Consider the following 144,179-nt stretch of genomic DNA (forward strand, 5'->3'; position numbering starts at 1 on the left):
GGCTTGGTACCTTTTCTTAGTTAGGGATCCTTATCTGGCTTCCTCTGCATCTGATCTGATGGGTGACTGTGTCTCTAACTTTCTTCTTCTCAGAATTCTCCTACTCTGTTTACCCCTCCTATACTTTCGACCTGGCTACTGGCCAATCAGCATTTTATTAAACCAATACAACTGACAAATACTTACAGTGTACAAGAACAATATCCCATAGCAGGTACCATGAGGCCAGATTAGCTCTATTGTAAGTTTCAGGTTCCCAGCTAGTAACTTGAAGTTTAGAGTTTTCAGTAGGTCTTTCAGGTTCCTCTCATTCTTTCCTCATCCTTTCTCTCATCCAGCCTTTAGACAGTTCTATTTCCTCCTTCACTCTGTTTTGCTTCCTCCACTTCTCCATCTTGTTTTCTCTATTGTCTGGAATAAAGCATGCATTGTGTCACTCAATCCAAATCTACTGAGCCTTTGTGATAACTAGAACAAAGACTGGTCAGCTTACTTCACAAAGGCACCAAGGCAAGTATTTTGGGCAGATGGGAAGAATGTTCTCTTTCACAACTACCCTGTAGAGTTTTCTTTTCATCTTTGCCATTAACTATAAAAGCAATTGATATGTAGTAATAAGGAACGGTGGGCTGCATTCCTGCCCACCACCTGGCTAGCTTTACCCAAATAATTACATGGAAACTGTATTCTTTTAAACATTGCCTGGTTCATTAGTTTCAGCCTCTTCTTGGCTAATTCTCACATCTTGCTTTAACCCATATTTAGTAATCTGTGTAGCACCACGAGGTGGTGGCTTTCCAGGTAGGATCTTAACCTGCATCCATCTTGGAGCGGAGAGCTATAGCGTCTGCCTGCCTCTGCTTTCTTTCTCCCACAATTCTGTTCTGTCTTCCCCGCCTACCTATGTTCTGACTTATCAGGCCAAGCAGTTTTCTTTACTAATTAACCAATGAAAGCAGCAGATAAATAGAAGTCTCTCCTACATCACTGATAAATGACAGATCAATTATATATATGTATGTAAATGCCATGTCCAATAAAACTTTACTCATAACAGATGATGGTAGCTACAGTTCACTGACCTCTAAGGTAGGTAATTGTGCAGTTTGGTAAAAATGTGTTCCACAGTTACACTGTACTCACTGTGTGCTTGTAGGACAAACTAATCATTAAAAGAACCCACTGCAATTCTCTTGGGGCTTTATACTTTAAAACTGAAGATCACACTGTGGTATTACTAGAGGCTCTTGAGTAAAGTCACACTGACATGTGGAAATTCTTGGCGGTCTGGCAAAGGGATAATGGAAAGCTTGAGACCTCTTTCTGAATTCTAATTTAGCCTGTTCTGTTTTGGTTTTCTGTCTAAAAATTATACTTGACTTAATTGACTTCTGGACAAAGGGTTGCTTAAGCAATAATTTGTGAATGTTTGAAAACTTGTTGAATAAGTGCTGTTCCTGCAAGAGAAGAACTGGGATTCAATCATGCTGAGGCTGTACTGAGTGCTGAGCTCACACTTAAGTTACAAATCCCTTGGAAAGTAGCATTTTGCCTGCAAATGAAATGTCTCTCTGCCCTCCCAGTTTGCTTGGGAAAGCACTTGGTTGGACTGGGTGGGAGAGACTGACGGTCGGCAGGATCAAAGTGGACTGTAAGTCCCTGAGAGAAAGCAGCTGTTCTTCTGGGTCCTGTTAAAATGTCTCAGAGTTTCCAGTGACATAAATTTTCTGAAGGCCCTGAGGGATCTTGCCTTAAAATTTTGTTGATGTCTCTAATAAACACAGATATGCTGAAAATGTCTAATTGTGAAACAGACAGAGGTAAGATAATGGACTACCAACAATAAATAACTTCACAAATAATAATAGTAATAGTAATAATAATGATAGCAATTGAATGGGTATTATTGGAAAAAATACACTTAGATTAGAAGAGTAATTTCCCTAAATTCTATGACTTCTCCCTTCAAAGGTTCATCTCTGGCTAAGCCTTGTTGACTGGATTACCAAACAATTGTTTTTCCCTAAGACCTGTCCTCTTGCTTTTCCACGTACATTTTTCTTAATTGTTCTATTGAGTTGTAACATTTTCAAATGAGCCAGAATCTAAAAATAATTCTTTTAAAAGGGACACAAAATGTTTTTCATTTTGTTTTATTTTTGCTTCTGAAATCAAAGTAGAAAACAAATGCTTTGAACAGGGATTTTAATGTTCATAATTATATTTTCAGACAGGAAAACAATGTCCAGAGTCTTGTGTTGTTCTGAGTATAGTGGCTTCTATCCTGTGGAGAAATGTTAAGCAAGTGTCCTGTTTTATTTTTGTTATATTCTTAGAAGTTTAGGAAAATGTAAGTTCATGTAGGAGTTAAAATAAGCCTTCTCATGGTATTTTAGGTTCCTGAGTTGTTGAAAGACTGGTTCAGTCTAGGGGTCTTGATCTGATCCATTTTCTCTGCCAGTTAAAGAATTAAAAGGCAGGAAAAATTTGGTGCACAGCAGCCACAGAGGAATATTAAGCTCTGCAGACTTTGGAGGACTTTGAATCTCTTCCACCCATAATGGCACCTGATGTTTGGTAGGTACTCAGTAAAGGCTTGCTGGCTAGATGAATGTTTGAAAGATGGGGACTTTAATTCTGCTCAAGTCCAGAGTTACTATCCATCAGCAGTTTACTTTCTTCAGAACTTCTGATGTGTGATGGACACAGAAATTTCATTTAGCATTATTTCCCTCTCCTCCAGCAAACCATTATAACGGTCTCTAATCAGTTTGGATGATTTGGACATTGTGATCAAATTTTAGTTCTCCAATGAAACAAAACCAATAGGTCAGAGACATTGGTTAGAGAATATGAGATGTGATGAATATGATTGTGGAAATGTGGAATGTTACTGCCTGCAAGTCTGCAGATTTTGTAATATGGAGAGATTCAGGGAAGCTGGTGGTGTAGTTTGAAGGCCTACCCATCAGAGAGCCAATGTTAAATGATGTGTGGCTTTGTAGGCCCTAATTCAGAGTGCTGGGGGAAGAAGATCATCAGGGCTGCAGGCAGCATTCATGGGAACTCCTTATTTATTTTTTATTCTGTATTTTTGGTTTTTTTGAGACAGAGTTTCTCTGTGAAAGAGTCCTGGCTCCCTTGGAGCTCACTCTGCAGACCAGGCAGGCATCAGCTCCCAGAGACCCTCCTGCGTCTGTCTCCCAAGTGCTGAGATTAAAGCCGTGTCCTGCCACCCTGTGAGCTCTTCACTTGATGTGTGATAAACACTTGGAGCTTTTTGTGTTTTGATGACTTTTGATGACTATTTCTATTTCTTCAGCCATTTTAGGTCTGTTTAATTTGCTTATCTGGTCTTGATTTAATTTTGATAAGTAATATTTATCCAGAAAGTTGTCAATTTCCTTTAAGTTTTTCAATTTTGTAGGGTACAGATTTTTGAAATATGACCTGATGATTCTCTATATTTCTTCCTTGTCTGTTATTATATTCCCCTTTTCATTTCTGATTTTGTTCATTTGGATATTCTCTCTCTGCATTTTGGTTAGCTTGAGAAAGGTTTATCTATTTTGTTGATTTTCTAGAAGAACCAACTCTTTGTCTCATTGGTTCTGTGGATTGTTTTCTTTGTTTTTATTTTGTTGATTTCAGCTCTCAATTTGATTATTTCCTGCCATCTAGTTCTCTTTGGTTAGTTTGCTTCTTTTTGTTCTAAAGTTTTTAAATGTTTTGTTAATTCACTTATGTGAGATTTCTCCAGCTTCTTTATGTAGGCATTTAGTGCTATGAACTTTCCTTTAACACTGCTTTCACTGTGTCCCATAAATTTGGGTATGTTGTATGGTCATTTTCATTGAATTTTTAGGAAGTCTTTAATTTCTCCCTTTATTTCTTCCCTGACCTATTGATGAGTATTCAATTCAGTTGAGCATTGTTTTATTTTCATGTGTTTGTGGGCTTTTTGGAATTAGTTGACTTCTAGTTTTAAACCATGGTGATCTGATAAGTTACATTGAGTTATTCCATTTTTTTTTTTGTATTTGTTGAGGTTTATTTTGTTACTGAGTATGTGGTCAATTTTTTTTAAAAGATTTATTTATTTATTATGTATACAGTATTCTCAGCATTCTGTCTGCATGTATGCCTGCAGGCCAGAAGAGGGCACCAGATCTCATTACAGATGGTTGTGAGCCACCATGTGGTTGCTGGAAATTGAACTCAGGACCTTTGGAAGAGCAGGCAGTGTTCTTAATCACTGAGCCATCTCTCTAGCCCCTATGTGGTCAGTTTTTGAGATGGTTCCATCAGGTGATGAGAATATGGTATATTATTTTCTGTTTGGATGAAATATTCTATAGATGTTTGTTATGTCCATTTTAGTCATAACATCAGTTAGTTCTCTTATTTCTCTGTTCATTTTTTGTCTGACTAACCTGTCCAGTGGTAAGAGGGGAGTGTATGTGGGATTTAAAGTAATATTTAAGGGTTAGAGGTATTATTTTACATATGAGGGTACCCTTGTATTTGGGGCATAGATGTTCAATATTGAGATTTTTTTCTTGATGGATTTTTCCTGTGACTAATATGAAATGTCCTTCTTTTTCTCTTTTGATTGATTTTAGCTTGAAGTCTATTTTGTTAGATATTAAGATAGCTTTACCCTCTTGTTTCTTAGGTTCATTTGATTGGAATATTTTTCCCCAACCCTTTACTCTGAGACAATATCTGTCTTTGAGGTTGAGATGTTTCTTGTATGCAGAAGAAGAATGGATTCTGTTTTCATTTCCAATCTGTTAGCCTATGTCTGTATCCATCTATATTAAGGGATATTTATAACAAGTGATTTCTATCTCCAGTTAATTTAGTTTTCATTGTTTGTGATGTTAATTTGTGTGTTTTTCCCTTCTTTGGAATTTGCTGCCATGAGACCATCAATTGCCTGTGTTTTTGTTGATGTAGCCAACTTCCTTGGGTTGAAATTTTTCTTTTAGTGTTTTGTGTGGACTGGGTTCGTGTCTAGGTATTGGTTAAATGTGGTTTTGTCATGGAATATCTTGTTTTATCCTTCTATGGTGATTGAAAGTTTTGCTGGGTATAATAGTCTAGGTTGGCATCTGTGTTCTCTTAATGTCTGCATAACTCTTGACCATGACCTTCTGGCTTTCATTGTCTCCAGTGAGAAGTCACGTGTAATTCTGATAGGTCTACCTTTTTATGTTACTTGGCCCTTTTCCTTTGTAGCTCTTAATATTCTTTCTTTACTCTGTATGTTCAGTGTTTTGACTATTATGTGGTGAGGGGACTTTTTTTTGATCCAGTCTATTTGGTGTTCTGTGAGCTTCTTTTATCTTCATAAGCATATCTTTCTTTAGGTTGAGAAAGTTTTCTTCTATGATTTTATTCAATATATTTTCTGTGTTTTTGAGTTGAGCTTCTTCTCCTTTTTCTATACCTATTATGGTGTCCCATATTTCCTGGACATTTTTGGTTAAACTTTTGTTAGGTTTGATGTTTTCTTTGACTGATGAGTCTATTTCCTCTATTGTATCTTCAGTACTTGTGATTCTCTCTTCCATCTCTTGTATTCTGCTGTTTCATGTTTGCACTTGTTTCTGATCATTTTCTCATGATTTCTGTTTCTAAAATTCCCTTGGTTTGTGTTTTCTTTATTGTCTCTATTTCAGTTTTCAAGTCCTGAATAGTTTCTTTCATATGTTTGATTTCTTTTTCTTGGTTTTCTTTAAGGTATTTGCTGATATCTTCTAATTTTTTGTTTTTGTTTGTTTTTTCCTCTATTTCTTTGAGAGAATTTCTCATTTCTCTTTAAGAATTTCAAACATTTTCCTGAAGTTATTTTTTAGGTCATTTTCTTCTGCTTCATCTACATTTGGTATTTCAAGTTTTGCTGCTGTAAGGTCTTTAGGTTTTACTGGTGTTTTGTTGCTCTTTGTGATGTTGTGTGTGTTCTTACCCTTTCTATTCCTCTTTTCCTCTAATAGGTGTGGTTGGGGCTGTCTGATATTCTGTTAATTAATCTTACAGGTGCCAGTGAATCCAAAGCTCACATGGTTGTTCCTTGTGGTACAGTCAGTGCCACAGTTCTATTTACCTCATTGGTCACTGTGTGTTTCTGGACATCACTCAACACTTCTGAGGTTTGCTCCACTCCCTTGGAGTTTACTGTCTCAGGCCTACTTTGGCCTAGGTTACTGGTTTTGACTTGTTTCTATAAATCCAGGTCTGGTTCCCCTCCTGTAGATGTCCCTGGCTTAGATTTGGTCCTGCAAAGGTCTCTGGCTCTGGTCTATTCCATCCTAGGTTTCCAGACTTGGTTGCACTCAGAATCACAGAGGACCTGGCTCAGACTTACTCCCTCAGAGGTCCCAGACACATGCTCAGACATGCAAAGGTTTCTGGTTCTTGCCTATTCCCTTTGATGTCCCAGACCAATGCCTGGACCCACAGAGGTCCTGGCTCAAGCCTACTCCCTCTGGAGTCCCAAACTCATGCCTGGACCCACAGAGATCTCTAGTTCCTATCTACTCCCTCGGAGGTCCCAGATTCACACCCAGACTGGCAGACATCCTGGTTCATGCCTAGTTCCTTGGAGGTCCTATACTCACATTCAGTAACACAGTGGTCTTGGCTTAGATCTACTCCCTTGAAGGTCCCATATTCATGTCTGGACCCTCAGCGGTCTCTGGCTCCTGCTCACTCACTCAGTGGTTACTCATCTGTAACTGTTCCAGTGGAGTTTGCTGTCTTGGGTCTGCTTTGGACCAGGTCGCTGGCTCAGTCCTGATCTGCCAGTGTCCCAGGACTCCTGGCTCCCATTCCCATGGAGCTTGCTTTCTCAGGCTCACTCTGGCCCAGGTAGCTGGTTCAGTCCCACTTTTGTGAAATTTGTTGCTTCAATTTTCCTTTAATCTTTTCAGAAGAGAACTTTGCCAGTTTTTTAACTGACCGCCCATATTCTTCAAAATAAGGAATAATAAACACATACAAATTAATGCCTTTCATATTAAACAGAAAAGTCCATTGTGCATAAGAAATATTTGGATTAAACCTTAGCAATATCATCTGTTCCATTTTGTCTTTATTTTTTGCATTAAATCTTGTTATTTTGACCAAAGTTGAGACAAATTTATATCTACTAATCATCACTGAGAAATATTTCACTTGGTGAGCTTATAGATTTTCTTTTCAATTTTGTGTATGCATGTATGTATAAACATGGGTGTGTCTACCCCTGATGCTAGGTCTTCTGGAACTAGAGTTACAGGGGGTTGTAAGCCACCTGATGAGAGTATTGGGAATTGAACCTGAATTCTGTGGAAGCATGGCACATGCTCTTAACCTCATAACCATCTCTCCAGTCTTTATACCTTTGATTTCACTTTTTTAACAATTTGGTTTGTCTTTCTTTTCCTATCTGAAAACCTTTCATTTTCACCCATATGTTGGCCAGCTCTGCTCACTTTAGTATCCATCTTTTGATAGATACTATTGTCAGAAAAATGATAATAACAGTTGCAGAAATAAAAAAGAGGCAGGGCCCCTTGAAGTATAAGTTATTGTTCAGGACTGTCCACATAAGTTTAATGGGCACTGTATTACATTTACTCTTCAACCTGGCCCCTCTCAATTTCTTAATGACACTCTTTTCAGCAGGGACAATTACAGGTGGTGCAGATAACAAAAGAATCTACATACAGAAGTGGTAGACAGACTTCAGGTATCCTTGTTTGTCACTCTCTATCTTATTCTATTGAGTTGGGGCCTCTCACTGACTGTGTTGAGAATGTGATTTATGATAAAACCCATGTTACTATGATATGCAATGTGATTTTGTTATGGAGGAGTAACTGAGCCTAGCTATCTCTATTTCCATTTATCCTGTATTATGTCATCAAGCCATGATTTTACTCTGCTGAGAGCAAAGAACAGATCCACTGGAGTTACCCTGTCTGTCACTGCCTTAGCTTACATATGGGATCAGGAAAGAGTGGCCTCTGTCACTGAGGCCCACTGACATAGCTGTGGTTTACCTGTGACACTGTCATCCTTAGTGAATGCTGTGCAACCTCTGATGTGCATGGACCTAGTGAACTCAGAAGGGCTGTGTGAGTCACATGCCTACAACAATCAGTAATCCAGAAAATGCCCCAAAGCCTTACTGAACTGATGGGATCATTTTCTTAGTTGAGATTCCCTCTTTACAGATAACCCTGGCTTGTGTCAAGGAGACCAAACCAGCACACAAATAAAATACACTGTTAGGGATACAAGATATTTGGAGTTTACATAAACTTGGGCAGATGTCATGGTGAGTACTTAAGAATATGGTGAGAGGGAAGCCAGAAAGAAACTAGAGAGACAGACCCTATTGTAGCTCTGGAAACTACTAGGAATGGAAAACAAACAAAGAGAAGATAACCCAGTACACAAACAGTGGCTTTGTTCTCCTTGGTTTTATTTTTTTACTTTGTTCTGAACTTTATGATCAACTTCCTCCCCAATCTCAACCAATGGATTTAGGATACTCAAGCAACTCAATATCTCTTGGTTCAAATCTTCTACTTAAAACAAGAAACCAATGGTAATGGATTTAAATACATTTAGATGTGTCAAAATACTTACACTTTAAATAAATTCTCTGACTTCTGGAATTAGAAGAAAGGCAACACCTAAATTCTTCTGATAGTAGGTCAGGGACAGATAGAAGGTAGATGAATGTCTGAAGACCTGGTGCAGGGTGCTGAGTGGCCAATGAGACTGAGAAAGTCTTCAGATTACACAGAAAATGGAATGGATACTTTTATGACATCCTGTTTCTTAGTCTTGTAATGGATAAATCTCAGAGACCCGTGCCCACAGAATTATTTGGACATAGCACAGAATTGCTTCTAGCCAATCTTGTTATCTGTAAATTTCCTCAAATGAGAATTCATATCCATCCAATGAAAAGATGATAGAGCCATGGAACCAGCGCCGTGGACCTTGCTTGGACTATGACTATATCATTTCTGAAAGGACTAAAGTCTCCTATGATGAGAATGATCATCTTCATATTTGTGGCCTATAACAACTAACAACAATTTAATTAATCAATATAGTAAAATTTAGTTTGTTTGTCATACTAACTTCTATTTAAGTGCCTGTCAGAAACCTTCAGGCACCCATAGAAACCATTTTGGGCAGTACAGACAGAACATTTTCATCATAAGAGAAAACCCTATTTCAAAGGACTCATGAAGAGGAGCTAGCTATAATAGAACTCAAGAGCAGACAGTGTACTGAAAAATACTGTATGTACAAGAGTTGGAACAAAGACAGTAATGAAGTGTGACCCCACCAGGGACCTCAGGTATGAGGAGAATAAAAATCTTCTTTCTTGGATGTAGGGTTTGCCTGCTTTAAGTCTGTGAAACTTAGGTCTCTCCTGGTGTCGTTTATCAAGATTAATAGTCAAAGTCAACTCCACGCCCTTCCAGGATCTCTCTGAGCAACTAATTCCTTATTTGGGAGAGGATGAGGTAGGTTCTTGGTCTATAGGCCCACCAGAGTATGTCATCATTAATGAAATGGAGATTTGCTTCATAAGGCTGCTCCAGACAGGAGCATTTGTGTTAGAAATGCTAAGTCCTTTCAGAAGTCCATGGACTGTGACTGCATCCAAAGAAGACAGACTTGAGAAGATGGTGAAGAAGCCAGGTGCTTATTTTATTCAAATAACTTGAACACAGAAGCCAAGTGCTGTCCCTTTGAGTCTGACTGAGTGAGCCAAACCCAGCAATCCAAGGGAATAAAGAATCTCACAGTAGCTGGACCAGCCAGTGTTCTCAAAGTGATGGTGAGTGTGTGTAAAGAGCTGTGGGAGAAATGCAAGCTTCCAAACCAGAATTTTTTTAAAAGAGAAAATGACTCTCTTTGTGTTTGAAGTCTCCCCTCTCTCATGGCCTCTAATATGAGGATATCTCAAGGAGACAGGGAGATGGGGCAAGTGCCATAGAATCAAAACCATTGCTGTTTCCCATAATTGAGGTCTTTTCTTTCTGGGCCAAGCTTGTCTGGCAGACTCATTCTACATGAATTTTTTCCCAGGATGTTCCACAGTTCCTGAAGCAAATAGTCTCCTAACAGACCTATCTTGCCAGGTAGCCAGATGCATCTGCATCTGAATATCAGTAGCAAGCATTACCTCTGAGTATTTGCACTGCCACCTAACACATGTCAGGAACTTTCAGGGCTTTGTCTAGTTGATTCCACAAACTAAACCTTCAGAAGAAGACCTGCTACATACATTGGACCAAGAATTAAACTGGGAATCTATGAAGTTCCACACTTTGCTCAAGGGCTAGAGGGGGCAGCTTAGTTTGTACAATGCTTGCCCTTTGAGAATAGGACTCTGAACTTGATCTCCCAAATCCATATAAAAAGCCAGGTATGGTGATGCCCACTTATAATCCTGAAGCTGAGGAAACAGAGACAGTGGATACCCTGATCATCCAACCTTAGCCACGCTGGTGAGCAGTGGCCTAGTAATAGGACTCAGTCTATAAAACAAGGTGAACTCTTGAGGAAAGACACTAAATGTTGACTTGTCTGCCTTCTACACACATGTATACATACAGTCACACTTACATTCTCCCATCCTCACATACGTGAACATGTGTGCATGCTTGCATAGCACATGCACGCACATGCTTGAATTCCTAAGCCAAACTTGGGGATGACGAATCTCAACCCAGATATATGTGATGCTGCCTCTCTCTGACATTGCTGTGACATGTTACAGTCTCAATGGGGTTTAACAGTCTTTGAAATTCAGTGTCTGTTTCCTTCCGTTGTAGGATTTGGGGCTTGAAAGGATCATTAGTGGTAATGAGAAAGTTTGTTGACAAGATTCCAGACTCTGGGTTCCAACAACTCTTCCTACCTTATTTATTTCAGTTACTATACAATCTCTGCAAAATGCCTAGAATTATAAATTTGGGGTCTAGAGAAACAGCTCAGTGGTTAAGAGTACTGGCTGCTCTTTAAGAGAAACCAAGTTCAGTTCCCAGGAATTACATTAGGAAGTTCACAGTGACCTGTAATTCAGGTCAGGGGATCTGACACATCTTTAGGCTTCTATAGGCACCTGTACACATGTGCACATACTGACATACATATACAAATTGTAAAAATTATAAACCTATAGAATTAGGCACTAATAGAAATGAGAAGATTTATTCACATGGGAACTAAGTTTATGTTTGTCCTATGGGTGTCTGTTTTTACCCAGAGGTGATGTATAGAATTTCCTGGAGCTGCCCTAAATTTATTCAGACAAAATGCACAATGATTGGTCAAGTCCAAGACTTGATGTATGGGTTTAAAAATTTAATAAAATTCAATAGATGAGAGGCAAATATGAGAACAAATTTTACTTTGGGTAGCTTTAAGAAAACCACTTACTTCACACACAAGTCAATAGAGCTCTGGATGGTTGAGAATGGAAGTAAAATTAAATTTTACTGACTGATTTTTGTGTGTGTGTGTGTGTGTGTGCCTATGCACGTGCACACCTGTATGACTGTGAAGCCTGGAAGAAGGTGTAGGACACTTCAGAGTTGCCTGAGTTGTAGGAACCAAACTCCAGTCTTCTAAAAGGTCATCTAGTGCTCTTTGTCAGTTTGCCACCTCTCCAGCCTGGAAAGTTCTTTCCAAGCAGTTTGTCTCAACCTGTGTTATTGTCTGGCTATTGCACTTGACAATTGACAGCTTTCTGCCCCCTGGAGTGAACCTAGGAGACTGTCCCATTGTAACTTCCTGGTCTGCTCTATCTGCTTCTACTGGTGGAGGTTGAAAGCGAAACCTATGGTGGGAAAATCCCAGCCTACACTTCTCTGTTATCTAGATAATAAACACCAACTGACAAAACTGCAGTAGAGGAGAAAGCTTGAGCCAAATACTCAGAAGAAATTGGTAGATTTTTTAAGAGCTTTTGTTTGCAGGCTATATGCTTTGGAAATCTGAATTTCCAGCACTATTCAAGGAGGGCTGGAAACTCAATGACTTTATAACAGTCTAAAAAGAAGATGCCAATTAACTTAACAATTCAAAACATTCTGACTTTCTTTGGGTTAAATTTTCCCAACTTGTCTTCTCCAGTTAACTAAGGAGTTTAGTGATGAGTTTTGCTGAATATGCACTCCATTTTCATTGTTCTTTGTTGCCTACATTTTGTGAAAATAATTCTTATATATCCTTATTACCCAGCTGAGTTCAAGTTTTGTTGCATTCATAGTTTGGACTTAGGAACATTACCCAAGTGCCTCAGTCCACACACTAATCTAACTTAGCAGAACCCATTAATTCTGGATAACCACTAAAGATTCAAATCAGCTTTATAAAACAGAATGAAGAAAGACACCAAAGATTATGAACACAAATAAAGAAAGAGAAGGTTAAATTTAAAGAAATTAAATAGAAGTAGTTGGTCAGAAAAGAAGCTGACAAATCTAACAGGAGACTTCTTTCCAATGAGATTTGTTAGTGCGAAAGGACCATAAGGCTGTGATGGTTTAATAGTGCCAAGGAGAGCATTAGATAAAAGAAGTGTAATATATAGAGAAATAAACATGGCAGGGTGTTTTAGGGTTTTATTGATGTTAAGAGACCATGACCATAGCAACTCCTGTAAAGGTAAACATTTTAATTGGGGTTGGCCTACAATACAAAGGTTCAGTCCATTATTGTCATGGCTTGAAGCATGGTGGATGCAAGCAGCACAGTGCTGGAGGAGTTGAGAGTCCTATTTCTGGATCTGTAGGCAGGAGAAAGAGACACACTAGGCCTGACATGAGCTTCTGACACCTCAGAACATGCCCCCAGTAAGACATTTACTTCCTCTAACACCACCACACCTACTCCACAAGGCCACACCTCCCAATAGTGTCACTCCATATGAGACTATGGGCACCAGTTTTTTTCAAACCACCACCCAGGGACCTCACCAGGAAGGAGAGGCCTCCTTTTAAAACATAGAGAGGAACTTCACTAAGAGTGAGAATAAGAGACAATAATACAGAGAGAAGGGGGAAGGAGGGAAGGAGGGAAACCCACAGGGAGAGACAGGGGAGAGAGACCATGAGGATGTAGGGGAAGCTTGTGTCTCTTCAGAGATTCCTTCAGAACAGTCTCCCTGAGCAAATTTCTCTGAGGAATTCCTCCAAACCAAATCCTTCGACACAAAGGGAAGATCTGATGTTTTATTATCTTTTGGGTTTGGTGGGAAGTTCCATATCACATGACTGAGTTCAGCATAGCATAGGTGACAGAGTGTGGAGGAACTAGCTACTGGTTAGGATAATAAATTAGGGCCTGATGTTAGGCCACAGCACTGAGAGTTGCTTAACTCCCTGTCACAGAGAGCTATAGGGAGGCACGGACTGATGGCATCTGGCCTAATGGTGTAGTCAATGCTCTGACAGAATATCATACTTGTAACACTTGCTGTTTGGCTCATTGTTTTTATTTGTTAATGATATTGAAGATCTGTATTTGAGAACACAAACTGCATCTTCATGCAATAGAGTAGCAAATGATTTCAGAACATCTTTGCACTACTTGAGATGAAGGGGAATGTGTGAGTTGAGGAGAATGCAAATAAAGAAATCCCATGCTACCTGCTTTGAATATTGTATAATAAGGGGTTCTTCATTAAAGGGAAACTCACAGATCACAACTGGGAACAGGAATGAAATTGACATCCAAGTGTGGCAAGCAGGGAGTGAAAGAGTGAGTGGGTGGACCTGAGCTCTTTCTGGTACCCAATGCTACACCCACCCTGGTCCAGCCTCTCAAAGGCCATTGGCTGAAGGAGGTTCCCCACTACCTCTGACTTTAGTTTAGATAAGAGAGTTCCAAACCCAATATGAAACTCTATACAATAAGAACAGATGCCAAGTATAAAAATTAGAATTACAACCAGCATAAACAATATTAAGCAAGAAACACATGCTAAGTGTTTTAATAATTATTCTATCCTAAGGAGTCTAAATCTTGTATTAGAAATAGTTTAGCTAAGCCATAAGAGGAAAGTAACTATGACTATCTAGTCTTTAACCCCATTGAAGACCTGAGAAAGGAAACAATATTACTTAAGTAAACAGGAAGTACAATCAGGCAGCTTCCAAAATGTGCTGTAGTGGACAGAGACAACTGGCTACCTGAGAAATGACCCAAAGTCTCACTTGCAACATTGGAGCAACCAACTTTGGCTAAGGCCTAGAATAACTGACAGACCATTTTCAGTGACAGGAAAATTTTCAAAACCATTTTACTCTGTCTTGGCAAGGTTTGGAGTTTTTTCTTGTTTTTGTTTTGTTTTGTATCCTACTTATCCAGTCTGGACACCATTCATTTTGTCAGTGGTGGAGGCATGGGCAGCTCCTTACCAAAGGCCAGTTTTGGCAAGAAAAAAGCAAGCTCCAAGTGGAGTGTCTTCAGTGCTCAACATTCTTTGGGAAACAGATCAGTGCTGCCAGGAGCAATCATGCCTCATGACAACAGAACCCTAAGTTATTTAAATGCCATATTCTACAGTTCTTTGAAGTGACTGAAAATTACCTATCTATTCAGAATACAATCTCTAAGTATCAAAAGAACTCGATTAGTCTAGCTATAAGTATGACAAACATGGATAACTATTGACCTATATTACATAATAAACGTACAACTTTAAAACTAAGACTTCATAAGTAACAGAATATTAAACAATCTTTAAACAACTGTGAAGCAAATTAGGATAATGTCCTTAAAAAAAAGCAGTGTATAAGCAATGATTAGAGGTATAAATGTATAATGTAATATGATGAATATATCCTAAAGTTGTACCAATATATAAAATGTCTTAAACAGAAGTAGAAACATGAATACATACAATATGACAAAATAACTTTGCATAGGTGTACAAATATTATAAACAGAAATAAAGCATATGCAATATGACAAGTATAATTTGAGTTTTTATCAATATACAAGAATCTATGCTAATGTAAATCATCTATAAATAATAGTTCACAAGTATTTACTCTATTACTCACTATTATTATTGTTAGTGTGAGTAAGCGCAAACTAATCTACCTATTATTGCATTCAATTTTCTGTTTTCTATGAGATCCCTGAGCCTACAAATTTTCCACCCCGGCCCTATACCAGTTATAATCGACCCCTAAATGAAGTCCATAACCCTGAACACAAACTTTTTTGGGAGAAGGGATGTTGTCTTCTAGAATTACTACCGGCTGTCATGGGGGCGATGTTCTTCCTATGGGATCCTATAAAACTCAAATAACAGTTAAGTTTCAAGATTACTGTCTGGTATAATTGCAAATAACGTCTGAATGTTGTAAGGCGGTGGACCATTACAGCTAACCAAATTGGAACTGTCTTGAGCAGCTAATACCCCAAACCGGTCTTATAGTAGAGCTATCATCAGCATGACATCATATCAAGCAGGTGGAGTTGTTATGGGTCCCATCTTTTTTCTGAAAACTTTAAAGATTACTGCAGGAAAATCTATTATTTACTGTGGAAAACTTAAACATTACTCATATAGACATATATTTAACAAAAGATATGATATAAACAAAATAGGTATAGAGAGGAATAAAATTTTTCTTAAATTCTGTCTTCTTTCTGTCCCATGCCAGATGGCTCCTGACATGAGACAGAAACTCTGAATTTTTCTTTTAACAACATGCTTGAATTTAGAGAAGGCTAGCCATTGTCCAACTCCAAAGCCAGCTTTGATTTTTAGTGAGCCTATAATTCTACTGAGTAGTGCATATTTATAGATATATTCTGTGTATATGGAATCTCATCCTGCAGATGACCTGTCCTCCTAAGTCACCAATAGCTGCAATGTGCAAAAGGGCAGGCTACGGGGAGGAAAGTCGGGTCCTAAACAGCTTCAGATGGGCTGTGGATGGGCGAAAAAAGTGAGTCTGGTACCACAAGGCGGGGGTAGGTGGGGTGGAGGGGCAGTAAGCATGATGGGGGGAATGTGAATAAAGGAATCCCATGCTCCATGCCCCATGCTAGCTTCAAATATGGTATATGGTATAAAAGTGGTTTTTTTGTTTGTTTGTTTGTTTGTTTTTATTATTATTATTATAGGGGAACTTACAAATCACAATGGGGAACAGGAACAGAATCTAACATCCAGGTCCAGTCTCTCAAAGGCCATTGGCTGAAGACCATATGGTGTATATTAAAATTCGAATTCAAATGGGTAGTACACACATGTTTTTCTGTGATGCATTTTTAGTGCACCTCTTCAAAATCCCCACTTTTTTTCATAAGTAGCCGTGCTATAAAAACTGACATATAATTTCTCAAGGCTCAACAATTTTAGCTATCTCTTGTATTAATTCTGAATTGATTTTACTAGATATGACTTCTAATCACTATTTTATATTCTTTTCTAATTTATAAATGTTTTACATTTTTACTTTTATTTATTTATTTATTTTCATGGATAATGGTATGTGGACATGTATGATGGTCTTTCCTCCATTGCTGTACACCTTTATTTTTTGAGACACAATGTCTCACTGAACCTGAAGCTCATCAGATTGACTGGACTGCTGCTAGTTAGCTTCAGGGAGCTTCCTGTTTCTGCTTCCCTAGTGCTGGAGTTACACTTCTGTGCCGTCACACTGGCCTTTTACATGGGCTCTGGGGTCCTGAACTCAGAACTTCCAAGTTTGAGTGTCACAGTCTTTGCCAATTGAGCCATCTCATCTCCTACACGTGTGCTTAAATGAAATAGAAAATAAAAGCTATTTGAAGAGCCATCTCATCTCCTACACGTGTGCTTAAATGAAATAGAAAATAAAAGCTATTTGAAGATCTGAAAAGTTCCCAGGCAATGACAGCAATTTTCAATGTCTGTATCTATTTGATACAATAACATTTGCTACAGAATTTTGGATGTGTGAGAGCAATCCTACCAACTCCTTTTCTTTGGCTCTTACAGCACAGATGAGAAGCCTGGGTTAAAATGAAGTAGTGGGGAGGATTTTAGTAATTGATCTCTCTTATTATTTAGAACAGAAACAGAAATCTAAGCACCTGTGTGTTTGAATTCTAAAGTGTGATTCTGGGTGTAGTCTTAGGGTGCTCTGGTTCTGCTGTGGTTTTGAGCTGGCGCAGTTTCTGCGTATTTATTACTGACACCCTCCTTGGAGTCTGAACGGGAAGCTTGTTGCATTAAGAGATAAGTAAATACCGGCATTTGGGAGATTATGGGTGGACCATGAAGGGACTGCAGTTTAGAGAAGAACAGCAAACATATTTTAGTTTTTTTGTTGTTTTTGTTTTTGTGGTCCAGGAAAGCAAAACAAAATAGAATTTACTGTCTCTTCTGAAATCGAATTACAGAAATGATGTGACCATGATTTTGAAGGACTGGAGTCAGATGTCCTCATTAATAGATTTCTCCAAAGCAGCTAATTTCATTTTAATTCATTTGGTTAAATCATTTGAATGTGTCTATTTAGGATGATGCTGAGTTAGAAGAGAGAAAGGGCATTTGCAAAACCAGCCCTTGAGTATTTTAGGAAGTGTTTTTAAAATAAAAAGTAGGATAAACAGCAGAGGTTTCCAGAGCAACTGGAGAATTGGCTGAATTTAAAATATGCCCAAGTCAGTTAAGAAAGAACCATTGAAATGCATGTTCCTGATGTGTTCTCACAGAAGAAAATACAGTTCTGGAAATCCACAGGCCTGCTGGAAACCTGACTCCGTGGTAACTACTAGCTGTCCATACTTAAAGTTATAAAATGTCTCTGAGTTCTAGTTTGCTTTGTTGTACATTGAGGATGATTCCAGAGACCTCATAGGCACTTTACAGTTAATAGAGAACATGGGTGGAAATTCTTAGCAAGGAGAATGCAGGAAGTGGAAGAAGGAGTGAAATCAGGAAGAAATAATGAAGCATTGAGAGACAGAGAACATCGCTCAGAGGCAGAGGTTGGCAGTGAGCCAGCTCTTCTCTTCTCTCTGACTTTCAGCTCCCCTCAATTTTTCTCAACATTTGGGTACCTGTGCTCCCTTTCCTATGTAGTTTTGCTTTTCTATAGCATTTGTTTATGTTTTGTTTGTTTCATACTAGTAATTGCCTTAACTTTCTACTGCAAAGTGGGCCTTGGCACTTCTTTAGTTCTTGATTTAATTCTAACTGAAGCCTGATGCTCTCTTCCTTGGGGCATCAAGGAGAACTAAACAAGGGGACATCAGGTGACAGGAATAGACAGAAGCTTGTCCTTTCTCCTCCCATCCGTTCCTTCTTCTCTTCCCATAGATCAGAACAGAAGGACGTACTTCACTTTTAAAGTGAATGGCTGTTTATTTAAGTATCATGATTCACCCTGCACGGTGTGTGTGTGTGTGTGTGTGTAGTGCCATCCATCTACTTCATTTTATCTCAAGACAGACTCATTCACTGATCTGTGGGTCACCAGGCCAGCCTGCTTGGTCATTGAGCCTCAGGATCTGGCTGTCTCCACCTCTGCTGTACTCGGGTTGAACTCTGGTCGCCATGCCTTTTCCTGACCAAGCTGTCTCCTTAGGCTCTGTGGCATTAGTGAGTTAGGAACCGTGATGGCACAACAATATCTGGTAGAAAAGTAATAAATGTGAATTCATGGATAAGTTAGAAATTTTAATTTATATGTAAGTATAATTAAAGATTTTCTAAAACCTTCACTAAAGTGAACTCCTTAATGTTAATAATATACATAGCTCAATATTTCCAAAGTATTTCTCTTCTCCCCTCTTTCAGTTTTTTTTTCCCTTCCACCAGGGTTTTTCTTTTCTTCAAGAAAGAGGATCCAGAGAACCAAGGCAGACTGTCAAACATGCCCTCATGTTTGACATGACATGTTGACTGAAACTTGCTCTCAGTTCCTCTAATTCTCCAGTCATTGCTCTCAACTGGTCACTCTTCTGCCATCTCTGTTCTCAAGAGAAGACACTGGAGTTAGGACACGTGAAGACACAGCCCAGCACACTGGGAAGAGGCAAGGTTTTCCCAGCAGTGAAGGGGATGCCTGATGAGACTGTGCTGCCATGTAGCCTCACTGACCCTGTAAAATCTTGGCTTCTGAAGCTTATGAAAAAAAGAAACCTGAAGCATTGGCTTGTTATTTGAAGGACCTTGGGAAAAAGTCTTTTATTGTTTAAATCTTCTATTGGCGTCTGACTTTTGCAGGGCACAGTACACACCGTCAATAAATATTTGCTAAGTTAATTTAAGCAATCAATAAAGAGAATAGAAAATTAGAACTGGTGGAAATATCACAGAGCATTTAGTAAAGGCAATTATGGTATTTTGTCACTCTTCCCTCTCTGTCTTTACCTCCTCAGAAGAGAACAGAAACTTTTCCATGACTCAATACCTCCTGATCTTGGAGACCCCAGAGCTGTCTACCTTCCAGTGACTCTCTGTTCTAAAATATAATTTTAATTCCTCTGTTTAAAAGGGATACATCTACAAGACTGGGGAGATGACTCAGCAAGTCATATGCTTCTTGTGGAATCATGCAGATCTGAGTTCAATTCCCAGTACCCACCTGAAAAGCTGTGTATGATAGTCCTAGGTCTGGAGAGCAGAACCAGGCATTTTCCACCAGTCTTGCTAGCCAGCTAGTCTAGTAGAGTGGTGTACTAAGAGGCTGCCTGGTTTTTGTTTTTTTTTTTTGTTTGTTTTTTTTTTTTGTTTTTGTTTTTTTTTTTGTTTTTGTTTTTTTTTTTTTTTTTTTTTGCTGTTCAACCCCAAAATAACCACAGAGAAATTATATTAATTAAATCACTGCATGGCCTATTACCTCTAACTTTTTATTGACTAGCTCTTACATTTGAATTTAACCCATTTCTATTAATCTGTGTATTGCCACATGGCTGTGACTTATCAGCAAATTTCCAGCTCATCTTTCTCTGGCAACAGTTACATGGCATCTCCCTTACTCTGCCTTCTTTCTCCCAGAATTCAGCTTTGTTTTCCCCACCTAGTTCTACTCTGCCCTATCAGGCATGCCAGTTTCTTTATTAACCAATGGTATTCACAGCATTCAGGGAAAATCCCACATAACCTCCTATTTTCTGTTTAAATAAAAAGGAAGGTTTTAATTTTAACATAATAAAATTAAAAGATATCAAGCAAGAATTACAGTTATAATATTTATATCTACTTTATCTTTTATCATATCTAAGGAAAACTATAACTATATTTATTCTTCAACTCCATCAAAGACTCCAGAAGGATATAATATTACCTAAGTTAGCAGGAAGTGCATCATAAGCAACTTCCAAAACTAGAAATGACAGAGCCATCCCACTGTCTGGACAGTCATCCAAAGTTATTCTATATTGTTTGGGCATCCATATTCAGCCTACAGGCCCATAGTGTCTAGCAGACTTTTCCATGAAGCAGAAAATTTCAAAGACAGTTCCAACTATATTGGCAGTTTGTCAATAACTTTATTCTGTGTCTTACAGAATGTCTAGCAGACTCTTTCATGAAGCAAGAACTCCAAAGAACTGTCTCACCTTTAGACAAGTTCAACAGTCATTTCTCTGTGGGTCCTGCAAGTCCATTTCTTGCAGCATAACATCAAACAGTCCAGACAAGAACAGTTTCTTATCCAAATGGCTAACAAATTCTACAAGGAACCTCTTCAGTGCCCATCATCCTCTTGAAGTAATTGGTGCTGGCAGGAGTAGATCTGTCTCATCGTCATGAAAAGTCCTAACTTCTTAAAACATTTTAAATGCCATATTCTGAAGGTCTCCAAAAGATTTAAAGAATACCTGTCTAACTGAAATATATGTCTATATATCTTGAAAACCTAAATAACATGACTACAAGCTTGACTATTATAGATAATTATCTATTAACCTGTATTTTTAATTATACATTACATTTTTAAATTAGATGTACAAACATAATACCTTATTCAAGGGCAGAAATATACATATAACAAAATTGACCTAAAATTTGTATCAATAATCCAAGATCTATACCAATGCAAAGTATCCATCTCTATAGAATATCCCCTTTTAAATGTAAGCAAATATTTATAAACAAAATTTTGGAATATGGGCATAGTTCTCTCCAAACTGCTTTCTGCTTTTTGTTGGGTGAAGTATTTTGGGGGGTAGTTACAGTGACCTTTCAGGGGCTCTTGGTCCATCAAACCACATTAGTCTGGAAAAATCCACAGGTCCTCATCCTTTGTGGAACCGAAAAAGAACCTTTATTTCCAAAGCAACATATACTTAGGCCCGACTTTGAAGATAAGGTACCGTTAAAGTATATATGCTGGTTATGTAGCTCCTTCACAGTCAAAAAATTCAAAGAAAACACAATAATATGCATCATGCAGCCTCTCTGTGTATTTTCCATCTTTATGTGACTTATTTTTCTTACTCTATTACTTTTTGTACAAGTTTACTGTGTCTCTTTAAAGAATTTGCTTTACTTTCTTTAAGACAGTTTACCTCTTTTTATAACTCTATACTCTTTTTCTTCTCTCTCCCAAGCTTTTGCTCATTTATCCAATACTGTGACCCATTTAGAGGTCTTTTGCATCTGAATTTGTCTTTATTGTGAACCTGTAATCCTTTTATGACCAGAACTGCTTCTTAAAATGTTAAATGGCTTGACTAGTACTAAGGCTGCTTTGCCTTTTGGCTCTGCACAGTACGACATCATGGAGACATGTTTGCTTTCTGATTTTTGTTGGGTGCTGTCTCTGAGATCCATGCACATTGCCCCAGTTCAGTATGCATCAGGTCTATGTTGGGTCATAAAGCAGTTTGGAACATGCTGCTTACAAACCCCATTTAAATGCTCAGCCTCCTGAAAGAGCCAGAGTTTGTCCTGTCAGCACAGCTCAGAAAGCTGCCGTTTCAAAAGCTCATGGCTTTTTTTCTGCTACTGCGTAATCAGAAAAACCTCTCTTAAGGGAGCTGCTGCACTCCACCATCCACCCTCTAAATTACACAGCTAAACTTTGTTTTTCTGTGTATAGATTTCCATTCCAAGTTTTCTCAGGTTTAATGTAGATATAGCTAGCATACGTTGAAGTGCAATTTGTTGCAAGAGGCTACTAGTTAGTTCCTGACTGTTGAGTCCTGAAATAATCAGTTAGAAACTATATTATTTGCAATACTGTTTGGCCAATAGCTTAAGCATATTTCTACCTAACTAATATCCTAAACTAACCCATCTCCATTAGTCTGTGTTTCGACTTACCGGGTTAAGTTCTGTCCAGTGTCTGTATCTGGAGGGGTTACATGACGTCTCTCTGACTCTGCCTTTTTCTCTTAACATTTAGTATTGTTTACCCTGCCTAGTTCTACTCTCCCCTATCACAATGAATAAAACAGCTTCTTATTAATTAACCAATAAAAGCAACACATATACAGAAGGACCTCCCACATCACCTCCCTCTTTCTCTTTAAATGAAAAGAAAGGTTTTATTTAAACAGAAAAGTGGGATTCCTCTCTGTATGCTGTGAATTCCATTGTGTAATAAAGAAACTTTCTTGGCCTGATAGGGTAGAACAGAGCTAGGCAGGTGAAACTAAACTGAATGCTGGGAAAGAGAAGGCAGAGTCAGAGAAAAGCCATGTAGCCTCACTGGAGACAGAAGCTGAAACTTTACTCAGTAAGCCACAGACTTGTGGCAATACACAGATTAATAGAGATGGGTTAAATTAAGATATAAGAGTTAGCCAGAAATACACTAAAGATATTAGCCAAATAATATTGCAAATAATATAGTTTCTGTGTGATAATTTCAGGACTGAGCAGCCATGAACAAGCAAGCAGCCTTCTACAATAAATAAGGTGGTGAATGATAGAGAAATACACTTGACATTGACCTCTGGCTTCTACATGCATGTGAACACATGAGTATATGCACCAACACACACACACACACACACACACACACACACATGAATGAGACACACACAGAGATAAGAATACATATACAAAAAAGAAAGAGAAGCAGAATGAAATCTACAGCTAAACTATGTCTGGTAGGCGGAGGGAATTTGCTACCTCAAGATAGGACACCTAATTTGGAAATGTGGGGAAGAATTTTTCTGCTACTGAAAGAACTATGTGTTTCCTGAGAGAGTCATTATAAAGAGACAGAAATGCAATTATTTGGGATTGTTTTTGTGCTCTGGTATTTTTAGAACTCCCTATAAACACCTCCCAGAGGAGCACACTGCAGTTGGCATGCCAGAGAAAATCAGGCTGTTCATAGAAAAGGCAACTGACAACTTGACGAGATGCCTGGTCTTGTAGATGTCAGGAAGAGGCCAGGTGCATAGGCAAGATTCTTCCCTCTCACTGGAAGCTGAACATCTTCCCACTGCTAATCCTGGACATTTGTCAGTACAGTTACTTCTGTCCTAACTCACTGTTGAACTCTAGGCTGCTAGAGGTTCAACAGTGTTTGTAGAAGGGAGGATGTGTCACAGGGTTGTGGAGTGACAGATATCCTGTGAAATATGATGAAATCAGGACATCATCTAACTTAGCCTGGTGCGGTGATCTTGCTCTAAGAATCAAGGTGGAAAAAAACATTCCCAGGATAAAAGAAAACAGGATAAAATACCTTGATTTTTAAAATAAGATACAGAGTTTTCTTTCCAGGCAGATTGTTAAATAGACTTTTCTTGTTTAGTGGGGGTTGGTAATGAGAGCTGACAGGATATTAAGTTTATTTCAGGTTTCTGTTTCTCTCAGGGTCACATAAGCCTTCTGCTATGCATATTAATCCATCTCAGCCTTCCTGCCAGTAGCTGACTAAGTAGGGCAATCATTAAGTGTGCACCCTTCCCCCAATTCACAGTTTAGTTATGAGGCAAAACCTACTATCAGAATGTGCAACAGAGATCAATCCATGCTTTTCTATTTTACAGACATAGCACGAAAATTATGATTAATAAGTGGTGACTTTAATGGCTGTTTTCTGCAAAATGGAGAACACAAAGAAAAATTGGATCTTCTTCCTTTCCCATTTCTCCTCTGTGTGGGCATGCCTGGGCATGCATTCATGGAGTGCGTGGAACTAAATGGAGAATTTTGCATCACAGACTGGAAATAAGGGCTGACTCACACTCAGCTCTGCTTAAGCTCTTCTCTTTTTTAGAATCGTAGCTGCCTCATCTGAAAATCTTTTATAAAGAAAATCCTGCAGATGTGATTAAATCACTGTAAACAGAAAACTGTATATGTGCAATTCTAGAATGAATCCATTAGTGATTGCTGTGTTTCTCCACTAACAACCACTATCCTAGATGATTCCTTGAATTACTATTCTGGTTGCTATTATTTCAAATGGGAGTGTTCTCTATACAATGTTGACAATACAGTGTTAACATTTAAAACACCAGGCTGGATTATTAAATATTTGACCAACAGTAAATTAGTTGGCCTTTTCAGGCCTCAGTTCCTTCTTATATAATATGGGGATATTTTACCATTATCAAAGTACTCTTTGTTGTTAATTGACTGAGAGAGTGGTTAATTAATCTGGAGACAGGGTCTTGCTATGTAGGACTTACAGGTCTACACTACTATGCTTAGCCTGGTAGGATTCTTACAAAGACTAGATGAGGTAGTTCAGTATTAACTATTACTATGGTAACAGTTAATGTAAACAAAAATTTCATATGTGTTTTAGTGAACTCTAACCACCTTTGGTCTACTATTGTATACTAGTACTTAACCTAACTGGTCAGTACCAAAGAGGTAACAAGAAACACCAGCAAACAAGCCTCTGTTGCCACACTAGTCTTTGAGAAAAGCTATAAAGGTCCACTCCATTTTCTTCTCTTTTGATAAAATCAAAGCATGCTCACTGTAAGAGGCTATAAAAGAGCCAGTCTCTGGAGAGCCCTGCTGTGGAACAGGTACTCAAAACTCATTCACTCTTGAAAAGCTTAATATTTTCTGTAGCGAGAAATGGTGGTAGAGGCCCTAATAAAACATCACATCGGCTCTGGAACCTCTGAAATTTTGAAGCAGATGTTTTCTTAACGTCCTGTAAATACTCCAATCATCTCAAACTGCCTGCTTTCACCTTTGTACAGATTTTAGAAATGTGCACATTGAGTAATGGCCCTGTCTAATCTGCTTGATGCTTATTGGTGCTCAAAGGGTAGCAAGGTTAGAAGATGTAGTGGAGCACATTCTATATAAATCAGTGAGAAAAAGCACACTGAACAGCAGGAGAAAATTACAGTGTCCAAATCATTCATACACTGGTGATTACCGTCTCACCTGGGTCCCCTAGATGCCACACAAGAGCCTGTGAAGCTAGAGGAGTTATTTATCAACCTGAGGCCTGAGTCTTCATAGTTCCACAGTGAGACCCACAAGTGAGGTGGCACTTCGAGTGATGTGGGACAGCAGTGTGTTGGGAAGGGGGTGTGTAAGCCTGGAGGTCCTCTGGGGCACTTTATTCTCTGAACTAGCTGGGGGAGTTCTATGAAATTACATCTGTAGCTGCCTCAGTTTCCTAGCAGGAAAATATCTGCATATTTGCATGCATGCATGCGTGTGTGTGTGTGTGTGTGTGTGTGTGTTGTGCACACGTGTGTGCATATGATAAGGGGAAATGAAAGACTGTGATTTTTACATTTTAACAGGACTAGGACCTCTACTTCAAACCTTATCTAATTCAAATATCAATTAAAAAAACTCTTAAAGGGGGTCGTTGATATGGATTAGCAGTTAAAGGGACCCACTACTCTTCCAGTGGACTTGAGTTTGGTTCTCATCATCTGTATGTGTCAGCATTAAGGAACCAGGTACCCATTTCAGGCCTCAACAGGCAACTTCAGGCACTTGTGTATATAAATGTATGTGTGTGAAGACACACACACATACACAAATAACAAAAGCCTTAAAAATTCTCTTAAAAGGAGAAATGATGTTTGAGAAAGGCAGCTCAGACTACTCAGACTTTCATTCACATTCTATGGAAGCTCTCAATAGACTTAGAGATATTTAGAGCTCCTGGGATTTTGTCTTGAAAAAAGTCTGGCTCCCTTTGCCAAAATGTTGAACTTATACAAACAATATAAAAGTTGTTATGCAGATAATATATGCAACAATTAATTACAGAAGTTTACTGTCAGGCCTCACAAATCTGTGATTCACAATTTTCTTCATGCTGTGTATGGACATAAAATTAGTTATTTATTATATAGTTATGTTAACTTGTTATATTGCATGTTGTGATATGTTCATTACAGACATATGTGATATATCTAATTTTTCTGATTTGAAACATTCATCCCCTTCTGCAGGGAAGGAGAAAGAACACAGTAGAACTTACAAAGCTGAGGCAGCTTAGAAAGTTACAGGACTGACAAAGAAGTTCCCCAAGGATACAAAGGCAGCAGGAGACATCTGCTGGAGAAGAGGACTCATTTGCTGGAGTGCAAGCTGGGTAAGGAGCACCAGTTACACAGCTTCTGTGAGTCCAACGCTGGTGATATGCTTTCCAGAGAGCCAGCCATGCTTCTGTATGTAGCCACAATAAGCTCAGGAAGGAAGACTTGGGGAGACTTGTTTCTTTCATCTGTTGTCAGTGTCCTGTCTAAAAAGAACACACATTTGCTCATGTTAAGAAAAAGCATGCAACATACAATTTATCAATATATTTATATATATTGATATATACAGCAATATATATTATATATATTTATAATATATATATTATATATTTGCAGTATTTTGGGCAATGCTAGAGACTGAGCCCAGGGTCCTGTACATGTTAGGTGCTCATTGTACCAATGAACGACATCACCATCCTGGCCTTGTGTTTTTGAAGCACACACTTGAAATCTGAACATAGGTCCTCATGATTTGCCTCCCACCTTCATCGTCATTCTAACAGATGATCATGCTGTGAGGCTCATTGGGAACACAAGCTTCATAGAACCTCTGCTTTCATCTGAGATGGAGAATGCTCCCCAAAGACTGAGGCTGCAACCCTAGCAACAACAATGAATAGGACACCTACAATAAACAGATTTGTTTAATCCACCAGAGTCTGAGGGAGTCAAAGAAACCTGGATGAAGCAAATTCCCAAACAGACAAGAGTGGAGAATGATCTGTGTGCCTTCCTTCCTAGAAGAGGACTGACTGTGCAGGGAGTAGATTTGACAATGGTTGGGGCAAGCCAGATGAAAATCCCATTGCTGAGTGGGTACTGAGAACAAAACATGTTCTCAGCAAGTCACAGTAAGAGGCGGGACCAGAAAACACTGATGACCACCTCCCATGTTCTTTAGAGCGCATGGCTGACTGAAAGGAGTGACCCTCTCCAGCTCTCACCAGATCAGATAAGGGTATCTGCTACACAGATAAGAATGGACTCAGCTGAGTTTACTGTGAGTCAATCCCATACAATGCCAGACTGGTGAGGAAGATGGAACTCTGCTCTTGTGGTCGTGGTGGATATCAGAATTTTCATTTTTGCTGTTTTATGTATGTGGTAAGTAATAATTACCTAATAAAAATAAGAGCTATAAAGAGATTGAATATTCTTCTTGACAGACTGCCTAAGTTAGGTAGTTATTACGTCAATGGACACTTACAAGTTGTGTGCAGAGATGAGGACATGTAAATCATGATCAAGAGAAAAAAGATTATGAGCAGATCAACTCATATCTTGGATGTTATAATTCTCAACAACCAACACAACAAATGACTTTAGCACTGCCGTGGAGCCATACTCAGTGACTAATGGCAAATGTGGACAGAAGATGAATCAGTGGAGTGAGCTTGCAGAGCAGGAGAAACTATAAAAACAAATGAATGAGCTGGAGAGATGGCTCAGAGGTTAAGGGCACTTGCTGCTCTTCAGAGGAAAGGAGACTATGTTCCTAGCACCTGATCAGATAGCTCATAACTCCAGCTCCATGAGATTGATTATCTCTTTAGGTTTCCACAAACACCAACATACACACACATAACATTGAGTTAGAACAAAACAAATCTTAACAACACTTTGAAAGTCTTTATATGTTAGTTCTATCATGTATCATTTCTGAGTCAGGTTTGCTTGTGGACCCCTTCCTACCCTTTACAGACTGTATTCCTCTTCTTTGTAATCATGATAACTAACATTAAAACATTTGGTACATTCATGGTGTGCATATGTTCACATGTGTGAGTGTGGGCCTGAATTTGTCATGGTGTGTGTATGGAGGTCAGAGGATAACCAGGGATGTAGGTTCTCACCTTTTACCTTGCTTGGAATAAGGGTCTCTGATGCTTTCTGTGATGTATACCAGGCTAGCTGACCTTTGAACTTCAACAAGTTTTAGTGACTCCACCTGACATGTTGCTGTAGGAGTGCTGAGAATACATATGCATGCTACCATCATGTCTGAGATTCAAACTCAGGTCCTTAGGTTTATATGGCAAGTGATTTACCCTGGAGTCAACTCTCCAGCAGGCAGAACAACTTTTGATTCAATACCAAACATTGTGGCATTTACATTTTCTGGTGCTAAACTTTGAAGCAATTGTCTTAAGATTTATTTTCTTAAGTTAATGTGTTTGTTGGTATTTTTTTTTCTGCTTCTCGGATGTTATTTTATTCCAACTTCTTACTTGCACAGTTGTACAACGCCTCAGGTCAGCCCCTGATGCTCCTGTGAGCATGACTCCCAGTAAACCATGATGTGCACCTAGCTTTGTCTTCCCCCCTCTTGGGCCACTCAGTACCCAGCATGCTCAGTACCCAGCATGCTCAGCAGAAGCCCAAAGCTGATCAACACTCATCATCTTTGCCTTTGCCTCTTCCCTTCTAACGGGAAGAGGAGGCGTGGCTTTGCTTGTTGGGGCGTGGCTTTGCTTAGTGTCCCATCAACCCTTTTTTTTTTCTTTTTTTTTCTTTCTTTTTTTTTATTAAATTATAAAAGTTTCCATTTCAGCCCCTCCTCCCAACACCCTCCCACTCCCCCTACTCCCTCTCCTCCTCCCTCTCTATCCCCTAGAGCAGTCAGGGTTTCCTGCCCTGTGGGAAGTTCAAGTTCCTCCCCCCTCCCTCCAGGTCCAGGAAAGGTGAGAGTCCAAACAGACTGGAGCGCCAAAACCCAGTATATGCAGAGGAAGCAAGTCCCAGTGTCATTGTCAATGGCTTTTCAAAAAGGCTCCGGGCCAGCCACATTCAGAGAATCTGGTTGGATCACGTCCTCGTTCAGTCCCAGTCCAACAGGCCTTGGTGAACTCTCATTATATCAGTTCCCTTGTATCAGTGGGTGCTCGCATCCCTCGCAGTCCTGATTACTTTTTTAATTTTCTTCATCTTTCTGTTCCTCATTTGGACCGTGGAGTGCTCAATTCGGTGTTCCAATATGGGTCTCCATCTGTATCGCCATCCAACGTCGGATGAAGGTTTCCTCTGCCCTTGCCTTCTTTGCTCACGTTCTCTTTCCTTCTGCCTCTTATTTGGACCTAGGGAGCTAGGTCCAGTGTTCCAACGTGGTTCTCCGCCTCCATCTCCATCCATCGCCAGATGAGGGTTCTATGGTGACATGCAAAATATTCATCAGTATGGTTGTGGGCCAAGGCCAGTTCAGGCACCCTCTCCTCTGTCCAGAGAACCATCTGGGGATCTCTCCTTGGACCGGGGATCCCCTTTATAATCAAGTCTCTTGTAAACCCTAAAATGATTCCCTTAGTTGAGATATATACTTGCCTGATCCCATATCCATCCTTCCTCCCTCCCCCCCATCCCAGTCCCCCAATCTTTCCCCAATCCTCCCCTACTCCCTTCTCTCTAACCCTCTCCCTTTCCGACAACCCTCCCACCCCCCCATGCACCCGAGGTTACCTGGGACTCTTGTCTGTTTCCTACCTCCTGGCGGATAGCTAAATAATCTTCATCAGGTTCATCTTCTTATTTAGCTTCTCTAGGATCACGAATAATAGGCTCAAAGACCTTTAATTATGGTTAGAATCCACTTATGAGTGAATACATACCATGTTCCTCTTTTTGGGTCTGGTTTACCTCACTCAGTAAAGCGTTTTCTATTTCCATCCATTTGCATGCAAAATTCAAGATGTCATTGTTTTTTACCGCTGAGTAAAACTCTAATGTGTATATGTTCCACACCTTTTTTAACCATTCTTCTATTGAGGGGCACCTAGGCTGTTTCCAGGTTCTGGCTATTACAAATAGTGCTGCTATGAACATAGTCGAACAAATGCTTTTGTAGTATGTTAAGGAATCTCTAGGGTATATTCCCAAGAGTGGAATTGCTGGGTCCTGAGGGAGGTTGACTCCCAGTTTCCTGAGAAACCACCACACTGATTTCCACAGTGGCTGCACAAGTTTGCATTCCCACCAACAATGGATGAGTGTTCCCCTCATTCCACATCCTCTCCAGCATAGGCTATCATTGGTGTTTTTGAGTTTGGCTATTCTGACAGGTGTAAGATGATATCTCAAAGTTGTTTTGATTTGCATTTCCCTGATCGCTAAGGAGGTTGAGCATGCCCTTAAGTGCCTTTTGGCCATTCGGAGTTCATCTGTTGTGAATTCTCTGTTCAGTTCAGTACCCCATTTTTTAATTGGGTTAGTTAGAGTTTTAGTGTCTAGTTTCTTGAGTTCTTTGTATATTTTGGAGATCAGACCTTTGTCTGATGAGGGATTTGTGAAGATCTTCTCCCAGTCGGAAGGGAGCCTTTTGGTCTTACTGACAGTGTCCTTTGCTTTACAGAAGCTTCTCAGTTTCAGGAGGTCCCATTTATTCATTGCTTTTCTTATTGTCTGAGCTCCCGGGGTTCTGCTTAGGAACTGGTCTCCTGTGCCACTATCTTGTAGACTACTTCCCACTTTCTCTTCTATCAGGTTCAAAGTAGTCCGATTAATGTTGAGGTCTTTAATCCATTTGGACTTGAGTTTTGTGCATGGTGATAGATATGGATCTATTTTCATTCTTCTACAGGTTGACATCCAGTTATGCCAGCATCATTTGTTAAAGATGCTTTCATTCTTCCATTGTATGCCTTTAGCTCCCTTGTCAAATATCAGGTGTTCATATGTTTGTGGGTTAATACCCGGGTCTTCTATTCGATTCCATAGGTCGACTTCTCTGTTGTTATGCCAATACCAAGCTGTTTTCAATACTGTTGCTCTGTAATAGAGTTTGAACTCAGGGATGCTAATGCCTCCAGAAGTTCCTTTATTGTATAAGATTGTTTTGGCTATCCTGGGTTTTTTGTTTTTCCATATAAATTTGATTATTGTTCTCTCAAGGTCTGTGAAGAAGTTTGATGGAATTTTGATGGGAATTGAGTTGAATCTATAGATTGCTTTTGGTAGAATTGCCATTTTTACTATGTTGATTCTCCCAATCCAAGAACAGAGGAGATCTTTCCATTTTCTGGTATCCTCCTCAATTTCTTTCTTCAAAGACTTAAAGTTCTTGTCAAATAGGTCTTTCACTTCCTTGGTTAGAGTTACCCCAAGATATTTTATGCTATTTGTGGCTGTCATGAAAGGTGATGTTTCTCTGATTTCCCTCTCTGCTTCTTTATCCTTTGTGTATAGGAGGGCAACCGATTTTTTGAAGTTGATCTTGTATCCTGCCACATTACTAAAGGTGTTTATCAGCTGTAGGAGTTCTTTGATAGATTTTTTGGGGTCGCTTATGTACACTATCATATCGTCAGCAAATAACGAAAGTTTAACTTCATCCTTTCCAATTTGAATCCCCTTGATCCCCTTATGTTTTCTTATTGCTATTGCTAGGACTTCAAACACTATATTGAAGAGGTATGGAGAGAGTGGACAGCCTTGTCATGTTCCTGATTTTAGTGGAATGGCTTTGAGTTTCTCTCCATTCAATTTGATGTTAGCTGTCGGCTTACTATATATTGCTTTTATTATATTTAGGTATGATCCTCGTATACCCAATCTCTCCAACACCTTTATCATAAAGGGGTGTTGAATTTTGTCAAATGTTTTTTCAGCATCCAATGAAATGATCATATGGTTTTTTTCTCTCAATTTATTTATATGATGGATTACATTGATAGATTTGCGTATGTTGAACCAGCCCTGCATCTGTGGAATGAAGCCGACTTGATCATAATGGATAATTTTTCTAATGTATTCTTGGATTCGGTTTGCCAGTATTTTATTGAGTATTTTGGCGTCAATGTTCATGAGTGAGATTGGTCTTTAATTCTCTTTCTTGGTTGTGTCTTTGTGTGGTTTTGGTATCAGGGTAACTGTAGCTTCATAAAAAGAGTTTGGCAATGATTCTTCTGTTTCTATATTGTGAAATACATTAAGGAGTATAGGTATTAGCTCTTCCTGGATGTTCTGGTAGAATTCTACATTGAAACCATCTGGACCTGGGCTTTTTTTAGTGGGGAGGTTTTTGATAACAGCTTCTAATTCTTCGCGACTAACAGGTCTATTTAGATTGTTCACTTGCTCTTGATTTAACTTTGGTAAATGGTATTTATCTAAAAACCAATCCATTTCTTGTACATTTTCCAACTTTGTGGCATATAAAGTCTCGTAGTAAGATCTAATGATTCTCTGAATCTCCTCTGTGTCTGTTGTTATGTCCCCTTTTTCATTTCTGATCTTATTAATTTGAGTGTTCTGTCTCTGCCGTTTGATTAGTTTGGCTAGGGGTTTGTCAATCTTGTTGATTTTCTCCAAGAACCAACTTTTTGTTTCGTTGATTTTTTGGATTGTTTTCTGTGTTTCTATTTTGTTGATTTCAGCCCTCAGTTTGTTTATTTCCAATCTTCTACTACTCCTGGGAGAGTCTGCTTCTTTTTTTTCCAGAGCTTTTAGGTGTGCTGTTAAGTCTCCAATATATGCTTTCTCCGTTTTCTTTAATTGGACACTTAGCGCTATGAAGTTTCCTCGTAGAACTGCTTTCATTGTGTCCCATAGGTTTTAGTATGCTGTATCTTTATTATCATTAAATTCAAGGAAGACTTTAATTTCTTTCTTTATTTCTTCCTTGACCCAAGGATGATTCAGTAGTTGACTATTCAACTTCCACACATTTGTAGGCTTTCTGGAATTCGAATTGTTATTGAGTTCTAACTTTATTCCGTGGTGATCCGACAAGATACAGGTGATTACTAATATTTTTTTGTATCTGTGTAAGTTTGCTTTGTTACCAAGTATGTGGTTAATTTTTGAGAAGGTTCCATGAGCTGCAGAGAAGAAGGTATATTCTTTCCTTTTTGGGTAGAATGTTCTATAGATATCTGTTTAGTCCATTTGATTCATTACCTCTAGCAATTCTCTTATTTCTCTGTTGAGTTTCTGTTTGATTGATCTGTCCATTGGTGAGAGAGGTGTGTTGAAGTCTCCTACTATTAGTGTGTGTGGTTTGATGACTGCCTTGAGTTCTAAAAGTTTTTCTCTTACATAAGTGGGTGCTTTTATATTAGGGGCGTAGATATTCAGGATTGAGATTTTCTCCTGATTAATTGTTCCTGTTAAGAGTATGAAATGTCCATCTCCATCTCTTCTGATTGATTTTAGTTTGAAGTCAATTTTGTTAGATATTAGAATGGCCACACCCGCTTGTTTCTTAGGTCCGTTTGCTTGGAAAACCTTTTCCCAACCCTTTACTCTGAGTAGATGTCTATCTCTGTGGTTGAGGTGTGTTTCTTGTAAACAGCAGAATGTTGGATCCTGTTTTCTTATCCAGTCTCTAAGTCTGTGCCTTTTTATAGGTGAGTTGAGTCCATTAATATTAAATGATATTAATGATCAGTGGTTGTTGATTCCGTTTATTATTTGTGTGTGTGTGTGTAGTAGAGTTTGTGTGTTTCTCTTCTTTGAGTTGTGGTTGTGAAGGGTCACTAGATGTCTGGGTTATTGTAGGCAGTGATGGCAATGTTGGAATCCTTGGGTTGCGATTTTCTTTCTATAACTTTCTGTAGGGATGGATTTGTGGCTACGAATTGTTTAAATTTATTTTTATCCTGGAATATTTTGTTTTCTCCATTGATAGTAAACGATAGCTTGGCTGGGTATAGTAGTCTGGGTTTGCATCCATGGTCTCTTAGTTTCTGCAGTACCTCTATCCAGGATCTTCTGGCTTTCATGGTTTCCATAGAGAAGTCTGGTGTAAGCCTGATAGGTTTACCTTTATAAGTCACTTGACCTTTTTCCTTTGCAGCTCTTAATATTCTTTCTTTAATCTGGATGTTTTGTGTTTTGATTATTATATGGTGAGGGGATGTTTTTTTCTGATCCATTCTATTCGGCGTTCTGTATGCTTCTTGAACCTTCACAGGAATATCGTTCTTTAGATTGGGAAAGTTTTCTTCTATAATTTTGTTAAATATATTTTTTGGGCCTTTGATCTGCAGTTCTTTTCCTTCTTCAATCCCTATTATTCTTTTATTTGTTTTTTTATTGTGTCCCAGATTTCCTGAATGTTTTGTGAAGAGAATTTGTTGGATTTGCTGTTTTCTTTGACCAGAGCATTTATTTTCTCTATGGTATCTTCAGAATCTGAGATTAGTTCTTCTATCTCTTGTATTCTATTGGTTATGCTTGATTCTGTAGTCTCCGCTCATTTACCTAGGTTTTCCATATCCAGCTGGTTCTCGTTTTGTGTTTTCTTCATTGCCTCCATTTCAGTTTTCAATTCTTGGACTGTTTCCTTTACTTGTTTGATTGTTTTTTCTTGGTTTCTCAGGGTATCATTCACGGATTTACTTATTTCTTCAAACTTTTTGTTATATTTCTCATCCATTTCTATACTCATTTCTTCAAACTTTTTGTTATACTTCTCGACCAGTTCCTTAAGGGAGTTATTCATAACCTGTTTAAGGGACTCTATTGCTTTCATAATGGCACTTTTTTCCACTTCATCTGGGTTAGAGTGTTCAAATCCTTCTGTTGTAGGGTTGTTAGGATCTGGTGTTTTCATGTTGTTTTTCAGATTGTTGGAGGAGGTCTTGCCTTGGCGTCTGCCCATCTCTTCGTTCAAATGCTCTCTATTGGAACTTCTGGTAGCAGGTCAGGTTCCCTTGTTGGGCAGGGAGTTCACTGATAGAATGCCTATCTTTCCTCAGTCAGGCTATTGAAGCACAGGCACTCCCTCTTTCCGGGATGTGCCTACAGAGCAGGCCCAGTGTGCAAGGCAGCTGAGCTGGGGAAATTTTATGGCCCCAGTGGGAGGGGAGAAATATAGAAATTTGTACCTGGATGGAAGCTGGGATGGCAGGCGGGAGAGCTTAGCAGGGTGAAACCAGCACTGCAGGTTGACCTGGGAGTCTATGGGGTCGGGGAAAGTCCGAGCTCCTCCTTGCCAGGCCCCTGCCGCTGGCCTGAAGCAAACTCACCCCTCCGATCGCCCACTGGCTGGAGGTTGGGATGGCTGGCGGAGGTGCTAGCAGGGTGGAGCCAGCAGTGCAGGCTGGCCTGGGAGTCTATGGGGTCGGGGAAAGTCCTAGCTCCTCCTCGCCGGGCCCCTGCTGCAGGCCCAAAGCACGCGCACCCCTCCGATGGCCCTCTGGATGGAAGCTGGGATGGCTGGCGGAGGCGCTAGCAGGGTGGAGCCAGCAGAGCAGGCTGACCTGGGAGTCTATGGGGTCGGGGAAAGTCCTAGCTCCTCCTTGCAGGGCCCCTGCCACGGGCCCGAAACACACTCACCCCTCTGATGGCCCTCTGGATGGAAGCTGGGATCTGTTGGTATTTTTTTTATAATAAATATTTTGTGTTTTACTTTGAATCATAATGAAGCTATTTGAAAATAATTGGGACCTTTTGGATTTGGCTTAAAAGCAAACTTTATTAGATGAAGTTAGGAAACATTTAGTCTAGAGCTAAGTTTATGAGGCGAAGCATTTCTTAGTACTTTAAAGTAAAAATAAGTAGGGAAACTTTTTCTCAGTAGAGCTGAAGGGCAAGAATTTTTAGCTCAGTGGATCTTGTGATCTCAGTCTTAACTCTCAATTGTCATTGAGGCAAAAAATTGCCACAGAAAATCAATTGGGTACAGCTGTGCTCCATAAAACTTTTAAAAAGTTGGTTGGCAGGCTGGGTCTGGCTAAGGTCCATGAGTAGTACATGAGCTCTATGTAAGAAACTGTGAGTTAGGAGGTGTTCTTCCCTGGCTATAGCAAACAGTTGCAGTCACTGCTCTGAATGAGTCTTGAGATATGGACTTTCATGTCCTTTCAGCTAATTTTTCATTTATGTACTCACCAGTACTTAACTGAATAGGAAGGGAGGACACTTTGCAGACCTTGAAGGTAACTGCCTGTGTCTATTTTTCTGTCTCTGTCTCCCTGTCTCTCTGTCTATCTCTGTTTCTCTCTCTTTCTACCTTGAACAATAGATACCCTAGTCTTGCTGCATTCCTACCTTGTATGAATTGCTCTTCTTGGTGACATGACAAAGTGTTTGAAAAAAGCAACCCAAGAAGTGAAAGGTTTATTTTGACTTACAATTTGGAGAAACACAGCCTATTAGGCCAAGAGTTTGAGGAGGGTTGTCTCACTGTGTCCACAATTTGGACACAGAGAGAAATGAGTGCTGGTATACAGTTTACTTTTTCCATTATTTGGTCCAACCCCCAGTGGATGGGATAGTGTTGTTCACCTTCACTGCTTGACTGAATTTCTCTGGAAATCTGTTCAAAGGAAGGTCTAGAGGTATGTCTCCTAGAAAATTCCAAATCTTGCCAAGTTCATGATGAAGATTAATCATTCACCTTCACTTTCCATACTTAGATGTCTGCTAGGATGCCACATTCCCTTTCTCAGTACCACAGCCCAGAATATTCTTCAGGAAGTAAGTTATGGATCCCTAGAACTCAACTCTTCCATTCCCATGTCTTAGAAGTCCGTATCCTTTCCTGAGAACTAGTTTATTCAGTTCCTTCATTGTATTAGACAGGATGATTAACCTATTCCTTATCTTTCCTGGAATACATGACACCAATATAATACATTGTTTCTGTAGACATTATCTGAATTTTTCTTCTTATTGCTATGATAAAACACCATGACAAAAGCAACTTAAGGGAGAAAGAGCTTTCTTGGCTCACAGTTTATAGTGACATGGATTATTACAGAGAAACTGAGGTGGCAGGAGCTTGAAATAGGTGTCATACTACATCTCTAATCAGAAAACATAAAGGAAGAAATGATTGCTAATACTCATCTTGGCTTCCATTTTACACTCTCCAGCATTCTTTGCTTAAGGAATGGTTTCACCATCAGTTAAGAAGGGTTTTCCCCTATCACCAGAGCTTTGAAGATAAACCCTGAGAGGTATGCTCAGAGGTCCATTTCCCATATGACCTTATGTTGTGTCAAGTTGACAACACCATCACAGTCTTTAACCTACTTTTCACAATATGTTCCTTTAAAAATAAAAATTGATTTGTATGTAGAAGTAATCCAAATGGGTGCACAGCCATTGAATATAAATACCTGCAAAAATAACCAATAGAAGGTGAAGGGTAAGTAAAGCTATTTGGAAAAGTAGGAAACTGCCATGGACCGACTCTCGTGGAGACCACAGACCAAGGGAGAACAAGGGCGAAGGCTCAGAAGAATTCAGAAATCGGCGAGGAAATGACAGACAGACACATTCAATGTGGTTGAATATGCTGCTACAACTTTACTTCAATCAGCACAAGGTTTATATTCTTTTACAATCAAAGAACATGGCAAAGGCATAAATCATCATATCATAAAATAGAAAAGAACAGCATAAAACAGTTTTACAAAGAGAATCTTTGAAGATGCTTTGACATGGGTACAAGGACTTTTGCTCCCTCACTTTTTGTTAAGTAGCCTTTTTTCTTGTTTTTAGAGAGGCCATTGTTCTTGAGTTAGACTATCTTTATCAGCCTGTTCCAGGTGGCTGGCTGGGTTGAGCTAAGTGACCTTGTGCTCAGAATATCCTGGGTGGGAGATGGGAAGGCCACTATCTTTCTGGGAAAACATTCTGCTAGGAAATTTTAAAGACATGATCTCAAACTTCTCTGAAACTTGTCTCACACCATTGACCTCAACTCTCCTCCCTTTCTGATTCTCAGGCTCAGATGTTGTTATCAGCCCAGGTCTTTTTCTGCCCACAAGAAAGGCTTCATAGGCCTCCTATTTGCAACCGCACGTATCCCCCAGGCAGATGCCTAGTGGGGACTGCTGCAACTGTTTTTCTGCAGAAGGCTTCTAAGGTTTCTCCTGATAAGAGCAACTCCTTTTGCTCTACATCATCAAGGAATTATCCTAACGGTGACCCCCAATTCCCAGAACTGGCTACTTCCTTAAAGGCTTTAATGAATGGTGGGGCAGAGCTCAAAATGTCCTCAGCAGTCTTGTTTATATCAGCAACTTCCTGGAATAGTCTGATCTGTCGGCAAGATGCAAGAATCACAAAGAACAGAAAGACGAAGAAAAGACAGCCAAGGGCAGCGAGGGCAGCGAGGTCGAGTCAGTGCAGGTGGCAACTCAGGTGGCATCATGACCACATCTGATTGCCAAGGGACAACCTGGGGCACAGCTCCGTGGAGCACAAGCCCCGATCCTATGGCAACAGTCAGTCCAGTCAGCATTTCTGCTACACCGGCGTGACAGCCGTGAATGTGGCAGGAAACATTTGGTCTGCTCAAGGTTAGTGAGGTGCAGTCTCAGAACACAATGGTAACCAAAGAAGCTAAGATTTGGTCACCTGAGATATAAGTTGTCTGCCTGAAGCTATTAGGAATCTCATTTTTCACTATAACTTGTGACATCTGTCTTTAGTCCAAATTCCTGCGCCCTTGAATATAAATGCATTGCCCTCTTCTTCCTACTTATATTTTCAGTGTAGACATCTAACCTGAGACATGCATATTGTTTGAGAGCACTCTAAAGTTAATCTGTGTCCAAGTGATTCTTTGTTCATATGTTGACTATAATAACTGAGGTAACATATCATACCAGAGATACCCTAGCTCAAAATTCTTCCTTCACTATTTACAAATGGCTTTTGATATTTCCCAAAGAGTTCCTTAAATATACAGAATAAATACAATATATAACCAGAGTCAAAAAGATTACTATCTAGTTGGGAAAACAAACTCATATAAAACAATTGAGAAAAAACCTCAAGTTATATATAATTAACTATAAACTAATTATATATGAGATAAAAACTGTAACTAGAAAATTACTTTAGTCTCAAGTAGTCAAGGCAAATTTTCTCTGAAGAATTATTATTTATCTTTGGTCAAATAAAATATTTCAAATATAGGAAAATTCTGGCTAGCTAGATCCAAGTTCCCTACCACCCACTATTTTAAAATGCATTAGTGGCAAGTATGAGCACCTGTTTTTATAGATCAATTTCCCAAGTTCCTTGAAAATGTTCCTCTTTTCTTTTAAAAGACTCATTTCATTTTTTTATTTATGTATATGTGCATGTGTCTCTGTGTGGATATACACACACAAGTGCAGTGTGTGAAGAGATTATTTGGAGCTGCAGAGAATTCCCCCTAAATAAAGAACGTTTCATTATGCTCAATTGTGAGCTAGTATGAGATTATTTTATTTGCATCTTTCAATATCTGGTGCCCACAGGAATTCCAATTCTATGACTACTGAGACCAGCTAAAAAGGCCCAAAAGGCCTGTGGCCCAGAAGTCTCCCAACCTCTACTGGCCTGGCTTGATGTCACCTATTAGGTGATTTTTGCCCAGCTTCTGGTGTGTGTTCCCTGCTCGTGAGCACTGGGTTTCTTGATATTCTGGCCACCAAAATACTGTCTCCATATACAGAATTGCTCTTAATTTGTGAAGCAAAGCATATTTGTCAGTAATTAAGCATACACTAAACTGAGCGGGCCTGTTCATGCCATAGCTGATCATGTCTCTCTGCTCCTGGTCATGTCTCTCTTTGGCTGCAATCACAAAACCTGCTGACCAATAAAGATTATTACACACACAACAATTTACTGAAATCTCCTAACAGAAGTATAAATAAATCAATAAATTTGAGTAATACTTGAAGGCAGACAATATCACTATCCAGGAATGAAACAGCCTTTTTGCTTATACTATGGATGGTATTCTGCAAGGCTTATGTGATTTTTTTTGATACATCTATTTATTTGATATTTGGAATTAGCTTTTTTTTTAAATATTGTATCCTTAAGAAAATGGCCTGATTCAGAGCTAAGAATCAGGCACTTTTAGAAATGATACAGTATTTACAGACTAATAGTGAACAATGAGCTGACAGGATTAATATCATCAAAAATCAAGTTACCTGAAAAAATTAATACCATTGAAAAGTACAACATTAATTTCACAGATAAAATTCAATCCATGTCAAAGGGTAATGAGAAATTATCTGAAAGAATTTATATGGTTGAATTTGGTAATCATAATCTGTTAAAACCTTATGATAGGTTAACAGATAGGTATCTCTTCAGGAAGGAAATCTGCATGCCATCTACATAATATCCAAGGATGAGACTCTATCTTTACTTAAAAATTTTTAGACTTTTTGAATCAAATGTGTAGAATAAGGACCAGAGACTCAATGGCTCAATAAAAGCACTAGAATTATGTACAAGTCAAGGGATTTAGGCTTTACTAAAGGCAGTGGATAAAAAGATTAGAAATGATTGAGAAAATTATCGGAACTGTTAAGCAGGGAAAAAAGGTACAAGGACAGGTTGTAACATTGCTAGTACGTGTCAGAGTCAGAGATGACTTATCAAGTGTTTTAGCTTCCTACCTTATAACCATCTCTGACAAACTATTAAGTTCTAAATGCCCAAAAGAATCCAAAGATTGTAGATGAAAACCTATAGGTATGAACAATCTAAAAGAACATAAATAAGAAGTAGTAGCTTATGGCTTGCATTCACCGTTTGTTAGGGAGATGGTAAAGTCATAGACTTCCAGCAGTAAGACCACCTGACATGATTGACTTCAATTAGTTTCAGTGATCTGGGAGATAGTACAAAACTACTGTGGAAATGCTATTGGCAAGAAGAGGCAAAAAATTTAGAACAACAGGGAAAAGGAAAAGGATTTGAGGCTTCCCAATATCAGATTCTTGGTGAGGGCACTTGTGCTGAATAAAAGGATCAAGCTCTTTATGATGAACACATCTTGTCTCTATGCCACACAGCAATCTTAAATGATTGGGACAGGATTGAAGAACTAGAAAAAGAATTGAATCATATATTAGGGTTAAACAAGGCCAAACAGAACCCTTTAGTGACTGGTAAACCACAAGCCTCTTGGTAAAATATAAAATAATAGAAATGGGTTAATTTAAGGTGTAAGAAATAGCTAAAAAGAAGTCTAAGTTATTGGCTAAGCAGTGCTGTAATTAATAGTTTCTATGTGATTTTTTGGGTTTAAGCAATTAGGAATGAAAGAGCAGTCTCTGCACACCAATGTGTGCTGACCACAACCAATAAAACCCGAGAGAACCTGAAAAGGAATTCTAGACACAAACAGAAAAAAAAAATTTAGTGGAGCTTTTTGGTAGCCATTTTTTTTTCCAGATGTGCTCTGTTTGCTGGCAGCAAGCAGAGTTTCCACTGCTCCTTCAAGAGAGGTCTTCCTGACTCAGCATTAGGGGAGGACTTTCTGGTTCCTGCTAGTTGCACTAACAGCTCTGACTCTTTCAGGAGGCCAAGCACTTAGATGGAGTCTGTAAGCCGCATTTTATAAATTGCTTAATGGAGACATAGACCTGCTGTGCCCCTGTAGCTGGGTCAGAGAGAATGGCTTGCAGACCTGGCAGTAACATACCTCCACCATGTTGGATTGAATGGAGCAAGCAGGCGGGGCTATTGATACTTTTTAATGTTGATTTTGCTTTATTGGATAGATAGATAGATAGATAGATAGATAGATAGATAGATAGATGTCACAGACCAGCTCAGGGGAACCACTTAGACTGTGGGAGAAGCAGAGTCTTGGTAATCAGGAGGGCACAAGTTTGGTGAATGACAGACAGACGCAACACACAAGAGAGTGGTTGGAATCTGTCCTGCGCTCGGCCTCGCCTGCAAGAACCACGCGGGACACAGGATTCTTCTGCAGAAATAGCTTTAATGCCTCTTGGGAGCTAGAGCATAAGCCACATGGCGGAGACCCAGATATGAAGGAAGCCATCCCTTATATATGAAGCAGACCCTGCTTCGGGACGTGTCACTCTTGGGTTGGTCCGCTGCTCCCAGTCCTAGGTGATGCCTCGGGAGTAGTGGAAAGTTACCAACATGTGTGCACTTTCTTGCTCACCTGGCGGTGCAGCGCCATCTTATGGTGGAGAGTGTGGTTGCGGCCTGGCACATTTCCCCCTTATTATTACTACTTGCAGAAAGGCAACTCCCTCAGAAGGTAAAGATAGAGGTCGCACTTCCCAAAATGGAAACATTAAAATGGGCTTACATGGAATCTGCCCCTAGGTTCATGACATCTGGAACCTATCTGGTCTGCCCTCTGCCATTTTTCTGGGAAAGGGAACATACGACAGGAAACCCTTATGCAGGGCGACTTATCTCTCAGAGAGGGCCATTCTCTGTGCGATGCTTTTCAGCTCCACAACCTTCAGGGCTAGCTAAGCCAAGCATTCCACCCTGTGCCATGGACCACAGTCCTAGGGGTGCAGGAGCTGGTTGGCTTAAACCTTACTGCTTTAACATAGATAACCACATATCAGTAGAGGCTCCCTGTTTCAGGGCAGCCAGCGCTGTGCAGATAACCACTTTGTCCCTATGACTTTGGGATTTGAGTCAGCAGACCATCCAGAGGAGAAACACTATTCCATAGAGTAGGACTGTTCCAAAACATTTTCACCCCCACCCATTCTTTGAAGTAGGGGATGAAGGACACGACTCAGGACTGGAATCCTTCGGCCAGGCTTATGTCCATTCGTGTGGAGTTGATTGTCACGATGGACCGTCTCAAGGAGGACAGCAAATCATCAAAATTCTCCTGCAAGATACAAAGACAATTCTCGGGACAAGTTAGCCATTTTTATAAAGTTCTCATATGGTACATTGGTCATACATAAGGCTGGAGTTTTCCATTTACAGCCCAATTGGGCAAGCTGCCATAAGATATCCATCTGTTCTTGTACTAGGTCAATTATTTGATTAAGAACCATTATTTCACCTCTAATAGATGTATCTATGGTAGCCTGCTGATCCAGGACTGTAGCCATTGTGGTAGATAACTGATTGAGGGTCTCTGTTTTTCATGGTATAGGCCATGCTGCCCCAGTGGCGCCTAGGAAAAACCCAGGCCCTTTTTGTTGATATTAGATTTAAGATTTATTGGCTCCCGTATTTCTTGCCGGTACGGTGGCCTCGGGCTCCAGAGCCCGCCCGCCATCCAAGGGCTGTGCGTGGCCCTGGGCCTGCTCGCTGCGCGGCTCCCCGTGTCCCAGGCCAGGAAGTGGCGGCTCCACCCCCAGGCGCCCCCGCCTTCCCCGCGAGGCCAACCCAGTCCTCCGCGGCTGTGTTGGTGGGGGAGTGTGGCGGGAGCTGACACCCAGACCGAGGCGGCATAGGCCGGCAACATCTCAAGGTCCGCGCCAGAGCCTTGAGCGCTGCGGCTCAAGGGGCCGATGGGAGAGGCGGCGAACAGGGCCGCTTCCCTACTAGCAAACTCTCAACACCTGTGCCACAGCAAAAGCGGCTGTAAACTCTCACAGATCCAGCCAACGACCCAATCACCCCAAAATCCAAGGGCCCTTCACATCCACCTCCCTGTGGATCCCAAAACACCAGACAAGCCAAGCGTATATACAGCAATCTTTCAGGAGGACTTGAGTTCTTAAAATGCTAAGCAGTTCTTAAAAACTTAAGTCGCACTATGTAGATGTAATACGGTACTGCCTGTTTACTGTGTCTAAACCTTAATTGCGCTTTTATTATGATAATTATGACCAGTCCTGCCTGAAGTCAGCATAGTTTAGCATAGCCAAGTGGAACCAGAGCCATTTTAGCCTCAGAGACCCTCACAGTTTTAGGTACATTGCAAGCCTTCTGGCCTGGCTGCTTGTGGCACCGCTCTCATTCTCGGTACTGCTGTGACACCCTCCAGGTCAGGCACCAACTGAGCCGGTGCAATGTGCCCCCCACCATAGCCATTGAGCAAAGCTCCGCTCCAGCTGCAGCTGCACCCACTCCGAGCCCAAACCGGTGTACGGAGCAAAGCAGAACTCAGAGAAGCAGGCTTGCTGCTCTGCAACCATTAAAAGGACCTCATTTAATCTTTTAGGGAATTTGGGCGCCGTTAGTCTCTCTGGCTGCTTCCTGCTGAATTGGGCCGTTGCATTTTAGGGGTATACACTACAACATTTTAGGAGGTCTCGGTGATTTAAACCACATAAATCCCAAGTACACCTTTAGGCTCTCATTTTCTGTGGAGACGAAAACAGAACCTCTTTTCCAAAACATCATATTTTTAACAGTTCCTAAATTTAAATATCTTTCTCCTGTCCGGTACACAAAAGACAACATGAACAACATAACATAAAGCTTTTGACCTTGTAAATCAGCCTTCTCACCCATTTTTACTTTCTTAGAATCATTGGGGGGTCCTTTTTAACTTATCTGGGTGCGCACGCACAACCTCCCACTGCTGCTCAGTTTCTGATATGCTCTCTGGACTTTAGAGCATACCTCTCTGAGCATGCATACCTGCAGTTCTGAATCCTTCCTGAATCCAAGGTGAATTCAAGAGATCCCCGTCGGTGCAGTGGTCAGGATTTCCCGGGTTTCGGCACCAGTTGTCCTGCGCTCAGCCTCGCCTGCAAGAACCACGTGGGACACAGGATTCTTCTGCAGAAATAGCTTTAATGCCTCTTGGGAGCTAGAGCATAAGCCACATGGCGGAGACCCAGATATGAAGGAAGCCATCCCTTATATATGAAGCAGACCCTGCTTCGGGACGTGTCACTCTTGGGTTGGTCCGCTGCTCCCAGTCCTAGGTGATGCCTCGGGAGTAGTGGAAAGTTACCAACATGTGTGCACTTTCTTGCTCACCTGGTGGTGCAGCGCCATCTTATGGTGGAGAGTGTGGTTGCGGCCTCCCACAGGAATCTGCTGTGATTTTACTGAATTCATGTTTTCATTATATAGTATTCAAACAAAGAACAAATCAGAAGGTCATATATCATTACTTGACACAGTATGAAAGCCTGTTTTAGTCACATCAGCAATTTATAAGAAAAGCATATTATCAGGGACAGGTGTTAGACATAAAGCATCCTTAGAAGAGGAAATCTTGTCCTTGGGAACTTAAACCTCAGACAAGTGGTTTCATCTTATGAATAGAAAGTTTCTGTCTCATTATCGCTATCATGGCCCTTCCTCTTTCTAACTCTTTCTTTATCTCATCTAGTGACCAAATATGCCTGACAGCTCTCTGCACCTGCCAAATATACTTTCTTGTACCTTCTTATGCAGCAGACACCATGTGGGGTCGGGATCTAGCAAGCCTATCCATAAAGTTCAGAGTATAATATAACAGTCTTTGTCCATCAACATTAACCCATCTATTTCCTTGCTCATCATACACCCCGTGTATGGCAAAGGTTCTGCTGTAGTCTTATACATTCCCATACTGTGCTTCCCTATCCCATAGCTGTTCCTGAAGAGATAATCCTTGTCTTGTACATATATCAAATATCATTATTAAAAGAGGTTTGCAAAGCCCATATCCCGCATAGCCAGCTAATCAAGAAACCTGTCTATGCCACAGCGTTGGCTAATACTGGGCCATCTGCCATTGGCCTCCAGGGAGCCTAGTCCCTTAGGACACGTAGCTGCTGTCCGGCATAATGACGTATGTCATGTCACACAGACGACACTGGATGCTGCATGTACAAACACTCTCAGAGATGCCTGGGAGTTCTGATAAAGTTGATTTTGAATTAATTTTGGTGGTAGTGTAGTTTCAGATGCTTCACACTTTTCAAATATTTGGTGACCCCTCCACTCTGAATTGCATGACTCCTTATGAGGTTGTGACTCACTGTTTAAAAAAAAAACTAGAAAAGGTCTATGATGGGTGGTGGTAGCACATGCCTTTAATCTCAGCATTCAGGAAGCAGTGGCAAGTGGGTCGCCATGGGTTTGAATCCATCCTGGTTTGCAGAGCTTGTTTCAAGACAGCCAGGGCTATGCCTTTAATCTCAGCATTCAGTAGGCACAAGTAGGCAAATCTCTGTGAGTTTGAGGTCAGCATAATGTACAGTGAGTTGCAGGACAGCTAGAGCTACACAGTGAAACCCTATCTCAAAAGCAAAACACCAACAAAAAAAGAAACTAGACCTGTAACAGAACAGCCTAAAATCAGAGTGAAAAGTAAAAGTTATTCTACAAAGAAAGAATAGGCTTTGTTCCTGGATTTTGACAGGTACTACAAGCAAGTCTTGTGGAACCCATCTCTTCCCTTTGCTCGGTTTCTGAAAAAGACATTCAGTGCTTGCCTCTCCCCCCCTGTCTTTCCTCTCAACCTCCAACTTGCAAAACTACTGTGTTAGTAGGTCACACTACTAACAGGAGGTCAGTCCTGGAGGTGTCAGTCCGCTCTACAAATTCTCCTGAGAACAAGTGGAGAACAAAGTGTTCCTAGCAGAGAAATCAAAGTACTTGGAGAATCTTGCACCCATTTTCCCTGGAAGGCTCACATTCACAGCCCTGCCTTCCCAGTTCAGTTTTTTGTCACCCTCTGTCTTCCCTTAGCTTGTTTCAGTGGAGGCATCAGGGATTTGAACCTCCTGGGATGCAGAAATAACAAGTCCTGGAAAGCTCCATAAAAACATCCATTTTGAGAGACAATTGTAACTTTTCAGTTGCTTTAAGGACTATTTAGTTATTTTATCACTTGTTTTACTTGAAAACCAAAACAGTATTTTGCATGAGCTAGAAGCATTTTAGACTAAATAAGTCTTCAGATCAGAAATATGAGCAAAACTTCCTCATTATCCAATTTTCACTTCCTTCAATAGAGGTACTTTGGTTATTTCATTTATTTTTATTTTGACTTTATTTTTTTCTTCCTGAGACAGTCTAACTCTATAGTTCAGCCTGGTCTGGAACTGAATACGTAGCCAGGATGGCCTTGAACTCATTATGCAGTAGCCCACCACTTCATGGTAATTTTAGCTCCTTCATCTCCTCAAATATTGGCATTTCAGACATTAGCCACCTGGGTATGATACGTCGCTGGAGGGTCTTTTTGCACGCTCATCCTCTAACTCTCCGTTCCATGTCTTCCTCCTCACCTGAAGTGATTGTATGTGCCACTGAGAGATGAGTGGACAAGACACAGTTGACATCTGTCCCTAATGCCCTGTTATTTCCAGTCTACAAACCCTGGTATGTGGAAATGCCAAATGTTCCTGTCCTATAAGTCACATGACACCAAGTCTGAGTGTAACTAAACTTTTCCTTTAAGGAGGACTTTCAGGAAGTTGAGGAACTGCTGAAAGAAGGGGGAAATAGTAGAGCACCTGGATTCTAATTAACTTGTCATCTAATTAACTCTGTCACCAGCCCTCTGTGGCTCTCAAAGATAAAGGACCATGCTGAGAATGGCAGTGGCCCAGGTCCAGCGAGCACTCAGGCTCACTGTTATTCATTCCTGATTTTCAGAAGAAAAATCAAATCATCACAGGAATGGGAGTTTGGCATTTGAGGAAAAGAAAGGTGATTTTTGTATGCGTAAATCTGGTGTGTTTGTTCTCCACATCAACAAATGTTTTGATAGACCAGTGAGCCCTTCTCACTATCTCCAGGACCCTTTCCTATGGTGTTTTGTGGCTCAGCACTAGGTGGGCGACAAGGATGCCATCAGTACTGGGGATGGCTTTTCTTATTGCTTTTATCACAATGAGTTGTTACTTTCCCCAAACAAATCTTTCATCTAACTCTAGTTTTTTCCAGGCCTCATTCTAACACTGTTTTCCAGTTTATGGACTGTGCCGCTCAGTGATTGTTTTGGCCAGGTGAACTCTTTATTTGTCCTTTCTTTTCTCTTCCACTGGGAAATTTCATTCCAGAGAGTCTACATTTTGAGATGGTGATGCCTTTCCCTTTGAGATTCTCACTTCTGTTATATTCTCTCTCTCTCCTCTTAACTTTTGTCTTCTGTTTTCAGTTCTAGGACACATAGCTGGTACAGCCTGCAATTTGCTCTTCCATTCTGTCTCCTCTCACCCATTTTGTGGAAACTTCCTGAACCTTTGTTTCTCCTCCCAAGTTACTCTGCTTCCCAAACGCCAATTGTGGGTCTGACTCTCTGCTTACATGAGCTTTGGAAATGTCGTTTCCTTCTTTCTTCTGCCATTTCTTACAAGCTGCTGATCAGTTAATGGTCCTGGAAAGCTTTGGTTCCTGCCAATGCCTAGAACAAATGCTGCTATGATCTGACCCCTGAAGGGCGCCTAAAGGAGCTAAGAGTGATATGCTCAGCCTAGGAGTCAGTGAATGGTCAGAGTCTGGGGCAAAACATAAGACGAGTTGTGCCCTGCCTTCAGGACACTCAGCTGCTCCCTTCAGAGGCCTAAATTCCTCCTTATAACCTATTATTACTACTGACTAGCCACTCCCCAGTGACTTGATGAAATAATCTTGCTTCTAAACTCTGCTTTTGTTCATTGTGCCTTTTTGAGCTTATGTCTGGATGGCTGTTTTTGTCTGACCACTGTATCTCTGACTAATATCTGGTAATAGTATGTTGTGTTCATTTTCTCAGGCCTGACTGAGCCTCTGATCCCCTCTTTCCATTCTGTCTGCCCCTTTCTGAGACCACACTGTGCCTTACCTTTCTTTACCCACATTGATGTGTCTGAGTCTCTGAAACTCTGGCTTCCATTGCTCGTACCAATGCATCATGGATGACCACCTACTTAAGATTTCACTGTGCACAAGCCTTTGTAAAGTGAATTAATTGTAGTAAAGTGAGTTAAGATCCCTGAGACTCAGAAAGTGTTTGCTGTATGTGTTTGTGTATATGTGTATGAATGTACATATGCATATATAGAATGTTGGTATGTTTTTATATATGTTTGTAATTATGCATTTGAGTACGTATGTTTTTTGTATGTGCATATGTATATGTGTTTGTGAGTTTGTGTATGTGTATATATGAATGTATATATGAATGTCTAAATTGTTTTTCTGTTGCTGTTATAAAACACCATTACCAAGGAGACCTATAGAAGAGTTTATTTTGGCTTTTGGTTCCAAAGGGATAAAGGTCCATCAAGGTAGAGAGGCATTGCAACATGTGACAGGCAGGAGGAAACTGAGAACTCACATTCTCAACTGCAAGCGCATGACATAGAGCAAACTGGAGTAGGGTGAGGCTTTTAATCTCACAGCTTGTCCCCTAGTGACATAATTCCTGTAGCAGGGCACATGCTAAACCTCCTGAAGGAGCACCACCACTGGGACCAACAGTTAATATACCGGAGCATCTGGAAGATACTTCTTATTCAAACCTCCAGAGTACAGATGTATAAGCATGTATGTGCTTATATGTGTATGTGTTAATACATATATTAACATGTATGTCTGTATGTTTGTGTTTAAATGTATGTGCATATATTTGTATATGTGTGTTTATGTATGTGTGTATATCCATATATGTGTTTGTATATATATATGTTCATGTATATATACTTGTGTATGCCTGTGTGTTTATATATGTTTGTACATATGTTTGTATATGTTTTTGTGTGTGTATGCATATATGACTATGTATATTTGCCTCTGTGTGTGTTTGGTGCAAAATGATGATGATCAGGGTCTTTTGCTGAGGCACAGGGGATGAGTTAAAAGTAGACAGAGACATCACAAGGGTAATATACATTTGGAGGAAGAGTGAGGTTCAGTGTGGTCAGATCTGAGGGAATGTTTCTCAATATAGGGTGTTGTACTTTGCAGGTAAAGTGTCTTTCACAGTCTTATATCTGAACACTTGGCACATAGATTGTGACACTATTTTGGAAGGTAGTGAAACCTTTAGGACATAGTCTTGCTGTAAGAAGTGGGTTGCTGGGTGGAGGGCTTGAAGCTTTATAGCTGGACCCTTCTGTTTACTCTATTTCTTGACTACAGATATAATGTGACAAACTAGCCTCCTGCTCCTGCCACCATGCCTGATGTCGTGTCTTCTCTGCCATCATGGAATACATACCTCTAGAACTACGAAACAAAAATAAATCCTGTCTGCCCTTAGCTGATGTTGGCAAGGTATTGTCTCACAGCAATGGAACAAGAACTCATAGGAGCTGTGTTTTATTTCTGTGTCCTAGGATGCTAAATGTTCCACCCAAAAAATGATGGTTGTGATATCTAGTGATCAAGACACATGGACAGGAGTCTGACATCACTTCTAAAGGCTATGCAAAGGACTTGGTAAACCATGGCAAGGAAGGAGGAACCATGGCAGAAACAGAAAAATACATAAAACTCAACTTGAAAAACCATGGGTTAACTAGAAATTTATAGTTAGGAAATAGGGTGAAATTCAGAAAATAGAAAATCACTAAAAGGTACCACTAGGGGGAAGGAAACTGAGGCTGAACTCACCTAAAGCATTGTTACTGAAAGCAGTACCAGCAAGCAGACACTGTTTCAGGAATAATGGGGGCATCAATCTGATCAGATATCCTGAATGCTCAGGTAATGAGGTGATATGATATAAAAGGAGGGGTATTCTTGTTAACCTGATTTATAAGAATTCTTGCTAAGCCTTAATTTTTTGGCATAACACAGTCAGTTGTGGAGGACAATTTTAGAGCGCAATGAGGGTGGCGATGTGACTCAGTTGATAGAATGATTGCAGAGCATGCGTAAAGCCCCATATTCAATGAGAAGCACTTCATAAACTAGGTGTGGAGGTACACTCCTCTGGTTCCAGATATGGAGGCAGAAGGATCATAAGTTCAAGGCTACCTTGAGCCACATGGTAGAGAGTTTGAGGCCAGTTTAGTGTACATAAGACCCTACCGCAAAACCAAACTAACACAACCTAACATAACCCTAGCTAAAGCTTGGTTAAGTAAGGAATTTTTTTGTCACCTTTGAGGAAGTGCCAGTTTCCTGTGAAAAGATCTGATGTGGGACAATTTACAAAGGCCTGCTGACCTGGAGCATTGGAGTCTTGGTTATATTTATTCACTGGGAACTCCTTGGGTCTCAGATGTAAGATAACAGAATTTAAGGTTGCTTGACTTAAACACAAAGGCTATTTCTCTGGCTATGAAAGGCTGGATGTGCAGATAAGAATGTATTCCAGTGATCCCCAAAGTGAAAGACTTTAAATCAGATGATCTTAACTTAACTTCATGGAACAAGGATACAGAGCTTCAAGAGACAGTCCCCAGCAATGTCTAGGCTTTAGCACAGTTAAGAGGAGCATAGCAATGGTGCAATATGCAGACATGGAAGAATCGGGAAAGGAGCCGTTCTTCAGGGAAAGATTTCCAGTTCAATCTTGAGTCTGAATGTTGATACCAACTAAGAACAGAGGTTGTGTGAGGAGCCACAGATGTGAGCCTGATCCTCCTTGACTGGACACCAGAAAGTTTGAGCTTATTTTTGCTCTTTCAAAGTTGTTGACAACAGATGTGGCTACAAACAAGAGATTCTGGTTTAGGGTGTGGTTCATTAGTATTTGGGGTACAAAGGTGGGTTCGCTCCACAAGGACCAAAGGTCAGAGAACTCAAGTCCATTTCTTTTATCATGTTAATGAAATCTGTTGCTTTCTCCCCTCCCCCTTTTGAGTGAAGTACATGAGCATATAGAAAATAAATATCAATGAATTCAGAATTCAGTATTCACTGAATTTCATTCCCAGAGCTGTTCTGTGTTTCTGTCTCTTATTTCTTTTATATCTCTGCTCCTTTTGCGTAATAATTCTAATCCTCATGCTCCTACCCTGGGGTGTATGAGTTTCACTGAGACTGGTCTTTGACAAGGCTGCCAAATGAATGCAAGTGAAACTATCTGAAAGAATGTTTTCTTTTTCTGGCCATCCTCTCTACATAGCTGAGGTTGATGACCTTGACCTGCCCTTTCCTCTGACCTTGAACTGCCTTTCCTCCTGAGTTCTGAGACTGCTGACTTGTGCCATCACACCATGTTTTGTTGATGTGGAGTTCAGGCATTTGTGCAGCTAGGCAAGTACTGAATTCACTGAACCCCAGCATAGATGCCAGACTATCCTTTGCTGTTAAAACAGTAGTATCTGTAATAAGCCTTCAGTCCCCTTAAATCACCCTTAGCCAGTCTTCACACTTGCTTTCTTTCTCTTTGTTTCTTTTAAATTTTTTTCTTTCTTCTATTTTTCTCTTTTAAGACAGTAAACAATTAGTCTTCTGAGTTAAGGTCAGAACACTCTTAAACCGAACTCAGTCTTTTCAATTAGTGGAGGGATGGAGCTTTTAAATAAAATATTAGGTAATGGATGTACCAGGAACAGACTAAAAAGATGTAAGCTTTTTGTACTGACTGATCTCAGTTTTATTCCCCAGTGTCTCACACTGAAAGGTCAAGAGTAACATGGCTCAGCACTCTGGGTCCAGAATAGCCAAAGTAAGTTTTGTCCTCTGGTGGAGGGTGCCCCCCAAGATCCAGAATCTGGCTGTGCTGTTCATGGTTTCAGATTCTTCCTCTAAGTGAACTGAATCACACTACAAGACAGTTTCATCTCTGAAGGCTGCACAAAAGTCTGATGTACCTTTTTGGCAGGAGGTGCCACATAGCCTTTCAAAGCGCTAAAAGCCTGCCTCCTACAGCCATCTGTGTTGGCAAGCCCAGCTGGAGCAGGGCAGACCTTGGGGATGGGAGCTGGTGGAGGCAAATTTCATCTACGTGGGAGTCAAACCCAGTTCAAAGATATTTATATCAAATGTTTTCTTTCTTTTGCCCATGTTAATGCATTTCTTTCTCAAAGTTGCCAGAGGTTTTTAATGAGTTTCACAGAGAGAATTCCTGACCCTCCTGACTCAGGAAGCTTTAAACATAATGAAAAAGGACTACACACAGGAATATATTCAAAAGATACAGTGCGTAAGATCTGCGGCTCCCTGCGCCTATACAAATGCCCAATTAATCAGAAAATCAATCTTTCTGTCCAGGTGACAGATAGGAGTCCTCCATTGAAGGGAAGAAAGAGAGCAGTCATGATGAGATAATTCTTTCTCATAACTAAAAGGCAGCTTAAAAGACATCTCAAAGCAGTTAGGATTGAAGAAACTGTTAAAAAGCCACCACATTCTCTCCCTCTTGTTAACTGAGTCTTGATGAAGGTAGAGAGGAATAACAGGGAAGCTTGCATTTTATAAAAACCTTTACAAAAAAAGAAAGAAGAATGAAAAGAAGGAAAAAAGAAAGGAAGGAAGGAAGGAAGGAAGAAAGGAAGGGAGAAAGAAAGCTCTCTAAAGACACCCAAGATCTGAGAGGTGATTTATAACTCTTCAATGAAATGGCACTGTTTTGGTGAAAAGGCCATCAGGTACTGGCTGCCCATGTCACAGAACGCTAGCTTCATAGGCTTTCTTGTTAAAGTATTCAGGATGTTGAGGCATCTGCTTGCAGTGAGAGACTGAAAGGCTAGGGTTTTCTGCTCTGTTTGAATGGATAGGAAAACAGGATCCCAGAGAGTTGGGGCTCTTTGTATCTGTCTGTCTGTCTCTCATTTATATGTGTGGGAGCAGAGTCGGTGCATAACCTTGTGTATCCTTGCTCAGGTACATTCCACTTTTTGCCTAAGATAGGAACTCTCCTTTGTCTAGCACCTTTCTGAGTAGGACAGACTAGTTGTCCAGCGAGTTTTGGTGTTCACCGGTTGTTGCCTCTCCTTTAACCATTGCTTAGGTAATAAACCTGCACTACCATGCTTTCTTTATAGGGTTTTTTAATGTTGACTCTGGAGATCTGTTTTACCAATAGAATCTGTGATAGAATCCAGTGTTTAGTCTCATCCCAGCTACGTGGATAGTGACTCCAAGAGCCTGGCAGCAAAGCTATCTGTCCCCCAAGTTTTTGAATTTCTCAGACATCTCTTGGCTTCTTTAAAGAAGGCTATGGCGGAAGCTGACATGGCTGTTTTCTTCCATATCACAGTATGGATGTCTGCAGCAGCCTGGGATCTGTTGTGAATGCTCTGACCTCGATGCACAGGCCGGGTCTGCAGGGAACAGCATTTTCTCAGCTCTGGGCTGATTTGTCTCTGAGAATGGAAACTATTGGTTTTATCTGCACCTCTGCTCCTGGTCTTTTGATTTTATTCCTCATTTCATGCAGTCCACAATCCTATAGTTGTAGCTCTTCCACTCATGGTGCTTTCTTGTGATTTTTTTTTCTGGAAAAAAAAATGCCTCTAATAAAATACCCAATACAGCTACATTTTGAAAAAATTTGGAAAGCTCCAAACAAGAACAAAAGCAGGAATTAAACATACACAAAGGTTCCTAAAAATCTCCCCTCATTGCTTGGAAACTTTCTTTGAATTTTTTTTTCCTGGCCCCTCAATTTCTCACTTATGCTCTGTGATTCTATACCCTCCCCCAACCCACACTATTAAATATTCTTCAGCAAAAAACGTGTTCTTTGGTTTCATTTAAGTCCTACTAGTCATTTACCACATAGATCTTCACATATGAATTCCAAATTTAATCATTTCCAAAGAGCCCTCAGTTGAGAAGGTTCATGTTCATCAAGTGGAGTCTGTATCCCTTCTCCCTCAACCTCAGCTTTCTTTTAGAAGGCTGGCTGAGTACAGACACGAATGTGATTCTTACTGTGGTTACCAGGGAAGGGTTCCTTAGGTTATGGAGACAGTTTTAAGGTCTCTTGTTCTCATTTTTGGCATTAACTTAAGTCTAAGGCATCATTACTTGAGGGTAAAAGTCAAAAATAAATCCTTCAAGCCAGAGAAGATATCAGCCTTTATTCACGCACACCGACCAAGAGCAGATGGAGAAAGGAGAAACTTCTGGCTCTCAAAGGAAATGTGTTGTGTATGGAACTTTGTTCTACTTATGACCTTCTAGATGAGGTCAGTGAAATGGTTTCAATGGAAAGAAACCAGAATGGCAAAGAGTTACCAGCATGGAGGTTTTGAGGTCTCTGTGTGTTTAAAATTTATAATTCCAAGGAAAACAATACAACTCTATAAATACTCTGCATTGCGGACTTGTGGGCAAGGCACCAAGAGCTTTGGCAGAGTATATTTTCCTATGTTGGTATCAAAACTAGATTATCTTAGGAGCCCTTAGTAATCCTGATGGCACGTTCAGCTACAAGAAAATCTGCGGGCAGTCCTGTACAGGAAATATTAGTGAACATCTTTAAAACTGGCAGAGGATCCTTTTGTTAACTGAAAATCGCTCTATTTGTGAATCTCACCTTCAAGTGCATGTAACACACGCTGCAAGCATGTACTGCACACACGACAAATACTTCTAAATACATTTTCATGAACTTTCTCATACCTAATGCTCCTTTAGTTTTAATTTTATTACTTAGCTGTAACTTAACAGTAGAGTATTATTGAATTAAGCAATTCTAGCTAACAATTGTAAATTTAAAAATTCAGACAATTTTAATTTTGAGAATCCCAGTTTTTGAAAATATGGCTGATATCATGCTAAAGAATATATATTACTCTTGAGTAAAAAAATGTGACTAAACAGCCCCACAGCATCATCTACCTACCAGTAACATAATTTGTCCTCCCCTCTCCAATTTCATTTATAGTTCCTTTGTGTCTAACTTCAAACGCCATGAGGAAGGCTGGTGAGGATGTCATGTACCAAGTATACATACAGATGACACTTATTTTATGCTTATTTCTCTAGCTACTCTGGTCTTATCAGCAGTGAATGTGATAAGCAAAATGATTCAAAGAGATGTTAGGCACAAATTTAATGCCACATAGAAACATTAGTGAGATCTGACTTACCATTGCTTCATTCCAAAGCCCCCTTTTCATTTTTACTATCATACATCATTTTTCTTAGATACCTTTACAGCTATTCTATATTTTTCTCTTTTGGCAAAATGAGTATAAGAGAATAGGCAAGGTAAGATTAGAGTCACTTACAGGATCAAATAGATTCATAAATAGTCACAATTGACAGCTTTCACTGTGGACAGATGGCAGCTTTGGCTAGGATGAACTCTGTTTTCTCAAAAGTAATTCTGTGTTTCCTGAGACTGTCCCTCCTGCCCACATTTGGGTAGATTATCATGGGGAGGGGCCAGAGAATTCATTTGACTTGATGTGAATCTTAACAAATCTTTTCTTTCTTTTAAACTATATTTATTTTTATTTGTGTTTGCTATCCTGAGCTTTGATCTAATCTTTTCTTATTATCCTCCTGCTCCTCCTTTTTAGAATAGAAATGCTTACTTAGTGCCCTTATATACTGGAAACACAACTTGATTTCTTTTTTTAAGCAGAGTTAAGTGATTGCCTTGAGTTTCAGAGTGGCTAGTGCTATAATGGGAGCAAGGAAACTAGAAGACCAGCTAGAAGAACTGACTGTCTCAGAACAGAAGGAACGACTCCAAGAGTGAAGGAGAAACAAAGACACAGAAGCTAGAAGAACTGACTATCTCAGAACAGAAGAAACGACTCCAAGACTGAAAGAGAAATAAAGCCACAGAAGCATCTTCAAATGGACCCAGACAAGTCTGAGAGCCTTGATCTTCAAAATAAATAGTAAAGAATGATAAATTATTGAATATATAGTACGAAGACGTGGCTGTAACATTTGTGGGAAGTGAATGCTGATTCATGAGTATGGAAGAAATAATTTTATTAAAATAATCACACATCTGTGGCAACGATGGTAATAATTTAATGAGAAATATTTATGGATAAAAATTAAGGGATTGAATATCTAAGAAGATATTTACATGATATCAAAGAAATAGTTTTCATAAAATATTTGTGTACTAAGAAGAAAACAAGATTAGTATTTGCAGAGGTATGGCAAATAGCTTCTTAACCCAATTTTCAAACTTAGATCTACAGCTAAGTGAGAGAAAGCAGCTGTCAGGACTTGCTGGGAGGGTATGCTGGGAGGGTGTGCAGGGAGGAGGTGCTGGAAGGGTATGCTGGGAGGGTGTGCTGGGAGGGTTGCTGAGAGGGTGTGCAGGGAGAGTGTACAGGGAGGAGGTGCTGAGAGGGTGTGCAGGGAGGAGGTTCTGAGAGGGTGTGCAGGGAGGAGGTGCTGGGAGGGTGTGCAGGGAGGAGGTTCTGAGAGGGTGTGCAGGGAGGAGGTGCTGGGAGGGTGTGCAGGGAAGAGGTTCTGAGAGGGTGTGCAGGGAGGAGGTGCTGGGAGGGTGTGCAGGGAGGAGGTGGTGGAAGGGTATGCTGGGAGGGTGTGCTGGGAGGGTTGCTGGGCGGGTGTACAGGGAGAGTGTACAGGGAGGAGGTGCTGAGAGGGTGTGCAGGGAGGAGGTGCTGGGAGGGTGTGCAGGGAGGAGGTGGTGGAAGGGTATGCTGGGAGGGTGTGCTGGGAGGGTTGCTGGGCGGGTGTACAGGGAGAGTGTACAGGGAGGAGGTGCTGAGAGGGTGTGCAGGGAGGAGGTGCTGGGAGGGTGTGCAGGGAGGAGGTTCTGAGAGGGTGTGCAGGGAGGAGGTGCTGGGAGGGTGTGCAGGGAGGAGGTTCTGAGAGGGTGTGCAGGGAGGAGGTGCTGGGAGGGTGTGCAGGAAAGAGGTTCTGAGAGGGTGTGCAGGGAGGAGGTGCTGGGAGGGTATGTAGGGAGGAGGTGCAGGGAGGGTGTGCTGGGGGTGTGCAGGGAGGAGGTGCAGGGAAAGTGTGCAGGGAGGGTGTGCAGGGAGGAGGTGTTGAGAGGGTGTGCAGGGAGGATGTGCAGGGAGGGTATGCAGGGAGGGTATGCAGGGAGGAGGTGTGCAGGGAGGGTGTGCTGGGAGGATGTGCTGGGAGGGGATAGAAGAGTCACCCACAAAAGGCAGGAGTTTAATCACAACAAAGTGTCAGGTAGTTTCAACCTGGGACAAACTGCAAATAACTGGCTCTTTATTTTCAAAATGTCAAGGTCAAGAATGTTAAAAAAAAAAAAAAGAAAGAAAGAAAGAACTGAGAAAGTATTTCAGGAGACAAGAATCACTGCCAGCCAGCATTTGTGTCCTTTGTGAAACGTGAATGTTACAGGTTGGACAGAGGTGAGGGTATGTGGTAGTGATGCATCAATGTTAAATTTTCTTGTATTTTGTTAGTTTCAGTGTGACTGTGTAGAATAACATTCCTGTTCGAAGGAAATTCACACTGAAGTATTAAAGAGTTGGAAGGTAATTTATAAATAATGATTAGGTTCTATATCACACTCTGAATTTTTTTTCTAAGTTTGAAATTTCAAAATGAAAATGATTTAAGGTCTGGAGAGATGATTCGGTGGTTAAGAGCATTTGCTGTTCTTCAGAGGACTTGTTAGGTGCCTCAAACCCACCTAAAATTTTAGTTTCAGGGCATATGATGCCTTCTTCTGCCTTCATGGGCACGTATACACATTAGCATGTATACTTTTGCACATGCACACACATACACACACACATACAACACAGACAAATAAATCTTAAAATGATTTTTAATGTGGAAAATGGATAAAAAAATAATCCTCCCACTAAAATTCTATCATAGATGGGGGAGAGGCTCAAAAGACTTCCCTATTCCCAGCTGCTACAGGCAGGTAATGGACGCTGGGATTCTGCAGTGATGTAGCTCCTGGTGAGTTGCTCTTGCTCTAGGTATGTGTGCTTATGCCAGCAAAAGACATGAGCATAGGGAGGGAGGTTTCTTAGAATAAAACTGGGATGAGTGGGTGGGGGAGGGAGGTGTGTGAGAATAATGGAAGGGAATGTGATCAGGGTGTTATATATGCTATGAAATTGTGACAGAATAGAGATTTAAAAAGAAAAGAAGAGGCTTTTGCTTTAAAAATTGTTACTATAGGGACTGGAGATAAGGCCCAGTAGTTAAGAGCACATGTTGGTCTAGAAGAGGACCAAGGTTGGCATCCTAAAACCCACATGATGGCTTACAACTGTCTGTAACTCCAGTTCCAGAGTACTCGATGCCTGTTCTGCCCTCCATGGGCGTTACACTTATATACATGTAAGCAAAACACTTATAATCATAAAATGAATATATTTTAAAAGTTTTCTATAGAGTAGAAAGTCTAAGACATTCAAGATGAGGTAAAGTCAACAGAACAGAGACAGCTATGTGGTTCTGGTAATAAACATGGTTCTTGAACTAAATGACCCATGCACCAATGGTGGTTATATCTGCATTCACAGGGAGGTGTACGAAGGTGGCATACATCTTGCAGGCTGTAGTCTCTTTCCTTCTTTCAAAGGGGCATGAACTCCTGCGGTAATTTCGAGCTATGCAGAACAAATGGCCAGGGGACTATAGTTGATAGTTATTATTACTATTATATTATCTATTGCTTATCTTAATCAGGCAGCCACTTCTAAATTGTGGCTTTGCTAGTCATTAGATGGCCTTGAGAGAACTTTTTTTTTTCCTGGACCCACTTTTTCTGTTTAAACTAGGAACAAAATTGTTTTTTTAGCCATCAATACAATGGTTTTAAGAGTTAAGTGATTAAGTGAGGTGATGCAAAATTCTTTGCAGTGTGTGTGTATGCATGTGTGTGTTTGCGTGTGTGTGCATGTCGAAAGTGAGACTTGATAGTTTTGGCCTTAATTCTATCTACTCCAAAGGTTGAGGTAGAATGACTACATGTTGAAGTTATTCCTGGGCTATATATAGTGAATTCAAAGAAAATTTAGTCAATTTGGTGAAAATCTATCTCAAAATAAAAATTAAAAAGATGGTTGTGATATAGTTCAAAAGCAGAGTGCTTGCCTAAAATCTGTGAGGGCCTAGGTTGAACTCCTTTTATTAAAAAATTTTAGGGCCAGACATGATGGTTCATGCCTTTAACCCCAGAACTTGGGAAGCAGAGGCTGGTGGATCTCTGAGTTCAAGATCAGAGTGCTCTACAGAGTGAGTTTTAAGAAAAGTCAGCTACAAACCAACATGATTAGCTTAAAAACCAACCAGCACCTCTTACTCCCCAAATGTCAATTACTACTACTACTACCACCACCACGCATACACACACACACACACACATGCATGCACACACACACACACACACACACACACACACACACTGAAGCAAAATAAAGGCTAAAGGAAAAATAAAAAGATTGGCAGCAATTCCGGGGAGAACACAAATTCATCCAGTGGAAGAGGAGGGCCTGCACTAGGTTGAACAATTATCCAGAGTGGATGGGAGGTTTCAGCTCTCAGAAATGCCTATTTTTCAGGAAGGAACAAGGCCTCACTCTTGTCCCTGACTCACTTAGACCATTCTCAGGCCCTAGCCTTCACCTGGCAATGCCTTCACAAGTTCACATCAATCCTAAAACTTATATGTACTTCTCATATATATTTGATTGGCAGGCAAAAGCATGTTTTTTTTATCATGCTCTTCTATATAGAAGTTTAAATGTTTGCTTGCCATTGAAGCTTCAACCTAAAGTTAGGGATTTAAGGAAACATATTATTTGGAAATGATTAACAAAAAGTTGAGTTACTCTCTCTATCCACTAGCTGACTTATGCAGCATTGACACCAATTATGAATGTATGTATTTTGGCCCCCAATGTCTGATTTTTTTTTGTCACTGTAATAAAATATTCTAAAAAAAGGAACTTAAGGAGACAAGATTTCTTTTGGCTCATGGTTGAAGGTATACTGTCCATTCCAATAGGAAAATTAAGGCAACAATCATTTGAAGCTGCTGGCATTCACAGTGAGAAGAGAGAAGGAATATGTATGTGTTCCTAGTGATGGCCCCTTCTACCATCCGCAGTCCTCTGCCCGAGGTTTGGCCCTTCTTACAACTAAGATATGCCTTACTACACTAATTAATATAACCAGGATAGTACCTCACAGACATGAGATGGACATCCTAGGATATTTTAGACTTTGTCAGCATGACAATTAACACCCTAAATTTAGAGCATTTTAGACAGTAGAGCAGAAAATGAACACCTCAAAGAAAACAACAATAAAAACTAACCTCAGGTCCACAAAGAGTGAACCAACACTGATGTTGCTGAAGTCTCTGTACCTCTTGCTAGAATCCCAGGATTATGCAAGGAAGCATTAGGATAGGGATAATCTGGGCGTGGTATATGCCGAAGAAAATGCTGGTTGTAAGTGGGAGAGAGACACTGTGCTTAAGAAAAGTGTTAGAAAGGAGAGGAGACTGGATTTCAAAGAAATCAGTGTGGAGGGAAGCAGAAGAATTGGCCTTGGGATATGTTCGGGACTCTATTCCTGTGACCTTCATGTTCTTGTTCACAAAAAAGGTCAGGCTATAAATTCAAGAGTGGATGGTTTGGAGGTTTCAAGTCTGAGCTGGCTCCTAATAACTCTTTTGCTAAGTGGAACTACGGAGACAATGCTGTGTCTGCTTTCATCCCCACCAAGTCCTCAACTTGGTCTTAAATCCCTATAGGCAGAGGCTCTGCTGCAAACTTGTCTCTAAGTGTGATAGCATTTGGTTAGAAAATAAGAGACTTTTGCTGTAGTGTCAGAATAGAGAAAGCCTCAGGGGGTGATGTGGGCCCTGAGGAGACTTAAGTGGGGAACTTGAGCTGTTGCTTAAAGAAAAGAAGCTAAGATTTATTTATATATGGATGTATTCCATCCAGGACTGAGGCAGCTCACCAGAGGGCATGAGGATAAAGAGAGAAGTGGCACAAAAATAAAAAAAAACACCAAGACTGGAAATAGCATCACATATAGAAGATAAGAATTTCAGGTGTGGACTCTTAGTTAATAGAAGTAACTAAAGAATTGTTTTGTGGAAAAAGATCTCAGGTTATTTAGTATGTAGGACCACGAACATAGAGGCTGTTAATTTCAATGGGAAGCTATAACAACAATATCAATAGCTACAAACGCAACGTAAATTGTAGAACAGTGTATACGCAGGAGGGATGTGTTTCTCACATGTTAGAGATTGCAAAATTTAAGATCAAGACCTTGGACGATTCACTGTCAGGTGCAGGGTCACCTGCTTCAGAGAGGGACCTTGTAGGTATAATCTCACAGGGCAGGCAGGAATAAGGTGGTTCTCTTGAGGTCTCTTCAAAGATCATAACTCTACTCTGGGAACCCACACTTTTGTTCTCCCCCAAAAATCTAACTTTCTAAAACTATCACTTTCAGGGAGAGGATTTCAACATTTAAATTTGGGGTACATAAATCCTCAGAAAATAATAGAAAAAGTTATAGCCAGCTACTGTTGTACAATATAAAGCAAAACTCTGTGTGGGTGTTTGTGTGTGTTCGTATGTATGTGAGTGAGTAGGTGTGTGCGTGTAGGCCAGAGGCCAACCTTGTGTATAGTTTACTAGGAACTGTCCACCTTGATTTTGGAGACAGGGCCTCATGCTGGGGTTTGCTAAGAAGCTAGGCTGGCTGGCTACTGAGGTCTAAGGGATCTGCCCTTGTCTCCAGTGTTGAGATTATAAGTGTACAACCTTTCTGGGTTTTTATTTTTTTTTATTTTATCTGATGTGTATTTATGCTTACCATGTGAATGCAGCATACTCAGGGCCTAAAAGAGGGCACTAGAGCTGGAGTTACAGGTAATTTTGAGCATCTTGTATATTCAGGGAGCCGAAGCAGGGTCCTTCACAGCAGCAATAAACACGTTTAACCACTGAACAATCTTTCCAGGCCTTATATTGGGTTCTTATACTTGGGTTTAGGGGATCAAGCACAGGTTCTCTTTATGTAGTGTGCTTGTTAATTTTTGTCAAATTGATACAAACTAGAGTCACCTTTCTTCATGTATTTGAAACATTTTCTTGATTAATGATTGACAAGAGAGGCTCCTGGCCACTGTGCACAGGGTCATCCTTAATGCAGGTAGGCTTGGGCTATATGAGAAACTGAGCAAGACATGGAAAGCAAGCTAGTACACAGCATTCTTCTCTCCTGCAAGGCTCTGCCTGCTAAATGTTTCTTAACAGCTTCACAGACTAGTGACAAAGTTAAAATGTGCAAGCCTACTGGGGACGTTCACTGTTCATACCACCATACTAATTGATGGTGGAAATCGAGAAAGTGATTATCGTGAAATGGAGAGGAAGAATGGGTCTCAGGGTGAGCATGTGATCCAAATGGGTGGGATTTAGTAACATGTCAGACAGGAAGTGAGGCTGAGGAATGAGACTGGGCCATAAGGAAGGCTGATGAGGAGGCAGTATCAAGGATAACACCCAGTAACTGGGCTGTTACCTTTTATTCCATTCACTGCAGGTGCACCCCAAGACAGGGCTAGAGACAATGCCAAGAGAAAAATGGAAACCTTCTTTCTTGCTTGTCAAGGTTAGAGAAACTTGCCAATTTAATGGATTCAGAATCAGCAGAATGGACTTCGACTCAATGCTTTCCTGCACAGCTAAGTTTATCTTATGCAACATGTACCAAGCACAGTGCTGGGAGCCATCTAGACGCATCTTAAATGTTTCCATGGAGCTACACAGTCATCTGTTATACTATATGGGTGTTCAGAAAACTAATGCTCTCCAAGAATATGAGAAGTGGCTACAGGGAAAGATAGAGCACCCCTAATTAGTGAGGCAACTCTCCTCAAGAACTAGACTGCCTTGCAAGAAATTTACCTTACAGGAGACACAAGATACTCCAGGGTGAGCTTGAGGTTAATGGGAGGTTTGTGCTGTAAACACTGGTGACCTGAGGATATTTCTCATTCTGGGCAAGAGTTTGTTTGTATCCCTGGCTTCCTCTCACACTCCTAGGAACCTCCTATAAGATACAGTATTGATGGCTTCATCTCCACAGATAATAACATGCTCTCTAATTATCACATCTGTATTTTACAAGAGCTAATTAGAAAGAATTTTCTAGCCTGGGAATTTGCTGACAGGAGGAGTACAGAGCACATACATAACGTGAGTACCTAGGGATGCTGAGTCTAGGAGCACCCTCATCTCTCCATCTCTAGTGATGACAGATGTTTGATAGCTCTTCGCAGTAGCCCCCGCATGCCACGTTTTCCCAACTGCTTCAACCTCCACTCTCTCAAACACACTCATCATTTCCATGCAAATGTCATTGTCTAGATTTAAAAAAAAAAAAGAAGAAAGAAAGAAAAAAAAACCTGTGAGGGAAATCATGGGCTTCTATCAAATTCTGTACTCTCATAATAGTTGCTCACCCCGACACATACCGCTCCACTGTGGCTTTCAGTTAACATTTGCATGTTGTTATTATGCTTAGTCCAGGATCTGAACTTCCTGCCTAAGATCAGAGTTCTCTGCATGTCAGGGTGGGCTCTGCAGTTTGTCCTCTATCCATTCCTATTGTTGTCTGACAGTTAAACGGCAGATTAACATTCAGAAGGAGACTAGAAGACAGACTTCACTAGTATTCCTTGAAGTCACCAAACGAAAGCTGCTGTCAGTTTGTCCTTACTTACTGTCTGTCCAGGTGTCTGGACAATGTCTGGAGCAGAGGAGGGTTGGGAGTAGAGTCCAAATGACTGACTCTCAACGTTGTTGCCTGTGAGTTTGAAGAATCTGTTAGTTACAGAGTGGCCCAGCTTTAGTACCTGTGTGAAGTTTTTCAGGAGGAATCGGTGAGAGTTGCTGGCTAGTGAATGTAGTTTCTGAAACAAGCTGAATGTTTTACAAAATGCCAGTTTATAGCTGGGGCTGTGTCTCAGTTGGCAGAGTGCTTGCCTAGCATGTGCAAGGTCCTGGGTTCCATTCCCAGCACTATAGGAAACAGCTTTGTGGCAAAATTCTGTAATCCTGTAACCCAGTAAGTGGAGGCAGAGAAGCAAAAGTTCTAGCAAGCCTTAGATATATATGTCCCCGCTCAAACAAAGAGAAGGACATGAGTTCTGTGACAATGTTGTAACATGAGTGGGTCTGCTTGTTGGGGCTTCTTTCCTGCCCAGTACCCACAGCTGTTTAGCCCCAAAGAAAACAACACAGAGGACTCTAAGTTATAAAGCTGATTGGCCCATTAGGTCAGGCTTCTTATTGGCTAACTCTCACATCTTGATTAACCCATTTTTTTGATCTATGTTAGCCATGTGGCTCAGTACCTCTTTCAGTGGGGCAGCTCACATCCTGCTGCTTCGGTGATCTGGGCAGGAGTGGGAGGAATCAACTTCCTTCTCTCCAGAATTCTCCTGCTCTCTTTCATCACTTCCACTTTCTGTCTGGTTTTCCCACCTACAACTCCTGCCTGGCCAATCAGTGTTTATTTAAAACATGACTGACAGAATACAGACAATTCTCCTGCACCACTTCCCCCTCTTTTTTTAAAAAACAAAACAAAACGAACAAAAAAAAAAACAAAGGAAAATATCCATAGTCTATTTTTTGGGAATGTGGGTGTAGTATTCCAGGCTACTTCCTGCTGGTTGGAGGTGCTGATAATCTTATGGGGACCTAAAGAAAATTTAGAGTTATGATCAAGTCCTGTCTGAAGTATCCTGTGAGTCTTGGTCATCTCAGGCAGCAGTCTTGAACCTGTTCTGGGTGAAGAGTGTTGTTGGAGATTTTTCAGGTGGCCTCCCTTGGTCAAATTGGATTTTTCTTAACTCAGAATAAATCCAGAATCCCTCGTTTTCTGTGGAAACAAAAGCAAAATCTCTTCTCCAAAGTAACATATCTTTTGACTTCAATTTTGTAGCCAAGGTATTTTCAGAATACCTATAGTGGATTAATTCTGTAGCATATATAAGCAAATATCTTTTAGCAGCTGCTTCTCCTTCCTCAGCATTTAAACAATTCAAAGGGAGCATAATAACAAACAGTATCAAGATTCTCTGTATATTTTCTGTCTGGTTTTCCCACCTATACCTCCTGCCTGGCCAATCAGTGTTTATTTAAAACATGATTGACAGAATACAGACAATTCTCCCTCACCACAATGTGCTTATTGTTTATATTCCAGGTTGCTAAAATAAGAACCAGGGACAAAAAGAAACTGTTTGTAATATGCTTTCTGCTACAGATTCTCTGGAGATGGCTTACTGGAATATTGTAATGAGGATTCTGAAATATACTATGGGATCATGGGAAATTAATTAGCATTCCTATATACATGCTACATAATTAACTCTTTTCTAGAGAGTTCCTTGAATAACCCTGAGACAACTCATGCTCTTGACTCTGCACTTCACAGCCCACTTTGGACATAGACTCATACCCTTTGTCAAAAGCAGTCTTCCTAGGATCAGACTAAATGCACCTTTCAACATACAGGGCCACTGCTTGCTTGGGTGAGAACAAAGAATTTAATGAGCAGGAACAATGTGTGAATCAGTTCTAACAAGGGGCATTAGTAGGTCAGTGGTTTAAAAATAACTTTTGTGTATTTCCAACATAATAAAAAATATTCACTTCACAGACCCTTGAGCAGCTGTAATTTGATATTCTCTCAAATGCTGGGCAGCTGTCAGCCCCACCTGAGTGGCAGCACATTTTCAAAGCAGGAAAGCCCTGAGAAACAGCTGGGTCAGCCTTCCAAGAAGCCAGCGTTCTTTAGCACTGATCTAGTGTTCAACTGTAGACAATATTTTTATGACTCCTACCGAATAAACATTTGCAGATCTCTCCTGGCAGGAGTACAGATAACTGTTATGAATGGTCTTTCAGAGCTGGGCTTACCGAAGATTCCACTCTGAGATCCACAGAGAATTCTCGCGGGGTGTTGTTGTTTTTCTTTTGCTTCTACCGAATTTGTCAATGTCTTGGGTCATTATTTGCCTGATCACAACAGCATGTATTCATGAATATGTATCAAATAAAATCCTGAAATTTTATGTGCTAATTTGCTCATGTCTTTAGGTGTTTATAGCAATTAAATAAGACCTTCATAAATTTAGAGAAAATAGAAAAGGCTTATGTGGGTAGATGGCAGATTTTGAGATAAATTATGTTTTATGTAGTCATTAATTTGTTGATTGGTTTATCACATCTAGTATTTCCCCATTTAGTTATATTTCTTCTTTAGCAATGAGTGGTCTCATCTTTGTTTCTTTGGTTGGCCTTTTATAGCTTATGAATGTTACTAATTCTTATCTTGGCTAGAGGTTGACTATTCTGCTGTTTTATTTTTTACTTTAAAATATTTATTTTTATTTTTTAGTTACACACTAAAAAAGTTATACACACATTTTGTGTATGTGTTTGTATGTGCAAGTATGTGTGTGTTATCTGTGTACATATGCCTGAATTTGACATGTGTAGTTCTGTGTATGTGTAGATGCCAGAAGTTGAAGTCAGATGTTTTCCTAATGGTTTTTAACCTTGTTTTTCAGACACTGTCTCTCACTGAGCCCAGATATCAGTGATTCAGCAAGGCTAGCCAGGGGACACAGGGGTGCTCTGTTACTGCGACCCTGTATGCGACACCATTATGCTGAGATCTTTATGTAGGTACGGGGCCTAGAACTCAGGTCCTAAAACATTGATCACAATCATTTTGTTGACTAGAGCCTCTTGTAACTTACCTGTAGAGAGCCAAAGTAGAGCAGGGTTGTGTCATAGTGGTACCAGGTCAGAAGTTCCCAGGTAGGGAAGGTCTGTAGAGCTCAGTGACTCTGATGACCCAAGAAGGCAGCATTAGAGTTGTGATAGTGCTGGGATTACAAGCGGTCCCCACAGAACCTGGCTTTTTGTGAGTTCTGAAGATGGAATTAGGTCCTTATGCTTGGATGGCAAACACTTTGGTAATTGAGCCAGCCTATTCCAATCTGAACTTTATTCCAAGGAGAGCAATGTGCTGCTAAAGCATGTTCAACAGACAGGTTCACATTTTGTTTTTCTCCACACTCTGGCTCTAGGTGTGGAGAATGGATTTTGTTTTGTTTTGCATTTTCTCTTCAGCATCACCACCTGGAATACAGACGCAGCTGTGTAAACAAGGCTACTGTTCTTTACCGCAGGGAAGAGAGGTAATTCTCTAAATAGTGCACAGCGTAGAATCTGTAAGGACAGCAGGTAGAGCATGGCCACAGTCAGAAGTTTGGGCAACATCCCGGTACTGATTTAACAAGATGTCTGGTTGGCTGAGTGAGCATGAATATGAGAGAGTGCTTTTCTCTTTCTATCCCACCAGACAGCTGACTGGAAGCATTAATAATGGAGGGAGGCTGCTGTACTTTTTGACCATCAGCCCTCTGTTGAGGTTGAGGACAAGGGCAGTATCAGTGCCAGGACAAAATCCTGTGTGCCTATTAAGGTCCGCAAGCTTCTACAGGCAGTTGGTCCTTGTCACCCTCACTGTGACAGTTCATCTTATATTGTGAACTTGATGGAATTTAGAGTCACCATCGGAACACAGCTCTGGGTATATCTTTGAGAGTGTTTCCAGATGGCATTAGTTGAAGAGGAAAGAACCCCCCTAAACGTGAGCAACCCCATTCCAGAAGCTGGATTCTGGACAGAACACAATGAGAAAGGAACTTGAATGCTGGCATTCATTACTCAGCTTCCTGACTGTAGATGTGATTGACCAACTGCCTGGCCTTTCTTGACATGACAAGATGGACTATATCCAGTTGAACTCTAGGCCAAAATAAACCGTTTTTCTTTACGATGCTTTTGTCACATACCCCGTGTCCCAGTTGTTGTTGTTGACTTGCCACAAACTAGAGTCATCTGAGAAGAGAGAAATTTGATTAATAGAATGCCCCCACCAGATTGACCTGTGCACAGGTCATTTCCTTAATTAATGATTGACGTGGGAGGGTTCAGCCCATTGTGGGTGGTGAGGCCTCTGAACTGTAGAAGAAAGAAGACTGAGCAAGTCACTAGGAGCAAATCTGAAAGCAGCACTCCTCTGTGGCCTCTTCTTTAGGTTCTTGCTGACTTCCTCAAATGGGCAATGTGATTTGAAAGTGTAAGCTGAAATAAACCCTTTCCTCTCCAAGCTGTTTTTGGTTACAGCAATAGAAACCCTAGTTAGTACTATTGCATTTTGTTCCAATGACGAGAAAAGTGACTCTGGTTCCAGTCCTTACCTGATTACAGAGCCATCTCTAGAACTTGACTGTCATCTGCCCTGAAATTTGCTTCTTAGGCTGACTGTTTTCATTGACTCTCACCCTTCCCACTGAAATGGTTCAGTTTTCTTATTATCATGTGAACCCCAATATTGGTTAGACCTGATGGAACCTGTATTTGTAACTCTGCTACATGGAAGGTGATGGACAGATGTCCCACAAAGTAGACCTCATTAAGGGTCTGTAGACAGGATAGGGTCCACTGGATCAGCCCTACTTTAATACACATAAAAGTTCAGTACCATTTAGTTTCCAAAACAGTGGTCCTGGAAGATCAGTGAATATGGTAACAATTTTGAATGGAGCCTTAATTCAAAGAAGAAATTTAGATTTTTTTGTGTGTGTATAACAGAAATATTTATCTATTAAAGTTAAAAGTATATCCATAAAATTAACTGATGCATAATATTTGGTTTTGTTGATGATAGAAAAATATAGAGTTGAGATTTTCATAATTACAATATCCCCACCCCCTAATGAAAGCCCAAATAAGAAACAACATCTTATGTCTACTGCCATGAAACCAAGCTCAAAGAACTAATATGGCTCCATATTACCCTGATATATTTCTGAATCTCAGCAGCTAATTCAAGGAAATTAAATTCTGGAAAAATCACTAGTAAGGCTTTTAATATTCTCACTGTCTTTCCACTTGGAGAGATTGCTCAGTTGGGAATGCATTTTGCTTTGTGTCTCTGTCAAGTTGAAAGAGGGACCAAAAAGTTGAAGGAAGGAAGTGGTGATCAGGAGTAAAGCACAGGGTAGAAGTAGGGCGGGGCAAGCAGGGAAAGCAGCGTTATTGTCAGCTGTGACCTAGTTCTGAAAGTCCTAGGAGAGATCCTCCTCTCTGCTCTAGGCAACCAGAACACGGCCCGAAGGCAGATCTCTAGCCAAGCCTCACAGAGTAAGTGATAGCTGTTCTTGCCACTGTCACAAATGTCACAGACAAGAGAGACACTATGACCTCCCCAGAGTGCACCTGCTCCACATGTTAATAGAGGATGCTGGGTTCCATTTTCACAGCTTCTGTAAGTGGGAGATGGAAGCAGAGAGATATGTTCTTTGTTTTACTTTGTTTTAATGTGATGTTCTCTCTATGTGGCAGTGAAAAGTCTTTCTGCCATCAAGAGAAGTAAGAGTTTTGAATTATCTTTTAAACTACAAACGCAAATACATGGACACAGTAGCTTTTTCAGATCCCTGCAGAATCTGTAACCCAGGACATACCAGGAAGGAAAAGAAGACAAAACATGCATTTCATTTATCATTATTGTGTAAGTATAGATGCATATGTGGAGGACCTTTATGTGAATTTTAGGGATTGATTTCAGATAATCAAACATTGGAGATTAGGACTGTACTCGCTGAACCATCTTGCTGACCTTGTTTTCCTGTTTGGTTCAGGAAACTTACTCTTAGCTGATTCACGGTTCTCCACTTTCTCTGGAGTGACATCTTTGTTCTTTGATAAGGGTACATAGGTGTTGCTGAGCACCGAGTACTGGAGGACACAAATGTTGGATGTGGGGGTGTGACACCTGATCCTCCCTAGCTGAAATTGACAGTGAAGTAGGACAGACTGTCTATCCTCCACCTCACTAGATGCTGGTTGGTCCTTCTCCCTCCCCTCACATACTTTAACTTCTTATTGTTCTTGGTTATTTTACTCTTCCTGAGCAATTAAGTGTTGACACTACTCTGAGACTACTGGAGTCTATAGAGAATGTTGGGTCCTTGTAGAAACTTCTCTGCTAAGATTCTCTAGGATCATATCTAAAGTTAAAATTTATTTTGATCCCTGTACTTATTTGGGTAAGAATATTTGCCTTTTATAAACAAGGAAAATGAGATCCAGAGATGTGGAAAACTCTCAGAGTCATTAATGAGCCAGCTATTGAATTTAATCTACTTTTCAACTCATGCTTCCCAGTGTATGTGCTGTGCAGGCCACAGTGTGTTGTCTGTTTCCATGATGTGTGTGCATAAAACTCACCTGACCCCTCGTGGGCTCAGGTTTTTGAATAGCAGACAGCATATGGATTTTGTTCTCTCTAGCCTCCTGGCCCCGCTATCTGCCTGAGGAATCTTATTGTATAATTTGTTAGGCTTTAGGGAAAATTGTCAGTTATGAAACTAGTGAATGTGTATTCCTTGCAAATATCTGCCCCATTTGTTAGATTGAACTATAGCTATAGCTGGTGAATTCAAAGGGAATAGACCCCTCTAAGCTACTACATCCACATAGAGAGTAGATGCCTGGTGTCGGAAGTCCTTCTGTGTGTTACTTTTACTGGTTAATGAATAAAAAAACTGTTTTAGCCAGTGGCTTAGGAGAATAGAGGTAGGTGAGAAAACTGAACTGAATGCTGGGAGAAAGAAGGCAGAGTCAGTGAGATGCTATGGAGCCTCCAGAGGAGAAAGACACAAATCATTAGCAGGAACCTTGCCGGTAGGCCACAAACCTTGTAAAAAAAATATAAAATAATGGAATTGGGTTAAATTTGGATGTAAGAGCTAGCCAATAACAAGCTAGAGCTAATAGGCCAAGCAGTGATTTAATTAATATGGTTTCTGTGTGGTTATTTCGGGTATAAAAAGCTGGGAACATGCAAGTGGCCTCCTACGCAGATCCCTCTAGGCTAGTGAACCTAGATAGAGAGTAGACTCCTCTAAGCTAGTGAAACAAAATAGAGAGTAGACCCCTTTAGGCTACTCCACATAGATAGTAGATCCTTCTAAGTTACTAAATCAATGAAGAGAGTAGACTGTATTAGGAGAGAGGACTCTTGGTCGTTTCTGGCTGCTCAGCCCCAAAATAACCACACAGAAACTGTATTAATTAAATCACTGCTTGGTCCATGAGCTTTAGCTTCTTATTGTCTAACTCTTACAACTTAATTTAACCCATCTCTATTAATCTGTGTATCACGACGAGGTCATGGCCTACCAGCAAAGTTTCAGCACATCTATCTCTGGCAGCAGATCCATAGTGTCTCTCTTACTCTGCCCTTCTTTTTTCCAACATTTAGTTCTGTCTTCTCCCCTACCTAAGTTCTGCCCTATCAACAGGTCAAGGTAGTTTCTTTATTCATTAATGATAATCCCAGCACACAGAAGGGCCTCCCACATGACTGCCTCTTTTCTGTTTAAATAAAAAAGGAAGGTTTTAACTTTTACATAGTAAAATTACATATAACAGGTATCAAGTAAGAATTATAGTTACAATATTTATATATACTTTATCTTTTATTATAATTAAGAAAAACTATAACTATCGATTTTTAACTTCATCAAAGACTCCATAGGATATAATATTGCCTAAGTAAACAGGAAATACATTGTAAGCAACTTTCAAAACTTTAGAATTGACAGAGACATCTTGCTACCTGGACAGTCACCCAAAGCTTTTTCGTACCACCAGGGCATTTATATTTAGCCTATAGTCCCATAGTATCCAGCAGACTTTTCATAAAGCAGGAAATTTTAAAGACAATTTTGTCACTTTTTTTTTGTATCCTGCAGAATGTCTTGCAGACTCTTTTATGAAGCAGGAACCCTGAAGGATCACCTTACCTTTAGGCAAGTTTAGCAGTGATTTTTCTGTGGGTTCTGCATGTCCAGTTAAGAAGTCTAGGCAAGAGCAGTTCCTTGCCCAAATGGCTATCCAACTTCATAAGAAGCCTCTTCGATGCCCATCTTCCTCTTGAAGTAGCTTGGTGCTGCCGAAAGCAGATGTATCTCACTGTCATAAAAAGTCTTAAGTTCTTAAACATTTTAAATGTCATATTTTGAAGGTCTCTGAAAGATTTGAAGAATACATATCTAACTGAAATACATCTCTGTACATCTAAAAAAATCTAATATGACTACAAACTAGACTATTATAGATGATTATCTATTAACCTATATTTTTAATTATACATTACATTTTTAAATGAGCTACACAAACACAATACCTTTATCAAGATCAGAAATATATATATATATATATATATATATATATATATATATACATATAATAAAATTGACCTTAAATTTGTATAAATAAACTAGGATCCATACCAAAGTTTTACATAGATTTAGTTGACCATGTTGGGTGCCAATTTGTTACAGGAGAGAGGCCACTTGGTCATTCCTGACTGCTCAGTCCCAAATTTACCACACAGAAACTGTATTAATTAATCACTGCTTGGCCCATTAGCTCTAACTTCTTATTGACTAACTCTTAAATCTTAATTTAACCCATCTCTATTAATCTGTGTATCACTATGAGTTCATGGCCTACCAGCAAAGTTTCAGCACATCTATCTCCAGTAGTGGATCCATAGCATCTTTCTGACTCCACACTTCTTGTTTTCCAGCATTTAGTTCCATCTTCCCCACCTACCTAAGTTCTGTCCTATCAACCAGCCAAGACAGTTTTTTTTATTATTCATTAATGGAAATCACAGCACACAGTGGAAACTCCCACATCACTAGACCCCTCTAGGCTAATGAACCCCACAGAGAGTGGATTCGCCAAGGCTAGTTACTTAACATAGGAAGCAGAGTTTTGTCATAGAGAGCTCCAACTGTCAACTTGATGAAAGCCTAGACTTACTTAGAAGAGGACACCTCAGCTGAAGAATTGTCCAGATGTGTTCTGTGATCACCTGTGAGGCATTTTCTTTATTTTTTGTTGATGTAGAAGGGACCAATCCACCATGGGTAGTGCCACCTTTAAGCAGCTGGACCTGCTAGCTGAGTAAGTCATCCAGAACAAGCCAGTAAGCAGCCCTCTTCTGTGTCTCTGTCTCTAGTTTCTTTCCTCAATTTTCTGCTCTGGCTTCCCTCAATAATAGGTTATAAGCCTTTAAGTCAAACCAATAATTCTTTCTCAGAAGTTCCTTTGGGTCATGATGTTTGTCAAAACAACAGAAACCAAATAGAGCCACCCTGTAGTCTAGTGAATTTAAAGGAGAAGTAGACCCTATTGGCTAGCCCTGTCTGTGTGCATCTCTACCCCTCTAACCCTGCTCCCTTCTCTGCTTTTCTGTAACTCATGCTTTCATTCAATTGCTCTCACAGTTTCCCCAACTTGTGGCTTTCTCTCAATGGCACAGTTTGCAGCAAAGGATGCTCACTCTAACTTTGCCTTTGCTTCCCTGGTGTTTGGTCTAGCCATGCTGTGATTCATGCATGGGACATGACTGTTCACCCCCCCACACCCATAAATGTCTTCTTATTCTGTTCATTCTGTCTACATTTGCTCCATCCTCCATCTAGTTTCCTGCTCATTGCTACATGCCTCTTATGCCCATAATACATCCATTCTCTCTGTTCCTGACTGCTCTCCCATTCCACATGGTTCCCTCTGTCCTGCCACCACCAGTGGGTACTGCTTGCCCTGCTGCCACTGCAGGAGGTCGTCTGACAAGGTTTCCCATGGAAAACTTCCTGTTAAACATGTCCCATCTACTTTGTATGTAAGTATGGAAATATGGACATAGTATGCTTGTTTTTGAGTAGTTTTCTTTTTTAATTTTATTTGATTTATTGTTTTGAATTGATATATACATTTTCTCTATTATCATTCTTTCCTCCTCCCCTTCCACCGTACCCCCTGTACCCCACACTTCCAATTTACTCAGGAGATATTATCTTTTTCTCCTTCCTAGATGGATCCATGTATGTCTCTTTTAGGATCTTCTTTGTTGTTTAGGTTTTCTGGGGTTGTGGACTGTTGGCTGGTTTTTCTTTGCTTTATGTCAAGAAGCCATATAGGAGTGAGTATGTCTTTCTGGGTTGGGTTATCTCACTTATTATGGTTTTTCTAGTTCTGTTCATTTGCCTGCTATTTTGTAGCCAGCTATTTAGTCCTTTTCCTTTGCTTTATACAAGCTTCTCAACTTCAGGAGGTCCCATTTATTAATTGTTGCTCTCAGTGTCTGTGCTACTTCAGTTATATTTAGAAAGTGGTCTCCTGTGCCAATGTATTCAAGGCTATTTCGCACTTTCTCTTCAGTGAGGTACAGAGTGGTTGGTTTTAAGGTGAGGTCTTTGATTCATTTGGACTTGAGTTTTGTGCATAGTGATAGACGTTGATCTATTTGCATTCATCTACATATCGATATTCAGTTATGTCTGCACCATTTGTTGAAGATTTTTTTTCCATTTTATAATTTTAGTTTCTTTGTAAAAAATAAAAATAGGTATATGGGTTGATATCTGAGTCTTCAATTAGATCCATTGGTCCACCTGTCTGTTTTTATACTAATACTAATCTGTTTTCATTACTGTAGCTCTGTAGTAGAGTTTGAACTCAGGGATGGGGATGCCTCCAGAAGTTTCTGGATTGTTTTGGCTATCCTGGGTCTGTTGTTTTTCCATATGAAGCTGAGTATTTTTCTTTTGAGGTATTTGAACAGTTTTGATGGGATTTTGGTGGGTATTGCATTGAATCTGTAGATTGCTTTTTGGAAAGATTGCCAATTTTTTTATGTCAATTCTATCTATCCAAGAACATGGGAGATCTTTTTATTTTCTGATGTCTTCTTTGATTCCTCTCTTCAAAGATTTAAAGTTGTTGTTATACAGGTCTTTTACTTGTTTGGCTAGAGTTACTCTGAGATATTTTATGTTACTTGTGGCTATTGTAAAGGGTGATCTTTCTCTGATTTCTTTTTCAGCGTGTTTATAATCTGTACATAGGAGGGATACTGACTTTTTTTTTAGTTAATATTGTATCCTACTACATTACTAAAGGTATTTATCAGTTGTAGAAGTTCCCTGGTGGAATTTTTGGGGTCACTTATGTATAATATTACATCATTGGCAAATAGTGAAATTTTGGCTTCTTTTCCAATTGTATCTCCTTGATCTCCTTTTGTTGTCTTATTGCTCTAGCTAGAACTTCAAGTACTGTATTGAATAGATGCAGAGAGAGTGAACAACCTTGTCTTGTTCCTGATTTCAGTAGGATAACTTTGAGTTTCTCACTATTTAATTTGATGTTGTCTGTTGGTTTGCTGTTATATTGCCTTTATTATGTTTAGGTATGTTCTTTGTATTCCTGATCTCACTAAGACCTTTATAAAGGGGTACTAAATTCTGTTGAAGGTGTTTTCAACATCTAATGAGATGATTTTTTTCAGTTTGTTTATATGATGGATTGCTTTGATAGATTTTTGTAAGTTGAACCATCCCTGCATTTCTGGGATGAAGCCGTCTTGGTCATGGTAGATGATTTTTCTGATGTATCCCCAGATTCAGTTTGCTAGTATTTAGGGGTTTTTTTTTGAAAGTAAATTTTATTAAATTATAAAAGTTTCCATTTCCACCCCTCTTCCCAACACCCTCCCACTCCCCCCACTCCCTCTCCTCCGCCCTCTTCGTCCCTTAGGGCAGTCAGGGTTTCCTGCCCTGTGGGAAGTTCAAGTTCCTCCCCCCTCCCTCCAGGTCCAGGAAGGTGAGTATCCAAACAGACTGGATTCCCAAAATCCAGTATATGCAGAGGAAACAAGTCCCAGTATCATAGTCAATGGCTTTTCAGAAAGACTTCGGGACAGCCACATTCAGAGAATCAGGCCAAATTCCGAGAATCTGGTTAGATCATGTCCTCGTTCAGTCCCAGTCCAACTGGCCTTGGTAAACTCTCTTTACATCCGTTCCCTTGTATCAGTGGGTGATAGCATCCCTCGCAGTCCTGATTTCGTTTTTCATGTTCTTCCTCCTTCTGCTCCTCATTTGGACCTTGGGGGGCTCAGTCCGGTGCTCCAATGTGGGTCTCCGTCTGTATCGCCGTCCTTCGCCAGATGAAAGATCTATGGTGATAAGCAAAATATACATCAGTATGGTTATGAGCCACGGCGGGTTCAGGCACCCTCTCCTCTGTCCAGAGAACAATCTGGGGGATCTCTCCTTGGACCTGGGATCCCATATATAATCAAGTCTCCTGTAAACCCTAAAATGACTCCCTTAGTTGAAATATATTTTCCCCTGATCGCATATTCATCCTTCCTCCCTCCCCCCATCCCAGGCCACCGAGTTTTCCCCATTCCTCCCCTACTCCCTTCTCTCTAACCCTCTCCCCTTCCATCAACCCTCTCACCCCCCCCCCATGCACCCGAGGTTACCTGGGATTCTTGTCTATTTTCTACCTCCTGGCTGATAGCTAAATAGGATCACGAATAATAGGCTCAAAGACCTTTAATTATGGTTAGAATCCACATATGAGTGAATACATACCGTGTTCCTCTTTTTGGGTCTGGCTTACCTCACTCAGTAAAGAGTTTGCTATTTCCATCCATTTGCATGCAAAATTCAAGATGTCATTGTTTTTTACCACTGAGTAAAACTCTAATGTGTATATGTTCCACACCTTTTTTAATCATTCTTCTATTGAGGGGCACCTAGGCTGTTTCCAGGTTCTGGCTATTACAAATAGTGCAGCTATGAACATAGTAGAACAAATGCTTTTGTAGTATGTTAGGGAATCTCTTGGGTATATTCCCAAGAGTGGAATTGCTGGGTCCTGAGGGAGGTTGACTCCCAGTTTCCTGAGAAACTGCCACACTGATTTCCACAGTGGCTGCACAAGTTTGCATTCCCACCAACAATGGATGAGTATTCCCCTCATTCCACATCCTCTCCAGCATAGGCTATCATTGGTGTTTTGTTTTCTCCGTTGATAGTGAACGATAGCTTGACTGGGTATAGTAGTCTGGGTTTGCATCCATGGTCTCTTAGTTTCTGCAGTACCTCTATCCAGGATCTTCTGGCTTTCATGGTTTCCATAGAGAAGTCCGGTGTAAGCCTGATAGGTTTACCTTTATAAGTTACTTGACCTTTTTCCTTTGCAGCTCTTAAAATTTTTTCTTTAATATGTATGTTTTGTGTTTTGATTATTATATGGTGAGGGGATGTTTTTTTCTGATCCAGTCTATTCGGTGTTCTGTATGCTTCTTGAACCTTCACAGGAATATCGTTCTTTAGGTTGGGAAAGTTTTCTTCTATAATTTTGTTGAATATATTTTCTGGGCCTTTGATCTGCAGTTCTTCTCCTTCTTCAATCCCTATTATTCTTAGATTTGGTTTTTTTATTGTGTCCCAGATTTCCTGAATGTTTTGTGAAGAGAATTTGTTGGATTTGCTGTTTTCTTTGACCAGAGCATTTATTTTCTCTATGGTATCTTCAGAATCTGAGATTCGTTCTTCTATCTCTTGTATTCTATTGGTTATGCTTGATTCTGTAGTCTCCGTTCGTTTACCTAGGTTTTCCATATCCAGCCGGTTCTCGTTTTGTGTTTTCTTCATTGCCTCCATTTCAGTTTTCAATTCTTGGACTGTTTCCTTTACTTGTTTGATTGTTTTTTCTTGGTTTCTCAGGTCTCATTCACGGATTTACTTATTTCTTCAAACTTTTTGTTATATTTCTCATCTAATTCTATACTCATTTCTTCAAACTTTTTGTTATACTTCTCGACCAGTTCCTTAAGGGAGTTATTCATATCCTGTTTAAGGGACTCTATTGCTTTCATAATGGCACTTTTTTCCACTTCTTCTGGGTTAAGATGTTCAAGTCCTTCTATTGTAGGGTCCTTGGGATCTGGTGTTTTCATGTTGTTTTTCAGATTGTTGGATGAGGTCCTGCCTTGGTGTCTGCCCATCTCTTACTTCAAATGTTCTCTATTGGAACTTCTGTTACCGGGTCAGGTTCCCTTCTTGGGCAGGGACTTCACTGACAGAATGCTCATCTTTCCTCAGGCAGGCTATTGAAGCACAGGTACTCCCTCTTTCCGGGATGTGCTTACAATGCAGGCCCAGCTCGCAAGGCAGCTGAGCTGGGGAAATTTTATGGCCCCAGGGGGAAGGGAGAAATATAGGAATTCATACCTGGATGGGAGCTGGGATGGCAGGCGGGAGGGGGTAGCCAGCACTGCAGGTTGACCTGGGCGTCTATGGGGTCGGGGAACGCCCAAGCTCCTCCTCACCGGGACCCTGCCCCGGCCCGAAGGAAACTCACCCCTCCTATGGCCCTCTGCTAGAAGTCAGGGCCCCTGCTGGTCAGGAATGTGGCTGAGCTGGCCCCTGGTCCACCTGTCCTCAGGGAAGCCTTTAAGACCCAGCAACTGCCTCCAGCTGGGATGTGCCTACAGCCCAGGCCCAGCTCGCAAGGCAGCTGAGCTGGGGAAATTTTATGGCCCCATGGGGAAAGGAGAAATATAGGAATTCGTACCTGGATGGGAGCTGGGATGGCAGGTGGGAGGGGGTAGCCAGCACTGCAGGGCGACCTGGGCGTCTATGGGGTCGGGGAATGCCCAAGCTCCTCCTCCTAGTATTTAGTTTTGCATCAATTTTCATGAGGGAGGTTAATCTGTAATTCTCTTTCTTAGTTGTGTCTTTGTGTGATTTGGGTGTCAGGATACCTGTAGCCTCATAAAAAGAGTTTGAAAATGTTCCTTTTGTTTCTATTGTTTGAAAGAATTTGAGGAGTATTGTTATCAGTTCTGTTTTGAAAATATGGTCCAATTCTGTTCTGAAACCATCTGTTTCTGGGCTTTTTTTGATTGGGGATACTTTTAATAATTATTTCAATTTCCTTAGCAGTTATAAGCCCATTTAATTTGCTTATTTGGCCTTAGTTTAATTTTGGTGTGTGATCCTTATCCAGAAAACTCTCCATTTCCTTTCGGTTTTCCAATTTTGTGGAGTACAGGTTTTTGAAGTATGGCCTGGTGGTTCTCTGGATTTCCTCAGTGGCTGCTTGTTATGTCCCCCTTGTCATGTCTGATTTTTGTTAATTTGGATATTTTCTCTCTGCCTTTTGGTTAGTTTGGATAAAGGTTTGTCTGTTTTGTTGATTTTCTCAAAGAAACGATTTTTTGTCTCATTGATTCCTTATATTGTTTTCTTTGTTTGTAGTTTGTGAATTTCAGCTCTCAGCTTGATTATTTCCTGTCATATAGTTCTTCTGAGTGAGTTTACTTCTTTTTGTTTAAGGGTTTTCTGATGTTTTGTTAATTTGTTAATTTGGGCTTTTTCCAGGTTTTTTATCAAGTCATCCAATGCTATGAACTTTCCTCTTAGCACTGCTTTCATTGTGTCCCATAAGTTTGGGTATGTTTTCTGGTCATTTTCATTCAATTTTGGTAATTATTTAATTTCTTTCTTTATTTCTTCCTGACCCAGTGGTGATTATCTTGAGCATTGTTCAGTTTCCATGAGCTTGTAGCTTTCTGCAATTAGTGTTGAATTCCAACTTTAAGCCATTATGGTCTGATAAGTCACAGAGGTTTATTCCATTTTTTTTATCTGTTGAGGTTTGTTTTGTCACTGCGTATGTGGTCAGTTTTAGGGATGGTTGGATTCTGAGAAGAAGGTATATTTTTTGTGTTTGAGTGAAATGCTCTGTAAATATCTGTTAAGCCCGTTTGAGTCATAATATCTGTTCAATCCTTTATTTCTCTGTTAAGTTTCTGTCTGGTAGACCTGTCCAGTAGTGAGAGTGGGGTGTTGAAGCCTCCCACTATTAGAGTGTGGGGTTTGATGTGTAATTTAAGCTTTAGTAATGTTTCTTTTACAAATGATGGTACCATTGTATCTGGGGGCATAGATATTAAGAATTGAGACTTTATCTTGATGGATTTTTTTCCCCTCTGGTGAATATCAAATGATCTTATTCATCTCTTTTAACTTTTTAGTTTGAAGTTTATTTTGTTAGATATTAGAATATTTATACCAGTGTGTTTCTTAGATCCATTTGATTGAAAAATCTTTTCTCAACCCTTTACTCTGAGGTAATGTCTGTCTTTGTAGTTAAGGTGTGTTTCTTATATGCAACAGAAGGATGAATTCTGTTTTTGTATCCAATCTGTTAGACTGTCTCTTTTTATAGGTGAATTGAGTCCATTGATAGTAAGAGATATTAGTGTCAAATGATTACTAGTACCTGCTATTTTTGTTTTTGCTGTTGTTGGTGGTATTATTTATGTATGTTTCTTCTTTGGGATTTACTGAGATGGGTTTACCTATTGCCTGTACCTTTGTGCATGTAGCTAACTTACTTGGGTTGGAGTTTTCCTTCTAGTACTTTCTGTAGATCTAGATTTCTAGATAGGTTAAATTGATTAGATTCATTAAATCTGGTTTTTTCTTGAAATATCTTGCTTTCTCTGTGTATTTTGATTGAAAGCTTTGCTGGATGTGGTAGTCTGGCCTGGCATCTGTGGTCTCTTAATGTCTGTTTAATGGCAGGCCAGGACTTTATGACTTTCATTATTTCTATTTAGAAGTTGGAAATAATTTTGATAGGTCTGTCTTTATATTACTTGGCCTTTTTTCATTGCAGTTCTTAATATTCTTTATTTATTCTGTTTGTTTAGTGTTTTGATTATTAGGTGAGGAAACTTTCTTTTTTAGTCCATTCTGTTTGGTATTCCGTAATCTTCTTATATTTTCATAGGCATGTCATTCTTTAGGTTGGGAAAATTTTCTTCTATGACTTAGTTGAATATATTTTCTGTGCCTTTGACCTGGACTTCTCCTTCTTCAATTCCTGTTATTTGTAGATACAGTCTTTTCATGGTGTTCCATATTTCCTGGATGTTTTGCATTAAGAACTTGTTGTATTTAACATTTTCTTTGACCAATGAATGTATTTCCTCTATTGTTTCCTTAATTCCTGAGATTATCTCTTTCATCGCTTCTATATTCTGTTGTTTATTCTTACTTTTGTGTTTCCCAATTGTTCACCCAGATTTTCCTTTTCGAGATTTCCCTTGATTTGCCTCTATTTCAGTTTTTAAGTCTTGAACCATTTCTTTTACCTGTTTGATTATTTTTTCTTAGTTTTCCTTAAGGGATGTTTATTTCTTTTGATTTTTTTCTTTGTCTTTTCTTCCATTTCTTTAAAGGTATTTCCTCTTTAAGGGGCTCAGCCATCTCCATGAAGTAAATTTTAAGGTTATTTTCTTTTGCTTCTGCTTTGTGATATTCAGGTCTTACTGTTGGTTCTTATGGTGCAGTATTGATTTTTATGTTATTGTGTTCTTATCCTGTTGCCTATCCATCTCTTCCTCCAATTGAAAATGGTGAAGCCTGTGTTTCAGGGGGATCCCTTTTTCTCCAATTGGTGTAGCTGGAAGCTGTGTTTCTATTAACCTTTCCTTCGGTGTATACAGAGGACAGCCTTTGGTTCCTCCAGGTGCCTACAGGCCCAAGAATCAGATGGTAGTTCCTCCTGGTGTTGGCAGGGCTGAGCCTCTGGTGGTCAGATAACTTCTGGACCATTGTTGTCATTGCTGCCTGCTGATGCCATTCACACTTCTCCTTCCAGTGCTCTGGCCTGCCCCACCCACTGTGCTGCTGCTCTAGCTTCTCCTCCCAGTGATTTGGCCTGGCTTGCTGGGCTGCTCCATTTTTAACTGGTTTTCAATGACTGAGTTTGCATATTACATGAGTCTTGGTAACAACTAGTTGCTTTGCTCAGTATTTGCATCTGGGCTTTGTTGAGTCTGATGTAATGACAGAAAAAAGTTATTTTATGCTGTTCTACCTTATATAAAGAAAAATAGTTAAGAAATTGGGTATGGTTAAAAATTTGTCACAAAAATTAACTTAAAAGTGGTAACTTCAAATTCAAACTGTTATAGACAACAACCATGTGGACAGCTGCCATTAAGAATATCATGTGGTCAGCCATCACCTGACAGCACATTGGCCGTCACCATTTTGCCTAAGGACAGAGAAGAAGGAGGTCATACGACTTCACTGCCAACTTAGACAGAGGTAACCATGTTTAAATAGGTCCGTCAGGAGACATTGGGTCTCCAAGTAATTTTGGATAAGGATAGATCGCTGCATGATAGTTTCTGTCCTGTCCCATCCTAAAGACAAGGTTTATGAAACATAAGATTTAAAACAATGCTGATTTTCTGAGGTATTAAAGCTGTACCTCCATACATTCAAACAGGAATATACCTTGCAGGCAGCCAGATTTTCTAACCTAATTATGTAACCTTGATATTAATTTTGAAAAAGAAAAAAATAACACTAAGTTGTTTGCAATGTTAAAACATGGTTTTGCCTTACAATTATATCTTAGGACCACCACTGAAAACTGAGACTGAAATATTTCTTCTAATCTTCTTGTTTTTACTATGTTGGCAAACTGTAACTAACCGGGTAAACTGTATGTCCAGATTTAACTTATATATGCTCTCAAAGTTAAGCCTAAACAGCATTTGTCTAATTCATATATACCTAACAGATAATTATACCTTGATCCTCAAGTGCTTCAGAGATCTGAGAACATAACATTTTAATAAAAAAAGCTTATGGAGACATGCCTGGTCCTAGCAGTATGTGGTATCTTCTCCAAGGAAGGCCACAGAAGAACTTCCACATGGAAGCTTGTTTTAAATGTGGCAAAGCCAGCCGTACAGCAAAAACTGCTTTGCACTTTAAAGCGGTGGCAAGACCTTGCCCAGATTTGACAGTAGGTCACTGGGGAATTAATTGCTCCACTTTTCCAAGACAAGTTATGTCACTCTTCCCAAATTATTATCTTACAGGAAAGTCTGTCACATCTCCTGGACTTGGCAGCTGAAGATTGGTACCTTCTTTACCCTACCAACCATGAAGAAATCAGAGACTATCTAGGTAGCAGCAGAGCTATCTCTGCTTATTTATCTTTCTCAGTTCTGATGTTTTGTTGATGGAAGCTGCTCATTCATTCCTGGTTGCTTAGACCTGAAATAATTACACAGAAACTACATTATTTAAAACACTGTGTGGCCAGTAGCTTAAGCATATTGTTAGATAACTTTTATACCTTAAATTAACCTATTTCCATGATTTTTATATTTTACCATGATGCTCATGGTTTGCCAGTAAAGTTCCTGGGCATCTGTTTTCTTTAGCGGCAGCTACATGACATTTCCCTGATTTCATCTACTCTCTCTTTACATCTCTGTTTGGATTTCCCACCTGGATTTACTCTGTTAAGCCATTGACTGAAAGTAGCTTTATTCATTAATCAATAAAAGCAAAATATTTATAGAAGGACTTCCCACACCATTTCCCTTATCTGTTTAAATAAAAAAAAGAAGGCTTTAACTTTAACATAGTAAAATTACATATAACAAAACAAGTATCAAGCAAGAATTACAGTTACAATATTATATATCTACTTTATCTTTTATCATAAATAAGGAAAACTATAATTGTAACTATATATTCTTCAACTCCATCAAAGACTCCAAAGGGATATAATATTACCTAAGGTAACAGAAAATGCATTGTAAGCAACTTCCAAAACTGTAGAATAGACATGTAACTTTGGGACACCCATCTTAAGCCTACAGGCCCATCATGTCTGGTAGACTCTTTCATGAAGCAAGAACTCCGAAGAGATGTCTAACCTTTAGGCAAGTTCAGCAGTCATTTTTCTGTGGGTCTTGCATGTCCAGTTCATACAGCAAAACATCAAGCAGTCCAGGCAAGAACAGTTTCTTGCTCAAATGGCTAACCAACTCCTTAAGGAGTCTCTTCAATGCCCATCTTCCTCTTGAAGTTGGTGCTGCCAGGAGCAGGTGTGTCTCATTGTCAGAAAAAGTCCTAAATTCTTAAAACATTTTAAATTCAATATTCTACAAAAGGTTTGAAGAATACCTATCCATCTGAAATATATTTTTGTACATCTAGAAAACCTAACTAACATGACTACAAGCTTGGCTATTGTAGATGATTATTTATTAACATGTATTTCTTAATTATATATTACCATTTTAAATGAGCTGCACAAACAATACCTTAATCAAGAACATATATATATATACACACACATATATATGTATATATATGCAAAATTGATCTTAAATTTATGTTAGTAGACCAAAATCCATACCAATGCAAAGTATTCATCTCTATAGCATACCCCCCCCCTTTAAATGTAAATAAACATTTATAAATAATCATTTAGGGAATTTGGGCATTGTTCTTTCCAAACTGCTTCCTACTTTTTGTTGGGGAAAATAATTTGGGGAGTTTACAGTAACCTCTCAGGTGTCTTGGTTCATCAAACTACATGAGTCTTCAAGGATTCCATAGGTTCTCATACTCTGTGTAAACAAAAGCAAAATATCTTTTCCAAAGCAACATATTCTTAGGCTCAAATTTTGAAGTCAAGATACCTTTGAAATATGTATGTTGGTTTAGCTTAGCAGCCCATACAATGATATGTCTCTCTGTGCTTAACTCATTCACAGTCAAAAAATTCAGAGAAAACACAGTAATATACATAATCCAGATTCTCTGTGTATTTTCCATCTTTATATGGTTTATTTTTCTTACTCTTTTACTTTTTCTACAAGTTAAATATTTATTTTACTATCTTTACTCCGTTAGCCTATGATTGTCTGCTCTGTCTCTTTAAAGACTTTGTTTTACTTTTTTCTATACTTTTTTCTTCTCTCTTTCAAGCCTACATACATTTATCCAACACTGTAACTCATTTAGAGGTCTTTTTTCATTTGAACTTGTCTTTATTGTGCATCTGTAATAATTTTCTGACCAGGAGTGCTTTTAAAATGGTAAGCAACTTGGGTGCATCAGCTTGGTTGCTGGATCACCTCTCAGGTTTCAGTATTGCAGACCATTACTGCCAATGCAAAGTATTCATCTCTATAGAATATGCCCCTTCGAATGTAAATAAGCATTTATAAACAATCATTTAGGGAATTTGGGCATTGTTCTTTCCAAACTGCTTCCTACTTTTTGTTGGTAGGTACTGCCAAGAAGGAGTTGCATGCACTACTTTAACTCTGAGAAGGAGCATGCAATACATAAACCTGTTTTTTATTTTTATTTGAATAAAAGCTAAATCTGCCATGAAGTGCATTGTGTAGCCTGGAAATATCTCTGCGTATGGTAGCAGGAATCCACCATGCTCTCTTGCCTGTGCCCGCCTAGCAGACCGATCCAGCCACTTGCCCAGGAAGGGGAGGGGCACTGAGCTGCCAGCATGGTCTCAGCTACTTTCCTCCTGACCCTGAATGGACACAGAGGCATCCATACCTGAAGTGTGTGGTGGTAATCAGCCCCAATTGCTTCAGACCACGTTGGGCACCATTCTGTTGAAGGAGGCTTCTCATTTGTTCCTGAATGCTCAGACTCAAAATAATTACACAGAAACTGTATTATTTAAAACACTGCTTAGCCAATAACTTTAAGTGTATTGTTAGCTAGTTCTTATGTCTTAAATTAACCCATTTTCATTATTTTATGTTTTACCATGAGGGTCATGGTTTACTGGTAATTTTCCAGGGCATTTTTCTCCTTCAGATGTGGCCACATGGCATCTCCTTGACTTCACCTACTCTCTCTCTCTGTCTCTCTCTCTCTCTCTTTCTCTGTCTCTCTCCCTCTCTCTCTCTTTTTACATCTCTGTTTGGATTTCCCACATGGCTTTATTCTGTTAAGCCATTGACCAAAAGCAACTTTGTTCATTAACCAATTAAAAGCAAGACATATACAGAAGGACTTCCCACACCAGTATTTGATGACTAGGGTACTGATAGCCTTACCAGTTTACAGTTCTCCCCGAATCGCTCCCTCCATAAGGTTAAAACTGGCTTGGTAGCTCATTATTTCATTATTTTAGTTTTCTGTTAAAATTTCAGACATGTGTATGTTACTTACAGACTTTGTCATAGCACTGATTACAAACAGTTTTCAGGAGTCCTTAAATTTCTGTGGATTTTACTGCTTCCAGTTTTCAAAGACAGGATACCATTAGAGTCTCCATCACAAAGCTGTAGAGTCCCCATCACAGACTCTAACTCTTGGAACTAAAAGCCCCAAATAAACTCTTTCTTCTATAAGTTGCTTTCATGATGCTGTTGTGTCACTGCAATAGAAAGTAACTGAAACAGTCAGGATGGAATTTCTGATCAATAGGCGTCTGCACATTTATGGTATTTTTATATGATGCTTTTTATGTAATTCATATATTCAGAAAAGAAAATAATATTTAAGAATGCTAGAACACAGACTCACTATGAATACAAGTTTGGAGAATGGCATTTCTCAGAATGTGCAGACCCAAACTTTAAAACATTCATTTAGGATGAATAAGGGCTGAGGCTATTACTCGGGGGCTAAAGCACTTGTTCAGAAGTCTGAAGATTATAACACATGTAAATAATGGACAGATTTGGGAACCTGCCTATTATTCCAGGCTTTGAAGATGGGTAAACAGGATTAAAGAGCAAGCTGACTAACAAGACTAGTCTTGTTGGAGAGCTCTGGGTTTGAGTCTACCTCACGGAATACAGTGGTAACATTATAGAGGATCATTGGGCCTCCACATTAACTCACTCACATGTGTCCATACTGCCCACATAGGGTTTCATTTCTGCAAAACGATAGACATGCAATTACAACACCCCCCACACACACACACGGAAGCAGAAAGAGGGGAAAAAAGAAATAAATTGCTGATGCCATTTTCCTGAAAACTTAAGCTTACAGTAAAGAAAACTCACACGAACAGGCCTACCCATGGTCTAGAAAGTTTTTTCACATGTTATGTGTAGTGTCTATAGGTGACAGATGGGCTAGTTGAAGCCTAGAGGACTTTTAAACAATCCAAAATAGAGAAAGATGGTCCTTGAGGTTTTAAGATGACTCAGCTCAATGCTATCTGTATAGACTGGCCATTCCTCAGCAGTAAGAAAACATTTGCTAGAAAGAAAAGAGAGTGGGAGCAAAGAGACAAAAGGAAAAGAAGGAAGAAAAGAAAAAGAAGAGAAAATAAAGTGTCAGAAATAAGGAGAGAGAAAAGAAACAGAACAAAGAAAGAAATAAAAAAAATGAGATTTCTCCTTTCTGGGCTCCAAACCCAGAAACAATCAGTACTTTTGGTTTCTTTCCTTTCTCCCCTCAAAAACTGATGCTTGCTTAGCATTTGTCTGATCTGGATTTTTCATCATTTCTCTTTGGTCCACTTCTTCCTCAGATTGATACAACCAAGATCACAAGGTTCAGGGACAACTTCTACACCAGAAAGTTAATGAAATGCTGGTCCAGATTTTTAGAAAGACACAAGACATCTTCTAAATGACACTGAACAGTGAAGTCAAAGCCACTAAATATGGACCCTGTGCAATCATCATTGTTAAACAGGTGCCTGATTTCAATGTTTCTTTCAGCTTGCTGCTGGAGTGAGATGAAGTAAAACCTTAGAGTTCCCAACAGAAAAGAACTTTCACATTTGAACAGACTATGTTCTCTTACCAACAGGCAAAGAGGGCCAGTAAGAAACTGGCTTCTCATCTAATTGTGACTTGTTGTGTCAGCTCACTAAGCACCTCCATTCTCGCTCAATCCACCTCCTTGACTCTCCCTTGAGTATCTCTGGATAGGCTGGGATGCCTGTAAACTCTCATCTTTACTCAGATCAACTTTAATTTACTTCATCTCCTAGAAACATGTTGTCTTCCAGTTTCTTCCTATGAGGAAAGGCATAAGGACAGGGATTTCTGTACCTGGGATTCAGGGCTCCATCTCTGAATAACTTGCTCTTTCGCTTGGGTGAATGCCTGCCTTCACTAGAAAGGAATAACTTTACTTTTATATCGTTCTCTGAACTGCCATCACAATGTTTGTTTCCCTTTAACTACTAAACATGAAGCAGAGAAATTAAACAAATATTCTAAGGGGTGCCTGAAATGAAAGACCATTAATTTGGGGAAGGGAGAGAATTTCTTTCTAAACCTTTTTGCTCAACCATTTTGACTCTGAGATAGATACAGAACATCAGAGAATGGAAAGAATCACATTTTTTGGTTTTAATGGAGTGTGTTTAAATTTTTTAAACAGGTTTTGAAAGTTGTTCACTCAACAAATTAGATAAATTTGGCCAAACACCCTTTTTTCTGTAATTGAAAGCCATTTTTATTCAAGGGAAATTATCCTGTGCATTTATGATTCATTTGTGCTTAATTTCTCAAAATGTTAAGAGCTGTTCCAAATGAAAGAAACTGTTGAATCTTAGTCTTATATGGTTTTCTATGTGTGGACTTAAAGAGCAGCTTTGCAGGGAAGCTACTAATGAGTGGTTGTGAAGGCCTCCTGACTAGAAATATGAGGTAAACTAAACATCTATCCTTGGTGGTTTGTTTTTGTAGCTCAGAATTTCACGAAGAGTCTAGACCCTAGTTAGACAGATAGCTTTCACAGAGAAAAACATTACTCTCTGATAGAGACACTGCACAGCATGCCACCTTAAAGTCAGTCAAACAGAACAAAAATACGAGCCCTGTTTCCTTTAGATTCCTGAACAGACTGCTTTGAAAATTCCCCTTAAGGGGAATGTCTGTCTTGACCTACTACCTCATGAAATTCTTATCTATTTAGACAATGAAATATAACTGAAAAGAAAGAGTTTGGTATACATAGAACATTGTCAATGTATGGGGCCAGACATACATTTAAACTTGGGTTTAAATCTTATTTTAAAACTCACCATGTTGGTTAATTTTTATTGTCAACTTGACAAAACCTAGAGTCATCTGAGAAGAAAGAAACTCAGTTGGTGAACTACCCAGATCAGATTGGCCTATGATCAGGTCTATGAGAGAATGTTTTAATTGAGAATTGTTGTCGGGGGGGGGCACTATGAGCAACACCATCCCTAGACAGGTGGACTGCATTAAAAATTAGCTGAGCATGAATGAGTGAAGGAACCAGCAAGCAACATTCATCATGTACTAGGTAAGCTTTTGAGCAGTAGCTGAGTTCCCATAGTGGCTGGACCAGTTTGCTTTCCTACCAGTCATGTGTGAGACCTCTCCCCCCACCTTCTTATCTGCATTTATTATTTTCTTGATGACAGACATTCAGACTAGAATGACGAGAAGCTGCAGTGTGGTTTTCATTTGCATCTTCCCGGTGGTTAAGGGTAATAAAAATCTTTTCATGTGTTTATTGGCCATTTTTTTATTTTTTATTTTTTGAGAACTGCCTATCCAGGTCTTTTTGACATTATTGCTTAGTTTAAAATTCTTTCTGTTCAGTCAGCATGTCAAGTAGTCCAGGGTAGCTTCAAATTTCCTATGAATCTGAGGCTCATGATCCTCTTGCTTCCTCAAGAGTATTTTTAGTTAATTGTTGATAGGCTTGTTTGCTTTTCATGTTTGTTGTAGCATTGTTCATAATAGCCATAGTATCAGTCAGCTTAGGTGTCCATCAATATATGAGTGAATAGAGAAAATGCCACACACACACACACACAGAGAGAGAGAGAGAGAGAGAGAGAGAGAGAGAGAGAGAGAGAGAGAAAGGCAGAAGAAAGACAGACACATATACACTCAGACTAAAGCATTCAAAATTATGGTATTTGCTGGTAAATGTAAGCAACTGGAGATCCTCATATTAAGTGAAGTAAGTCATACTTAGAAAGACTCATTCACAAATCTATAAAGCCGTGCAAGCACAAGTGTGACTGAGGAGTGGAAGGACATTGTCAGGAAGGAAAAAGACAATTTGGGAGGAAAATAAGGTGTGGAGAATGAATATTTTTAAAGTACATGCTATTCCTAAAAGAATATTGCCTATAATACTCAGTACTGTGTGCAATTAATATTCACATGAGAATAAGAAAGCTGAGAGCATTAAGACGATGATGTGTTTCTGCCTTTCAGTGCAGCCCTGAAAAAGAGAGAAGATAGTCTTGTTTTAGCTAAATAAATGTCAATTATATCATTTTTGTAATTGAATTTTCACACAAAAACTGGTTGATTTTTATATAAAGAAACCATTCATACAAAAGTAAATAAAAACATTAAAACTTAAAAATCAGCTACTAAATGAAACTTTAAACTAGAAAAACCAACATACAAATAAAAAGCAAATAAATCCAAATGGCATGCTTTAATTTTTTTCTTGTTGCTCTTTATTTTGTGGAGGTAGAAGCATGAATGATTTGGTATTTTCATTCTTTTCTTATGCACTTTTGTAGAATAAGCCAATATTTCTTGTATATCTTCAATATATAAAGTATAAAAATACATTTATTCAAACAAGAAAATGAAAAAAGGAAGGAATGAATGGAGGAAGTGGGAACCAGCACAGCTGAGAAGGAACCCCTCTCTCTCCTCTCACGCCTGTTGCCCTACAGGCACTGTGGCAGCTAAGGATGAGCCCGCAGTCGCACGGCTTGAAGAGCCAAATGAGTTTATTTCAGATGTGGCTAAAGCCCCTGGTGCAGCCAGGTTGCTGTGCTGAGGAAATGGATAGACTTAACACTTCCTCTTCCAGGAGGAAGAGCATTGAGAGCAAGTTCACAGTAGTTTACAAGAATAAGTCAGAAACAAATGCAAGTCCAAATGAGAGGCTTCAGAGCCAGAAGTGGAAGACTAACAAGGGCAGGGAAAAGGAGTCATGGAGAGAGACCAGCTGAAACACGATTAAAAAGAGTTCAGAGACAGTAATTGTGGTTCAACCTGAAGATCAGAAAGGCAAAACAGCCAGCCACTGGCTCTTACCTCTACCTCAGTCTGAAATGGTGATCCTGCCTCCAGGAATCTCAGAATGAGACTGAGACTGAGAGTTATCTCCTCCCGTTTTATAATCCTCTCTCGTTCCGGGATTAAGAATATGCACCATTACTGCCTGGTTTCTATGGCAAGCTAGTGTGACTACTGGGATTAAAGGTGTGTGGCATTGCTGCCTGGTCTGTAATGCTGGCCAGTGTGGCTGTTTTACTTTTCTCTTTCTCAGGCAAGCTTTATTTATTAAAATACAAATGAAAGGCCACTATAGCCGGCAGCCTTCTTAAGTACAGCAATGTATTTGCTAATCTTAAATTGCACTTTGTTTTCTCAGTTTCTTTAGAGATGTTGATCTCTGAGAACACAATCTATTCTGGAGTCATTATGTCTCCCAGCGACTGTAGACCAAGGGCGGTTCTGACCCAGTTACCAGCGCCTATGCACATGCCATTTTCATTGTCACCTCTGTGATGTGATGACTGAAGCCCCTTTGTGTTTCAGTCATCAAATCATGGAAGTGCATGAGAGGAGGGATTCTGCTTTCTCTCCAAGAGTTTTCTAGCAACATCTTCTGAAATGATGTGGATGCATGAGCACTGAATCTTTCATTGTCAGTTCTTGAAATGATTTTGAAAACCTGGACATGGTGGGACATACCTGCAATTTCTGTGTTCAGAAGTAAACAAAGGGACTTTGACTACATACCAAGTTTGAGGTCATCCTGGGCTATATGAAACCCTGCCTCAAAAAATAAATAAAAAGAAATGCTTCCAGTAATTGAGATTACAGAGCAACTGTGCAGGGGAAAGTGTTCAGAGGGAAGCTCCACCCCAAGCCCTCCCCCACCCATCTCTCTCCAAACCCTGCTGCACCTCTGAAGGCCCATCAAGCGGTGACCTTCCCCACAGAGACGCTAAGGACCACTCCCACAGGGTATTTAAACTGCCCCCAAGAAAACAGACAAGTGGTTTTCTAGCCTTCCTTTCCCATCTCCTTTCTGGGGTGCTGGAAAGTCTTCCAGGAACGTTGTATCCATTAAACTTGTGCCTTTTTGAATTCGGTTTGATTTGGTTTGATTTGGATTGCTATGTCACTGAAGAGGCTTTTCAGGGTACAGAAACTTTTTATCTGGAGGTCCCACCAAGGGGCTGTTTTCCCCCACTGGCTGGGGCTATGTGGTAGAAAAATACCGTTCTCCCCCACACCTGCTCTCTACCAGGCTCAGGTCAGCTTTTGACTGGGTAAGTTGTTATTGCTTTGGAGGCCCAGGGCCTCCTGCAATTTTTAGGGTGCCCTGCCAAAGATGCAGCAGTGCCAGGCCGCTGACCTGTTACCAGGACAAAGACCTGCCTTGTCCTGTGGGATCCCTTTATCAGAAGCATTCTGTTCTCGGGAATATCCCACACGCCCTGTTTTTTTATTTCTTTTTGATTCAAAGTGTACCACAGTAGAAGCATTGCATTAGGCTTCAGGTCTCGGCATAGACTTGTGAAATGGGCACCTGCAATCTGAAGCCAGATTTCCAACCCCCATAGATCACCTTTACAAAATCTTTTTAAACTGGGACTGTCTGACACTGTATGTCCTAAACGCCTAAAAATTGTTGCCAGCATGGGACAAGTGGACGGAACTCCCATATGCCCACAGTTTCTGGGCAATGTGCCCACCCTTCCCCCAGTAGCCACTGTCTCACAGTGTCTGTCTTCTGTGCTTGAGTCGCAGCACCTCACGGTTCCTGCCTGACTGGGAATTGGGACCCTAAAAAATTCTGCCCTGTCTATGCTACAACAGACACTGGCCTGTCCCCCTCTCCACCCTGCCCTCCCATTCTGAGCTGCATAGGTGTTCTGTTCTCCCTTATAGCACCTGCTGACCTGTCCCCCAGTGAACCTCCTATGTGCTCACTTGGCTCCTGCAGCCTACTCCAGGATTTTTAAGTTGGTCAGCTGACACAGATTTCTGGAAAAAGTTTTGCTTGTCTGTCTGTAAAATATAGGTGTGAATAAGGTGACCACATTATGCCTGTGTGTGTATATCTGATTGTTTTAAAATCTGTGAAACTTCGAACTCCAGATTACAACTGCTCTGGAAAAGTACAAACACATGGGTGGCCATAATTTTGGTTGAGATCAAAAGAAAAACCTCAGCACCATCTTTACTAAAGGCATCCATTTGTGCTGGCTCCACCAAGGAAACATTCCTCTCTAATATTCTTTGGCTTATAGTATATTTCTATATGATAATTAATACCCTGTCTTTCAAAAAGGGTTTATAATGATACTGATTTACTGAGACATTAAAGCTGCACCTCTGTATTCATGAATAGCAATGGGTGCTGATGGCAGACAGTTTTTGTAACTTAAGGGTAAACTGCTTGATACTGATTTAAAAGACTAAATTGTTTACAATGTTAAAACTTGGTTTTGCCTTGTACAGATTAAAATTGTGTTCTAGGTCTGAGGACCACAACTGAAAACCAGAGACTGAAATATTCTTTCCGATTTCTTTGCCTCTACTAACATTGGTACGTTGTAACTGATTGGGTAAACTGTATGTCCAAATTTAACTCATATGTCTAATTTAGATATGCCTAATAGGTAATGGTGCATTAGTACTCAGACACCTTTACAGACCTGAGAGCATGGCATTTAATAAGAAAAAAAGCTTCTTATAATGTAGCTAGAAGCCAGCTCCTCCAGCATCCTGTAGCTCCTCAATGAAAATGGATGGACGAAAAACTTCCCTCTGAATACTTGCTTTGGATATGGCAAAAACACCCACCCAGTAAAAAACTGCCTTTTACCTCATCAGCTGCCTGGACCCTGACTGGAATTAGATGGTAGGACACTACGGGGACTGATCATCTCATCCTGCAAAGACAGGTAGACTGAACCCTACACCCACAGGAAAATCTGTCAGGCCTCCTGGGCTCAACAGGTAAAGACAAAACTACTTTTGAGACTGGTATTTGCCAAAGAGCATGGAGAGACTTGGGATTGCCTGGGTAGCTGGAAAAGCTGTCTCACTTCTGCTCATTCACTTCTCCCTCTCAGATCTGTCTGACAGTGTTTGCTGACTAGGGAACTGGGAGCTCATTAGCTCATTAGTTAAGTTTCCTGCGGAAAGCACAGAGAGGTGTGGCTCTTGCACAGGCTTCACCGTCCAGGTTTAATAGGTTTCAAATGTAACTTCAGAGATTCAGAGTTTTAAAATTTCCTTTACTTGTCCTCTAAAATGTTCATGCTTTTTTTTTTTAACACACCTATTTTCAAGCATGTTTTACAGGCCATTCCTGCTTTCTGGGTCAAGGGTTCTCCAGATTCACCATTGGTACTATCTCTCCAGGCTCAAAGAGGCACCTACCCACCAACTGAAATCTGGTTTTAATGGGTATATCTGATTTCATTTCTCACTCATTCAAGCTTGCCTCTTCTATACAACTAGGGTACTTCTCCATTCCTTTCTTTCTGTCATTTAATCACCCTTCCCATGGCTAGCCATGTTCATAGGACTGATAATAACAATGTATTTTTTCTGCTAGTAACCTGCCTTCTCAGTTCTCCCAAAAAACAGATGCCTGAGATCTCCAGGATGGCAGTTAACTGGATGCCCCTCCACCCACAACTCCCACTAAGTGTGATTTCACCAACTCTCTCTCTCCCATGTCACCCCATGCCTTCATGAAATAGTCAGACCTGAACTGGTGTCCATATACTCAGAGTCTGGCATGTTCTGGTAGAATCTTCACACCAGCTCCTGTATTACCTACAACCAAAGAGTCTAGAATGTGCAGAGGGAAGCTCCATCCCAAATCCCCCTACCCCATCTCTCTTTTCAAAACCTGCTGCATCTCAGCCCACCAAACAATGACCCCTCCCCCAGAGATGTTCAAGACCAATCCCCTTTGGATACTCACCTTCCTGGACCTGGAGGGAGCGGGGAGCAACTTGAACTACCCACAGGGCAGGAAACACTGACTGCTCTTAGGGATGGAGAGGGAAGAAGAGAGGGAGTGGGGGGAGTGGGAGGGTGTTGGGAGGAGGAGCGAAAATGGAAACTTTTATATTTTAAGAAAAAAAGAAAAAGAAAAAAAAGGAAAAAAAAGACCAAACCCGCAGAGTATTTAAACTGCCCTCCTCCGCAGAAAACAGACAGGTGATTTTGTGGTTTTCCTTTTCCATCTCCTCTCCCCGGGGTCTGGAAAGCCATCTGGTAGTACTGTATCCATTAAACCTAGGCTTTTTCTTTTCTTTTTTTTTTGAAAGTAATTTTATTAAATTATAAAGAGTTTCCATTTACGCCCCTCCTCCCAACGCCCTCCCACTCCCCCCCTCCCTCTTCTCCTCCCTCTTTGTCCCCAAGGGCAGTCAGGGTCTCCTGCCCTGTGGGAAGTCCAAGTTCCTCCCCCCTCCCTCCAGGTCCAGGAAGGTGAGCATCCAAACAGACTGGATCCCAAAAATCCAGTATATGCAGAGGAAACCAGTCCCAGTGTCATTGTCAATGGCTTCTCAGTAAGACTGCAGGCCAGCCACATTCAGAAAATCCGGCCACATTCAGAGAATCTGGTTGGATCAGATGCTCGTTCAGTCACGGTCCATCTGGCCTTGGTAAACTCTCATTAGATCCGACCCCTTGTATCAGTGGGTGATAGTATCCCTCGCAGTCCTTCGTCATTTTCTTCCTTCCATTTGGATCTTGGGGGGCTCAGTTCCGTGCTCCAACGCGGGCCTCCATCTGTATCGTCATCCAACGCCAGATGAGGGATCTATGGTGATAAGCAAAATATTCATCAGTATAGTCACGGGCCAAGGCCGGTTCAGGCACCCCCTCCTCTGTCCAGAGAGCAATCTGGGGATCTCTCCTTGGACCTGGGATCCCATATATAATCAAGTTTCCTGTAAACTCTAATATGACTCCCTTAGTTGAAATATATTCTTCCCTGATCCCACATTCATCCTTCCTCCCTTCCCCCCATCCCGTACAACAGAGCTTTCTCCATTCCTCCCCTACTCCCTTCTCTCTAACCCTCTCCCCTTCCAACAACCCTCCCACCCCCCCCCATGCACCCAAGGTTACCTGGGACTCTTGACTATTTCCTACCTCCTGGCGGATAGCTAAAAAATCTTCATCAGGTTCGTCTTCTTATTTAGCTTCTCTAGGATCACGAATAATAGGCTCAAAGACCTTTAACTATGGTTAGAATCCACTTATGAGTGAATACATACCATATTCCTCTTTTTGGGTCTGGCTTACCTCACTCAGTAAAGCGTTTTCTATGTCCACCCATTTGCATGCAAAATTCAAGATGTCATTATTTTTTACCGCTGAGTAAAACTCTAATGTGTATATGTTCCACACCTTCTTTAACCATTCTTCTATTGAGGGGCACCTAGACTGTTTCCAGGTCCTGGCTATTACAAATAGTGCTGCTATGAACATAGTTGAACAAATGCTTTTGTAGTATGTTTGGGCATCTCTAGGGTATATTCCCAAGAGAGGAATTGCTGGGTCCTGAGGGAGGTTGACTCCCAGTTTCCTGAGAAACCGCCACACTGATTTCCAAAGTGGCTGCACAAGTTTGCATTCCCACCAACAATGGATGAGTGTTCCCCTCATTTTCCACATCCTCTCCAGCATAGGCTATCATTGGTGTTTTTAACTTTAGCTATTCTGACAGGTGTAAGATGGTATCTCAAAGTGGTTTTGATTTGCATTTCCCTGATCGCTAAGGAGGTTGAGCATGACCTTAAGTGTCTTCTGGCCATTCGAAGTTCATCTGTTGTGAATTCTCTGTTCAGATCAGTACCCCATTTTTTAATTGGGTTAATTAGAGTTTTAGTGTCTAGTTTCTTGAGTTCTTTGTATATTCTGGAGATCAGACCTTTGTCTGATGAGGGGTTGGTGAAGATCTTCTCCCAGTCAGAAGGCAGCCTTTTTGTCTTACTGACAGTGTCCTTTGCTTTACAGAAGCTTCTCAGTTTCAGCAGGTCCCATTTATTCATTGTTTCTCTTATTGTCTGTGCTACTGGGGTCCTACTTAGGAAGTGGACTCCTGTGCCTATATCTTGTAGACTACTTCCCACTTTCTCTTCTATCAGGTTCAAAGTGGACAGATTGATGTTGATGTCTTTAATCCATTTGGACTTGAGTTTTGTGCATGGTGATAGATATGGATCTATTTTCATTCTTCTACAGGTTGACATCCAGTTATGCCAGCACCATTTGTTAAAGACGCTTTCCTTCTTCCATTGTATACCTTTAGCTCCCTTGTCAAAAATTAGGTGTTCATAGGTTTGAGGGTTAGTATCTGGGTCTTCTATTCGATTCCATAGGTCGACTTCTCTGTTCTTATGCCAATACCAAGCTGTTTTCAATACTGTAGCTCTGTAATAGAGTTTGAAGTCAGGGATAGTAATGCCTCCAGAAGTTCCTTTATTGTATAAGATTGTTTTGGCTATCCTGGGTTTTTTGTTTTTCCATATAAACTTGATTATTGCTCTCTCAAGGTCTGTGAAGAAGTTTGATGGGATTTTGATGGGGATTGCATTGAATCTATAGATTGCTTTTGGTAGAATTGCCATTTTTACTATGTTGATTCTCCCAATCCAAGAGCAGGGGAGGTCTTTCCATTTTCTGGTATCCTCCTCAATTTCTCTTTTCAAAGGCTTAAAGTTCTTGTCAAATAGGTCTTTCATATCCTTGGTTAGAGTAACCCCAAGATATTTTATGGTGTTTGTGGGTATCGTGAAAGGTGATGTTTCTCTGATTTCCCTCTCCATTTCTTTATCCTTTGTGTATAGGAGTGCCACTGATTTTTTGGAGTTGATCTTGTATCCTGCCACGTTACTAAAGGTGTTTATCAGCTGTAGGAGTTCTTTGGTAGAGTTTTTGGGGTCGCTTATGTACACTATCATATCATCAGCAAATAACGAAAGTTTAACTTCATCCTTTCCAATTCGAATCCCCTTGATCCCCTTATGTTGTCTTATTGCTATTGCTAGAACTTCAAGCACTATATTGAAGAGGTATGGAGAGAGTGGACAGCCTTGTCGTGTTCCTGATTTTAGTGGAAAGGCTTTGAGTTTCTCTCCGTTCAATTTGATGTTAGCTGTCGGCTTGCTGTATATTGCTTTTATTATATTTAGGTATGATCCTTGTATCCCCAGTCTCTCCAACACCTTTATCATAAATGGGTGTTGAATTTTGTCAAACGCTTTTTCAGCATCCAATGAAATGACCATATGATTTTTTTCTTTCAGTTTATTTATATGATGGATTACATTGATAGATTTGTGTATGTTGAACCATCCCTGCATCTCTGGGATGAAGCCTACTTGATCATAATGGATGATTTTTCTAATGTGTTCTTGGATTCGGTTTGCCAGTATTTTATTGAGAATTTTCACATCGATGTTCATGAGTGAGATTGGCCTGTAATTCTCTTTCTTGGTTGTGTCTTTGTGTGGTTTTGGTATTAGGGTAACTGTAGCTTCATAAAAGGAGTTTGGCAGTGACTTTTCTTTTTCTATATTGTGGAATACATTAAGGAGTATAGGTATTAGCTCTTCCTGGAAGTTCTGGTAGAATTCTGCATTGAAACCATCTGGTCCTGGGCTTTTTTTGGTAGGAAGATTTTTGATAACAGCTTCTAGTTCTTCACGACTAACAGGTCTATTTAGATTGTTCACCTGGTCTTGGTTCAACTTTGGTATATGGTACTTATCTAAAAAAATGTCCATTTCTTTTACATTTTCCAACTTTGTGGCATATAAACTTTCGTAGTAAGATCTAATGATTCTCTGAATTTCCTCTGTGTCTGTGGTTATGTCCCCCTTTTCATTTCTGATCCTATTAATTTGCAAGTTCTCTCTCTGCCGTTTGATTAGTTTGGATAGGGGTTTGTCAATCTTGTTAATTTTCTCCAAGAACCAGGTTTTTGCTTCATTGATTCTTTGAATTGTTTTCTGTGTTTCTATTTTGTTGATTTCAGCCCTCAGTTTGATTATTTCCAGTCTTCTACTCCTCCTGGGTAAATCAGCTTCTTTTTTTTCTAGCGCTTTCAAGTGTGTTGTTAAGTCTCCAATGTGTGCTTTCTCTGTTTTCTTTAGGTGGGCACTTAGTGCTATGAACTTTCCTCTTAGCACTGCTTTCATTGTGTCCCATAGGTTTGAATACGTTGTGTCTTTGTTTTCATTATATTCAAGGAAGACTTTAATTTCTTTCTTTATTTCTTCCCAGGGGTGATTTAGTAGTTGACTGTTCAACTTCCATGAGTTTGTTGGCTTCCTGGGGGTACCATTGTTGTTGAATTCTAATTTTAATCCATGGTGATCTGACAAGACACAGGTGGTCACTAATATTTTTTTGTATCTGTGGAAGTTTGCTTTGTTACCAAGTATGTGGTCAATTTTCGAGAAGGTTCCATGAGCTGCAGAGAAGAAGGTATACTCTTTCCTATTTGGGTGGAGTGTTCTATAGATGTCTGTTAAGTCCATTTGATTCAGTACCTCCAGTAAATCTCTTATTTCTCTGTTAGGTTTCTGTCTGTTTGACCTGTCCATTGGTGAGAGAGGAGTGTTGAAGTCTCCTACTATTAGTGTGTGTGGTTTGATGACTGCCTTGAGTTCTAGAAGAGTTTCTTTTACATATGTGGGTGCCTTTATATTAGGGGCATAGATATTCAAGATTGAGACTTCTTCCTGATGAATTGTTCCTGTTATGAGTATGAAATGTCCATCTCCATCTCTTCTGATTGATTTTAGTTTGAAGTCGATTTTGTTAGATATTAGAATGGCCACACCCGCTTGTTTCTTAGGTCCATTTGCTTGGAAAACCTTTTCCCAACCCTTTACTCTGAGTAGGTGTCTGTCTTTGTGGTTGAGGTGTGTTTCTTGTAGACAGCAGAATGTTGTATCCTGTTTTCGTATCCAATCTCTAAGTCTGTGCCTCTTTATAGGTGAGTTGAGACCATTGATATTAAGTGATATTAATGACCAGTGATCGATGACTCCGGTCATTTTTTTGGGTAGTAGCGTGTATGTGTTTTCCTTCTTTGAGTTGTGCTTGTGAAGGGTCGCTAGATGTCTGAGTTAATGTAGGCAGTGTTGGGAATGTTGGATTCCTTGGGTTGTGATTTTCCTTCTAGTATTCTCTGTAAGGCTGGATTAGTAGCTACGTATTGTTTAAATTTGTTTTTATCCTGGAATATTTTGTTTTCTCCGTTGATAGTGAACAATAGCTTGGCTGGGTAAAGTAGTCTGGGTTTGAATCCATTGTCTCTTAGTTTCTGCAGTACCTCTATCCAGGACCTTCTGGCTTTCATGGTTTCCATCGAGAAGTCTGGTGTAAGTCTGATAGGTTTACCTTTATAAGTTACTTGACCTTTTTCCTTTGCAGCTCTCAATATCCTTTCTTTAGTCTGAATGCTTTGTGTTTTGATTATTATATGATGAGGGGATGTTTTTTTCTGATCCAGTCTATTCGGTGTTCTGTATGCTTCTTGAACCTTCATAGGAATATCGTTCTTTAGGATGGGAAAGTTTTCTTCTATAATTTTGTTGAGTATATTTTCTGGATCTTTGAAATGCAATTCTTCTCCTTCTTCTACTCCTATTATTCTTAGATTTGGTTTTTTTATTGTGTCCCACAGTTCCTGAATGTTTTGTGATGAGAATTTGTTGGATTTGCTGTTTTCTTTGGACAGAGTGTTTAATTTCTCTATGGTGTCCTCAGAGTCTGAGATTCTCTCTTCTATCTCTTGTATTCTATTGGTTAAGCTTGTTTCTGAAGTCTCTGTTCGTTTACCCAGATTTTCCATAGCCAGCCGGCCCTCGGTTTGTGATTTCTTCATTGACTCCATTTCAGTTTTCAAATCTTGAACTGTTTCTATTACCTGTTTGATTGTTTTTTCTTGGTTTCCCAGAATTTCATTTACGGATTTACTCATTTCTTCAAACTTTTTGGTATATTTCTCTTCCATTTCTTTACTCATTTCCTCAATTTTTTTGTTATACTTATCTTCCATTTCTTTACGGCAGATTTTCACCTCCTGTTTAAGTTCCTCTATTATTTTCATAAAGAAGCGCTTAGAGTCGATTTCTTCTATTTCTTCTGGAGTAGGGTGTTCAATTCTTCTAGTTTCGAGCTCCCTGGATTCTGGCGATGTCATGTTGCCTTTCAGGTTGTTGGAGGAATTCTTGCATTGGCGCCTGCCCATCTCCCCCACTCTGGATGAAACTCCTCAGCACTTTCTGGATAGAACTCCTCAGCACTCTCTGGGTAGGACTTCACAGCACTCTCTGGATAGAGCTCCTCAGCCCTCTCTGGGAAGAACTGCTCAGCAGGGCAACAGGGCTAGCTGGTCTTCCCAGGACTCAGGAGACAAAGGGCCGCAGCAGTGGGGGGAGGGGAGGGGTCCCTTGGAACACCGAAGACCCTGCCGCAGAAGCTGAGGGGGGCAGGGCTGTGCTCCCTTCCCGGAGAGGCAGGCAGGCTGCCCAGGCTAGCACCCACTCACCTCTCTGGGAAGAACTGCTCAGCAGGGCAACAGGGCTAGCTGGTCTTCCCAGGACTCAGGAGACAAAGGGCCGCAGCAGTGGGGGGAGGGGAGGGGTCCCTTGGAACACCGAAGACCCTGCCGCAGAAGCTGAGGGGGGCAGGGCTGTGCTCCCTTCCCGGAGAGGCAGGCAGGCTGCCCAGGCTAGCACCCACTCACCTCTCTGGGAAGAACTGCTCAGCAGGGCAACAGGGCTAGCTGGTCTTCCCAGGACTCAGGAGACAAAGGGCCGCAGCAGTGGGGGGAGGGGAGGGGTCCCTTGGAACACCGAAGACCCTGCCGCAGAAGCTGAGGGGGGAAGGGCTGTGCTCCCTTCCCGGAGAGGCAGGCAGGCTGCCCAGGCTAGCACCCACTCACCTCTCTGGGAAGCACCTAGGCTTTTTCTAACTAGGTTTGGTTTGGTCTGATTTGAATTGTTACATCAGTGGAGAGGCTTATTAGGGTACAGAAACTTTTCAGGAAGTATGGATTACTATGGCTCTGAATTTAAAAAATGCCTCTAAGGATTTGGGATTAAATGTGATCATGTTTTGTGAACAGCAAGCAATATGACTGATGACAACGGTAGACAGAAATTAATTATGGGCCGAGTGGTGGTGGCACACGCCTTTAACCCCAGCACTCAGGAGGCAAAAGCAGGCAGATACCTGTGAGTCTGAGGCCAGCCTGATACACAGAGTGAGTTTCTGGACAGGCTTTAAAGCGACACAGAGAAACCCTTTCTTGAAAAAAAAAGAAATTAATTATGACATTTAATTCTTATATGAAAAATGCATCTCTAAATAAGTTCCAGAGCTTTATTCCAATAGACAAAAGGTTTCTTGTCATCAGAGAGCAGTGTGTCAGTTCAGTTGACAATGCTTTTCCCCCCTCTGGATTGTGTTTCACATTTAATGACACCAGGAATGAATCCTTGTTGTACAAGTCAGAACTTTTAGTCTCTGGCAAAGAAAGCACATATAATACTGTCCTTGTACTTTATGAGTGTTTATAGTCAATAGTGTTTTCCTTTCCTTGTAGTTTTCTATCTATAGAGGGAAAGGAGTAGGGTTAGACAGCAAAACCAGTACTGGCAGGTTCCTTAGAAGAAAGAACACAGAAATGGTTGGACCTTGAAGGTATAAGAACGCTAGAAAAGAATAACAATGTATCAAAAATAGAACACCAGATGCTTAAAACAAAGGAGGGCTTTCCTTTAAAACCTGAGAGGAACCTCACAATGCTTGATGCAAGAACAAGAGAGAGAACTGACACAGGACAGGGTGGATCCATGAGCAAAGCTTCTTCTTCTAATATAAGCCTTCACTAAAGTCTTCTATTAGTTTTTGAGGGATAGGGGCAGGTTAAGTACTTAAAAATATTAATGTACGTATCTATCAATATATGCCATGAGTATACCAGTACCCATGGAGGCCTGAAGAGAGTGTCTGGTCTCCCTGAAGCTGAGTTACACATTGTTGTAAGACACCCATGTGACTGTGGGGAAAATAACTTGGGTTGACTGGAGGAAAAACATGTTCTTAACTACTGAGTCTTATGTCACCGGATTTAGTTGAGCATGGTACATGAGACTAAGAGCCCAGAGAAACCTAGTTCTTGTTAGGACCATAAGTTAGGAACTACAAAACCACAGCACAAAACAACTTCTTAACTCTGTTCCAGGGAGAGAACTGCAGGGGGCATAGCCTAAATATCTTCAGACTGTGGGATCTGGCTTCTTAAGTGATCATCACGTCCATAGAGCAGGGCATGATCTTGTAAAAAGAGCAGGTAAGCCCAATGAAGAAGGAAAATACATCTGCTGGTTGCCTACAAACAGTTTGGATACAAAGGGTCTCAGAGATGCTGTTTTCATTAGTTTATCAGTGTGCTGGGTAGATGCAACAGGGCGTAATTTGTCTGTCTTAGAACTTACAGTATACGAGTCCATCCTCTCCTCTAGAAGACATGCCTAGTTACAATACTATGGTAAGGATCAGTTATCTCCCACATTGAAAATGTGTCCATCTCTTGGCTAACACAATTAACCAGCTACTGTTCTTGTCTTTTGGGGGTGCCCTACCTAGACACTTTTGTTCTGCATGCATTCCTTTATTTACTCTGATTATTATGGGTTCAGTATAATTGATTAGTCCATGGTGATTTTCTAACATAAACAAAAATCTGAGAAACTGCTCATAGCATATGGTTTCATTGCTCTAATTTGTCAGCTGACTCTTTTATCCTTTAGTAACGAAATTCTTTCTAAACAAAAGTCTTACTTACACCAGTCATTTATTCCACAGTTCTAACTCTTCTCATGCTGTGTCCTAGTTTGTTTTTCTTTTGCTGTGATCAAACAGTGACTAAAAGCAAGTTGGGGCAGCTTACCTGTGGAAGGGTGAACTGTTCACAGTAGGCTGAGCCGTCCTGTCAAGAAAATGTTTCCCAGACATTTCCAAATGCCCATCTGATGGAAAGAATTTCTAAATGGAAGCACCCTCTCCCCAAATGTGTTAAACTGACAACTGCTGCTAACTATGGCACTGTGTATCTTCCTCATATACAGGATTAGTGGCTTCTATTCAGAGAGCTACATTCTTCTGGGAACAGTAATTTCACCCTTTCAAAAATGCCAACTGGTGGACACACCAGCCACCCAGACGGGGTGGGTGAGGAGCATTTATAATATCCTCTTTTTAAATTGAATTCTTTTGAAGAGGTTGAATAGAATGTTGTTTTCACAAAAAGAATTTCAGCTGCTTAAGTTTAGTGTCGCAAAGGGGGTGTGGAAGTAGCTTACTTTAAAAGCAAAACATAACCCAAGAATAGTTTCTGGCTTTGGGCCCACGGTCTCCCATTCTCTGTGAGGTGTGTGTGTATTTTCACCCACTGTTTAGTGCTGCTTGGCCCTCTGCAAGCCTGCAGCTGACAGCTCTGACAGCCCCAAGAGCACCCGTCCTTCCTAAAGTCACATACTTAGATTGTCTTATTGCCGAAGAAGGAGGACCTTGTCTTCGTGGTTAACATTTAAGTTCCTTCTCCTTCTTTAAACCTCTCTGCCATAAATGTGGACCATTTTCCCTGTGTCTCTCATTCTCTTAGTAGAAACCATGTTTGCTCCTTCTCCTAGTTTCCCCCAAAAAGAGAGTTTAAAATTCAAACCTCTTGTTTTACTAACTATTGGTTAAGTTTTGTAGACTGAACAGTTCACCATATCCTGGTAGTCCTCATTCAGCCCAACATTTCTTTCTACATCTCCTGTTCAGTTCTCTCATGGAGGTTTGGAGAAAGAAAGCTTTACTGACTGAATGCATGGTTTGTGTTCCTAGGCCTTGCTTTAAGTGTTTTATAGACATAATCCTGTTTCATCCTTCCAACTACCTTAAAGATAACTATTATTATCCTTGTTTTTAATGTGAGGAAACCAAAGACAAAAAGTAATTAGGCAAATAGCCCAGGGTTATCCAGGCAATTAGTGACAAAGTAAAAATTCACAATTGCTTTTTTCCAGAATCTGAACAGCTCCCTCCTGTTATGAAAGTCAACTTCACAGTCTCATACAGAGTGTGTTCTGTTTTTCAATTAAATTTTTCCTCTATACTGCATCAGGGTTTTTCTTCTTAGAATTGTGCCAGAGTGCTGGGATTTCATGGCAGGCTGTTTCATAATCTGACAGAAAGATTTGGCTCATGGTTAGGTTTTCCTAGGACAAGATGAAACAGGATAATGGCCATCCTGGGTGTAGTGAGTCAAGGTACAGTCTTTTAGGTTGCAGACTGCAGACCCAAACCAAACTTCATTCATAAAGGGTACAATGGTATCATACAGAAATGTTAGCATAAGTAGATCTGATCAGTTTGTTCCAGGTGTGTGTGTGTGTGTGTGTGTGTGTGTGTGTGTGTGTGTGTGTAATGGGGGAGAAGGGAGGAACAGGGGTATCCTGACAGGGATTTCTAGCTTCTTACTTAAAAGAATTCAAACAGCAAAGTACCAAAAAGTATTAATTAAAAAGATAGTGTAGGTTAGATACAAAACATGGGAGCAGCAGGCTGCTTGAGCTAAAGTGCCCAAGAGTTGAGGCTTCCTTTTATGGGGCCCAGTAGGGGAAAAAAAGCCATGAGTTTTTAAGGGGCATAGTGTGCATGGCTCTCGGTTTTCACTGGCAGGATTGTGCCATGTAAGCATTTCTTTACCACACTTGTCCTCTCCAGGATGCAGCAGATTCAAACTATAGGTATTTCTAATTACTCACAGGCATGAAGTGGTGAATAGAGGATCTTCCCTAAAGTCCACCCAGATGACACAGTTTGCCTTATTGTTCATGTATTCCAAATTAGTCCAGGCTGAACTGATCCATTGCTTGTCAGATATTTTAGCATATGTTTGTAACATGAGGGGAGCCTGCTTGTTTGGGGGTTTCTTTCCCGCCCTGCCCCCCAGCTGTTTAGTCCCAGAGAAAAATCACACATGGATCTCTGTAAGTTATAAAGCTGATTGGCCCATTAGGTCTGGCTACTTATTAGCTAACTCTCACATCTTGATTAACCCATTTTTCTGATCTATTTTAGCCATGTGGCTCAGTACCTTTTTCAGCTGGCAGATTACATCCTGCTGCTTCGGTGATCTGGGTAGGAGTGTGAGGAATCAACTTCCTCCTCCCCAGAATTCTCCTGCTCTCCTTGCATCATTTCCACTTCCTGTCTGGTTTTCCTTCCTACACCTCCTGCCTGGCCAATCAACGTTTATTTAAAACATGATTGACAGAATACAGACAATTCTCCCACATATGTTTTACTCTAAAGGGGGAAAGGCTTCCAAAAGAGGGACAACCATATTATGGTGTTTGGAGCAGGTCATCTTTTGTGGCAGCTGGTGACTGATTCAGGTCATCTTTTCTCATGCATGGTTCAGCAGTTGTTTCTGGGGCTCCTTGGCAGACCTAGGTAGGTTCAGGAGGAAGTTACTATTGTACATGCTCAGATAGCAGGTTTAGTCCAGTTTAAGCCAGTGAGAGCCTGTTGACTCTCAGGCATTCTGTGCCTGGGTAAATGTCATCTACAATCACCCATAGTTCCTTTGGAATGCCTCTTGGAGAAATTCCAAGCCCTCACACCTAGAGGCCACCTTCAGGACCTCTAAATTTTATAGTCAAAATTTAGCCTCAGTACCACCTAAATGATCAATCAAAAAGACTGTCCAGCAGCACTCTAAATCCCAATACTACCTGGGACCTTTGTGACTACCATAAGCGATCAGGGAAATGGAGAGAGTTTCCCTGTACCCAAGCTTTCTCTTTCCTTTGCTCCAATCTCTCCCTCTGTTCTTTCTGTTCCCCCACTCAACTTTTTCTAGATATGAAGTCTGAACAAGATAATTCATCCACTTCTCTTGATTCCACTAATGAGAACACCCAACCTTCCCAGCCTCCACCCACAGTTCCTTCTCTTCCTCTGGTGCCTTAGGTCTCCTCTTCTCCCTCTCCAGCAACAGGCTGCTCTAACCATCCCACCCTGCCTCTACTTTCACCCCACAAGCAGCCTTCAGTCTTTCTGTTACTTGCTTCCACTCTGCCATGTGACCCCTCTATCTTTCCCTACCTGACCTAATCTGGCCCCAGTTCTCGCTTTGCTGGAGGTTGCTGGGATGGACAGCCTGGTCAAGGCACACGTCCCCTTCTCGTTAAGTGAATTTTGTCAAATATAAAGAAATGGGGTCTTATACCTCTATCTTCTTTACTGTCTTAAAAGAACTCCAATATATTACCCAATCCTATAGTCTTGCCTTCCACCATATACATGTATTTGTATGTGTGTTTGTGTGTGTGTGTGTGTGTGTGTGTGTGTGTGTGTGTGTGTGAATCTAACTAACAACCTTTTTCCAGAAGAGCACAGGTGAGTTTGAGAACAGACTAGAGCAGATGCAGACAAAATCCACAAAACTAACTCAGCACACCCAGCTTGGGCTGAGGTCCCCCTGACTGGGATCTCAAATGAAACTACCATACCCAAGGAGGCATTTTAGCTAGAGATCAGTTTACAACTTGTTTCCAGGAAGATTTCCCTCCATAAGGCTGCTGCTAAACCAGTAAACTGTGAAAGACTCCAAGAGGTCATCCAGAACAAACATAAAAATCCATTTCAATTCCTAGAGTGCCTTACAAAGTATACCAATTTGATCTCAAGAATTCAGAGGGGTGAACAACTCTCTTACGACCTATTTCTTTTTTCTAGAGTTTTCCACAATGTTAGGTCCAAGCTTAAATGCTTGGAGAAAAGACCCCTAACTGCACAGGCTCAACTCTTGGCACTAGACTTTAAATTGTACAATGGGAGAGATAAAACAAACAAACAAACAAAAACCTATAAATAGAAATACCAAATACTGACTGTCTATTGTTGAGAAGAGACACCATGACCACAGCAATTCTTATAAAGGAAAATATTTAATTGAGTTGCCAGCTTACAGTTCAGAGATTCAGTCCATTACCATCACAGTGGGGGGTAGGGTAGTATGCAGGCAAACATGGTGCTGGAGAAGTAGTTAAGAGTCCTACATCTTACCAGGCAACAGGAAGTCACCTGAAACCTTGGGTGGTATCAGAGCATAGGAAACCTCAAACCCTGACTCCACAGTGAGACACTTCCTCTGACAAGGCCATACCTGAGAGGTATGACAACAAAGCCACACCTCCTAATAGTGCCATTCCCTATGGTCTTATCAGGGCCAATTATATTCAAATTACTACATTGGCCAAGGCCATTCAAACAGCTTCCATAACTGCCTGGGTTCCCTTGCCTTCTAAAACTCGAGGATTATCGGGTCCCTGGTTCAGATGAGATCATGAGGGTCACTAGGCTCAGACCTGATTTAATCCTTTCAGGCCAACCCAGCAATGTCCAAAGTGCTATCAAGAGGGACATTAGGCTATTGACTTCTCTCATCTCATGTTTCTTGAGGTATGGGAATATCAGATCTAATTTACCCTTATCCAAACTTTCTACCCAACTTACGTGGACTGTATAACATCAGGGGTTCTGAGACAGCCCATCCATATTTGGCCAGACTCTGGACTCTGATCTATTGTCTTTGTTTTTCTCCAAATTGAAACTTATACAATATGTAGAAGAACTATTCCTCTACAGCCTCTCCAAACAAATAAGTCAAATGGATACCTATCCTCTTCTAAATTTCTTCTCCAACTGGGGTTATAGAGTCTCTCCATCTAAGGTCCAAAGTCCATAAGGCCAACCTACTAGGAACTAACCATTACTCCAACCCACAGCCTTAGATAGTAAACACCTAATCCAGTGGCCCTCAGTTCCTTCTACAAAAGAGAAATTTTATCATTCCTAGAAATAGCCTGCTTCTTATACTATTAGATCACATCTTTTTCCTTCCTTGCCAACCCTATATAAGAGGGACCCCTTATTCCCTCACATGAGCTCCTCACATCCATTGCCAAATTCTCTCAGAGGTTCCATCAGCCCCTGGTACTATCTCTCCCAGACCTAACCCAACCCTTCTCTCTTTATGTAACAGAGAAAGAAGGCATCATTCCTCTTGGAGGAAGAGACACAGGCCACATTTTTTAGAAGTAATGAGTTCTAGTCCCCATCAGTTTTGGGGACTTTGTAAGTGGAAACTAGTCCCAGGAAGAACACACAGCCAGAAATTCCCGAAGTGGCCAGGTTGGGTAACATTAGGAACTGGTAGACCAAGGTTAGAATCTGCAGCAAGAGACAAAATGAAAGCTTTGTATTATTTAGGATAGGAGATGTTAAAAAGGTTACAATCTTGAGTTGAATCACCTTTTCTATCTCTCCTGTATCTGGGGTTGAGTAATCAGGATATAATTTCTCTGAATTTTAATTGTGCTAACTGGATCCTGGGAGTTGAGGAATTGGTAGAACTTATAAGTAATACCTGATTGCCACCTGGGATCTCATGGATCCCTGATAAAAGAGGTGAATAGCCCCATTTCACCCAAAGAGAGATTTGGGGTGAGGGTACTGGTATTGGCAAGACCAGTGTGGGCAACCACCACATATGTTTGGTCATTCTTTACTAAAGAAAAAAAAAAACCTTCTTTCTGGTCATAGCAGAAACAGGCAAAAAGGTTGTGGATTGATGGAAGTGGTCTTATTAGGATTTTATTGCTATAAAGAGACACCATGACCATGACAAATTTCATAAGAGAAAACATTTAGTTGGGGCTGGCTTACACTTTCAGAGGTTTAGTTGCAAGCTTTTCATAACAACTTCTTGAACAAAAGGCATAGTTACAAGGTGGTGATAACAACTTTTTAAAACAAAAGCACAGTTCCTATTTCCTGAAATAGATAGTACAGAAACTTTTGTAGTTAAGGTTACAGGTGGGGCAAAGCCCAATCTTTAAGAAACAGATTTAATGATAAATAGGTATGAGCCTGTTTACTATAAGATGGCTTTCAAGCCCAAGTTGGAGGAAGACTGGTTCATCACAAGGAATTCCAATACCCCGGGTAGGGAAAAAAAAAAAAGAAAGAAAAGGGAGCAAGCCACCTAACATATCTAGAAGAAGAAGAAGGGGAACTTGATGTGACTTTTGATAAATTCCCTCCTTATCCTTTAATGTTTTCTGGACTGTGAACAGTGATTAGTTTACCAGATTAATTCTTGGATGGGTTGCTTGACTAAGTTAGGAAATGTCAATCAGGATCAACCCAAGACTCATCCACACAGTTTCCTGCTCTTGTGCACCCTACTCTAGAATCAGACAAATTAGAATCATGGCTCTGTGTGGAAGAGGGAGCACCCTGAATCCAGCTTTCAGGATATTAGATACTTGTCAAATGTTGTATAGTTATCAGAGTTAGTATCAGAGTTTTGGTTCAGGCATCCTAACTAGCTGTGCTCAACCACCTGTCCTTATTAAGGAAAGTGAAAGAGTCCACTTACAGTGAAAAACAGAGACCAAGATTTATCCAGTGTCACCACAAAAAGAAGCACAGTCATTAGGGTCCTAACACAATGTTCAGTTAAAGGCAAGAGGTATATATAATTAATTAGCCGCTCTTGTCAAAGTGTGCTGCCCTCATCACTGATGGGTCCACCATTCTCTGGGCTCCACTGGGTCTCACAAGTTGAAATATTTCTCTAGGAGACAAGTTCCTCCACTAGCCTCCCAGAGAGCACTAGCCCTTTCACCTCAGCAGGAGATTCTTGAGGAAATTTCAGTGTCTTGTGGGATGGAAGAAGTATGTCTTTAAAATACTTTCAGGTCTGGTAGAAGGTTAAATTCCATTCTTTAGTGATCTATTGAGTACCGACTATCGTCTAGAAGCTCAGATTGACCAGCCATCAGGTACGAACACTTTCCTTTGATGCTGGCATGGCAATAGAGGTAGCATGGCAATAACTTGATAAGAAGGGGGATTATTACAGTAATGGATTCATATTTTTAATTTGTATTTATTTACTTGTATAAAACCTTTCCCCTTATTTTTTAGGCATTTCTTCCCTCAAAATATTTGGAAATATTGTGGCTTTTCCTTTTTCTACTAGTCCCTGGGTTTGTACAGACATACATGTAGTCCTCAAGCTGCCAGCCACTGTGAGCAGTGTGTGGGTTCCCATGATTTATCCGAACTGATAAGGAGAACATGAGTGAGGTAGACCCTGACACGTTCTGCTGCATCCAAAAATAAAACTGACTCAGGCCACTAAAAAACCCTTCAAGTTCCTTTCATTAGTAAACATCAGAAAGCCACAATAAATCAGTCTGTTAGGATGCAGCAGGGGTACAAATTGGTGTCTCAGTTAATGTAGATAAAGATTTCAATGAGCAGTGCATATATCAAAAATTTAACACATGCTGCTTGCAGGGTTTCAATGAATACAAAAAGCTCAGTTGCCGAAAACCCACACTACTGGGGCATTACATCATTGCCTGTCAATAAAATTGTTGTTTATTTTATTTTCTAATGGTTTATCAATACTGGTAATTTGCTGTGTGTGGTTTATAAAATGGGGGGAGTGGAAGGAATTTAAATTAGTCCTGCTAGTCAGGAAAGAGCCAAGGAAAGAGAAAGGAAAGAGCAGAGCCACACTAGCTACAAATTGGCTGGGGTGAGGACTCCTTTGTCCTGGGAGTTCACATCATCTTTTGATTACTGACTTTAAGACATGCTTTGACTAATGAAAAATGGTTTTGTTCATTTTTTATTGTCTTTTATGTTACTTTATTATTTTCCCTTACTCTGTACAATGTAATTTCCAGTGAGCCGGTTGGCACCAAATGCAAGATCTCTGCCTTGGCACTTTGTTGAAAATGAAGAGTAAATATCTCGCCTTTCTCTGAAGTACGGAGGAGGAGTTTCCACTATCATAGCAAAAGAAACAGGTCTGTTATGTTTTAGTGCAGTGATTACTGTTTCTAAGAACTTCTCTCTAGTGTACAGTTATGTAGATATGAGGAGGACAACTTTAGCCTGAATGATACGAACATAATTTTGACAAAATAGATTCAGGATAATGAAACAAACACAACAAGAACTCATTCATTGATTGATTCATTCAGTAAACATGTGAGGCAAGCTGTTGCACTAATAAGTTAATATAGTAATTAACTCCTTCCTAATTTTCTTATTATTTTCTTTTTATAACATAACTTGTTACTGATTCTTTGGGAATTTCACATCATGTACGCCAATCTAGTTTACCTCCAAGTCTCTCCACATCTGCCCCTCACACCTGCAGCAAACCTCCAGAAAAACCCACCAAATTAATTAAAAACAAAACAAGCACAAAAGCCAACTCGATCCTCCATCTTCCTCACCTCCCTAACCCCTCTTCGCTCATCCTAGTGGCTCTGCATGCCATTGCTAAAAATGAGATGGGATTGAAGCTTAGTTAATCATCATTAATAATAAATTTTGATCAATCATTTACCTGTAAAATCCAGTCTATATATAAAAAAGGATATTATATAATTTTGCCATGAGAGGATACAGTCATGAAGCATGTAACACACAATACAGAATATAACATTTATGGTTATGTTTATCAGATAATCAGTATACATTCATGTTCTTATGCAAATCAATGTAATTATTATGTATTTGTGGTATTTTCACCATTTACTATAAAAGTTGATATTTTGTGAATTTTTTCTCACTTTACAATTGGCTTACATCATTTTTATAAACTTTTTGTGGCCCCCAAATTTAGGTCGGCCACAGTAGAAGCAAATCCTCCAGTGATAGAGTTGGGTGAGTCTAGGGTCTAAGACCCAGGAAAGGTTCCGAAAACTGACTGGACAGTTCATGTCTTCACCTGGCTGGAGGAAACTGGACCCAGAGAAGTCACTCATTCATAGAGGTCTTAGATCCAAAACTGGAACCCATCTCTCATCTACCTGCTATGTCTCCCCTGGTCAAGATCAGCAAAGAATAAGCATTGGTCATGTCCTTTGACTAGTACAAAGTTAAAAGATAATATAATGTTAACACCTTTAGGAGAGAATTATTCACCTGTACGCTCATATTCCCCCCTCCCATCCCTTATGCCTGGGTGACAGATGTCCTTGCCTGTGGTATCCAGGAAAGCCTCTAGAAATGGGGCAGCCATGTTCGCAGAATAGAGATTTTCAGTCTGAGACTCATGCTACTTGCCTCCTCTGCTGCATCACAGGGGAACTTGTTCTTCATCAGTAGCCCTTACATATCAAGTTCAGGTAGATCAAGAACAAAGCCATATTTCACATGTCAGCCATTCCTAGTTGGGAAGCTGGCCCTGCTGGGCTCAGAAGTCTTGACACAAGCACCCTGAGAGTGACAATGAGTGGGATGACCGCAGTCAACCCCAAAAACACCTCTGTTGTCAGCTGCTTGCGTTTAGGTTTGTCCTCTGGCAGCACCTTAACTGAGAATTGAAGTTCCAAGGAAAATACAATGCCGCAGATGTTCTCAGGATAACAAAAGAGGAGGAGTAAGCATGTTTCCAGAAGAAAAGCAGCCAAAAATTCAATAACAAAGGACACAAATCCAAATCATTACATTACTATAAAACTCGGCCTGAGACACAGACCCAGCTGTTAGGTGTGTACACTGAGAGAATCTGAAAAGAAGAATTCTGTATTTGGCAGGGCCCATTTCTTCCCTGACATCAGACTACAAGTCCTTCTGTAAGATACCTCAGACAGTTTGTTCAAGGACCTCCCTAAAGGCTTAAGTACAATCAAGGATGGTGACATCTTAGAGTGTTCTTCCTAGAGTGTACACCTACCTAAGACTCCATTGAATACTGCAGACTTCATTGTTTGCTTTACAGATTCCACAACAATCTTCTACCCTTTTCATATTATAATTGAAGAATTCCAGACTCATAGAATCTATTATGCTCAAGGCCACACACTTAACAGCTGAGCTGTAATTAGACTGTTGACTCTAAAGTCATCGCAGGCTAGAACCTTCACATAGTCTCAAAAGGGACAGTTAAAGCTATCCATCTCAGTGGGCAGGACTACTTCAGAATTCCTCTTTTGGTATAATTTTAAATTATTATTTTTTTAATTCAAACACATATTGTATATTAAACATATTTCCTCTCATATTCAATATGTTCCCTTAGACACTTTCCCTTCTGCTTTCATGCCATATGTACTCACACAATTTTATGTATTTATATAAAATCTAGAAATCATATATGAGAGAAAGCACATGATATTTGTCTTTCTGTGATATTTCATTTGTATTTGAATAAATAAAGTTTGCCTGAAGAGCAGAAAATAAAAGAGCCACACTGATCAGCCTTACAGACCAGACAGTGATGACACACACTTTTAATCCCAGTAGCCACACTAGTTTGTCATAGAAATCAGGCGGTTGTGTTGCGTGCCTTTATCCCAGCACTAGAGAGGAATGTAAGATGGGAGGAGACAGCTGTCAGACCCAGTCTCATTCTGAGATTCCTGGAGTCAGGATCACCGTTTCAGACTGAGGTAGAAGTAAGAGCCGATAGCTGACTGTTTTGGTTTTCTGACCTTCAGGTTGCACCCTGATTTCTGTCTCTGGAATTTTATTAATCGTGCTTCACTTGCCCCTGTGTTTGGACACCCAAGTTGGTTCTATAGCTCAGCTGTTGTGTATAGTTCCTCAGGAGACATTGTTGTGTTTGTGTCTCTGTGATGTGTGAGCTTGAAGAGCTGTGGGCAGATATCCAGGCTGGTAGCCGGGCCGTGACAAAACTCTTGTCAGTTATTTGACTGACTTCTATGGTGGCTGGGACAGTTCAGCCAGTTTTATACATGGGTTTCATTTCTCAGAAACTGCCATTTCAAAGTACTTTCAATGTTTATTTCTCTTTTTTCCTGTGCTTATTCCATCTTTTGGTAATTTTCTGTTCTTTTCTTTAGCACATTGATTGACTGGGTTTGATTTGTTGTTGTTCTTGTCTAGTTCCCTGAATGTTCCAGATACTCATAGGTGTGGTATGGGACTCAGGCACCACTCTCAAGGCTAGTTTATGATGCAGCCTGCAGGGCTCTGCTGCTAGGCTTCTGTGAACAGGTTAAGTGCCCAACATAATTGCAGTGCCTGCTTGCTTTTGACCAGAGAAACTTTCTTCTTAGATCTGTAGCACCAAGGAATGTCTTCCCCATACTTCAGTATCTAGAAGTTGGGACACCTCATCCTCAAAAGACTTTACCTATGAGATTGTAAACCTTATAGAACAGGCTTCTGCCTAAGACTGACAGATTCACTGCTATCTTAGGGTCTCAGATACTATACACTAATTCCCTCAAATTTGTGAATAATTCTGGATCATAAACTCCCAATGTTAGCAGACAGTTAAGGTCCCATTTTCTCAAGTCTCTCTCCACTATCTTACAAAAAGGATATCAGACAAAATCTAATCTTCAAAGTATAGATAATCTCTCTGAGAACAGTGGGTAATAATCTTAAGAGATGTGAATGGTCATGATCAGAAGCAATGATGAAATAATGTTCTCTCAGTCACTTGGTATCCTGTTTTGCTTTGATTTCAGCCATCAGTGAAGTGCAGCAGGAAAAACTGGTCATTGGATAAGAGAGAGTTTTCTAAATGGAAGACACTTCTGTGAGCTAATTATTTAATGTATTTACATACGTGTATATGTAGTTATGCTCATGCCAATGTATGTATGCGCATTCATACATGTGCATTCATTTTGTAAGCACGTGAATGCATTTGTGTATATACATGCTTGTATTTCCTAGTTCTGTTTGTTGAAACAATGCAATTAAAAATATCCCAGCAATAAAGAGCACATGTATATCTCAGATATTGGCCTCTGATACCATTCTTTACTAAACAGATAAGGAATTCACAAAGATGTGGCGGGGCAGACAAAAGTTCTAGAGGATTCTAGACAGCTTATTATTATAGAAAAACCAGGAAATATTAAAAGAGATGATGAGAATGCATTGTCAGAATGAGAACTGGGACTGGAGAGATGAATTAGTGAATAAGAATGTTTGCGGTGTTTCCAGAGAACCCAGGTCCACAGTATGCAGGCGATGGCTCATAGCCACCTCTAACTTCAGGTGCACAGAATCGAATGCCCTTTTGTGGTCTCTGTGAGTATTGGAATATAGATGGTATACATACACAGATTCAAACACACATATACACATAATTAAAAACAAAAACAAACCCTGAGGGAAAAAAGGAATATGAGCTAACTCTAAGTGGCTCATTGCCCAAATGTAAAGTTGCTTGAAAACTGAAAGAGATACACTATGACTATAATCCGTGAGAGAAAATAGGCACCTGTCCCCTACATTAAATAAATAATAGACAGATGAATGTCTGAACATATGAGTAAGGATCTTGGTGTAGAAACAAATGTGGAAAAAATGGGCAGAGTAAAAGCCATCATTTCTAACTTGCTTTCACTCCACTCCACAGTCAAACAAATCCAAGTTAAAACATCAATGTGGGTTGCAGATAGGCAGGAGATTTTGATGATAATAACGCTTTAGCTTCATTTTCAGTTGTATTTATAAAATCTTTTGATTTTAAACAAAAGCACAGAGGGGAGAAAGGGTTTATATCAACTAAATTTCCAAGTTATATTCCATAGTACTAAGGATATCAGAGTGGTAGGAGCTTGACACAGTTAATCACAGCACATCTGTAGACAAGAGCAGAGAAATAAATGGGTGCATATCTGCTTGTTTACTTGCTAGTGCTCTGCTAACTTTCTTTTCTCCTACATAGTCCAGAATCTGTTTCCACCTTGAGCTAGCTCTTTCCAAATCAATCACCGAACTTATTAAGATAATCTTCCACAGATATGCCCACAGACTAACCCAAAACAGACAGTCCCTACTGAGGCTCTCTCCTTTGGTGATTCTGTGTTATCTCAGTGGCAAGACACTTGCCTTCACAAATCATGATATATCCATGTTCTTGAAATGAGGATATTGTTTGCTGTCCTCTCTAGTTTTTATTATCAACTTGACACAAACGTCACTTTGGAAGAGGGAACCTCAACCCAGAAACTTTCTGAATCATATTTCCTTATGGGCATATTTGTGGGGGCATTGTCTTGTTTACTAATTTGTATAGAAGGGCCCATCCACTGTGGGCAGTACCATGGATGGGTATATGGTCTTGGGCTGAATAAGAAAGTTAGTTTAATCATGGTCCTGAGGGCCAGCCTGTGAGAAGGCAGCAAGAAGTTCCATGGTTCTTTGATGTGAGATTCTCCTCTGTGTGCTGTGATTACAATTAATGAGGAAAGAAACTGCTTGGGACCTATAGCAGGGCAGAAGGTAGGTAGACAGGAAAAACTGGACTGAATTCTGGGAGGAAGAAGGGTGGAATCAGAAAGACACCATAGAGCTGCCAGGGACAGACGCTGGGAATTTTACATGGTAAGCCACAGCCTTGTGGCAATACACAGATTAATAAAAATGGGTTAAACTGATATGTAAGAGTTAGAAAATAAGAAGCTAGATCTAATGGGCCAAGCAGTGATTTAATTAATACAGTTTCTGTGTGGTTATATTTGGACTAAGCTAGACAGGCAGCCAGGAAGAACAAGCGGCCCCTCCCCCTACAGTTCTTGCTTCTAGGTCCCTGTGGTAAATTCTTGCTATGACTTTCCTCAATGATGGATTATAATCTGGAGATATAAACCACATAAACCTTTTCCTTCCCAAGATCTTTTTAGTTAGTGTATTTTATCACAGCAGCAAAAGTAACTGTTATTTTTATTAATGTCAAGGAAATGAACTGTATCTACATAATATAGAAATTAGACACCTTGTTAGATAAACAATGAAAACTATCAGATAAAAGTACATACACATTGTTAATATTCAAAAAAGGATACTGTGGAATACTATCACTTATGGAATATTCTGCCTCAATGTCCTCAGTCTAAATATACTCATAGAGAGACCCCAGACTTCCTTTAGATAAGGAATTTTCTGTCAGAAGGAACTGTATTATATACTGTTGATGTCATAAAGGAAAAACAATGGCTATAGATTTAAGGAGACAGACAAAACATGACAAATACAATACTTGACCTAGACCCAGTTCTATACTAAAGGAAAAATGTCATAAAATATATTTGGGGAACAAATCAATACATGAATTATGGATATAGATTAAGATTTTATATTAATGTTAGAATAATGCTAGTTATCTACTTAATTAAGTAATTGTGCTGTGCTTATGTAAGAGAATATCTTTCTTCCTAGATAATGAACATTGAATTATTTAAAGGAAAAGGGGTAGTATGTATTTAATATTCATATCATTCAGGAGAAAGTCATATACATTTATTTTATATAATCTAAAAAAACAGATGTGTATCTATAGTCAGAGAGTGTACAAATGATAAAGCAAATAAGATGATTTTAGCAACAGGTAGACTACAAGCAAGAAAACATCAGTCACTGAACTGTTCTATCATTGCTAATTTTTTGTGAAATTGAAATTATTTTCAAATTAAAAACTAAAAGGGAAAGACTGTCAAGCAGAGAGGGTTGGCAATTATAGTACAAAATCTGAATGTTTACCTGCTGAGCAATCTTCCGCAGAATATGTACTTGCTAATGTGCCTTAATTTCCTTCACTGGAAAATTAAGGTATTATTACTTGATGCCTAGGGATTTCATGAAAAGAAGGATAGAAATGTGTTCTCATTATCTTTAATTTTTTCATGAAAATGATGCTGATACTTTGGGAGATTAGTGAGGAGCTAGGGTAAGGCTTGGGGTGTGAGGTGTATGCTGAGCTGAGTCAATAGCTCTTGTAGGGAAGGTCTTCTTCAATGCCGCTGGTCAGAGACCCAATCTTTCCTATCCCTATCCATATCAAAGACTTGGCTGTCAGCAGGGAGGACAGTAAAGAGAACATTCCTTAATACACATTTTGAAACCAACAGAAGTTGGGGTGGCCAGACCATCATCCAGTAGAGATACAATGGCTTCTAGATCTCTCTAAGAAATGGATTGAGAGGTACAACTATTCCCCTAAAACAAAAACAGAAGTAAAAAATATAAAATTTGATGCTTGGAAGTAGTGCAATTATCAATAAACTTGGTATAAGTTCTTCAAAAACAGAGGTATCATTGTGAAAAATCCACCAGACTACAAGACATTGCTCAAGAGACGGAGAATATTGGTTGTGTGTGCGAACGCCTGGAAGCCTCTTGTGCCCATGTCACTGTTCTCTAGCAAGTTCCTTATTTGAAAACAGATTGGCAGTATTATTATTAAAAACATAATCCAATCTGCGTGTACCTCAAAGCTGGAATAGCCAAAATCATAAGTATTTTAGTGTTGGCTGCCAAGGTGATCCCTAGGAAACCTCCTTGCTATTCACTAGGATTAAATTATATTTCCCTTGACAGAATTGAATAATGACTACAGTGGTTGGTCAGAACAGGGTCTTACAGACACAGTTTCCCTCTCTCTGTTCTTGCCTTCCTTGAGACTAGGAGAGATGGAAGAGGATCTCCTGTGTGAATATCAGAATGGGGAAGGAGGGGAGGATTTTCCGTGTCCTATTTCTTTTACCCACAGCATTTTAGTCCATGTATTCCACGTCACAGTGGAACTATTGTGCACCTGGGTTTAGCATCCCAGCCTTAATTTGGCTACTTGACAACTTGAAACATGGAAAACCTTTGCCTCTTAACTTCGATTGATTTCTGTTGAGGCTGTTGTGAGGATGACTAAGGTAACATGCCTAAGATACCTAGGCTCAGAAGGTGGTCAGTGTAGTGCCTCAAGAGAGATATGTTCTATCTTTTACAATTGTTTTTTAATTGAGTTTATAATTTAATTACAATATCACTCTTCCTCAAATTCATGGCCTCTTTTTTCACTAGTTATTTCAAGCATATATGTATATAAATATTCCCGTAGATTGCTAAGTATAACCTGATCAGTTATATAATGTGACCTGTATGTATGTTTTCAGAGATGACCATTTGACACTAGGAAACGAACTGGCAGGCTACTTTTCTTTGGAGAAGACAACCTCTGCCACTCCCAGCTTTCCTCAGTTGCTTTGTTTTTTTGTGTGAAGTGTTGAGGCCACTTGGACATTTCTCTATCCAGTTTGGCATGATCGTTGGTAACATCTTTGGTCAGTTCACATTTGGGTAACCATGTTGGGTAAGACTTTACATATGTAGCTTCTGATATTACTGCGAGACACAATCTCACAGCAAGTCTCCTGATCCTCTGACTCTTACAATCTTTCTGTCCTCCCTTCTGAAATATTCCCTGGGTCTTAGGTGAAGGAGTGTTTTGCAGATATGTCTACTGGGACCAGGGTTCACAATTCTGCATTTTTATTGCTTGTAGTTTTCTCAAGTAATTTCTGTCTCTTACAAAGAGACATTTCTTTAATAAAGAGTAAAGACTACTCTTATCTGTAGGCATAAGAATAAATGTTTATAGATTATTGCTAGATATTATGCTGATTTAGCAACTTAGTTGTTATAAAGTCCCCTCCAATAACCATGATTTCGCTAACACTGACTAGTTTGTCCAATACCAGGTGTGATCTCCTTGTTTAGCTGCCTTAAGCATAATTAGAGAGCTGTTGATTAGTGCCAAGGTATCCTTGCCATTACTGTACCCATAGAGTTATTGTGCTATGCTCTTTGCTAGTGTGGCTCATAGGCACCATTACTGGGTGGGATGGGACTGTTGGCTATCCCCTTCATTTGGAAGCTTGAAGGGTACCTTCCTGCAACTTAAAAGCTGTCTGTAGGGAGAGTGCATTCAGGCCATTTCCATCTCATGGGTCTCTGGACCCTGTTCCTGAAGTGTCTTCTGTGATAGGGACTCCCTTTTCACCTCTGTGGGGTAGCCAAGGGCAATAGCAATAAGCTGTATGTTTTGGGAGTCTCTTGGATAGACCTCGGCAACAATTAAAAAGAAGTCTTTGTGTGTCTGATATTGGGATTTTTGTTAGGAGATCTTTGACTCTTGGAGGGAGCACTGTCAGTCCAGATGAGAAAAGTTCATCACAACTATATGCATTAATTTGCCAGTTCCCTTATCTCTTTGGATTAACAGATTAATCTAAAACTCTTCATTCCTAATATAGTTAATATTTATCTTTTTGATGCTATGTCTCGGCTTCAGTTGTATTTCAACTAAACCATATTCACACCTGTCTTGTATATCTAGATTTACAAAGAGCTTTACTACTTTTTCTTGGAATCAACCTGACCACTTTTGTGCTACTAGAAAAAAGTAATATATAGAGATGGGTCAGGAGATGTAGCTTAGTTGGTAGAATACTCATCTAGCATACACAAAGCTCTGGATTTGATTCCCAGGATAACAGAAACAGGGTGTCTTAGTATACTTGAAATTCTAATACTATGAATTAGCAGAAGGAAGGGGAGAAGTTAAGGTATTTTTTTGGTTATATAACAAGTTCCAGGCCAACCAGGGTTGTATAAGACACTGTTTTACAAGCAAAAAAAAAATTCAGGATCTATTAAATCTGATGATGTTGTACAGATAAATATTTATTTTCAAATAAAGACAGATCTTTTGCAGGGAGCTCTTCTCATGTTTTACAGCTGAGTTTTAAGTCTTAATGCCTTGAATGGATTGTTTTCCATCATGTTTCATAGAACAGAGGCATGGTTTGTTCCTGTCTATTTATTAATGTGGCTACAATTCATTCTAATAAACTTCTGGTAAGAACTTTATCAGCAACAGTACTGAAGTGAGAATCAGAAGGTCTTGATCTCAGCCTCAGCCTTGCCACTTTCTAGATCTACAATTCAGTTTTGTCTCTTAGCCTCAGCTTCACATAGAAAATAGAAATATCAGAAGACAGGGAGTCACAGCCAGCGGTGACATGCCAGCATTAGTTTAATTTTATGAATTTGTTGATTTTCTACCACACAATTAGGGATTTCAACAGTTGGACAGGACATGATTTCTGTGGGTGGCAGTTTTCAAGTTAGACACTAGGCATTTTCTTTTAATGTGGCCCTGTCTTATTTCCTGATAAAAATTTAATGCTGCTCCACTAACTCAACAATGTGGCAGTATCTATGAAAGGACATCTGAGCCAAGACTAGGAAAGCAGTTTGTGCTCAGGGAAGCAACGCCGAAGAGACCTCTAAGGTGGAGCTTGCTTTGTTCCTTTTATCTACCTGGATCAGTTTTGTGCTGATTCAGTGACATCAGCACCATCCAAAGTGGAAACAACATGAATTATTGATGACTTTGCATATGCTTGCTGGATTCCAGGAAAGGTCTGTGAACAATAAGGACTTCAATCGAACTCTCCAAAGGGACAGTGAAAGGTGACTCGAGCCCAGGGAGGAAGAAGACCTGTGGGGATCAACTTCCAGACACACTATGGCCAAATAAATAATTCAAGAATATTGTTTTGGGTATCCTTTTCAGCATCTTAAAAAACCCTTTTCTACCATGGTGTGTAGCATAGCCATTTAATATCATATCAAGGATTATACTGTACCTTATACTTGATACTGTCAAATAATACAGTGAAGTATGTGTTTCATGTAGATTACAGTATTCTCATTAAATTAAAATGTTTACTACCATCTCTAGTTAACTAAATGTTGGAGAGGCATGTTTTAGTTACAGAAGATACAGTATTCTACGCAGTTGATATTCAACCTTGTTTGTAAGCAGTAAGTTAGGAGAATGGGATGTGTTTGGGATACAACTACTTCCCTAATAATATTGTCCATACTTCAGAGAGCTACGCAATCTAAAGTGTAAGAAATCTTAATTCTATAGTCAGTGATGGTCTTAATGGCATTATTTTAGAAATTTTATTGAAATTATTCAAAACTTGCTTTAAAAATTTAGGTGGCTAGAAAGCAAAAATCACTGAGGTTAATAACATGTATGTATCCAAGAAGATAGGAGGGGGGCTCTCCAGGCCTTCTCTTGGTGACACAATGACAGTCTGCCCAGTGTGATAAGAGAATGCCCGGGGTAGGCTTAAAAAAAACAAAGGGATTCTTTCAGCTGCCAGGGACAGGCTGAGAAGATTGTAAAGCTGAAGGCACAGAGGCATTGTTGCAGGAGAATTAGACTCCTGCAAGATGTGGGTGCCTGATTTTATTATCTGATTCTATTATCCTCCAACCACCTCCACTTTTATACATTTGTATAATTTATGTTTATGTGTGCTTTGGTTAGCAGTTGGGAAAGAAAATGAATATGAGGGACAAATGAGTGAAGAATGTAAGACAAAGAAGTTCTAGGTTTCACTTGATGTAGGTGGAAACTGCTTGCTTTTTCAGCAGCCTGGACACAAATAAGTACACAAAACTATATTAATTACAACACCATTTGGCCAAAAGCTTAGGTGTCTTTCTATCTAGCTCTTACATCTTAAATGAACCCATTTCTATTAATCTGTGTGTTGCTATCAGGCTGTGGCTTACCAGGGCTAACATGTTACTGCTTTGGAAGCAAAATCGTGTCTTTGACTCTGCCTACTCTCTCTCTCTATATATATATATCTGTTCAGCTTTCCCACCTGGCTTTGCTCTACTAAGCCATTGACTGAAACAGATTTATTCTTTAACTAATGGTAATAAAATATATTCACAGCATACAGAGGGGAATCCCACATTATCTCCCCTTAAAAGGAAAATTTTAACTTTAGCATAATAAAATTGCATATAACCAGAAAGCAAGAGTTACACTTATAATAGTCATCTGTCCTCTCTTTGTGAATCTAAAGTTTTATATCTAATTTATATTTTATCATAACAAGGAAATTATTACTATAATTATCTGTCTTCAATTCTTCAAAGATCCTAGAAGGATTTCGTATTGCCTAAGTAAATAGGAAGTACATTGTAAACAACTTGCAAATTTCCAGAATTGACAGAGACATCTCACTGCCTGGACAGTCACTCAAAGTTTTTTTTTTGTAACATTAGGGAATCCATATTCAGCCTACAGGCACATAGTATCCAGCAGACTTTTCTATGAAGCAGGAAATTTGAAGATCTGCTCTGTCTTTTAATGGCAAAATTTATCATTTGCTTTCTTCTGTGTCCTGCAGAATGTCTGGCAGTCTTTTCTGTAAAACAGGAACCCTGAAGGACTATCCCATCTTTTGGAAATTCAGTAATCACTTTTCTGTGAGTTCTACATGTTCGGTACATAGAGCATACCATTAAACAGTTCAGGCAAGAGCAGTTTCTTGACAAATGACTAGCCTTGTCACACTGAAGGCAAATTTCATAACGAGTTTCTTCAATGGCCATCAACCTCTCTGAAAGAATCGGTGCTGCCAGAAGCAGACATGTCTCACTGTCAAGAAAAGTCTAAGTTCTTAAAACATTTTAAATGCCATATTCAGTATGTCTTTGAAAGGGTTGAAGAATACCTAACCATCTGAAATATATCTCTGTACATCTAGAAAACCTAACTAATATGATTAAAAATTTGATCATTATAGATGACTAGCTATTAACCTGTATTTCTTAATTATACATTACATTTTTAAGTGAGCTGCATAACATCATACCTTAAACAAGAGTAGAAATATACATATACACAGTGTAGCAAATCAACCTTAAATTTGTATCAATAGACCAAAGTTGACACCAATGTAAAGTATTTATTTATATATCCTATCCCACTTTAACTGAAAACAAACATTTATAAAAAAATATTTGGGAATTTTGGCACAATATTCTAGTCTACTTTCTGCTGATTGTTGGGTGAAATATTCTTACGGTTCATGGAGATCTTTCAGGGAGTCTTGTTCTATCAAACAACATTAGCCTAGAAGGAATCCAAAGGTTCCTGTCTTCTGTGGAAACAAAAGCAGAACTTGTTGTCTAAGCAATATATCCTCAGACCAAAATTTTGAAGTCAAGGTGCCTTTATGTTAGTTTAACTAAGCAGCCCCAGAAGCAAATGTCTCTCTGCAATCCAAAAATTTAAAGAAAACACAATAATGTACATAATCCAAACTCTTTGAGTATTTTTCATCTTTACATGGCTTATTTTTTAACTCTCTTTACTCCTTTAATCTATGACTGTCTGTACTCTTTTATATTACTTTTACTACCTCTTTAAACACTTCATTTTATTTTTTTCTGTACTCTTTTTCTTCTCTCTCCCAAGCCTATATACATTTTTAAAACACACTGTTTCTCATTTAGAGGTCTTTTATGTTTGAATCTGTCCTATTGAGTATCTGAAATCCTCTTTTGACAAGCATTCTAAAATGGTAAGTGGTGTGGTGGCAGCAACCCTGGATGCTGGCTATACTTCTATGGGCCTTTTAATATGGTAGAGGTCTGATCACCACCAGCTCTGGGATAGCCAGGTAGGAGCCATGCTCACCACCACAACTCTGGGAAGCAGTGTACAGAACATAAACCCTTTTTATCTGAGTAAAAGCTAAATCTACTATACAGCATGCTACACAGCCTGGAAATGTCTCTGTATGGTGGCAGGAATCTGTCATGCTCTCCTGCCTGTGCACTTCTAGCAGACCCAATCTGGCCAGTTGCCCATGCAGAACATGCGGAGCCTCCAGTGGGCTCTCAGTTACTTTCCTCCTATACCTGAGTGGGCATGCAAGCAACAAGACTGAAGTGGGTGGTTGGTCATTCCATTTAGTCTCACATTGGCTGGGCCTTGTGTAGGCAGAGATTGAGTTTGCTTTTCTGGCTGCCCAGACCCAAATAATCACACAAACGCTGTATTAATTGCAACACTGTTTGGCCAATAGCTTAAGCATCTTTCTAGCTAGCTCTTAGTTCTTAAATTAACCCATTTCTATTAATCTGTTTATTACCACTAGGCTGTGGCTTACCAGTGCTGTTGTTTCTCCTTTGATATCTACATGGCATCTCTTTGAGTCCTCCTACTCTCTCTATAAATCTCTGTTCAGATTTCCTGCCTGGTTTTTCTCTGCTAAGACCTTGGCCAAAGCAGCTTTATTCATTAACCAGTGATAATAAAACACATTCACAGCATACAGAGGGGAACCACACATCAACTTAATGTCCGAGTTTCAAAGATGGAGAAGTGGAAATTAAGCTGAAGGAAGCAGGCAGGAAATGACACCCTCCTTTGGTCACCAGTGCTAAAAGTAGCAGAGACTGCACACATTCTGCCTAAGAGTTCTCCTGCAGCTACAGAGTGGAAGAAGCATCATTCTATAGCTTGTTTCTTCAGAAGGGAAGTAAAAGTATTCATCATCCTATGAGATTTTTTAAAATTAACTTTAATTATGGAAAGGGGTTTGTTAGTATGCAAGATTTTCATGAAAGATCACAAATGAAGTAAGAAAAGAGAACCTTAACAGGTAAGTGTTGGTGATGAGGGTGACGGTCAGTGTTCCTTAAACACATGTATGAAGTCACTATTTTGTAAAATTAGTATATGCTAATGAATAAAAATATCTTGGTCAATGAGGAGGCAGATGTTTCGTCCTGGTGGTGGTGGTGGTGGTGGTGGTGGTGGTGTGTGTGTGTGTGTGTGCATGTGTGTGTATGACCTTCATCTTCCTTTACTGAAGTCAAAAAGCACTTTACATGTGGCTGAAGTCTTGTGTCTGTGGTGTGCTTGTGACTGATGGGATCATGCCATCCAGTTGATCACTGGGAACCAGTGAGGTAAACTAGGTAGGTCACACAGGAATGAGCATGTGCTCAACCTGCTTTCAGAAAACTGTGAAAACTTGGAGCTTCTGGGGAAAATTGACTGAATTTTAAGCAAAAAATTAAGTAAGAGAGCATATTTTTCCTTTGATGGGTCCTTGCTGCAATGGGTGTAGCACCCTGGAATGAAACTAACTCTGGAAGAGCAGAGGAAGTGGACAGGCAAAGCTTCCTCTTGGGGTCCTGACTGCATCACCCTCAGAGGCATTCTTTTCCTGTGCCAGTCAATGTATTTCCTAATCATTTAAGTGTATTGGGGAAATTGGGCTACCTGTTGTCAAAAGTGTCTTGACTGATGTATCTATCATATAGTAATCTGTTCTTATCTAAACACTAAAACAATGGAAGCCATAATAGAGAACAAAAGGCAAGTGAGTAGGTTGGGGCAAGGCCCTGGGGCTTGCCTTCATAATCACCCTCATATGTATTTTATCTTCTACAGTTTCTGTGCCAAGAATACAAAATTTGCTCTATCTTGCCATTGCCCTTTTGTGTAGAATACTTTCCCCGGAAAAGCCCCAAAAGTTCCTTGAATAAAGATGCTTGTACACACATTACACACACACACACACACACACACACACAGAGAGAGAGAGAGAGAGAGAGAGAGAGAGAGAGAGAGAGGGGGGGGGGGAGAGAGAGAGAGAGAGAGAGAGAGAGAGAGAGAGAAGAGATGCATCCATATGCACACACATCTATTTAATTTCTGCTTAACCTTCATTCTTTCAATTTTGTTTCTATGTTCCCTCCTTGGAGGTGGGAGGGCGGGCATCCTCTGGCATGTCTCTCCAACTCCTCTTACTTAGGAATGCTGTGATAGACCTCTGTGTGTTGATCGTGTGATTGTCATGTCTAACTTGTGCTGTCTATCCTCTCTCTTTGATATGAACAGGACCAAAATTCACATGGACTGATGATCAAAATGAGAGTGATGCGCATTATTTATTTATAAAGACTATAGTCTGATTTCTAGCATTCTATCACATATTTTATATCTCTAAGATCATTAACAGACAGACTACATGATTATGAGGCACATGATTATGAGGAAGTCAAAGTTGGCAGCAAGCATGACAGTAGACTTGAAAGCAAATATTTTCCAGATCTTCAAAAAGTTGTTTGGGCTTAGAAATCAAGATGACATGTGATAAACCAAGTCCTTGGGGGACCATGGTTGCCACCTCCTGAGAGATCTTCAGATAGACGCCAAAGGTTAAGTTACAAATGCATTCTTGATCCAAAGATACTGAGATAAGTAGTGCTTGGTATTTTGGTCCTCTAAATTTTTGGGGTAGTCTCTTATATAGCACAGACAAAATATTCAATTCGAACAGAAATTTCTAGCACCCTCACCCTAAGCTATAATTTCCAGGAATTTGTTTGTCTGCTTTACTAGATTATAAATCTTGTGCATTCAAGGCATTGTTTGTCTTGTGTATTGCTCTGTTTTCAATGAATCATTCTATTATTATGCATAAGAATACACAACTTTCACTAAATTAGGATGAACACTTGGAACTCTGTAATATGTAATACAAATAAATTGTGTAAATAGAGAGTTGGTCAAAGGTGGGAAGACCCTCAGTAGAATACAATGAATTTATTGTCAAATTATACATGATTACCATTCTAACTGATATGTGAACATATTGATATTAATAGACAAAATATTTTGAATGTCACACTGTGGAAATTGGCACCAAGATGAAATTAAAGTCATCAACAAGGAGAGGGAATATGTGCCCAGTTTGGTTAAGAGAGGGCTGGCCAGGGAGGCAGAGAATCATTAATCTTGGTCCTTTGTAGCTCTAGACCTGGAGAATTGCTTACCTCTATGAGCATTCTGTTTCTTAATGGTACAACAGTACTAGGTACTACATCTTCAGTATTTTTCTGGTCTAATCTTTTTGCAGGTATATGCTCTATTATCATTTACTTGAGATTATTTTTGAAAGGAGGTTTTAAATATGATTTGTGTCTGTCTGGGTTTTCTAGAGGAACAGAATTGACAAAATGACTTAAATGGTTAGTTTCAATTGCCAGTTTGATGCAATCTATATTCACCTGGGAAGAGAGTCTCAATGAGGTATTTTCTAGATCTCGGTATAGACCTGGGCACATCAGTGAGGGTTTATATTAACTGAAATGGGAAAACCTGTCCACTATGGGTGGCACCATACTCTGTGCATGGTAGTCCTGAAGTGTAGTAAGAGTGTGTTGAGTATAAATATACATGTATTCAGTGTTCATTACTTCTTAACTATAGTTGAGGAATGATAAGATATCTGGCATTTCTAGCACTAGAGTTACGCACAATGATGGACTGTACCTGGTGTTGTGAGCAAAAATAAACTGTTCCTTTACTTGGTTTGGTCAGAGTATTTCATCACATCAGCAGGAACAAAAACCAAGACACCATTATCCTATATTAGGGACTTGTGTTCTTGTGCAACAGAGATTCCCAATCTGTACGGAGAAGGGGATTCAGCAGACTTGCACAAACTTCTGAATAATATATGAACTGTGCAAAGATGTCCCAGGTGCTTCTGCCATGCTATATATAATTATCTACTTCTGAAGATTCTCTGACATAAGATTAAATGACAGACCAGGAAATAGTGGTCAGTGGCCACACCCTCAGTTTGATGAAGTGGGTACAGCAGAACTTAACTGTGGCTTCAACAGGAACTTATAACATAGCCATGGCAGGAGAAGGGTGCTGATGAGATGAACGAACTCCAAACTCTGATGTCAACAAAGGGGAAGCATCATAGGAGACTGGGAGGTTGAAGAGATTGCCAAAATCTGAAGACAGATTGTACATAATTTAGTAATTCACACACAAGTGATTGGGCATACGAATGTCAGCGAGTACCCAAGCATCTGTTGGCACATGTGAGTCACACAAAAGTAGATATGGACACACACTCAGACTTGCTTACAGGATTTGTGGAGGCAGGCACATAGTCCTACAGATGGACACAGGCAAGCAGAGAGGAGAGGGCAAAGGTTCAAACCTTTACCTCTGATCCCAAGGTTATCGGGTGACACAAAATCCAGGGATGGTGGGTTAGCAGATTACATTATCATTTTCTCTGTAGATCCCCTGATATGTGATGTCAGCCTATTTTTTTTGACTCATAGCCCCCATTTGTCCAGTGTTAGCTGTGTTTGCTTGTTCTAGAAATTCACATCAGCACGACATTCTCTAAACGTAAGTGTGTCCTTAAGGCTCTCTGTTCCCTAAAGATGGCTCAGTGAGAAAAGTAGTCTGCTGGCACTTGCTAGAACCTAATGACAGAAGGAAAGAAATGACTCTCACAGGGTGCTCTTACTTTCTTATTGTGAAGGCCACATACCCCTCTTCCAACCCACACTCTGATGCAAGAAATGATGTAATACATTCTGTTTGTTTTAATTGAAAATAATTGTTTTCGTATAATATATTTGATCATGATATTCTTCCCTTTCTCCTCCCATATCCTCCTCACTTCCTAACTCATTCAATTCCATACCTTTTTATCTCACATTTTAGAAAATGGACCAATGACCAGCTTCCATCCAGAGGGCCATTGGAGGGGTGAGTTTGCTTCGGGCCCGTGGCAGGGGCCCGGTGAGGAGGAACTCGGACTTTTCCCGACCCCATAGGCTCCAAGGTCAGCCTGCACTGCTGGCTCCACCCTGCTAGTGCCCCTGCCAGTCATCCCAGCTTCCATCCAGAGGGCCATCGGAGGGGTGAGTTTGCTTCAGGCCTGCGGCAGGGGCCCTGCGAGGAGGAGCTTGGACTTTCCCCGACCCCATAGACTCCCAGGTCAACCTGCAGAGATGGTTCCACCCTGCTAAGTTCTCCCGCCTTCCATCCAGGTACAAATTTCTATATTTCTCCCTTCCCACTGGGGCCATAAAATTTCCCCAGCTCAGCTGCCTTGCACACTGGGCCTGCTCTGTAGGCACATCACGGAAAGAGGGTGTGCCTGTGCTTCAGTAGCCTGCCTGAGGAAAGGTAGGCATTCTATCAGTGAACTCCCTGCCCAACAAGGGAACCTGACCCGCTACCCGAAGTTCCAATAGAGAGCATTTGAACAAAGAGATGGGCAGACGCCAAGTCAAGACCTCCTCCAACAATCTGAAAAACAACATGAAAACACCAGATCCCAACGACCCTACAACAGAAGGACTTGAACACTCTAACCCAGATTTAGTGGAAAAAAGTGCCATTATGAAAGCAATAGAGTCCCTTAAACAGGATATGAATAACTCCCTTAAAGAATTGGATGAGAAATATAACAAAAAGTTTGAAGAAATAAGTAAATCCGTGAATGATACCCTGAGAAACCAAGAAAAAACAATCAAACAAGTAAAGGAAACAGTCCAAGAATTGAAAACTGAAATGAAGGCAATGAAGAAAACACAAAACGAGAACCGGCTGGATATGGAAAACCTAGGTAAACGAACGGAGACTACAGAATCAAGCATAACCAATAGAATACAAGAGATAGAAGAACGAATCTCAGATTCTGAAGATACCATAGAGAAAATAAATGCTCTGGTCAAAGAAAACAGCAAATCCAACAAATTCTCTTCACAAAACATTCAGGAAATCTAGGACACAATAAAAAAACCAAATCTAACAATAATAGGGATTGAAGAAGGAGAAGAACTGCAGATCAAAGGCCCAGAAAATATATTTAACAAAATTATAGAAGAAAACTTTCCCAATCTAAAGAACGATATTCCTATGAAGGTTCAAGAAGCATACAGAACGCCGAATAGACTGGATCAAAAAAAAAAAAAAAAGTCCCCTCGCCATATAATAATCAAAACACAAAACATCCAGATTAAAGAAAGAATATTAAGAGCTGCAAAGGAAAAAGGTCAAGTGACTTATAAAGGTAAACCTATCAGGCTTACACCAGACTTCTCTATGGAAACCATGAAAGCCAGAAGATCCTGGATAGAGGTACTGCAGAAACTAAGAGACCATGGATGCAAACCCAGACTACTATACCCAGTCAAGCTATTGTTCACTATCAACGGAGAAAACAAAATGTTCCAGGATAAAAATAAATTTAAACAATTCGTAGCCTCAAATCCAGCCCTACAGAAAGTAATAGAAAGAAAATCACAACCCAAGGAATCAAATATTGCCATCACTGCCTACAATAACCCAGACATCTAGCGACCCTTCACAACCACAACTCAAAGAAGAGAAACACACAAACTCTACTACACACACACACACAAATAATAAGCGGAATCAACAACCACTGGTCATTAATACCACTTAATATTAATGGACTCAATTCACCTATAAAAAGGCACAGACTTAGAGACTGGAAAAGAAAACAGGATCCAACATTCTGCTGTTTACAAGAAACACACCTCAACCACAGAGATAGACATCTACTCAGAGTAAAGGGTTGGGAAAAGGTTTTCCAAGCAAACGGACCTAAGAAACAAGCAGGTGTGGCCATTCTAATATCTAACAAAATTGACTTCAAACTAAAATCAATCAGAAGAGATGGAGATGGACATTTCATACTCATAACAGAAACAATAAATCAGGAGAAAGTCTCAATCCTGAATATCTACGCCCCTAATATAAAGGCACCCACTTATGTAAAAGAAAAACTTTTAGAACTCAAGGCAGTCATCAAACCACACACACTAATAGTAGGAGACTTCAACACACCTCTCTCACCAATGAACAGATCAATCAAACAGAAATTCAACAGAGAAATAAGAGAATTGCTAGAGGTCATGAATCAAATGGACTTAACAGATATCTATAGAACATTCTACCCAAAAAGGAAAGAATATACCTTCTTCTCTGCAGCTCATGGAACCTTCTCGAAAATTAACCACATACTCGGTAACAAAGCAAACTTACACAGATACAAAAAAATATTAGTAATCATCTGTGTCTTGTCGGATCACCACGGAATAAAGTTAGAATTCAATAACAATTTGAATTCCAGAAAGCCTACCAATGCGTGGAAGTTGAACAGTCAACTACTGAATCATCCTTGGGTCAAGGAAGAAATAAAGAAAGAAATTAAAGTCTTCCTTGAATTTAATGAAAATAAAGACACAACATACTCAAACCTATGGGACACTATGAAAGCAGTTCTAAGAGGAAAGTTCATAGCACTAAGTTCCCAATTAAAGAAAACGGAGAAAGCATATATTGAAGACTTAACAGCACACCTAAAAGCTCTGGAAAAAAAAGAAGCAGACTCTCCCAGGAGGGGTAGAAGATTGGAAATAATCAAACTGAGGGCTGAAATCAACAAATTAGAAACACAGAAAACAATCCAATAAATCAACGAAACAAAAAGTTGGTTCTTGGAGAAAATCAACAAGATTGACAAACCCCTAGCCAAACTAATCAAACAGCAGAGAGAGAACACTCAAATTAATAAGATCAGAAATGAAAAGGGGGACATAACAACAGACACAGTGGAAATTCAGAGAATCATTAGATCTTACTACGAGAGTTTATATGCCACAAAGTTGGAAAATGTACAAGAAACGGATTGGTTTTTAGATAAATACCATTTACCAAAGTTAAATCAAGAGCAAGTGAACAATCTAAATAGACCTGTTTGTCGTGAAGAATTAGAAGCTATTATCAAAAACCTCCCCACCAAAAAAAAGCCCAGGACCAGATGGTTTCAATGCAGAATTCTACCAGAACTTCCAGGAAGAGCTAATACTTATACTCCTTAATGTATTTCACAATATAGAAACAGAAGAATCATTGCCAAACTCTTTTTATGAAGCTACAGTTACCCTGATACCAAAACCACACAAAGACACAACCAAGAAAGAGAATTACAGACCAATCTCACTCATGAACATTGACGCTAAAATACTCAATAAAATACCTGCAAACCGAATCCAAGAATTCATTAGAAAAATTATCCATTATGATCAAGTGGGCTTCATCCCAGAGATGCAGGGCTGGTTCAACACACGCAAATCTATCAATGTAATCCATCATATAAATAAATTGAAAGAAAAAAACCATATGATCATTTCATTGGATGCTGAAAAAGCATTTGACAAAATTCAACACCCCTTTATGATAAAGGTGTTGGAGAGATTGGGTATACAAGGATCATACCTAAATATAATAAAAGCAATATATAGTAAGCCGACAGCTAACATCAAATTGAATGGAGAGAAACTCAAAGCCATTTCACTAAAATCAGGAACACGACAAGGCTGTCCACTCTCTCCATACCTCTTCAATATAGTGCTTGAAGTTCTAGCAATAGCAATAAGACAACATAAGGGGATCAAGGGGATTCGAATTGGAAAGGATGAAGTTAAACTTTCGTTATTTGCTGACGATATGCTAGTGTACATAAGCGACCCCAAAAACTCTACCAAGGAACTTCTACAATTGATAAACACCTTTAGTAATGTGGCAGGATACAAGATCAACTCCAAAAAATCAGTGGCACTCCTATACACAAGGATAAAGAAGCAGAGAGGGAAATCAGAGAAACATCACCTTTCATGATAGCCACAAATAGCATAAAATATCTTGGGGTAACGCTAACCAAGGAAGTGAAAGACCTATTTGACAAGAACTTTAAGTCCTTGAAGAAAGAAATTGAGGAGGATATCAGAAAATGGAAAGACCTCCCCTGCTCTTGCATTGGGAGAATCAACATAGTAAAAATGGCAATTCTACCAAAAGCAATCTATAGATTCAATGCAATTCCCATCAAAATCCCATCAAACTTCTTCACAGACCTTGAGAGAACAATAATCAAGTTTATATGGCAAAACAAAAAACCTAGGATAGCCAAAACAATCTTATACAATAAAAGAACTTCTAGAGGCATTACCATCTCTGACTTCAAACTCTATTACAGAGCAACAGTATTGAAAACAGCTTGGTATTGGCATAACAACAGAGAAGTTGACTTATGGAATCAAATAGAAGACCCGGGTATTAACCCACAAACGTATGAACACCTGATATTTGACAAGGGAGCTAAAGGCATACAATGGAAGAAGGAAAGCATCTTTAACAAATGGTGCTGGCATAACTGGATGTCAACCTGTAGAAGAATGAAAATAGATCCATATCTTTCACCATGCACAAAACTCTCGTCCAAATGGATTAAAGACATCAACATTAATCCGTCCACTTTGAAACTGATAGAAGAGAAAGTGAGAAGTAGTCTACAAGATATAGGCACAGGAGACCAGTTCCTAAGCAGATCCCCAGGAGCTCAGACAATAAGAGAAGCAATGAATAAATGGGACCTACTGAAACTGAGAAGCTTCTGTAAAGAAAAGGACACTGTCAGTAAGACCAAAAGGCTACCTTCCAACTGGGAGAAGATCTTCACTAATCCCTCATCAGACAAAGGTCTGATATCCAAAATATACAAAGAACTCAAGAAACTAGGCACTAAAACTCTAATTAACCCAATTAAAAAATGGGGTACTGAACTGAACAGAGAATTCACAACAGATGAACTCCGAATGGCCAAAAGGCAGTGAAGGTCATGCTCAACCTCCTTAGTGATCAGGGAAATGCAAATCAAAACAACTTTGAGATATCATCTTACACCTGTCAGAATAGCCAAACTCAAAAACATCAATGATAGCCTATGCTGGAGAGCATGTGTAATGAGGGGAACACTCATCCATTGTTGGTGGGAATGCAAACTTGTGCAGCCACTGTGGAAATCAGTGAGGCAGTTTCTCAGGAAACTGGGAGTCAACCTCCCTCAGGACCCAGCAATTCCACTCTTGGGAATATACCCAAGAGATGCCCTATCATACCACAAAAACATTTGTTCAACTATGTTCATAGCAGCACTATTTGTAATAGCCAGAACCTGGAAACAGCCTAGGTACCCCTCAATAGAAGAATGGTTAATAAAGGTGTGGAACATATACACATTAGAGTTCTACTCAGCGGTAAAAAACAATGACATCTTGAATTTTGCATGCAAATGGATGGAAATAGAAAACGCTTTACTGAGTGAGGTAAGCCAGACCCAAAAAGAGGAATATGGTATGTATTCACTCATATGTGGATTCTAACCATAATTAAAGGTCTTTGAGCCTATTATTCGTGATCCTAGAGAAGCTAAATAAGAAGGTGAACCTGATGAAAATTATGTAGCTATCTGCCTGGAGATTGGAAATAGACAAGAGTCCCAGGTAACCTCGGGTGCATGGGGGGGTGGGATGGTTGTTGAAAGGGGAGAGGGTTAGAGAGAAGGAAGTAGGGGAGGAATTGGGAAAGTTCGGTGGACTGGGATGGGGCGAGGGAGGAAGGATGGATATGAGATCAGGGAAGAATATATTTCAACTAAGGGAGTCGTCTTAGGGTTTACAGGAGACTTGATTATAAATGGGATCACAGGTCCAAGGATATCCCCAGATTCTTCTCTGGACAGAAGAGAGGGTGCCTGAAACGGCCTAGGCCCATAACCATACTGATGAATATTTTGCTTATCACCATAGAACCTTCATCTGGCGATGGATGGAGATAGAGACAGAGACCCACATCGTAACACTGAACTTAACTCCGTAGGTCCAAACGAGAAGCAGAAGGAAAGAGAACATGAGCAAAGATGGCAAGATCAGAGAGAACCTTCATCCCACGATGGATGGCGATACAGATGGAGACCCACATTGGAGCACTGGACTGAGCCTCCCAAGGTCCAAATGAGGAGCAGAAGGAGGAAGAAAATGAAAAAGGAAATAAGGATTGCGAGGGATGTGATCACCCACTGATACAAGGGGACGGATCTAATGAGAGTTTACCAAGGCCAGTAGGGCTGGGACTGAACGAGGAGGCAGTCCAACCAGATTCTCTGAATGTGGCCAGATTCTCTGAATTTGGCTGGCCGGAGTCTTTCTCAAAAGCCATTGACAATGGCATTGGGACTTGTTTCCTCTGCATATACTGGATTTTGCGGATCCAGTCTGTCTGGACACTCACCTTCCTGGACCTGGAGGGAGGCAGGAGGAACTTGAACTTCCCACTGGGCAGGAAACCCTGACTGCTCTTAGGGATGGAGAGGGAGGAGGAGAAGGAGTGGGGGGAGTGGGAGGGTGTTGGGAAGAGGGGCGGAAATGGAAACTTGTATAATTTAATAAAATTACAAAAAATAAAAAAGGACAAAAAGAAAAAAAAGAAAATGGACCAATGAAATAAGCAAACAAATGAGTAAACTAGAATTTTATCTATCTATCTATCTATCTATCTATCTATCTATCTATCTATCTATCTATCTATCTATCTAATATACTTGACTAATAGCTCAGGATTTTTTTTACTAACTAACCCCTACATTTTAAATTAACCCATATTCCTTATTTACGCCCTAACACATGGCAGTACCTTTATTACCATGGCAAGTTCATTTCGCTTCTCCATGTCTCCTCTCAGCTGGCTCTTTGACACTACCCTGCTTTTTCCCTGTATCCTCAGTTTTATCACCCCACTTATACTTTTTTCCTTGCTATTGACCAATCTTTTGTCAATAGCCAACAATGGGTTGGCCAATGAGGTTCCTCATTGTTGTCTAGGTTCTCTGGGATTGTGAATTATAGGCTTGTTTTTCTTTGCTTTATGCCCAAAAGGCACTTATGAGTGAGTACATATGATATTTGTCTTTCTGCGTCTGGGACACCTCACATAAACCAGAATTTTAAAAATAGAAAAAAAAAAGAAAAAGCATCATGCACCATACATAAACACATGCACACACGCGCACACACACACACACACACACACACACACACACACACACACACACACACAATTAGAAGAATCTTTTTCTTCTAATTGGCTTTATTGAGCTATATATTTTTCTCCACTTTTCTCCCTTCCTCTCCCCTCCCTTCCTGCCCTCTCCTATGATCCCCAAACTCTCAATTTACTCAGGAGATCTTGTCTTTTTCTTCTTCCCATGTTGATTACATCGCTGTATGTCTCTCTTAGGGTCCTCATTGTTGTCTAGGTTCTCTGGAATTGTGAATTATGGGCTCGTTTTTCTTTGCTTTATGCCTAAAAGACACTTACGTGTGAGTACATATGATATTTGTCTTTCTGCGTCTGGGACACCTCACATAAACCAGAATTTTAAAAATAGAAAAAAAAAGAAAAAGCATCATGCACCATACATAAACACAGGCACACACACACACACACACACACACACACACACACACACACAAAACTAGAGACCATAATACACAATCAAAAAGATCATTAAGATAAAAAAATGCCAAGACAAGGTAATATGAGATAAAAAGTCTCCAGAAATACCACTGAGTTTATTTTCAGTTGTCGATTTACTTATGGGCATGGGTCTTTCCTTAAGTGGGGTTTTTATGTCTAGTTAGACACTATTGTAGAAAACTATTTTTTCTTTGCAAGTAGTTTTCAAATAGAGATAACGCCTCAACCAGGAATGAAGGATTTTGTTCACTTCTGCATCTCAGTGCTGGTACCCGATCTGGTCTGGATTTGTGTAGGCCTTGTGCAACAGTCTCGATGTGTTCATAGTGCATCAGTGCTGTGCATGCTGCAACAATCTCGATGTGTTCATACGTGCATCAGTGCTGTGCATGCTGCAACAATCTCGATGGGTTCATACGTGCATCAGTGCTGTGCATGCTGCAACAATCTCGATGTGTTCATACGTGCATCAGTGCTGTGCATGCTGCAACAGTCTCGATGTGTTCATAGTACATCAGTGCTGTGCATGCTGTAACAGTCTCGATGGGTTCATACGTGCATCAGTCCTGTTTTGTCTGGAAGATGCTCTTTCCATGGTATTATTCATTCCCTCTGGCTTTTACAATCTTTCTGCTCCTCTTCTTCATAGCTCCCTGAGCCCTGAGGGGAAGGCTTTAATGGAGACAACCCACTAAGATTAAGTGTTCCAAGTTCTCTCACTCTCTATCCATTTTCTGCTCATGGGTCTCTGTAATTAAATAAAGCAATACATTTTGTTAAATAGTAAAAGAGAGAAGAATTAACAAAGAAGCCATTCCATACATAATATTGATGTGAGAACCTGTATTTTAGGAGCACCTTCACAACGTCTCTTGTATTTTCTGAGAATGACAGGAACCTTTTACACAAGACTTTTAAAAACTGATAATCTATCCTGTTTCAGAAATAATTGAGAAAGTATCACTTCAAGGTGTGTACTGCATCATCAACACCTTCTCTATATACAAGGAATAAGTGCAACTCTTATCAAGTAGGGAATATTTGCATTGTTCTTGGCATTTTAGGAGAGTCCCTGAGATATACCAATAATGTGACAATATTAACAACACTAAGCATTTGAAGAATTAATTTCTCAAAATTCTTTCTGCGGTTTCATTAGTTTTACATTGTACCTTTATTAAGTAGTTTCCATGTCCTAAAAGCAATCTTTTCCCTGCAAGTTTACTACTCGTTTATGTTCCATGAAGTCGTTAATCAGATCCCACTTTGGGTTGGGGACCAAGGGGAGTGAAATGATGACTAGAGCATGGTTGCTGCTATGGGGGCTGTAATTCTCGGCTAGGTAGTGGGAAGATCAATTGTCTACTCGACTGTCTCTGGAATGAGCTACACTCCAGTCATGGGAGGCTCACCTGTGAGAGACAGTCTATTTGGTTCGAAGTGGGTGAATGCACTTCTAATCTCAAACTTGAAGTAGAAAGACACACCTCTGATTCAGATCTCATCACAGGAAGAGAGCACACCTTTGATACCGATCTTTAAGCATGAAGACACACCTTTACTCTGGGCCACACCTTCTGTAGAAGCATATAAAAGGACATGAAAGAAGAAATTATTTTTTTCTTTGCCTGCTTGCCCTCACCTTGTCAGCACATCCATTTCTTCACTGGCATTGGAGCCAACCTCTACAGGATTCAGCACAGGCCAAAGACCAGCTGGCATCCAGCCTCATGGGACAAAACAACTACTAGACTCTGGGACTTTCCATTAGTTCCAATGTGGGACTAGCCATTGTTCATTGTTGAATTAGTTCTACTACAGCCTGTAAGTCATTCCAATAGATTACACACACACACACACACACACACACACACACACACACACACACCAGAGAATTACGGTATTGTGAGGTACTTACTATACTTACCCATATGACTTTTGTCCCTACCCCTTACCCAGCCCCTTCCAGTAGAAACATTTGGAACTTTGGGCATCAACAAATGATGTGTCATGCATAGCCATTCCCTGAGAGAACAATGCTTTAAAAAACATTATTGAGCTTTGTTTTTTCTCCAAGCAAGGAACAAGCTGCAAGGCCATGAGCCACAACTGACTAGGCTTACTTCTCATAGGTGCTAATGCTGGTTTTCCTTGTAATTTTGTCTATCTCTTAGGACAAGCTCTTCAGTTATACGTGAGATATGATGTGACAAGTTTTAATCCTTGAAGGAAGTCAGTGGTACTAGAATTGGTGCACACCGGCTGTTGAGTCCAATGTACTTGCCTCTTCCCAGCTTAGTGCCATCAGTTAGTGAGAGCACTTTCCATTAGGGATTTGGCAAAGCTTGCAGATCAGACCTTATCCCCCCACAGAAAGCAGGTTGTTCAGGGGTTTACCAGCATATTACCACCGGAGCTTGCCTTCTTTCTCTTGGGGCTTGAGTAAGTCAACAGATTTATTAAGCTTCTCTGCATATGATATGCATAACAACATTTTAATTTGAGTCTGAATATAATTATACAAAATGTATTAATTGCTTTTACATTTTTGTATGAAAGGGTTAAAACTTTCTTAATTTGGCATGCAAATATATGCAAAATAGCGAAGAAGTTGGTTTTTCTGCTGAAATCTCTGGAGTGTTAACATGGCAATCGTGATTACCCAGCGACCAAGCAAAGCTCATTGTGAGCCTCCCTCCTACATTACCGCCTACCTCCAGGAACATCCTGATGGAAGAACTTTTGTGACAGATAAAGACATATCTTCATTTTAGAGCAAAAGAAAAGAATCAAACTGAAAAAGAAAAATGCAGATGTCTTCATCTTGAAAATTTTTAGACTGATTTCTACACCCAATTCTGTTTTGGCAACACGTGCTCAACACATTCCTTCTTTAGAGGGATGAGCCTCTTCCTGTCAATGGTCTTTCTGCTATTTTCCCAATTCCCGCAATGGAGGTCGGAGCATGTGTAGCACTTGCTACAGTGGTATGCTGATAGAAAAATGTGCTTGTGACTTGACTTTTGCTGAAACAAAATACCTACCAAAAGCAAATTTAGAAAGAAAAAGTTTATTTTTATTCACAGTTTCAGGGTTTAATATATTATCACAATGGGGAAGGCATGGCTTCAGCAGGGCGAGGAGCTTCAGGAGGGTGAGAAGGCTGGTCACATGACATCCAGTCAGAAAGTAGGGAGAGGGAAATGTTGGTACAACTAGCTTTCTCCTTTAATTCAGTTCAGGGTCCTATTCATGTGACATTCATATTCATGGCGGGGGGAGTGGGGCTGGTGAGGGGGTAAAGGGGGATTCTCACCTCACTTAAACCTCCCTGGAAATGCCTTCACAGACACTTTCAAAGGTGTTTCTCCTATGTGATTCTAAATGCTGTTCACGAACAATGAAGGTGAACCATCACAGAGAATTTATTAAATATATGTTCAATCAAACAGTCATTTAAATATATTGATTATTCCAAGCAACAAATAAACAAGTCCACAGATTTGCCTGTTAAAGCACCCACTTTTTTTGCTCTCCCAATACAAACATCACCACTGCAGGTGAGGGAGTGGAGGGGGGCTGAGTAAGCACTGTGCTTAGCAGCAATATGATACAGATACTATGTTATGAAAGCAGGAAAGACATAAGGAGATTTGTAATATTGTTTCCATAATATCACCAGGGCTGTAACTACAGCAATCCCAGACTGGAACAGAGGCATCTGGATTATTTCAAGCAGTAGAATCCTGGCCTGAGCTCTACATTGATGCCTAGAGCTGTGGTAGAAGATGTTGGGAGCACATTGCTTTAGTGAGGAGAAAATAGCAAACCATCTTTGGTTTAAAGTAAAGGCAGAAATCCAGAGAAGACCTAAGGCTTAGCCCTTCTTGAGTGTCTGCAGGAGAATAAACTAAACTCACCCATGCCCACGGAGGGGAGGGGGCGAGGGTTCCTACAGCTTACAATGTTGTGAGGCCAAAGGATAGTGTCATTGGTGTGGAGTGTGAGGGAGTGTGAGGGAGCTAGAGCCTACCACAAGTGCTCAGTGAATGCTAGATTTTGGAGTATTATGAAGATGAACTAGTTGTAAGACAGTCTGCTTTAGGAAGGGCAGCAGCAGCATTGGGTTTTAGTTACCTAGTGAGAAAAGGTATAGGCTGGGATGACAAGTAGAAGTAAGATCCTAGAGGTCTTGTGCATGATGCTCAACCCTTTGAGCTTGAACTTGGAGGCGATGGGAGGGTTTTAAGGGTGTGGGGCAATCTGCTACTTATGGCTAAATTAAATATTGTCCTTACTGTCAAGATAATTACCATTTGTTCAAGTAAGTACAGCAGTAGTGTTGTGCCCACATCACGGGATCCCCAGACAAGACCATCACGGAGCCCGTATACAATGCAAACACACTGTGTTTATTGATTACAAGTTATATAACTTGGACCACAATCCAACACAAAGCTGTAGCAGGTGGGGAAGAATGGTCCTGAGTATTTAGGGTTTTTTTTATTTTTATTTTTATTTTTTTAAATGAAAAACCTAAACCACACACAAGCCTTGGTGTTTAGTGATTGGGTAAAAGTATACAACTTTTGAATTCATTGGTTGGGGTATAGGGTAATATTAAAACAGTCGAAACCCAGTGGTTAATCAGGTACCTACAAGGACATTTGAAGCAAGCAGATGTTGTTTGGACACCCTGACCAGGGCTAGCACATTTTCTTGGCAATGTTAATGACTTTGCTGGGCTGCATTCACCCAACCCTAGTTAGGGCCCGTCTGAAATAGAGTTCTTTCTCAAATGGAGTTTTTTTTGCTCCTTCAGCAGAGACTCATGTTTAGAGGGAGGAGATTATTTCCTTGAAGAGCAGTGTGATATCCTTACATGAAGTCTCTGTGTTTGGTAACAGGTCCTTAGACAAGCCAGACTGCTTTCACTGAGGGTACTCAGTAAGGGTTGCTTTAGAACATTGCTATTGTAAACTTATCCCAATGGGGATTGCATCTCAAAGAACAGATCCTCCAGAAAGGCTTTCCTGTTTTGTAGAAGTTATGTGGCAAGTGGACCCAGGATAAGTTTACAATAGCAATGTTTTAAAGCAGTACTTCCAAACAGGAATATTAAAAGCGACATCGAGCTGAAAATAAGAAGATACAAAAGTCTGGGCTGTGACTGAAGGAGCTCTAGCCAGCCTAGGCCTTGAAAACATGACTCTGGCAGGCCTTTTCCTCATGCCCCATTCCTCTGCTCTGCTAAAAATTATTAAATTACCTTTCTAATGCTAGTCACTAAAGTCTATTCCCTTGTTTGACTACTTCCTTTTCCTGAGGTTGATTACCAAATGTCCAGCTATCAAAGTATTGAGGTCCAGCAATCAAAAGTCCCCTTTGGCTCACCTAATTATCATGCCCTGCAGAAATGAAACACCTCATCCTG

The sequence above is a fragment of the Myodes glareolus genome, chromosome 20 (genome assembly GCF_982192425.1).
Source record: "Myodes glareolus chromosome 20, mMyoGla1.1, whole genome shotgun sequence".
In the NCBI taxonomy this organism is placed as follows: Eukaryota; Metazoa; Chordata; class Mammalia; order Rodentia; family Cricetidae; genus Myodes; species Myodes glareolus.